Raw genomic sequence first — 120,706 nt, forward strand, 5'->3', positions numbered from 1 at the left:
ACTCCATTGTTAGAAAATTCAGAAATTAGCGATTTAATAAAGAAGATTTAATCCAAAATACATTAGAAATTACTTTAGCTCAAGATATTGAAGAAATGCATAAGAGAAAAGAACCTAAATGGTATAATATTATGTGGGACTACCCTTTTAATAATTATTATATGTTATCTAATATGCCGTTTACAATCAAGAAATTTTTTATTCAACTTAGATTAAATACCAAAATGTTTATAGTTAACAATTGAATTTACGAATTTTCTAAAATAACTCGCCCAAGATGCCAAGATTTATTTACCAAATATCACATGTTTTGTGAGTGTAAAAAGGGATACGAACTAAGAAACAAAGCGAATTTAAACCAACTAAATTTGTTTAAAGAAAATCAAATGTATCGTTTATTTCATGATGCAAATTCTGTAATGATTTACAAACTATACAATTATAAAAAACTTTTTGTAACCAACCTCTTTTAAGTTATAAATACTTGATCTGATTCAACTAATGAATGTAATAAGATGAACAGATGATACCAAATGATATTATTATTGTTATGATTAATGTGGATACAATGTAATAACACCCTGTAATAACAGGCTACGGCCTAATATGACTATTAAATTTATTATTATTATTAAAAATTTTAAATTAATTTTGAAAAATTAAAAAAATTATTTTATCATTTACAAAATAAACATTTTGTCTTCGTTTTATGAAAAGTAAAAATAAAGAGTAAAAAAAATTTGCTTTCCGCCTTGGCCCAAATTTCTGAGTGTATAATACCATTGAATATTGGTCGAGGATTTGCTCAACAGGCTAGTCGCTTTCAGTTTATCAGGTTTTCTTCATTTTTCTAATACCTAAATAGGAGCCAGTTTCTCGTAGAAAGTTCTCATTGCAGGCATTTTTCCTTGGCAGTAATGCCCACAAGGTGTTTTAATCGTGCATCTCATGGTTTGACTAGACTCACAATGGGCCAGTAGTGTTGAAAGATCCGGTTCAGACTACCCCTGAAATATTCCTAGGACTTTTCGACCGCCCAGATTCGATCCTGAGTCTCCAGAAAAATGAGATCTTCATTTCAATTAATTAAGCTTATTATTTAAATAAATTAACGTTTTATCTTAATTAAATTTAATAAACAAATCAAATAAATTTATTAATAAACAATAAAAAAAAATCTCTTTAAAATAAGAAGGAAAAAAATCAAGTGTCTAAAGATGCCAAACTCATTTAATTTATAATTGTAATATTAAAAATGTCATCAATTATTATCTATCTACGGAAAGTAAACAATAATTTTATTGATTATGAATTTCGTGTTTATAATAGAAACAAAATTAATTTTGAATTTGTATGAAGAGAATAATAAAATTTCAAACTTACGTATTAAATTTACGAATGATTCGATTTATATTTAATAAATGATTTTGATTTAACGATATAAATTAGTAGAGAGTGAGCTTAAATTTATCTTTGTATACTAGTACATTTATCAATTAACAGGACTTATTATACTGGAAAATTATGGATGCAGATATTTAGTCTTACAGATCAGAAATAATATTTTTTATTTATTTCACCTGTATATCAGAAATAATATTATTTCTGATCTGTAAGACTAAATATCTGCATCCATAATTTTCCAGTATAATAAGTCTTGTTTATTGATAAATGTACTGTACTAATATACAAAGATAAATTTAAGCTATAATAAAGAACACAAAGGCATAATAATTGAATTAGTAGAGAGTGAGTTTGTAATTTGTATTAATAATAAAAACTAAAATTTTAAAAAATAACTTGTAAATATTATTAAAATAAATTTAATTATTTTTTAAAACTAGCATTTGTAATTTTTATGTAGTGGCAATTTATAATAACGAATGCATTCTTTTCCTGGTCTTTGTACTGTAAATCAATGAAAATGGATGAAAATATTAGGCCAAATTATTATGATACCACTTTTAGATCTTATTATTGGGATCAGAAGACCATTTGAACTGGTCTCAAGAACGTTTTTCACAAATTATTCACTTTTCTATGTTCCATTTAAACATGTGAATATAACTTAAATCGTGAACTGAAGTTAGAACATGTTCTTTTACAAATTTGGTAGAGACATGATGAAAATACAATCGATTTAATTGTATAAGTAATTAATTTAGTTAATTTCGATTTAGACTTTGTAATGGTTAATCGGTTTTTGAGTCCCGATATATATTTATCTTTAATTAATATGCAATATTTTCTTTAAAAACTCTGTTTTTAAAAATTGGGAAGGATCTTAAATTCGAAGTAGTACCTATAAAAGCAACATTTTCTTCACTATAAAATTATTATTAATTTTTCGTTTAGAAAATTGTATAGATTCATCGATTACCTTTTGTAATGCCTACTGTTTCCGTAGAATAAATAGAACTAAGCATTTAATTCTCTTGAAGTGTTTCATTGTGATTGTAAATGTGAATGCCTAAATTTCATCCCTCCAATACAAGATAATTTGATTTAGCAGTAATATGTTTTCTATAATAACTTGGTTAAATCTAAATTGAATTTCAAGTTGTAAATTTTCAATATTTAGAAATGGAAGATTCGAGTAAACAGATTTACATAAAAATTCAATTTTTAATTTTTTTTATTGTGTTAGAAATTAATATTATATATTTAAATATTTTTACGCATTAGAAAATTTACCGTTGATCAATTGATGACAATAGTGCAACGTTTCCTTTATGGGAAACGTTGTACGGGTGTTGTTAGTGTCGTTGTTGTATCACGATTTCTGTTGTTCTCCTAAGAGAAACTTTACATAATTGTTAATTACCGATACCAACTTATTTTAAATCTTGTTTATCAATTAAACTTACATATTACAAATGGAAGATTGGAAAGTAATTGATTTGCAAAGACAATAATAGATTCGTCCATTCCCGAAACAAAGGTGTTTACTTTTGTTTCGGGGCAAATGGGCAAATATGTTATTGTCTGCAATACAATTTCAGATCATTTGATACAGTATTGCTATAGACTGGGAGTACTTACCACGATGTATCACATCGTTTTCCCATTCAACTAAGTACTGTACTGCAGTAAGAAAAATGAATTGTCTGACGGCATCTATTGAAAAGTTAGCTGTCAGTGGAAGAAATATTATGAATTGATTCATAAAGATATGTATAATTAGTGTTATGTAGACTACCAACAAAATTATGAAAAAGAATATACAGATTATATATGGCACATGAAGGCACAGATTTAATTATGTGGGGGCCAAGATACTCACAGTTATGGAAGCCTCAGCGACTATCACCCGTACAAATCCTACTATAGCGTGTTCTACTTTAAATTTATACGGTATTTATAAATATAGCCTGCTGTATTTTGTTTCCTGAATCATTCTAACTTGTTTTTATTTCGTATCTCTCGTTTTTATTTTTATTTTCTCTTAGTGTATGTGTCTGGTCTCGTGCCCAGAGGCTTTCACAAAAAGAAAATAGTGCACTGTTACGTATATATTTATAACTTACAAAGTAAATTTTCTAAGGCTAAATAGCGTTGGTTTGATAATAAATAGCATTTTTTTTAAAGATAAGAAAAACAAATGCTCGATCTGAACGTTTTGATTATTGCTTACAACAATAGCTCAAGGATAAAAAAGTATATTATTCTTTAATTAAAGAAAGAAAAAAACAATGTTTAACGGAGGTGAATTAAAAATTTATGAAGTGTTTTCATAATTAATTTCGTAAATATAATGGGTCTAAGTCGGGTAAAGACGTTTTATATGAGATACGGTTAAATTATTTTGGTAATTTTGCTCAACAGTGTAAAAATTCTTAGTAACATAGTTATGCCGAATACACTGTCGATTTTTAATCGTATGAGACGTTTGTCAAAAAGTTTTCAATTGATTAATAAATAAGAAGCTAATATCTGAAGCCAAAGATAGTTCTCCTCTAGCATTGATTTAATCTATTATGGGATGCTTAAAAAACTTTCGGAAAAAACTGTTGATAAAATCGCAGATATTTTTAATAACACTTATAATAATAATGTACGTTAATTCCAAGTCAGTTGAAAAGTTACATTATGCATAATATGTAAAAATGGAGAATTGAACAACCCAGACTGTTAAGACAATTCGTAAGATTTCCAGCTAGATGCATGGGCATCCACAAAGGAAGGCAAATGGAGCACTTGTCCATCCCTGAGATCGAGTGAAAAGTTTACAAAATTATAATCATAAAAGTAGTTGATATATGTAACTAATATGTAGTTTGTATTTCGTAAAGAAGGTAATACAGAAGCAGTCATGTTGTTATTGTTCGTAACAATCAGGTAGTACTGGCTACGCAAGGAAGAAGGTGTATACATTTTATTGCCTGTGATACAGTTAATACAAGTAAGCTATGTAAGAAGCTATTCAGAGCGAGAGTTGAGCGAAAATGATTTGCAAAATACTCCGTATAATCGAAATAAATTTAGAATTAGACAAAATAAGGTGTTTCAACTATTTTGTTAAAATCAGAAGTACGTAATTAACAAACGACTGTCTCTTTTTTGTTTTTGCTTTGTTAAACTAATATGTAATTTTTTTTTTCATTTTGTATTGAAGAATTTTGTAAAGTCAGTTTAACTCTAAATTCCCCTGTAATGTGGCCAAAATACGCCAGCTACATAATAAAAATTTGAAATTGAATTTTGGATTTATTTCTTTGATAAATAAAATTGTAAATTTCGAAAGCATTCACAAGAAAATAATAATTTCTTTTGATGTAAATTTATATATGGGTACTTTAAATATCGTCACGAAAATTATATAAAATAACTACCCTTATAAAAATACTGTAGGAATTATATGAAAGGATCTTTTAGAAAGTAGAAAAAGAGGGAGAGAAGAGAGAGCATTACATTTTCTTTGGTCGTTCAAAATACTTTTCGATAAACTAGTTGCTTTCGGTAAATGGTAAATAAAGATGAAAATACATCAGATTATAGCCAAATATTATCAAATATCTCATATTCCCCATCATTTACTATCATTTTTAATCAATTAGATCAGATAGTTATAAGAATTTCTATTCGCATTGAAGAGTTTATTGATTTTTTTTCCAATGGATTCCAATTCTAATTTAAATATTTCCAAAACTTTCTACTCGATAATTTTTCTTCAAACGTTTCTTAGAAATTCTTCTGAATGACGGCAGATTATATTTTATTTTACATTCTTAGTATAAATACAGATTTCTTTTTAGTTGGATTTAAAAACGTGAAAGTTTTTCTATCTTAAAAGTTTATAGTTGTAAGACCTAAATATGGAGATCCTTTGAGATCTAATTTGAGATCCTTTCATGCTTCAAATGGCTTTTTTTCTTTTTTCTTTTTTGATGGAATAATTTGGATAGGGAAGGATTCATTTAAGGCATAAACTTTAGTCTTTTATAAAGAATAGCACGAAAATGATATAACATTAAAGTTCTGTTTTCATAAATAATAAAAAAAAACTGTTTATGTTTATTTTATTGATTTTATTCGTATTTATGGCTTTCGAAAAGAAGTGAGAACACTAGTTTTAACTTGCTCAAGTCTTATCTCACTTTATTTAGATTCCTATTATATGTTTATAGTGTTTAGCTATCAGCTTAATTAGGCTTTTGCAGAACACCGCAATGCTGGGTTCGAGAAGTCTGGGGTCCATGACGCTTGAATATTTTTAAAAGTACACACAGTATCAGTAAAAAAGACGATCGAAAATCACAAACTTTATTTTTCCTAATTATTATGCCTTTGTGTCTTTTTTAACTCTATTTAAAATTTGTTTTGTATACTAGTACTTTCTATATATTAATAGGACTTATTATACTGGAAATTATGGATGCAGATATTTAGTCTTACATATCAGAAATAATGTTCTTTATTTAGTTCACCTGAACCCATACACTTTAAACATGTGTTCCGGACTTGTTCGTCCCTTCTCAGCAGGCCTTTAAACGACACTTTCTACAATTAACAATAAAAACATTTCTTGGTACAATTACAACTAAAATTAGTTAAAAACACAAACATTTCCCGACAATAAATTTAAAAATTCTTACAATTTCTGTATTTCCGATCTTCTCTACATTTCCACTTAAACTCACGATCGACAGCAACCATACAATTTTACACATTCCTAATTTTTTATACATTAAAATCAGTTTAAAACGATGAATTTAATTATTATCTAAAATATTATTATTTCAATTAACTTGCTTCTTTTTGTTTCTACTTAATTTCGATTCTAATACGTTCCCATCACCTCTTTTATACCTCTTCCTCCCCCGAACAAATTCGGTACTCCGACCAAAAATTTCGAAAAAAAATGCCCCTGTTCCCGAACAAAATTTTGGTACTCGAACGGGAAAGCCCGCCAAGTCGACGCCGACGCCGACGCCACGGCGGCGGCGTCAGTTACGAGACAGTCCAGTTAGGCCTAAATTTATTTAAATTATTTAATTAAAATTCCAATTATTAAATTTAGCAAGAGATGGCGCTTAACGCCTATCTCTAGTACCAAATTATCTTAAATTATTAATATTACTATAGCCATTTGCTAGCCCGATAATACGGCAGTTGTTGGTCTTTACGAGACAGTCATTGTTTGGCATGCACATTAACTTACGCTGTGCTATATTTTTTGAATTAGCATCCTTTTCTTTTGATTTATTAGCCCTTAAACATGGGTCCCAAGAAGAATAAAAGTGAAAGTGGTCAAGTGAAAAGGAAAACAGTGAGAACAACAATCGAACTGAAAAAAGAAATCATTGCTAAACACGAAAATGGAGTGCGTGTTTCGGATCTTGCTGTCAAATATTCTATGGCTAAGTCGACGATATCGACTATTTTAAAGAATAAAGAAACAATAAAAAACATACTAGCGAATCAACTGGGGATTGGAACGCATTAATCTATTTTACATTATTTGTAATGGGAAAAAATGATTTGGAGTTCGAACATATTGGTACTCGAACCTCTTTCTGGAACGGATTATGTTCGAATACCAAGGTACCATTGTACTTAATTTCGATTCTAATACGTTTCCATCACCTCTTTTATACCTCTTCCTCCCCCTTCTTATAATGCTTAATCATGATTGGTGGATCTCTCTACCATTGTTGTTATTCATTTTATTAGTTTGCCTAATTATATTTAAATGCTTATACAGTTGTCTTTTATAATTGTTTTTTTTCCTTTTTCGTTATTTTTACCGTATTTAGATCAATGGCACAACCTTCTGTATTACAGTGGTCAGCTAGTGCTGAATTTGCATAGTTTCCTTTGATTGCTCTGATATGTTCACTTAATCTTATTTTTAATTTTCTTTTAGTTTCTCCTATATATGTTTTTTTTTTGGATTACAATTACAATCATATGAATATACTATTCCTTTCTCCTCTGTTATATCATATTTTTCTTCTTTTTGAATTGAATTTTACAGCAGGTATGTGGATGATTGCATAATAATTTTTGATAAAACGAAAACAAATGAAAATATAATTATAAATAAGACCAATAAGATGAAAGAGAATATCAAATTTGAATTAGAAAAAGAAAAACAGAATAGTATAAATTATTTAGATATAACAATAGAAAGAAAAAATACTGTAATAGATTAATTTACAAGAAATATGTTAAACCAATAAAAATACCAAAATAATTAATTATAAATCTGTGATTCCGGTCAGTATGAAATATAATATATTTAAAATGTATATGAATAAAATAAGGCAAAGAACAGGCGAAATAGAAACACAAAAGCAAGAAGAAGAAGAAATAATTAAAATGTATATTTTAAACGATTACCCAAAATGTATAATAAAAAATGGCTTGAAAACTAGATAATGACAAACAACCAAAATCAATAGATAAAGAGAAAAAATTTATTAAATTAAGATATGTTCCAAAATTATTTGAAAGAATTAAAAATGTAATTAAAAATAGAATCAACTTAATACCGGAAAAAATAAATTCAACTAAAAAACAATTATGTTACAGAAAAGAAGAAAAATATGATATAACAGAGGAGAAAGGAATAGTATATTCATTTGATTGTAATTGTAATCCAAAGAAAACATATATAGGAGAAACTAAAAGAAAATTAAAAATAAGATTAAGTGAACATATCAGAGCAATCAAAGGAAACTATGCAAATTCAGCAGTAGCTGACCATTGTAATACAGAAGGTTGTGCAATTGATCTAAATACGGTAAAAATCAGAGAAAAAGGAAAAAAACAATTATAAAAGACAACTGTATGAGCATTTAAATATAATTAGGCAAACTAATAAAATGAATAACAACAATGGTAGAGAGATCCACCAATCATGGATTAAGCATTATAAGAAGGGGGGAGGAAGAGGTATAAAAGAGGTGATGGAACGTATTAGAATCGAAATTAAGTAGAAACAAAAAGAAAGCAAGTTAATTGAAATAATAATATTTTAGATAATAATTAAATTTATCGTTTTAAACTGATTTTAATGTATAAAAATTAGGAATGTGTAAAATTGTATGGTTGCTGTGGATCGTGAGTTTAAGTGGAAATGTAGAGAAGATCGGAAATACAGAAATTGTAAGAATTTTTAAATTTATTGTCGGGAAATGTTTGTGTTTTTAACTAATTTTAGTTATAATGGTACAAAGGAATGTTTTTATTGTTAACTGTAGAAAGTGTCGTTCAAAGGCCTGCTGAAGAGAGACGAACAAGTCCGAAACACATGGTTAAAGTGTATGTGTTCAGGTGAACTAAATAAAGAACATTATTTTTGATCTGTAAGACTAAATATCTGCATCCATAATTTCCAGTATAATAAGTCCTGTTAATATATAGAAAGTACTAGTATACAAAATAAATTTTAAATAGATTTATTTTTCCTAATTCTTTTTATTTCTATGTCCTTACTGTTTTACATTTCTGTCTATATATTGTCTACTTGGACCATGTTTATTAATAGGACTTATTATACTGGTGTAGTTTATGATTAGCAGAGAGGAGATCTTAGTCAAAAGTCAAAACAAAATACAGAATCTTTATTTTCATCTGGTAAAAATTGGAAACTACACCAATATAATAAGTCCTATTTATTTTTCTTAGACTGAGAGATCCGAAATTTTTTTTACGAGGTTTCCAAATTGTATTTCGGAAAACTATTTATAGAATGTACGTTTTTAAATTACAGAATAAATGTTTGTAAGTTAAGTGTATGTAATTTTTTAAAACATATATAAAGATTATTTTTGTTTGTGTTGACTATTTGAAAGCATAGTATCGATTTTATTCCAATTTACCGCATGAATCACCAACAGTAAGTCATTTACCTCTTTGATATTGATTGGTTTATGCTACAATAAACAAAATACTTTGATGTTTAATGTGAAGTTACTGAATGATTTTTCTTAAAGATGACCTATTTTTTTCCTTGACGACCGGCTGGCCGAAATATTAAGACACAGCATCAGTATACCGCTCTAGGAAATCCGGAATCGAATTCGGACACTCAACTGTGATTAAAACGACCATGGTATAAGGACCATGGCCGAACCCACGATTGGTATGGAAAAAAGACACGCATAGTGTCCATGGGGCAGAAAGAATTTAAAATAAGTAAGAAAATCAATTTTTTCTTTTTTTATCTATTTTTAATGTTATAGTTATTGTACAAGCGGGTCCAGTAGGACGAATGCATCTCGACCTAAATGGTTCCTTGTGCATCCCACAAGAGATTTCGTCAGAAGTCTGATCTCTCTTAAAAAAGACTGCAGACATCTGAAGGAATGCTAAGCACCAGGGCTCAACAAACTGAATTCCAGATGAACAAGTCTATCTGAGCAGATATCTGAACACTCACAAATGAGATACAAAGGAATCTCCCCTCAGCAGATCCGCAAAAGCTGCAAGAGGTTGAGGAGGAAAGTTTCAGTTGGCACAGATGTTTACTAAAGTGACCAAAGCCGACTTTACAAAGAAAGTAATCGGAACGAAACGCTTTAAGCACGCAATTAAGATTATAAAAAGAATCAGAATATCGATATCTGTATTGACTAAAAAACGAACTTGATAAAAACAGGAAATCTTTAGTTTGCCCTTAAGAGCAAGTTAGGCAAATAACAACAACAATAATAAAGCCTTGCTCTTCTTTAAACGAGAAGTTAACCTTCAGTGCTTAGAATGATTGGAAGTAGCTCAATCTTTAACAGCTGTAAAGAAAGTAATTCAATAAATACCAAGAGTTGGTTTTGGCCCTACAAAGTGATATAAAGCACTCTGTTTAGCAAGTAAATCAGGATTTAATTTGCCAGTAATATCCTCGTGTCCTGGCACCCACAAGAGAAAGACTTTATTATAGGTGGCCATCTCCTTGAGGTGCAAGCAACACTCTCAAGAGAGTCAATGCCTTTTAAGAGAGCCTGACTGCCTGTAGATAGAGAATCCTTACGTAAAATAGTGCAAATAGTAGTTAGCAACATGGGTTCTGGCATTTATGGAAACAGTCAAAGCATTTTTGTTCCACTGAGTACAAATAGCTAGCAATCCTTAGTTGCTATCAGTTTTAGATCCATTTGTAAAGCAGACTATCCTGTGAACGAAAAGCCATTCTATCCATTGTAGAAATCAAGGTGAGTAGGAATAGAGACCAGATAACCAGATAGGAGGAGGCCATGTCCTTCTTTTGCCCTGTGGGAACTAAAGCTAAAAAAGAGGACGAAGCAGCCAGTTTATCGAATCACGAATACAGTTGTTCTTGGTCATCCTTAAATATATTTCGATTAACTTACTTTTGGGTCATCATTGATAATATAAAGTATTTGATTTAATTTTTAACTTTTAAAATACTTATTTTTTAGATACGTAGCATTTTACAATTATAGAACAATTTACTAATTTTAATTTTAATTTTGAAAGATTTAATTCTTCATTGAATAGAAAAGAAATGACTGATATCTGTTAAAAACAGTTTAATTGTTTTTATCATATAATTAAATAAAACCAGAAAAATTTAATAAAAGTTATCTTTATTTTCTTGCTTAAGTTATTGATTATAAAATATTTATTTTAAAATGATAAACATTTTCAATTATACACTAATATTTTACTAATTTTTGTTGAGAAGAATCAATAGTAAAACATTGTCATTTGTATATTGATATTTGCTATTTAAAAATTAATACACAAATACTTAACATATTTAAATAAGAAATTCTTATATAATTTGCAAAAGCTACGATTAGCTTTACATTAATTATAACCGAGATAGTCAAATAGAAAAATGATACAATGGATAAATTGTTTTTGTTTTTAATAAAGTAGGATACGACAATTATTAATTTAAAATTGTTTGGATAATAAATATCAATAACATGCCTGAAACTATATCTAATTATTTTTCTTTTAGTACTGTTTAATGTAGCATTTAAAAAAACGAACAATAAACTTTACTTCAAATATATTCAAATTAAACATTGTTTCTGCTGATGCTACTGAGACGAAAAGAACAAATTTAAAACTGCTATACAGTACCACTGCCTCGTATCAAAAATAAAATCAAATCAAAATATTGGATGGGACATCTAATATTGTTAAATAGGAAAATCAGTATGAAAGCTGTTGTTTTTTCCTTAGTAAATTCCTTATAATAATCTATATATAAAGCTAAATTCACGTCTGATGTCTGTTCGAGTATCACTGAACCGATCTGTATGAAACTTTATACTGTATATGTTGTATATTCAGGATAGTCCGGGAAGAGGATGTAGACTACTTTCGAATTTGCGTATGTTTGTGTTTCTGTTTGAATATCATATAAGAACGGATAAATCCTTCTCAGGTTATAGAATGTATTAGCGTAAATTTCAATTTAAAATTGTTTTTGGTGGGATTTATTGTAAGTACAATACATATTCTTATTCCATATATATTTTTTTGTTTGTTTATATATATTACCGTTACTTAATATAACATTTTCCTGAGTGAATCCGAGTACCTCACTTAGTATAATAGTAAAATGAAAACATATTTTATATTTATATACTCTAAAATAATAGTTATTTAAGTATTATAACTTCCTTTCGATGTTGCGTAACACTTAAAACCGGTATCAATTTTATATTTTATGTTAATATCATAATAACAATAATTGATCTCTATTTTTCAATGCTGGAGATCATTTATGGTCGATAAAAGCATTTTCAGAAAAATAAACTGTTTGAGACAAAATTATTTTATTTATTTATTTATTTTTGCTTTAATTTTCAATTCATTTTTTCCTATGATTCGAGGGACATGGTTACTTTTTTAGAGGGCAGAAAAAATACAGTTTATATTAGCTTTGAAAATACTTATTTGTAAAATTCAATTATTACATTAATTGAATTTTAAGAACTTTTTAATATGTAATGTTTATGTTTAAAACGTTTTGTTATTAAATTTAATAATTAAATATTAAAAATTTATTTAATTACGTTAAGTCAATGAACTTATTGATATTTCAAATAAATTGTTAAACTAACACAGGTTATCTGAGAATGAGAGAAAAAGAAAGAAGAGAGATTTTTACATTAATTTGACATTTTTTCTTTTTACAAAAAGTAATATTTATTTAACATATATTATTCTAACAAAACAATTGAGAATTTTCTACGTATTAAATACTTTAAAATTCAATTTTTTATTTAATAAAAAGTTGACGTTATATCTGTAAATTCATAAAGCTTTTATATCGAAATGTTTTCGATTTTTTAAAATATCAACTAAATAATACAAAGAAAGTGTTTTTCTATTTTTTATTATTCTGTTTTCAAAAACTATCATACGAAACTTTAAATTTGAAGACATAAATCTAACTAAATGTCTAGAGAAGTGTGCTTTTTTTAAATAAATAAATTCATATTTAAGATATGTAATATTTAGATAATATATTTTTAAAATATTCCATTTATTTTTCTGGAAGTCCTCATTATATATTTACGTTGACAGAAGGTAAACAATAAATATTCACTAAAGCATAAAGATGTTAATAAATTAGTTTTGTAAAATATTTTCGTGAAATCTCCATAGATTCCGACACGTCGTTTATCGAAACTATAAATAGGAGATTCCCAATCATTTTTGCTTGTCAATCTCTTTCTAAAATTAGATTCATTCACCAGTCTCCTGCTGATACAAAATAACAATAAGTTACAGATACGATGAAATAAAGAATCAAATAGAAATTATTATATTTATTAAACATAAATCAAAAGCCAAAACTATGTGTTTTATTCTACTAAATTTGAAATTACGTTAATTGTTATCACCAAATGATCCCCAGACAAATTTAGTAACCTCTCGGGATGGCTAGTAACAAGTAGTGACTAGCTAGTAACTCTTGCTATTCATCGTTTGAATAAAGTATTATATAATTTTGAATAATTGATTAAATAATCGATAATAAATACAGTATTTATGAATATCATGCTGCAATTATCAGGGCATAGAATGTTCGCTGAACAGAGGCCTGCCAGCGGGTCTGCTGTTATGGTAAACATGAGCGGAACTTAAGTATAACATGCTGTCTGTGCCTCTTACCATATCTTGTATAAAGTTCTTTTACAATTAGCCATGACATCATATACATGAGATAATTAGTACTGTAGAACTCATCGCTTTCAGCTGAAGGTCAACAATAGCGTTTGAGCGTTAAATTGAGCATCGACAATACAGTGTGTCCTCTAAAAAGTAATTCGGGTTATAGCTAAGAAAGAATTGTCAGATTCATGTAAACAATGCTTGCTTTCATACATTATTGAACATAGGCTATTTATTGATGCAACAGTGAATTTTTCCCCTCGTTTTAAATATGGAAAAATATTTCCCCTTTGCAATTGGAAACTGCAGTTCCAATTTCAAAGTAGTAAATTAGATCGAAATTAATATATTTCATAATTTGTTAATAAGTGTATTAATTTCGATCTGATTTACAACAACCGAAAGGATAAAGAAGATGCGCTTCTTCCGAAAATTTACTGTTGTGTAAATTCGTCTTTCCTGTAGTTCTGAGATGCTTTGTAAGTGTTTGCTTCTCAAGATTTAAGCAGTTTGTGATAAAGCTATCACTGATGAACATATTTTGGTCTCATTAAAGATCTCACATGACAAAAAGAAGGCTGTAGTTTGGAATTTATCATTTTTATTCACACAGAAAGGGAATAAAACAAACGAAAAACAAAAACATACAACAAAAACATACAACTAAAAACAATCTCTGTATCACGTTACACATTAAAGTATGCGAACGCTACCATTTAACAGATCTTCGAAGAAATCACTCAAACATGTCTACATCAAGGAGAGCAAAACGTGTGTATTTGCTCAATTGTTCTGTCATGAACATGGGAAATCACTTTTGGATATGGTGTTTGATAGGCCTTCAGAATTTGCCTTTTAAGATCTGCAACATTCAATGTACTTGCGCTGCTCAACACGTAACACACATTGCACTTTAGGAACACGACATCAAATTCGTTTTTCCCTGAACATGTGGAGTGGTATTTGAAACGATCGAGTTATTGGCTTTGTTCTCTTTTCTTTCTAGAGAATATTTGGCAAAGAAGTATCTGCATTTCTTGCAACCTGTAACTTATCGATGGGTGAACTATTTTATTCTAAACTAACGTCAGTATATTTGCTTAGAATCGATTCCAATGTCAGAATTGCCAACCAGAAAGTTCATTGTTATTGAACAGCAACTGCATTTATCTTATTAGCAGTTTAATGTTAATGATTCTATAAATTTTGAAACCTTTTTGCAAACATGGCATGCTGATGCTGTTGGTGGTTATTTTTGTCTAACATGCAATGTGGACAGTTTTATTCAAATTAAAAATTGAGGTTGGACAAAATAGTGATTACATACTTTTAGAAATTGGCCGGCTTATACGTGTATCAGGTAGTTATGTTAACAACTCATTTATCCAAAATTTTAATTATAAAAATGTTTAAAATTGGTTCTAACTTCGTACTAAAAGGGATGTATTATATCTAGGTAAATATAGTCATTGTGGTCACCACACTGCAATGTGTATTCTGAGAGGTATGGGTGGCATTATTGTGATGACCATGAAGTTACACATAAAGAATACTTTCCAAATAAGTTAATAAATGTTTCACTACTTTTGTTTTAAAAAATTTAAGGCAAATACTTGCCACTATAAAACAAACTATCATACATTTATTAACTTGCAAGTGAAAACTTTACGGAAGCTTTATTGGGTGAATAATTATGATATATGATAATTATTAATATATATATATGTTATGGACAGTGATTAATCGGGCATTATTCATAATGCCCGGTTATTAATAATGCCCTTTATATATAATGCCCTTAACATTATATATATATATATATATATATATATATCAGTTCGGTTAACGAAGAAATCGGATAACGAACACTTTCGCAAAAGATTTCTATGATCGGACAACGAACACACGTTCGGATAACGAGCACTTCACTGAACAAACATAAAAAGAAGCGATAGAAAATAACGAATACCGCTTGATTTTCCCTTGTCTTCAGGTAACAATTCGAAGCCTTCCGGAGCGCGGGAGATGTCAACATCGACGCTCAACTCGATACCGATCAGATAGTGTTTCCCCGAACTTTGAAACTCTTCATTGTAATTCCAGCTTTTTGTTTACTTTTCTGACAAATAATTTTTTTATAGTCTTCGCGAGACTGTCGGGAACGCGTTAAGTTATGCGTCGGTTTTTATTTTCTAAAGGTGAGAGTTTAACTGTCCTATCGGGTATTCGTTAACGTTTTAACACCAAGATTTTGAATTACATTCGGGCCTCACATTTACATAATTCTTTCGTGAGCTAGTTGATTTCTATTCTCTGAATTTTTGTGAGTGCTTTTCTGAAATGTTTATTTAAAAAAGAAATTGATAATATTTTGGAGCCTAAAAAGAGTGGTGTCAAGAACCGTGCTCACTATAGAAACCAAGCAAGAAATAATAGCAATAGTAAAGAGTGGGCAGAAGATGTCTCATATTGCTAGGCAGTATGGCTTTGAACAGGTCTACAGTAGGAACAATCTTAGCTAAGAAAGATATAATGAAGAAGACTCAAGGAGCTAAAGGAGTAACAAAAATCACATCTGAGAAACAAAGATGTTTCATCCATGAAAAATGGAGAGATTGCTTTTAATTTGGATAAAACAAAGGAAAATGAAAAAAGATGTAACTAGTATGACTATCATTCAAGGGAAAGCTAGAGAAATTTTTGAAGAACTGAAGAAACAAACTCCACATTCGTCACATGAGGAGTTAGAATTCAAAGCTACCACTGAATGGTTTGCAAAGTTTAGGAGAACTGGCATTAAACATGTGGTAATTCACGGTGAGTCTGCTAGTGCACATAAAGAAGAAGCTGAGAAGTTCTGTCTCAAATTGAAGTATTCGTTAAAAAAGAACGATATTGTCCACAACAAATTTTTAATTGTGATCAAACTGATTTATTTTGGAAGCGCATGCCGAACCATACCTACATTACGAAAGAAGAGAAAATTATTCCTGGGCATAAACTCATTAAAGACCAATTGGCGTTACTTTTGGGAGCTGATGCTAGCGGTGATATGAAGCTTATCCCGCTTCTTGTCTATCACTCTGAGAACCCTATAGCATTTTTAAAAATTCCATAATTAAAGAAAAACTGCCAGTAATGTGGAGATCGAATAAAAGGGCATGCTCTTTTATTCGATCACGCAGGCTCTTTTCAAAGAATGGCTGTTTGAAGTTTGTGCTCCAAGCATCAAGGATTACCTTCAGACCAATGAATTGCCATTAAAAGCACTGTTGCTATTGGACAATGCACCGGGACACCCAAAAGGCCTTGAAGGAAGACTTTCCCTGGCTGACAGTTCAGTTTCTACCTTTGAATAGCACTTCGTTGATACAATCAATAGATGAAGAGGTTACTGCAGGTTTCAAGAAATTGTACATTCGAGCACTGTTTCGTCGGTGTTTCGAAGCATGCCAGTTCTTCTCAACGATGACTATAAATTTTTTTCTTTCTAAAACGTTTTTATTCTTGAAGCTCTGCGGCTCATTCAAAAGGCATGGACAGAAGTCATTCAACGACAGTTGAAATCTGCTTGGCGAAAGCTGTGTTCCTTCTGCATTCAGGGAGAGAGAGATGATGTCCCTGAAATTATGGATGAAATTGTGAAAAATGCTAGAGATCTCGAATTGGAGGTGAATAAAGATGACATTGAAGAGCTCATAATGGAATCTGAAACTGATCTGACGACAGAAGAACTCCAAGAACTTTTAAACGAAGAACACCAAGAAACTCAGCGAGATGTGTTTTCTTCTGAAAAGAGGAAGATGAAAAAGGATTAATGTCAATATCTGCTATTAAAGATCTTTTGAAGAAGTGAGAGGATGTCAGAACAACGGTCTTAGAACGGCATCCAAACCAAGTTGAGGTTAATAGGCTTGGGGACTCTACGACGACAATGCCATTAATTACTTCCGAAAAATCCTGAAGAAGAAAGAAAAGCAATCGACATTGGACAATCGAAATTCCCATAAAAACCATGGCAAATCAATAATCGATTAACGAATAATTCGGATAACGAACAAAGTCTTGGAACGGATTGTGTTCGTTAACCGATCACCCACTGAATATTCGGGGAGAGGTCGTCATTGACGTTCAACCCGATACCGATCAGATAGAATTCTTCCAAACTTTGAAATTCTTCCTTGTAATTTCAGCCTTTATTACCTTTTTGACAAAAAATTTTCAATTGTCTTCGGAGACATTGCCTCGTCTTTATTTTCTATAGGTGAGAGTCTAACTGTCTCGTCGGATATTCGTTAATATGTAACGCTAAATGCCGAAATCCTTTCAGGACCTCACAATATCTTTAATATACGTCGATGATCACTAGCTAAAGATTACGGTTTAATAGGTTTCCGTTTTATTCAAGTTCTGTTTAGGTTTTACTGTGTTACAACTTACAATGCATGCCTCATAAAAAGTCTGTCAGATATTTATAAAATAATTTAAATATTTAATTAGTACATCCTAATTTTTGTTTTGATATTCAGATAATTCTTTCTAAGTAAAACACAAATGACAATTTTCATAATTTATATTAAGGTTATTAATTCCGATATGTAACTTAGATTTATGAAAGAATATACATAAAAATAGTAAATATTCATGTAATGAACGTATTCATAAATTGTATTTTACTCTCTGATTGTACAGTACCTCTACTGCACAACTAATTCCTTGTTCAAAAAACGGTTGCTATTATGTGCTACAATTGTTTTTAATAAAAACATAATACTAATTACTATAAAATAATAAAATTTGCACATAAATTTCTCATTTCAAATATCTGTGTCTCCATTTACTTTGCATCATTATCCATAATATTCAGAATTTGAGTATTCTCTTGATGGTTTCCAAACACAGATGCACATTTCTTTTTGAAAGCACATATTACTTCTGTTAATACAATTATGTCCTTCAAAAAATGTTAACAGTTTTTGAAACATGCATTTCTTGGGTTAACCCTCCTTTTTTCTATTATTTATCCGTTCTGCTTCTTTCAATTTTACTATTCCAAGATGTTCATTTTGTAAACACTCTCCGTTCCTTAAAAACAAATGGGTAGTGTTTACAAAACGCTAACAAATTTGAGTCTCTCGACCATTGGGTGACAGAATGATTCATTTTTGTTTCTGAAATGTTGCAAAGAGAACTGTTCTGTCATTATTTTGTACGTTACACATGTAATTATTGATAAGAAAGTAATGAAACGTTGAGTAACCTATGCTCTGTATTATTCTTTAGCAAGGACTAAAGAGGTTGATTGAGAATATACGTTACATAGCCTTTGTGGTGAATATGTGTGACATTAATTTGTCTGATTGCTTTGTTTTTAACATAAGACGACACATTTTTCTATGAATTTATCTATCCATCTTTCTCGTTATTTATTTTAGACAATTTCATTAGATATTTTTCAGGTTTATAAAGATTCTATAAACAATTTTGCATACATCTTTCGTCTTTTCACCTGTTTTTAATATTACCGATTAATGAATTTAGTACGATATCATTCATTAACATTATACGATGATATATTACAATCCACCGTAACGATAAAAGTTTGATCATTAAATGTTAAATTCCTATTGAATCATTTTTGATAAACAAAACTATTTCGATAGATTAAATTTATTAGTTTTTCATTTAACACAATGCACAAAATTAAAATAAAATAATAATGTTCTCAGCACGATTAAATATTTTTTTAATATTTGATTCCTGCTGAGATTTGAACTAAAATATTTCCTACTTTAATCAATAATAATAAACATTTCGATATATTTAATAGAATTTAAAATTTATGAACTTTTATAAAGATAAATATTTTTATTTTGTAATAAAAAACATATTTAATTTATAAATATTTATAAATTATTTTTTACTTTATAATATTAGTATAATATATTTAAAGTAATCGATAAAAACTTTAAAATTTATTTTATTTTATGTTTCAGTTATGTCTTCAAGAAATTCTGATAGAATTTTGTTCATATTTTTTGCAATTAATTTGAATTTATAATTAAAAATAATCATAATAATTCCCTCGAAGTAAGAGAGCTTTATAATTCCGATGAACCATAGCTCAATGCCGGGAAGCATAAGCTTCCCATATTCATCCATGTCAGTAAGTTATATTGAGAAAAATGAATCTCTGTTCTCCAATGTTAGATGAAGCTGATTTACAAACACCTGGCTTTAGATATATAAAAATACTCATTTTTACGAAGAAAAAAGAAAAAAAATTGAAAAAGAGAAAAATATGAACAATACACCATCACGTCCTGTATCGAAATACACATACACGACATCTAAAATGCCCTTTGCACCAAACCAAACCAATGCTTTGGTGTATAGCAACATATGGGCGATCTGCCAAAAGAAGTTCCTTCCAGGAGAACTTTCTATGCGAAACTGGCCCGTATTCAGATGTTAGACAAAGTGGAGAAAACACAAAAAAAAAAAAAAAAAAAAAAACACCGTTGGTGAGGCATTAAGCAGCGACCAACTACCAGTGTTCAGTGGTATCTACTTAGCCAGTAGTTGGTCAAATGTAATACAAAACACATATAGTTGGAGGATCCTGGTATAGACAACGTTACAACGTTACAACGTTACATAATTTCGGTACAAAGAACTTACACCTCTGCACCAGAAACTAGATAAACATTTTACATATACAATCAACAATTCAAGACAGGCCAAAATTTTTTACGCAGGACATTACATACATGAAATCCTAAAACGACAACACTAGAGACCATACAACACATACCAATCACAAACCTTTCTAACACTGTAGAAATACTTATTTTATGCATCACAAACAAAATATGCCATCATGTAGAACAATACAAAATTTTCACATCACAACAAAAGGCTGTCTTAGAAACTACATGGGATGCAAAGAACAACACCACAAAGGTTGTTGTTTCTATCATTTTACAAACAACACAGAAGCTTATACGTGGCATACATATATTACAGGAAGGTATTTGATAACATTCCACACTCATGATTACTGCGTACATTAGATGTAAAGAAAATACATCCAACATTTTTTTTTAATAAAACACAATGCAATACTGGAGAACGGCACTACACTTCAGACTTCAGGACACACATCAAAACAAATTAAATGTACAGTACAAGGCGAGACATTTTCCAGAGAGAAAAGGATTTTCCTGGTTTTCTTTATCTGTGTTTCTATTGTCCAATAGGTAAATAACAGTAAATTCGGATGCAACATCAAACACAACAGAACAACACACCTATTATCTCATCTCGTGTACATGGACGACATAAAACTATACGCAACTACGCATCAGCCGAAGCACATCTAAATCATCTATTACTTGTAGAAGTTACACACAGCTTAGCCTAAACAAATACAGAACACTCAGAAAATAGAATTTTGAAGAAAGATTATTTTATACTCAGAAATGGAGACGTCATTAGCTCCATGGATGTGGGCAAAGTCTGTAGATATTTAAAATTCCAACAGGCCAAACTGACAGAAAAATGCACAAGTAAAACAGAGTAACAAAAGAATACATCATCAGATTAAATTCAATACAAACAACTAATTTTCCCTTAGTATTGATATATTCATTTGGCGTTGTACAGTATATCGACACGACGACACACAAAACTAAAACAACTTTAAATAAAAACACGAACACGAAAAGCTGATTCTTCCTCTTAAAGAAAGAAGACGATACCTCACAAAAAAATATTGTAAATCTTCTCTACAAGTATATACTACATTGTGAAGAGTTTTCGTATAGAAAATATGAATCATCACAATTAAGTAAAGCTGTATTTTTTACAGTCAAAATAATACGCCATTAAACTTACATAACATTGACCTGAATATAACAGAATATACACAATGCACAGACACCATCAGGCAGTCTCGAGCTGAAGAAGCTCCACGGTTGGCAGCTTAACGATCTCATAGCCAGGATCATGTTGACAGAATTGCATCAAATTGCTGGCTGTCTCAGTAGATTCACCTTTGGACAGACTGAAAGGTTTATGATTGCCGTACAAAATTAAGTCATAAATACAAGAAACTACAGAAAAATGGCATTTTGGAAGACACAATACTTACAAACGACACTTTTAAGAAATGTCACATCATACGCAAAACAATACAACACATCACATCACATCGGGCTGCAAGCATTTAGCTGGTTTCAAAATTGATTTCTTACATCGACATAACCAAACAGTAAACATAATATATCAATTTTATTTTTAATAAAAAAAAAATAAAATTGTTTAAGACTGCTTTTTTATTAATAAAGAAACGTTCTACGTATTTCATTTACTGAAAAAGCATGGTAAAAGGAGCCCGTTAAAGAAGTAGAGAGGGTCACTCTATTCCGGGCCCCATATAAGCTCTCGACGGCCTTCCATATTACAAATGCACATCTTAAACTCTAGATGCCTACCGAGGAGTTCCTTCCGAGCTCAAGACTGCGTGATGGTGCCTGTGAATCGTGTGTATTCTGTTATATTCAGGTTAGTATTGTGTACTTTAATGATGCATTGTTATTGTCTGCAAAAGTTACAGCTTTCCGTAAATGTAATGTTTCTTAGACAGTTTCATAGTTGGTGACGTATACAAAATATACTCTAACTGAGCCATAATAATTGATAAAACAATCCATCACAACAACACATATATGACATTACATTGACAAACAACAAAATCACACACATCACAGGCATAACTGTACAATACACAACAACTTACACTGAAAAAATCAGTAAATATGCAGAACTCGCTCACGAAATAAATCAGTAGAGAATAAAGTACTTAATTATGTGCATCTTGCCCAGGCGTCATACAACATACACTATACAAAAGTCGAGAAACGTTAGGCTTCACAACAGCACATACACAACACTATAGAAAGTTGCCAAACTAAATACACGCCACCTAATCAGGAAATTCTTAAACATATATACATACACGACTTTGCTCTGTATCTGGACTGCTGTACATATACATACATACATACACGAATTTATAATTAGGCCTTAATCTTGGTCCAACATAGCATTAGGCATTAATTACTAGTATAAATAGCGATCAGAATATGTTTTTTCAGCGTAATAATAATATCAAATTTTTTTTTTTTTTCTTCAAGAATGAAAATACAGTAATTTAAAATAATTTGAATAAAATGACAATAATAATACACGTTCAACAATATGCTTTATTATTTTATTCAATAAATTCAAAATGAATACTGCTTCAGGCGATTATTCAATCTTTAAACATGTAAATAGATATAAAGAAATATAATAAAATAACTTGAATTTTAATCAAATTTTTCAGTTTAGTCATTTAAAAAAGATTCTTTTGATAAGAGATTTAATAACATATAATGTTTTCATGATATTACATAATAAAATATATTAAAAAATACAAGTTTTTTCCTTAAATTAAGCAGCCAGAATATTACTTAATATTTCTGAATGTCAGATGCCGGATTAACAAACTTCTATGGTGTAATACTTATAAATATATTGTATTTACCAGAATATAAAGCACGTCCATACTTTTATCCGCTTTATAAGAAAAAATAAAAATAAATAGGCCTAATAGTAAAACATAAAATTTCTTCGAGGCTGAATAATTCATAGAATCATAAGATCTCAGGGCCTTAGTCACTTGAGAAATTTTTGCCTTCTCTTATTGCTGAGATTCATTTTCAAGCCTTTAACGAAAGTTTAATCAGTAATATTTTCAATGAATGAAGGAATTATATATATAGTCTATCAGTTATTTTAACTAGGATTCCTCTCTTTCTCTCTCTGTCTTTAATTGAAGCTTAGTATGCATTTAATAACTATCTTACCCCAAAAAATTTTACTTAATGTAAAATAAAACATAAAAGTGACGATCTTTAAATAATAAATCATATTTTATTACATTTGATACCTTTACAATAAATTAACATGAAGTAAATATAAATTTCTAATTAAATTAATCTTTATATAATAGTTTTCTGATTCATTTTAAATATGCTAAATAAATAAGTCAACAAAGTGTGTAAATGACAAATAAAATTAATTTGCTAAATTAATTTACTAATTGCCTTATATTGAACTAATCGTTTATAATGAAGATTTAAATAATTAATTCTAACAATTTGTTATTTAATAGTAATTTCTTTTAATTTTATTCATTTAATTATTTTCATTCTATTATAATTTTAAATTATTTTAACCATATTTTCTAAATATTTATTTTAAAATCTTTTAAATTTATGTACTTGTATTTATTATAAATGTACGTAATTAATTAAATTATCAAATTTTCAATAAATCTTGTATATATATATATATATATATATACAATATTTATCATTTTTGGAAGATAAATGAATTAAATTTAAGATAGAATAAGAATAGTAAGAGCTGAAACAATAATAATAAGAGACTTAAATAAAATTAAAGGTTATAACCCTCAGGGAAGCAATTTATTGAACCATATTTAAGAGAATGAATTTTTATTTTATTTATTTCTTTTATTTGCAGAAATATTTCTTAATCATGAAAATAAAAAACAAAATAAAATAAAATTGAAAAAGTTTTCCTATAGAAACTTTAAATGTTTTTACAATATAACTTACAATTTAAGAAATCATTAAAAAAATTATTTTTTTCTACTAAAGTTTTTATCAATTATTATTTATTAAATATAGAATAATTGTTTATCTTTGAAACTTCTACATAAAACTTAAATAAGAACATCTTATAGATTTAATATTTTTATTTTTTTTAATCAATTTAATTGGATTTTTATTGCAGTAGAATTTGTATTAGAAAATTTATTAACTAATAACTAAGATTTTACTTTTATTAATTTTCTAATTTTGTTTATTGTTATTAATATAATTTATTTCGTCCACACATAAATAAATAACAATATTGTATATATGTATATACCATTTGTTATTTTTATATATAACAATAAAAATAGAAATTATTAATAGGATTTATACATTAAAGTTTTACTTTGTATATACGTAATATTTTACTTGTTTTATTAAAGGATTTTTGTTATAAATTTGCCTTTCTTTTTTTCTTTCTCTTTTTCTTCTATATCTGTATGGAATCTAATTGAAACATAGGCTAGTATATAATATATAGTATATAGTATAGGCTAGTAAGAAAGATGTTCCGAGAATTAACTGTAGCTATGTTGTTATCAATCTTAATTTGATATTTTCATAACTGTCAATTGGTCATGTTTATCAAGTTTCAGATCGGTTTCAATCATTTTTATTATATTTAAATTTTGAGAAAAACGAATTCAATTTGACAGAAAAGTTGCAGACGTTATCAACCATCATTTATGATTGAAAACTTTCTGATTATACATTGTCAAAATTAAAGAAAGAACGAAACTGTAAGAAAAGTATTGATTCGGTATTCACAGTTGTTGCTTTAAAAACATGCGAATGATTTTTAATAATTACAAAATAGTATTTTTTGAAGGCAAATATCTTTTCTAATACTTCACAGAGAAGTTTTGATCAATGATTTCTCAAAAACGAATAGTAATTGGCACAAGTTACAGTGTGTTACCTTGCTTTAGTGCTAAAATGTATTAAAATTTAGCAAAACTCGGGATATCAAAGCTTGGATGTATCCTTGTTGAATTATATTTGAAATAATTTTCCTTTTTCTATATAAAACTGCTCTTTATTTCTTTGATTTTTTGAGTTTAATTAAGCATATCAATCCTTCAACAAAGTTGATGATTATCGACAAATTTCAACACATTTTTCTTCTTCTATACTTTCCACATACAGCAATTATTTTAAAATTGACTTTATTTTTGATGAGATTTTTGATAAAGTCAATAAGATTTTTGATCTTATTGACTTTATTTTTAATGAAACCAGGAGAGAGTGGAGTGTAAAGGTGTAATGGTAGCTTTCATTCTCCGCAGGGTCCTAGAGATAATTATAAAAAATTTGGTGCAGATTGATCAATGGCTTAAAAGTATACAAAGAACAAACAGCCTGACTGTCCGGCTGTCTGTTCTTTGTATACTTTTATACGTGGTTTAGATTATTAAATCATTTTGTTTTAAAATATTTTAAAAAGTATAAAGGAATTTTTTACAAATTAAAAGTAATATAAATTATATTCCTGTGATCTATTGAGCTCAATTACTTGCATGTTAGATAAAAAATATAATAAAAATTTGCCGTACAATCACTATAAAAATATTAATAAATCATTTTTCAGTTCATTCGTTCAATGGCAACATCAATTTATTCAACAATGGCATCAAAATGTCATTTCTAACTAAAAGGAATTTCTCATAATAGGTATGAGAAATTGGATATTTTATTATAATCTATAAATAACTTTTTTTTCTGAGTAGAAAAATTCTTCTTAAAATGAAGCGTAGTGAATGGCCAAGTATTAGATAAATGAGATAGGTCTACACGAAATAGAATAATTATTATAAATGTTGACAAATTAAAATTTTATGAGTAAGTAAATATTTATTTTTTATTTAATTGTTTGAAATGTTTTAATCAAATAAATCTTAGCTGCCATTCCTTTCTATTTATTACACCCTTATCTCTTTTGAATCGTCCAAAATCGTCCTCCATTTTATCTTTAGTCGATCTTTCAATCTTCTGCCCTTTACTTCCTGATATCGTAATTAACTTTGGTATCATGATCCGAATCAATTCTTCTCCCTGAGTATAACCTGAGAGATATCATTAATGTTTGTTAAATAAATTTTCTATATCTATTACTTTTTACTGTTAGTAGACTCAATAACTTGAACCCTGCTTATATTTTATCTTATATATATATATATATATATACATACATACATAACATCTTTTAATCGAGTCTTATTAGAGCATCTTAAAATAGAAATATTAATTCATATTTAAAGCCTTATATACAAAATAAATAATAGGATAAATGAAAAATAGACTATAATATTTTTCTATCGTTTCTTTAATTAAATAAAAAATTTGATTTGAGAATGTTCTTAATCATATTCATTTTTCTTGCTAATATAGTAACGCCCACCTTTAAACATCGGCTATTTTAATGCTATTTTTAATGGTAATTTTAATGCATTTTTAAACACATTTTTATTAATTTACAAGAGTTGCAATGGAGTAAATGTTATTAAGACCCGTGTAAATATAAAGCCTAGGCCAAATAGTCCTGCTGGCTCAGCAGTCATATCATATTTTGATATGTTAAGAGTGAATTTTAATACTGAGAGAAAAAATTTTAATACTCAAAATTTTAGAAAATGTTTAAAAATTATCAGATAATTAATTTATTTATTTAATGTTTTTGATTTTCAAATTCTTAATGATTACACAGTCAAATCTCTGAATAGTGGCCACTGACGGGAACTTAAAAAATGACTTTAGACTTATCAAGCCGGCAGTTCCTGTTAATGAGTCTACGGATCAATTTTTCAGCCAATTACTTTGTTGGGAGTTAAATTTTATCCTTCTATATTTCCTATTAAAATAACTACAATTCTCCATTGGTACATCTTTTTCAGCCATACCTAGGTATATCATATTATATTTACTCCTCTAATTTTTTACTTGTTTTTTAATACCGATTTTAAGGTTAACTTCTCTATTATTTTTGTTATTTTTCCTAAGTATCATATATCCATTTTCAACCTGTTGATCTCTCTTCCTCTGACTGTGCTATATCCTGCCGTGATGTAAGCATTAAGAAGGTATATAAAAGAGAGAATAGAGTTAAGAACCTTGCAGTTATCGAGTTCAATTAATATAGTATATAGAAACATGACACAAAAATAATAGAGAAGTTAATCTTAAAGTCGGTAATACGATTTAAGAAATATCGAATTAAAAAACAAGTAAAACGTTAGAGTAAATATAATATAATAATATGAAAAATCTAGGTATGGCTGAAAATAATGCACCAATGGAGTATCGTAGGAAATATAGAAAACTAGTTAAAATTTAACCGGAGTAAAGTAATTGGCTGAAAAATTGATTCGTAGACTCATTAACTGAAGTTGACTTCCGACTTGATAAGTCCGAATTTTTAACCGTAGTAGAGTTAATTTCTTTAAACGTTCTAATTAATTCCAAACCACATGTATATGATCTATGTATGTTTTGTTTTTGTTTCACTCTCGATAATTAGTTAATACCGTGTTAAGACACGTTTATTATTACGATGCTTCCAAATGGACGTCTATTTAACTTAATATATTTCATCGTTAGTAGCTGTCCGTTTGGAAGCGAAGTAGGGAAGATCATTCTTCCTTTTCAAACAACAGTTCTTACAGATTTCCTCTTCATTACGAGACCTAATTATTTTCGTTTATATCTCCAAAAGAAGTAGATTACTTTTAATATGTAGTCTGTATAACCTATTGCCTGTAGCATTTTTTCAAATGTAATGCAAGTTCAACTTCCTTATAAATTATGGACGTTTAAGACATGTTTTAATGAAATTTGCAACAATTGATTTTATCCAAACAAAAAAAAAATTTCATTAATTATTATGCAAATGATCGATCACTATAATCTAATTACATGGAACGAATCTGTTATTAAGTTTGCAGTAGAGGAGACCGACGGCAAATTGTTAACAGGGGTAAGTTAAAATAATTAGGCCTATTCCTCTCAAACATCAGATCGCAGAAAAAAAAAACTACTATGCATCTTGATATGCTTCATCTTTATTAGCAGCGACAGGATCATTCCTCCATTCAGTAGGTATGCCATTTTTCGCATTTTTAATACTGCAAAATAACATTCCGGAATTTTAGTAAATGTTTGTTGACACACAGAGTAATGTAAAGATTTGATGTAAAAAAACATTATGTTCATTATAATAATCTCTCTGTTTATATTTGCACTGCAACACAGTAATATCGAACCATTGTATAATATAAAGTTTAAAGGCTATCCACGCACGTTGTCATATTGTTTACATTTCACTAGCGCCACCACAAAATGCGGTGGCAGCCATGTTTTGAATATATAGTCTCATTTTTGATGATAATAAAATTTACTTAAATAATTTATAAAATTTGTTTTTATTTTTAAAAAGTAATTACAGTGTAAAATTAACATCGACAGTACCACCAAGTTGCGTTCTTTAGCTACGGAGTTTGAATAAGAACGAGAAATAGCCGTCGTAGCTAACGCCTAACCATCCCGCCAGAGGGCGAGGAAGCAAGCAAGTGAATTAGCATGTGTATTCTACTCTATAGAACAGAAATAAGCACATGTTAAAGTCCTTGTAATGTTTGGGTTTATTTATGTAACTTTTTAGACTTTGCATATATGTAATATTAATATATTACATATATGCAAAGTCTAAAAAGTTACATAAATAAACCCAAACATTACCTGTTATAGATAATGTATGTGGAGGTAATGAGTTCGATGGACTACTTTTGTGTTGAATGTAATACTCAGAGTCAGGTAAGTTCTATTATTTATTGTATTTAACGTATATTTACAATATTTCGAATCCCCCTTCAGAATGACAGAGTTATAATTTTTACCGATTCTTCCTTTATATTTAATTTTAATTCATAAATAGGGACCATGTCCCAAAACTAAAGTAAGGTAGAATCGTTTATAACAATTTGCATTAAAAATTAAACTAATCATTTGAAAGTATACAGTCTGAGCTATTTTTCTACTTAGTGCCATTCTTTTTTACACACCTTTTCCATTGAGAGACAAGGACAAAAACTCCTTTCTGAAAAAAGTATCGACTTAATGATTTGAACGAGTCCATGATTGTATCTTTAACTTCATCATCAACTGAGAAGTGTAACCACCAAGAAGTCAAAAGGGTAAAAATTACGTGCCTGGATTACATATAGGTTGGTATACCTGCTGATGATGAAATCTCCTATACTGCATGTCAAACTTCAGACTGGCTAAAATGATTTGGATGGAAATTAATGGACTATCTTGCAATTGGTTCAGATACAGCACACACAAACTTGCACAGGTTGTCGAATTCTTATTTTATTATTATTAATATTTATGTTTTTTTTAATTTATTATTTATATTTATTTTATAATACTTTTACTTTGTTCTATGTACAGGTATACCTCGCCTTACGTCAGTAATTGGTTCCAGGAAAGGCGACATAAATCAAATTTACTTGTGTAGTTATGACGTAAGTCGAAACTACGGTGGAAAATGCCAATAATGAGCACTTAAAGACCGCTAAATAAGACGACGACACAGAAATACAGATGTTTTCATGTTTCGTTCTCTAGGATTTATGAAGATTATATTAACATTTACTGTAAATATACATATTTTAATATGATTTTATCTGCTTTTAACGCTTTTCTAGTGATATTACGACTACATCCGTCTGCCACAAACATTGAAAAGTCGAATAAAATGACTTAAACTTGATTTTTAATTTTCCATATACTTTTTTGAAAAACGACATATAATCGAGAATGACGTAGCTCGAGGTACACCTGTATCTGTCTTTGTATTTGAGTCAGTTAACATTTATAATTTATGAAACTGCATCCAGTAGCATATCAAATAATTTGTAACTTGCATCATTGCATATATGGAATATTCCATTTTAAAAAATTTTTATAATCTATTTGATGTGAAAAACAGCTCTCACACCTGATGAAGGCCCTTAAAAGTGGCTGAAAATGTGTGCACGTCCATTAAATTTTAATGATTTGAAGTAGGTACTTGTGTGCAGATTTTTTTTAAATGTCATCTATGTAGAAAAAAGCTTAGTTTGATATTTTCAAATGGCCAATATAAGTTTTTAATGTATTTTATTATTAAGTTGTTATAAAAGATTGTACCTTACTTTTGGTAGATGCCTCCTAGCATATCTTCCTTTCTTAGGAAATTTGAAAAACTTTTATATTATGGATAGAACTTCCTTTCATCTTTTGAATTTTATGTATATTGTACATATATAAATATTTATATTTTTATGCCCCCATATGACTATTTTATCAAGGAAATGACATACTAACAAATAAGTTCACTAGATAAATTGATTTTATGAATTAACAAAATAATGGTACCATTCATTAGAAATTATGTTGTTCTTCTGATGATTTATCCCAGAATTTATTTTTAAGACATTAAATTGTATTCTTCATATAAAGAAATAATAAGTAAAAATGAATAAATGCAAACTTATCAACACCATAATAAATAAATAATAATAATAATTTAATAGGTAATAAGAGAACAAAAGGAAGATGATGAAACTCAAGAAAATATTTCAGCACGCTTATGTATTACAACATCACAAGAGAAAAAGCATGAGAAGGATACAGATCTGTATGGTGAAAAATGGAGTACACACTTTTTTTCACCATACAGATGTAGTGTTTCAAACGTACTACACCTCTAATATATCCAGTAGGAAGTCTTTAATAGCTTCCTACTGGATATATTAAAGGTGTAGTACGTTTGATTTATATTCCAGTAAACGTTTCTCTTTTGTTTTATTCATAGTGTTTCAATATTGTTATATGCAGACAAGTTGAAAAATTAATTGAACTTGGAGCATCACCTCAATTTAAGGTATTCTTTATTTTATTCATTTAAGGAGTAAACTATTCAAAATAAATTAAATTAAACAATATTCCATTAACTTAAAAATAACAGTTAAAAATTATTAATACCAACATTATTTATATTTGTTACACTCCCACTTATTTATCAGTAATTTCTTCAATGAAGAATAGTAAATCAGTTTGACAAGTTTTAAAATAAGTTTTGGGACATTTATATTAATTTTATATATTAATAAGAATTCAATTTATGAAAATACAAATGAACTGTATAGTGAATAATTGTGAAATATTTTTGCAAGAAAATTAAGCTTATTTCATTTGTGTAATCTTATATATATATATATATATATATATATATATATATATATAAAATGATGTTTGTTTACTATACACTCCTAGGCTAATTGACCAATTGCTCCAAAACTTGGCAGTTACGCTTACATACTTCTAATTTAGATCATGTCGTACATCCCACTCCAAAATATCTGTTGGATTTCTGTAAATCAATTAATTTCTATTTACATTCAATTTGCTGATTTACACATAGTGTCATCTATTGGCAAAAACATAATAAACTAATAAATAATCCTTAAAAATATATATGTTACCGGCAAAACTTGATTTTAGAAGGCACGATTTTACCTGGCACGCTTACGCCAAACTAGTTTGGCGTAAGCTTGTCAGGCCAAACTAGTTTAGAATTATTATTCAAGTTCAATGGTTAAATATATTAATGATTAATTTAAGTTCATCATGAAACACAAATAAGTTCATTTTTAATTTTAGTTTGATTTTAAAAGTTATTTTTATTATTCTGTTTGAATTTTTGAAAATATTTTCGAAAGTTAATTACTTTTATAAGTGCATGGCTTAATAAAAACAAAAAAAAAAAATACAAACTGATAAGTACTGATTAGCTTATTTTTATTTTACAGTTTCGTACAAGTGTTGTGTCACTTCTAATCAATACCGTTTTTGGTTAATGTTACTCTAGGTATCAAAGATGGCAGCTCGTCTCTGATTCCAGCGATCAGAAGACAGGGAACAGTGAAGACGCACGTTCTCACCTAACCTATTCTAATAAATTACCTAACCTAATCTATTCTAATAATTATGGTAATTTATTAGAATAGGTGTAGGTTAGGTTAGAATGTGTGTCCCCATCATTTCGTTTTCTGATTGCTGGAATCGGAGATGAGCCGCCACCTTCGATATCTAGGGTAACATTAACCCCGTTTTTTATAATTAAGTAGACTATGTTTGAATAAATATTGTTCGTCTAATTGATTGCCTTTTAATTTTATTTTAACCCATTGATATATTTAACCATTAATATACCTGAATAATAATTCTAAACTAGTTTGGCCTGACACACTTATGCTAAACTAGTTTTGCCTAGGCCAAACTAGTTTGGCATAAAATCGGGTTTTGCTGGTGACATGTATATTTTTTTTATAACTTATATCCATTATATTCACTTGATTACTGTGACAATGATATAGTGCAAAATAGATGTGCTATATTATTACTGTACATGTGGCTTATAGCACTTGCCTGCATGGAATTGAAAGTGTCACCTTATGAAAAGGCTATAGTAAGTATATAAGTATTTAATTTTCCACATCTAATAACTTGGTTTTTTTCATTTCTGAACACTACTTTCTTAATTCTAATAAGTGCCCTCCAGTAACCGAGTGCATAAAACCACCGAACACTGGCCACGTGGAGTTTTCCAGGATTTCTTCACATTAGTAACACCTAAATAGGGTCCAGTTTCCCACAAACGTCTTTATGTGATGCACCTCCTTGACAGATCACTCCATGTGTTGCCATAACAAAATAAACCAAACTAATTCTAACGAGTGATTATTTATTGTGACATCATCATAATGCTGGGCTGCAATTTTTTGTCACAATGTTCTCAATTTTTTTAGTGGTGGTCTTGTCCTGTACATCATACTTTTCCTGTTAGCAATAAAGTCATGTTGGTTATCTATGTAACTCCGTTCAGGGGAAGATTTTGAATGGAAGTAACGTAACTTCTGTTCAAAACCGGAAGTTTATATATAGTCGACCTGAGCCTGTTGCCCCTAAGCTTTCCATATCTGGTTTAGACTTTCATCTATCTAACTACTTTCTCGAGATTAAGTAAGGACATGACTAGACAACAGTCAGAAATTATAGGTTGACAATTTTTTCGTATCGCAGCCCAATAATTTTTCTATAAACTCAATATTTACAAGAACATACTTCTCACATAGTTCATACAATCTGTTGCCAAAATTTAAACACTTCATTATCACACAAAAGGAATTATTTTTCTAGCAGTTTTACAAGTTTTTTTTATTTAAACAATTTTGATATGAAGTCTTTCAGATGTTAAGGTTAGCAACTTCGATTATATTTGGGTCCATCACAAACCGTCTAACATGGATCACTTTTCAAATATTAATAGTAGACCAATATTAATTAGTAGTCATTAACCATCCTCTCTTTCAACAACTACTTTTGACTGAATTACTTCAACCCTTTCACAAACTGTCCCTTTTTTCTATCAGACCAGCAGTATGGTGGCATTCAAATAGGAAAATTACATAAAATAGGGTTACTGGTGATCGCAAAATATGATTTGGGTGGTTTTTTGAAGATGTCATTTTTTCCAAAATTTGATTGGTTGGCAGATTACTGTTTGTTATTCGACTATGAATGGACAGTTTCTTAGAGTTAACATTAGGAAAAAAATATATCATCTTAAATTTTTTAAAATATCATATTTTCAATTGGTGTGTACTTAACCAATGAAATTGTGCCATTTTGTTCCATGCAACTATCACAATAAACATGACAATGGTCAGCAGAAATAACCAAACTCTTTATTATAATTTTCATTTTAATGTTTGTTATATTATAGTATTTGATTTACTGTATATAACTACAAAGGTTATCTTAAGTATACCAAGGCACCAATCTAAAACATTTTAAAAATTCTTTAAATTATGTACTATAAGAGAATAAATACAACAAGTAATTATAATATAATTACTTGTATTTATTCCTGAAAATATGAAATTTGTTTAATATTTATCACTCATCTCTTCACATTAATAATCTGTTAATTCAATATTTAACAATTGAGTCACTTTTTATCAGTTAAACCAGTGATTCTCAAAGTGGGGGTTGCGAAAAATATTTGAGGGGTCGCTGAAAAATTGATGCCAGATCAATTTTTCTCCAAATATTTTATAAATTTACTATGGATCCATGTTTAGAAATAATAGAAATAAAAAATATATAAAATAATTTTTACTTAAATAAATTGTACATATAAATAATAAAAACAATATAAATATTTTACTACGAGCCTAATATTCATAAATTTGTGTGCTATTGGGGAATCCCCAGAGTTCCACTCTCAGCCTAAACTATGATAGAACAACATTGTCATTTGGAACGGTGTTTGCTAGCAGTGTTGCGTCTGTAGGCAAGTTGAGTTAGAAATACAGTAGTGTGTCGTTTTCTGAAAACCGATCAACCGAAAGGTTTTCAGTTGGCAAATTTAAATTTCCACTAGTGCTATTTGGCTATGTCTTGGGCTCTACTCCATTATTATTTTAGTTGGTATGCGTTTTTAGCTGGCAGCACTGGAGCGACCATGAGAAGGTACTTAACCCCCTCCCTCCGGGATGTTTCCTACACGTAGTCATCCTTCGGGGGTCCTTTGAAATTTTTAAGTGCAAAAGGAGGGTCACGGACCAAGAAGTTTGAGAAACACTGAGTTAAACATACAATAAGCTATACTCTTTTACTGTTATGTAAAATAAGTATATTTTCTGTAAAGAATTTAATGCTTACATAGGTAATGCTAAAACATCTAGAAAAAATGCATGGGTTAACACAATACCTGCTTCACAAATATTTTTCCAGTTTTTCCTTTGAAATTCTCAAATATATAGCTACGATAAATTTGTATTATATTTGAACATATCATTATCAATGTATAAATAAAAAAGATCTTTTGGTCTAGGATTAAAATTTTCTTCTAATAAAACCATGCTTTTTGATGATCAATAAAAGTAATTGCTGGCATTAAATATTAAATGTCATATAAACTATTACAGCAAAATTTGAATTAAAACAAATTCCTGTAAGGTTTCTGTTTAGACTTTGGCTCCTTAATTATGTAACTAACACACAGTAAATTTCATGTAAATGTAATAGTTATTAGTTAGTTAGCTATTTCTGATTTATATAAGCTGAGAGTTCTTAAGGTTTCATAAAATAATATATTTTACATTATTAGTCTCTTTTTTCAAATAACTGAATATTTATATAGGAAAGTAAAACACAGTAGTAAAACTCATCATTATGAAAAAAAATTTGTATTATCAAAAACTGATTAACCTACAATAGGTTATTTTATGAATTTTACAAGAATGCTATATGCTTCATCTACATATGCAATACAAATATGTTAATGGGCACAACATGCAATATATCTGATTTTTAATATCTTCTCCAGTATTGAGACTTTTAATCTATACTGGCAATACCAGCTAATGATCCTTTAATACATGCTACATATTTTCAGTGAAAATATGTAGCATATAATTTGTATAAAAGTATTTTTAAATAAACACTTAAAGTTAAGAAACTAAGACTGATGAAAAAATGTATTAACCACAACCTTTTAATAAGAAGAAAAAGAACAAATAAATAAAAACCAAGTCAATTAAGAATTTAAATTAAATTATAAATATCATATTCAAATATTTTCTTAATTCAATGAAATAGATAATAAATAAATTTTAATTTCCTGAAATGTTTATTATAAATGTTAATATTCAATAAATGAATATTTTGTACAGTGGAATTAATGTCATTTATTCACAAATTGATAAGTACAAGAATTCCTTGTATGAAATTTACATTAGATGGATTACCAAGATATGAAGTTAGAACAATGGCTGTCATCATCAAAGCATTGAAATTACTGTTTGGACTAAATCATAAAACAGAAAGGTATTTTACAATTTTTTTCTAATATGTCAGAACATTAAAAAATTATAAAGGGAAATAAACAATAATTGTTCTATTTTTTTAATTCCTTCCATTCTGTGGACATTGCAGTAGAATGGACTGGCTAGATGGTGAGGAACAGAATCCATCATGTTTGTCATACCACATAGTCTGTTAGAATGGCTCAGGTTAGTCTTCAGTAATTTTTAAGTTTTTTTGTCTGTGTTCTTTAGAATAGCAGGTTTATGCATTTGCAGCTTCTGCATCTATTTATTGTAGATGCCAACCTTTTTCTGAGAAAAGTCCTATGAGATGTAAAAGACAAGTCTGAGTGTTTCTTTTATCTTTTATACCTGGCTCCAATCTTTAACTATATTTCTGAATAATGACAGATATGTATCAAAATAAAATTTTCAACTGGTTTATTGAAAGAAATGGGTGTCACAAAATTTATCCCCAATTAAATGTTTTAGATATTCATTGGACAGTGATGTTCAATATTTTGATTTTATATACTCTTTTTTAAAAATGAAATAGTTTGTTTGCAAAGGAGCATAGAAACAAAAATAAAAAGTTTGCATCGAGAACACTAAAAATAAAATTCTCTTCTGACAGAGATTTGTAATTCTAGTTGACTTTTAAAAAATTTATGTTTTGAACTAGTTCAAATGATGATAAAAGCATGTCAGTGAAAAGAAGCTATGCAAATCAGATAAATATGCTTTGGGATCTCATTTCACTTGGGGCTGTTGGTTGGAGACTACTATTGTAGACAATAATTTATATATATTGTTTGGATATATTTAATTTAAAAACTACAATTTTATTAGTCTGAAATAATTTATATGATAACAACACAATTACTTAATTTTGTTTATTTTAAACTCTTTAGATGATAGCATTTTTAGTTTTATCCTTGACAACACCTTTAGATAATAAGGCATATTCAGGCATCTAGGTGTTTAGATTTGGTTTTAGTAATGCTTTAAGCAGACAAAAATGAAAGTTGTGGGAAAAATAGAATCATTGGTGCACTAACACTATAAAGATACAGTAGTGAACCGAAAATCGGAATCAATTGGGGTTGTTCAGATTAGGGATTTGTTCCGATTTCGGTTTATGTACGAAAAAATATATTAACCTGTCCGATGTTCAAATCTTTCTCCGTTGCATGTCGCTTCGTGTTGAATTTTCGTCGATTTTAAGCCTAACGAAAATTTTTATAATAATAATCGAGGCTATCGTATTGTTAAAAATTATTTCTGCATTTTGTACAAACAAAATAAATATATTGAAGAATATAAAAACATGAAAATTATACTTTAGAAGTAAATTTAGTATCAAAAACGTTCAATTCAGCACGACACAGTTCGACTGAAAATCGTGCCGATTACCGGCGATTCTGATTACCGGGGGGCCGATTTAAGAGTCTCTACTGTAGTTCTTTCATTATCTTGTTCACTCCGTTTCTATAACAATGGCATTTAGCTAAATCTTCAAAGTCTAGATGTTTGAATATGGTTTATTAGCATTTGTTTTAGTCTTAACTTTCACATAAAAAAAAACTAACAAAAAGAAACTGCTTAATTTATATGATTGTCTAGATATGTTAAAATATTTACATTTAGTTTGTAAAATTTATAAATTTACATAAACTGAAAATAGTAATCTATGTCTTTTTTTTACTAATTAAAATTATGTTGTAAACTATTTCTTAATGTTATAAACTTTAATCTGATTAATTTGAGTTATTGGATAGTTCAAATGTTTTTAATATAAATCTGGCTAATATGCAGATACTATATACCAGGGGTGATCGACCATCGTGAAATTGGCATTGCGATCGACCGGTCGGTCGCGATGCCAATTTTGGTCAATTGCTCACAATGTCTTGACTTAATGTGTTACACTTGTAACTGAACGCAACATGCAAAAGCAACAGTATGCATGCAGTTATGACTGGACTCAGAAAACACAGCCATTTAGCTTGAATATTTGATACTGTCATGCAGTAGCTTCTTTTCTTTAGTATTAACATTATTATTATTTCTTTCTTCCATGAAAAACCTTGACAATCCAGTGTTTTTATACAACTGCTAGCAGTTGTATAAAAACACTGGATTGTCAAGGTTTTTTGTGGAAGAAAGAATTAAGTTTCATCCAGTCTACAGTAAGAAGTATAGTTGTTGTTATTATTATTATTATTATTATTATTAATCAATATTATTTATCCACGGTGACAACGTTGAGTTTCAATTTTTCATTTGTTTAAAATGTAAGTACCTGTTCTTTGTTTAAATTACATTATGGCTTTTCTTACCTATTTATTTACTCGATAAGTGAGCGTTTTCGGCAACAGACCTCTATATTTTTGGATTTTTGGAAATACGTCAATTGAGAAAAGTATCCCAGTATCACCAAATGTAGCAAATATATTTATTTTCTGTTTCAGAACTACATACCTGTGTGAATTGGCATTTTCATACTTAAAGTTAACAAAGACTAAACATTCTGTCCTGACTGATTCCCATACTGAAGAATCATTATCATCATAATCTTTGTCAGGATATACACCTAATTATGTTTCCTTGGTAAGAGACGTGCAAACTCAGTCCTCCCATTAATGTAACATAATAAAATAAATTCTAAATCTGTCTTTATCAGTAGCTAATTTGAATTAATAAATATTGGTAATAATTACTTATGTTGTTTTAATTCCCCTGGACATAATTATTTAACGGGCCAAAAAACTCATGTTGTTTTTTACGTAGGTAGATATACAGGGTGTTTCAGTACAAAGAGCACTCCCGCAAGCTATTGATAGATTAGCAAAAAATAAGTCTAAAAATCTTATATCATTCTTCCATGATAAATTTTCCTCGCCAAAAAAAAAAAAAAATCGCAAAAGTAAGATCTTATAATCAAATTATCAGCCGTACTGTGCAGTTTTATAACAACTTTTTCAAGTTTACGAACAAATAGTACCACAATTTATACATTGTAATTGATTAAAAAAAAATTAGATTTTTATTAACTTAAAATATAATTTATCTTGAAAGTGTCAAAAAATCGATTTTTTTTAGGTGCCGCCTGTACAGAATGAACTCTTAACTGCAAATATCAAAAGTTGGGTCTGGAAATTTATTTTCTTTATGAGCCTATATCTTGAAAACTTAAGTGATTTAAAAAATAAAAAATAGTTTTGAACATATATTTTCCTTACCTACCCATAGCTCATGGGAGCACACCTTGTACTGAAGCACAGTGTATAAACATAGTATGTATTTCACACCTCCCTCACCACTTAGACTATGCCTACGACAACAAGTCAAGCGCAACACATTTTTAAGATAAAAAGTAGATCTTAAGTACACAAAAGTTGGCTACCCCTGCTATATACTATGCCATATTTCAAAAGAAAATAACATGTAGCCAATTGCTTTACAGAATGCATGCATTTTGTGATTTCCCAAATTGCATACATATATGTTCCGTGAACTTGTGAAGCATGGAGTAACATTTACATCTAAATAGACATTGAAAAATGTAGCTCTACACTTCTGCTAAGGATGGGATACACAAGTTTAACTTAAAAAGCTGAAATAATTAAAGATAAACATGAAAAAGGAAGTAGAGAGAAAAAGTATGCCATGATCACCACATAATATGAAAATTCTCAAGTTTCAAATGTAATTCCATTTTTTATCATCATGGTTAATATTGTCAAAATACATTAACCAAATTCTAATAACAATATAAAAAGTTCATTTATTGTAATTTTCTGGTAAATAGTACAAATAGAGAGCTTAAAAAGTACTATCTGCCTGAACATGTAGCTTATAATGATTGCACGTTAGTCTTAAAATATTTAATGCTGGTAACTGTTATTTGCTGGCATTACAGTTGTTGTTAATAGTTATAATTCATCCAGTATTGTTTCTCTGCTATGATTAATAATAATAATGTATAATTTGAAGACTTTTAATTAATTAGTTTTTGTTTTAATGTTAGTTGATAAAATTAGAGGAATTTCTGATTTCAATCTTATTTACTTACTTAAAGTGATTACAACAAGCAGAGTCTGCTATATTTTATTTGGTATGTGTATGGTGCTATCTAAGTCATTGGACTATTGCTAAAACCAGTTGTAGTACATTGCTGGTTGAATATTCAATTACTAGAACAGTGCTGAATATGTGTGTGTCACTCTCATTGCATTACAAAACTAAAAGTAATAATTACAAACATATTGTGTGAAATTACAAGTTTTGTTATAAACTTGGAAAAAATGGCAATTGACACATAGCAAATACTTAAAGAAGTATCAAGTGATGAAATGATGATTACCATCCAAATGGATGTTCTTTCCATGTTTTAAGTACAAACGAAAAAAGCAAGACAGATCAAGAGCAACATGAAATCAATAATTGATCTTTTTTTAATATGGAGGGAATTGTGAACAAAAATTTTCCTGATCAAATGGTGAATACAAATTTTTATTGTGATGTTGTGCTGTCTTCACACAAGCATTCAAAACTGACAACTGAAAGTGAGGTTTTTTTTTTTGCATCTAACAACATGGTGACATGATGATCACTTTATTTCCATACTCATCAGATAAAACCCCATAATTTCTTCCTCTTCCTTAAAATGAAGAGCTCAGCTCAAGGAGCAGAGATTTGAATCAATTGAAGTGATCAAGATAGAAATGTTGAAATTGTTTCATTACTTTACTAGCAGTTATGCAACAGTTCCAACATTTCTTAAATTCATTATTCTAATTTTTGTTGTATCATTCCTGATAATTTTTTACATCAACAGCTGATTAGTAAATTGTTGTACTACATTGAAATAAACAGATTATTAATAATATAAAAAATTTTTTGTTACAGGCAGTTAAGTTCTTTAGGAAGAAAATTAGAATACAAAAAATTTTGGTAAAAAACCATTTGTTGTTGTTATATAATTTATTAATAGTTAATTATGGATTAAAGTAAATTCTTTTCTATTTTATATAAAAACTATTACATAATATTAAATTATTTAATAATTTGATAAAAGTAAAAATATTTCCATGCAAAAGACCGTCTTACATACAGGAAGTTTAATTAATACAGGAGAAATTATTTAGATATAACAATTACAAGATTTATAGATCATCTTGAATATTATAAATTCAAAAAACCATGTAGTGCTAAAAAGGTTATGAACTTTAAATCGTATTGCCCCGTAAATCAAAAATGTAATATACATTGTTTTAACTTCCTGTTCTCTCATATCTGGTTTTGTTGTTCTGGAAAATATCTTTATTTCCATGAAATATATAAGAAATGATTTTAAATGGATATCCAAAAAAAATATTAAGTAACTGGTATAATAATTTCATATTAAATAGATATAAAGTGAAGGAAAAACAAGAAGTCAAAAAGTATGTATCGTTTTCTTATATTAAAGGTATATCTGAAAAATTAACTATTTCATTAAAGTTAAAGTTGGTTAAAGATGATATAATTGGCTCCAAAACAAAATAATAGGTTATCTGAACATATGATAACAGAAAGTATTAAAAAGGACCCGTTGGAGGAGGAAGGAGTGGTTTAGAAACTCCAGTGTACGTGTTTGCTCCCAAGTTTCTATATTGGGGAAACGAAGCGAAAGTTGAAGACCAGATTGTTGGAACATCTAGCAGCCATAAGATGGAAAATAGGAGAAATATTAACTTTCAAACATTATTATGTTAATAATGTAAAAATTGTATATAAAGTGAAAAATATTGTAAGAAAAAACTTAAAGAACAATTCACTATAATTATGCAAAATAACACTGTTAATTTGAATACGGGTGCGGTAACAACAGCATGCTGGGAAAGCTTGGATGAGGAAACCAAATTGTCGAAACTTGAGAAATAACCCTACTGAAGAAGCCAGGCTATCTGGCAAAATGCATTTAGGGAATACATTAAAGGTAATAAAAGTGTTTTTCTCTGCAAAGCTGGTTTGTTTTACTTCTTTAATTTTATCTCATTGCTTAAATAAATTTTCAATTCTAAAACATTACATATCCTCCGTAAGTCAGAAAGGAATGAAAATTTGAATTTTCGTGTATTTGTCTACAATACAGTTTAAAAAATAATAATTTGTTTTCAATGAGGTAGAGCCTTTGTCTTGGGATATAGAAAGCTATCTCTAAAAAAAATTAAATTGTGCACTTGGTATGCTTCATCAATACTGCTATGTAAAAAATGTTCTGTAATTATTAACAGATCATTTTATATGCTAGATAGTAGGTTGTATTGATAAAGGATAATTAGTGCACAATTTTTTTTTTCTTTTTTGGAGATAAAACCTTTTGCTTTGGAGAAATAGCTTTAGTTAGAAGATAAACTCTGATCTTTTGACTATTTACTACAGAACTTAGCAGCATATCAAATCAAATTACAGAATACTTATCTTAGTTCCTTTGCAATGATGTAAACAGACTATAATCATTCTAAAGTCAGACTAAAGTCATTCATGAGCAAAAACAGGAGGGGGAAGTAGAAAAACTTATTACAGAATGAACAGTGGACAAAGTGCAGAAAATTCATGTCAAACATAGTTCATCATCCAGATTTTTCTTTGTAAAGTGCATAAATAGGTTGTTGGTGAGCCTGATACTGAAAATTTCAAAAAGTTTACTATTCACTCTAGAATGATAGTCTATAAGCAAGTTTTCAGAAGTCTTCAATGACACTTGTCATGAATGTTGAAAGATTAACTTAGTTATGACGTTTCATTTGTCAGATTAGTCAGTATATTGATAGAAAAAGTGTGAAAGGACAAATTGTGAAAAGAATTACTATTTTTGTTTCTTCTGAACTTGTGAAAATTATTTTGTTTCTATCAAGTTTTATACACACTATGTTCACATAAAATATTTACTGAGAAATAAAAGTGGATAAGAAGTATCAGTATCAACACTTTGATGTTTCTGAATATTTTGCACAATAATTGAAACAATGTTTCAATCATTTTCTTTCTTCATAAACATATAATACAAGAATTGTATTATAGCATCTATTGAATATCTAGAAAGTTTTGTTTGCTTTATATTGGCATTTGCTTAATTTACTGCACAGTTAGCATGTATATTTTGCCATGGATGCATACTTTACCCATAAATATTCCTGAAAAAAAATACCAAATAAAGTTAATTCATTTTTTAATAGAATAAAAATCCTCTATATGGCTCAGTGCAGATAATAAAAATAAAGCCTGGAAATAAACAAATTTAACAAAAATGTTAAACTATGTAGTACTTTTAAATGGTTCAAGAATTGTTCTTTATACTGCAAGTTAGTGCTTTCCCCCCCCCCATTCATTTTTGGTTTAATTTCTTTTTATTCATTTTCAATATAGCTTGGAATGAGGGAGACCTTATCAGAGCTGTAGATCATGCTCATAGGAGTGAAAAAGTCAAGGAAACAATAGTCTTCATGTGACCCTTTGCAAGACAGGTTGATTTTCAGGGGCTATCTGGAATTTTGAAAGACCTTCAAAAATGGAGTAAAATTTAAAGTAAAAAAATCTATAACTATTTTTTTTTAAATTGCTAAAGATCAACTGTCTTCCACTTTACTAGAGATGGCTAAAAGCTAATAAAACATGAGAAAACACCATTGCACTGACCACTACTATGGCACAATTGGAATCGTGCTGCATGTTCCATTAAGCCTATAGTATGCTTAACAAGCAGCCCAGTCAGGGCAAATATCTCAAGAGTCACAATTTGATATGGTTGCTTTGACTTATTTGATTGCCTAGGAGTCGTCTAAAATTTGGGGTCCAAACTCCACATTTAGATCTTCAATTTTATCTGTTTTTGTACATAGATACTGCACCTGTTTTATTCTGTACATATGGACTGCATGTCTTAGACATACATATTTTCATTGATTTTTTTTCTATCAATTTGAACTATAGCCTTCCTCCACTTTGATAACTGGATGCATAACTCCAATCACCATTCAGAACTGATCAATCTGAAAAACTTGGTAATCTAATACAAACTTTTCATTTATTAAAATTATAGACAGCAACCTGCACAAAAACATTCAAACAGAAATTTATTATGAAAATTATTGCTACAAGTTTAATCATTTAAGGCACAATAAATACAATATATCAAAAATTAAAGTACCTTTCTTGTTCCCCACTGGAAAACAGTATATGCTCTGACTAGATTCTTATATAATGAGCATACAAATCACAATTTTCAAAAAAATTTATGAAATCTTTTTCAAATATAAACATTGTGCAACAATATATTTTTTAATACAGCTAAATACATTTAATATATAAATCTTCATCATATACAATCATTTAAAAGTGAAATACTACTAACTTATTCTGTATATATGTATATTATGCATTCTATAATAATGCAAAAAGTGGAAATATTGTTTTTATGTACATTTTTAGATTACAAAATTTATATATTGCAGCATAACTATGTATAATATATTTCAAAGCTGACATTAAAAGAACTCAAAACAGTTGAACTTTTAGAGAAAATATCTTATAAAAGCATTTTGTATTTTGAAAATTAAAATAAGTACATTTGTTACAATAAAATTTATAAAAATACATATCGATTATAGTGTTATTTGGCAATTTAGTAAAATGGTATTCCTTCTGAGTAAATGACTATCGGATCTGAACCCCTGGATGCTATTATAAATCTTCCAGAGGCACTAATGCCTCTAACAACACAAATACTGTTATTGCATATATTGTACACATAAGGCAGCTTGAGAATATTCAGATCAAAACTTTATGTATGTTACTTTAAAGACCAACTAAACTAGAGTAATTTATTTGATATTAGGAAACTTTTATTAGTACCGTAAGTAAAATGTGTAGCTGCAAGATTAATTCCTTAACATTTTAATAACTAAAGAGAGGGTTCTCATATCATGAAAACTTTGATTAGAACATTTTAGGAGTTTAACATTGCACACATTAATAAACCTAGCCAACATTAAGAATAACATTTTGATTTTTTAAACAATGAACATAATTATTACATTACTGAATGAAAATCACATCTTTAATTCAGTACTACTTTTAATATACTAAATGTAGGCACGCATTTGTGTCAAATCATTATATTTCCATCAATATCAATGAATCTACCTTCATTTTAATACTATTTTGTCTTGGACAATATATTTACAAAGTGCTAATTAATTATTATTATTACCGTTTTATTGGCTAAAGGAAACTACCTAAAAGACCTAAATTTCTAAAGTATCTATCTAAAGACATGTGTATTCTAAAAATCTGCACAAATTTCAATAGCAAGTTGAATAATTGCACATATACATGAGACAGCATGCATTCTTTCTAGAATGTTCCTGACTCAATTTATTGAAAAAGTCCATTTTAAAAATGAAAGGATTAAATGAATTTGATAGAAAAATAATTGGCAAATTTTATACTGAAAATTGAGAAATCTTATAGTTAGATATTGCTCTGTACTACAGAATACAGTGTATATCATTTCAACAGTACTTTCATCTTAAAATTGGTAGATTTTTAGGATACACACCCTTAGAATAAGACCTAAATTTTATATTTGTCATACAAAATTTAAGTGTAATTGTTAAGGTATGTCAATTGTGCTACTAATAAATATTTTATGTAAGTTAGAAGTATCATTAAAATACAGAACAAAGACTAATGTAAATAAATAATGGTTGCATAGCAATTATGGTAAGTACTATCTAATAATTTACCCTGTTCCACTGAGTTGCAATATCTAACATGTAAAATTGCACATCCTCCTTATATAATTCATATTTTGATTTTCAAAAAGATAAAAAGTCTACATAGTTGAAATATTAAATTATTATTAATATGGATAACTGCAAAATTATCAGAATAATAGATTACTATACAAGTGGTAAATTAATCTGTCTTATGAATAAACCTGCAGGTAGTATCTGATTAGAAAGAAACAGTTTCTTTTAAAAGAAGCTATATGCAAGTGAAAACATTTCTTTAAAAATAAGATTAAAAATTTTTTTAATGTTTCTGTACATTAACATCTTATCAATAAAGCCTTTGTGTAAAGAACTACTTTTTCTGTACACTAACATCTACAAAGCCACACACTGCTTTATGTATGTTTTCTGTAACCAAAGACGAAATATTAGTGTTTGTAATTAGGTCTTCTCATCTCAGAGATTCAGATTATCAAGAAAAATTTCATTTTTCCTAAATTTTAAGATGTTTAAAATATTCTCAGAATAAAATAACATAACATTTTTGAAGTCTTACTGAAAAACTGCCAGTAAAAGTATCAAAAGTACAAAATAAAAGATACATAATAACTAATATATATATAAAAGCATAAAAATAGTGCATAGAGTATATTGAAAAACACAAAATGGAAGCTTTTAAATGAAGTTTGAGAATGCAGTTATATACTTTGTATTCTTTATTTTACATATTGTAAATAGTATAGTAAATATATATTTAGAATGTGTGTAATAGTTAATATGGTGCTATGCATTGATAAAAGTTCAGATCTTAAAAAGTTGAAATAGAATTCATTTATTATAATCTCTCAGCCTCAGATTTGCCTATACTGATAATAAATTGATAACATTAAGTGAAGTAAATAAGATAATTAGTGGACACTTTGGACATTTATATTTTAATGTATCTTTTTAAATATAACTTGAAGAGTAATTTTAATTAGTATTCTCATAATTAAAGCAATTCGTTCAACCTATTTGCTTACTAGTATTTGTATAATCCTTTAAAACAGATAGCATATAATCTATTCCAGTGGTTTCCAGACTGTACCTCCACCCCTTTTTCAGAAAAAAAAATTGTTCTGCCTCCCTCAATTTTCATAATTTCATAAATATTGTCTTTAAAATTTATTTAATGGCCTACAAAACAATATATTTTATTTAATAAGGTATATTTTGTTTGCCAGGGCTTGATTCAACATTTCAGCAAGAGTGTGGATGGATTTTTAGCATTTGTACCAGAGTTGTTTGGATGAGGGCTCTGAGTTAGGCATAACCAGTTTTGTGAATTCATTTTTTCAACATAAGTTTGACTTTTTTTTCTTGTTTGTATTAAAAAATGATAATTTGGTAAAAGTTGCATGCCCCTTGCAATAGCTTCACAGATTGGATAACATTGCTATAATTGAAAACAGAAGATGATGCTACAAATTTGAACTATTACACTATGTGCAAAATAATGACAAATAATAAATGTCAGTTATCAGTCAATTCAGTGTTTAAATATTATGTTATCATTTGCACATTGCAACTGATAGCACCTCAAAATAGGCAACTTTTTTTTACTTATCTTCAAATGATATAAAAATTATTATAAATCAGAATTTGGTTAGTTAAGTGTATTTATTTTATCATAAATGTTTTGGAATTTATAACTTGAATAATGTTATTCAATCTGTGATATCCATGATTATAATAAACGTATTCTATTCCATTTGAGAACCTAAAAATAATTCTTGATTTCAAAGATTAAAAAAAAATGTTACCAAGAAAGGTTTACTAAGAATTTTTACTATCTAAAATGTAATGTTAAATATGTTTTCTTAATTCTTTAAAAACCTGATTACAAAAAAAATCTCATTCCTTAATACTAAAATCTTTTTGGTAAATTTTTTGTGAATGAATGACATTTTGAATAATTTATCCTCATTAACTTATTCTGCAAATGACATTTTTAAAATATAAAAAACAAAATTAGCACAGGAGATTTGAAACAATGTATTTGATTTCACTTTTTGGTCCATTTCATAATAGAATGGGACTAAATAGTTTGTTTTCATTTGAAATGGAATTTCGTTATAAGTTTAGTTATATCTGGAATGAATAATCCCTGAATGATTGAGAAGTTAAATACAGCATTAAGAATTCAATAAAATACTAAGCAAATTGTATAATACCAGTGAATACAAGATTTTCCAAAGCTGCTCCAAAAGGAAAAAAGTTATAATCCAATTACCTCTTAATTTATAAACTTTGGCTGAAGATGAAATATTTCAAAAAATAAAGATTTATATTTTAATATAAAAAAAATTCTATTAGTATTACCACACAGTTGAAAGTTGAGAAAACTTTTATAATACTGATAAATAGCAAGTTATTTGTTTTTAAAAGTGCTCAGCATAAGATATTTTGTTTAAAAAAATATGAATTATTTCTTTTTCACAACCTGTGCATATTCTGCATCATTCTGCATAAAATGATGCAAAGTGGCTTCATATGGTTGTTCAGCAACAGTATGTTTTGACTCATTTCTGATTACATTCTCATAATCACCAATTTCACTCACTTGTTTCAGTTCCTGACTTTTTTCTTTCTTGGCTATTGGATTTACCAAACTTGGAAGATTAGAATAATGTGCGATATCATTTTCACTATTTTCAGCAGCATTTGTACTACTTGAAGTAGTCATTAACTTTCCATAAACATGATAATTATTTGATGGAATATTAGAAAACCTTGTTGGTTGATATCTTTTTAGAGCAAGATGATCATAACCGTCTGTGTCATTTGCATGTTCAGAAAATGCTGTATTAGTAATTTCATTGCTACTAATTTGAAGTTGTATCAATTGTTCATTCAATGATGAAATCAGATTTTTCTGTTTAATTTCCATTTCTTCTAAAATGGCATATTCAGGTTCTTCTTGTGTAGGATGTATTTCATTATCTTCAACATTTCTCCCATGTGTTTTCCACGCTTCAGTTCTCTCTTCTGGTTCATCATAAAGAATATCTGTCTGCATTTTTTTCTCAATATTTGCAGGATTTTCATATAAATGCTCTGAAGTATAATAGGAAAGGCTTTGTCTGTTGAGTGAATTAATTGAAGTATCTTCCAAAGAATTGTGTGCACTTTTATTTTCAGGTTTGAGTTTGCTTTTTCTTGGTGGTTTGGCAAAAGGTGGTTTTGAAGAGATTCTTTTGTCTTCCTCTTGGCTGTTCATTTTATCATATTTAATTTTTGAATCATCACTTGAAACTTTATCATCAGTGATACTTGATTCACGCAATTTTTCATCTGTGTCATCTGCTTTTCTTCGAACTAATGGTGACAATTGAGAACCACTGAATGTTTGCTTATTAAAAAACATAGCATTACTTTTATCAATGCTAGGACTCGGACTAGCTTGTAAATCAATTTCAGACTGTGACGCTTTCAAAGAATTAACGTGTGTATCAACATTTTGGAAAATTGCACTAGCATCTTTAGAAATAAGACAAAACAGTCCTTCACCTGAGGAACATTTACGACCTGCTTCAAATGAGAAACTGTCTTTGCTGCATCCATAGCGACGAATATGACGGTATGGCCAAGTATATACTACTTTGCCAATTCTGCCTTGGGCTGCTTCTTCAGCTAATGAAATACTAACAGAAGTAACTACCAAATAAAATTCTCCTTGAAGACCACAACGAAGTGATGCTTCTGTATCAATCATTTTTATACCATACACTTCTATTGAAAAAATAAAAATAAAATATGTATATAAACTATTGACTAAAGTTAAAATTTTTGATATTGCAAAATCAATTAAAAACTTACGAGTATCAACTGAACTATACAACATGTTTTCTTCGTGCTGCACAACACACTGACGTTTTTCTAATCCACCATCTAACGTTTGCGAACTAAGAGAAATTTGACGAGATAAGCCAAATGACACAGTTTGAAGAGCAGATAACCAGTCAGTCATTTCTTGGAATGTGTCTGCTGAAAATTGGTAAGTGTGACTTTTTGTTCGAACCTGGAAGAAAAGTAATTCATTAATTAAAACTAACCACTTATTATAATTCATGCAAATAAGTGTATACTCTTAAGTGAAAAAAATCACTTGTTTTTTGCATTTTTGAAACATGTCCTGCTTAACTTAGAGTACCTTACACATGAGCATGCTCATGTTTTCCACCAGCTTCTTTTAGCTTAGAACAGCGGTTGGCAACCTTTCTGACCTCACGGACCACTAAACTTACAATTTTGAATTCCGTGGACCACTATCATGAATTTTTTTAAACAAAACAAAATCTGTAGAATAATGATCATAAAAGTTCAATTTTACTATATTAATATGAAACTTGCATGTTTAATTATAACAAATTAATGCAAGCCTAAAGTTCTTTGCTGCTTGTTTGAAATAAGTTTATGGATTCTTAGCGCTTTTCCACGAAGGACGACGATAGCACTCACAATATTGTTTATTGTGTATTATTTATTGATAACAGTCACTTGGTTTAAGATTCAAAATGGCCGCAATGAGTGGAAAAAAAAATGCAACTAAGCATTTTGCATTTCTTTCATAATACTTCGCATAACCTTCAGTTGATCAATGTTCAAATTTCTTCACGGATCACCCAAATCTTCTCTTGGACCATTGATGGTCCACGAGAAAATTTGTCAGCAACCAGTGGTCCGTGGACCATTGATGGTCTGCGGACACTGGTTGCTGACAATTGGCTTAGAGCACTGTACTGCTATGTCAATATAAATTAAGTGTAAACAAACTGATATTACACAGATATGGCAGAATAGTTACTATAACTATTATTAAAAAAAAAAAAAGTTTTAAATACTATAAGATCTTTAGATAGCATGTGTTTTTAGGTACTTTGCAAAATAAAGTGCCAGTTTTGCACTCCATTTATAAGAAGAGCATGCTCTTATATCCACAGAAATATGGTATATATAGTAGGATATAAATTTTTATAATACAAGTAATCCCTGACTTTCAGATATAATGTGAAAGTCAGGTAAAAGTATAAATTTGACATGCAAAAAGCAATTTAGGCATACCAAAGAATCAATATTCAGAGTTTCCAGAGAGGAAGAAAATAGATTTAATAGCCTAAAAAGCCAAAGGTTATTAATATACAATGAATATGGTCAGCCTATCTTAAGTCAAAATCAGTTTATACCATATTTAGAAACTTTGAAAAATGAAACATTGTTTTATGAAGTTATTCCAAGTTGATCAATAATATATTAAATTGAAATTAATTTTAAAAAACAATGACAACAGATATGGAAATAATAAGGTGTAACACCTTAACAAGTTAAAATGTTAATCTAAATTAAGAAAAAAGTATTGACAAAAGTTATTCAATAACTTTCAAGTCAGAAGACTATAATAAAATTTTTTATAACCTTTTCTATTCACTAACCGAATGAAATAGAATTTCAGCATTGTATTGGCTTTACAATTTTTTAAACCATCAATGTAAAGCCATTGATGGCTTTAAAAATTAGAATACATCAGATATTTATTACAGCTGACGCTTGATAATCCGACAGGTTATGGGACCAAAGGAGTGTCGGATTACCAAAAATGCCCGGATTACCGAAAGTGATTACATATTTGGCACTCTTTTGCTAGCAGTAGCCTACAATATTCCTACATTTTATGAGTAAAATGCTGCCTAGGTTAACATGGAAATGAAACACCCATTTTGGTTAACAAAAACATGTTTATTAAAAGAAATATGGAAGCCAATAAATGTACATACCAGTATGTATAGGGATAAATAATGGAAAGGAAAAAGGGAAAACATAAGAAATGTGTGTCATCGTGTAAGAATTGGGTGGGGAGATTCATGTCGTGACATCCTTCTGTGCAAGCAGACACGTAACGGGACGAGGACTATGGTGACCTTGACAGGAAGTGCATCGGACTACTGCGCATGTCGGATCACAGAAGCGTCTGATTATCAAGGGTCAGCTGTATTAAAGAAAACAAACTCATTTTTTGGCTGAATAGATTAAATATTTGTGATATTTAATGCCGTTTAGTAGTTTGGTCTCTTTTTTTTTCAATTTTTCTTATTTTATAATATGTAGTATGAACTGCTAGAGGAACTGATGCTTTCTAAGCCACACATGGGTTATGACATTTTCACCTACTTTCGAAACACTATATAGCAATGCAATGTATATTTCATTTTAGCAATTTTCTATGAGGTACACACTACTTCTGGTTACACACAAATAATTATTATAATTTGAAAGTTTCTACAAATTAAATATAATTTAATACTTACTTCAAAAACATTCGGTTGATGTTTCTGTGGTAGAATTGTTACTTTAACACAGTCTGTTAATGGAATGATCTTATATGAAGTCTGTCTGTAAAAGTTGTCTTCATTATCAAATATTTCCAATCTTTGTATTCCATGATTACTAGCTCTGTACAAGGCACAAAACTTTTTATTCCAGTTTTTCTGGAAAACAAAAAGAATGTATTTATTAAAGATTAATATCGATCTTTATGTCGTCTATAATTGAAATATTATACTGTGTCGGTAAATACATATCAAATCTTATACTTTAATCTTTTAACAATTTTTTTTTTAAATTCTCTTTACTCATGGAAACCATATTCTGCTAGAAACTAACTTTTCAATGTTCTCTGAGCAGAAAGATAACCTTTTTGACATACCCATCACTAGTTTGTTCAGGTCTGCAATGTAATTACCATAGCTTAAAGGCCAAAAAAAAACATATCTAGCTCAGAACAACATGAAAAGTAACCTGGAATTCAATCCAGATTCTCAGAATGACAATCAGATTGTTTTATCTGCTCAATTATTTAACCATCTCATTACAGATTTTTAAATTATGTAAATTAATATAAATTTCTTTGTCCAGATCTGGTTAAATGTTATTAGGTACATCTCTTAGACAAAGATTATATAGAAAGATTATCTTCAAAATATAAACTATATGATATTATACAAAAATATAAATTAAATCCATCCTTTAAGTGATAAAAAAAACATGTTCTATTTGTTTAAGTGATTTTGTATTTATATTTTTATGATTTTTAAAAGGGAAGTGATTCCCTGCATTTTTAAATCTAACATGTCACCTCTGTCAGTCTGTTCCTAACTGTTGTAAATATCGATATTTTACTGACTAAACAATTAAAAAAATTACCATGAATTGAATAAATATGCCATCAGATGAGAGCATGTAGAAATTAAGATAAACTTTTGTTTTTAAGATAGAGGAGAAACACTTATGTCAACAAAACTGATTTAGTTGACAAATTTACTTTACTGTGCAATAAATACCAAACAAGTTATTTCAAACTTCAATATCACAAAACATATCTTCACTTTCTATGTTACTCTCCTGAATCAACATTGGATTCTCTGTTCAAATCTTCAGTGCTGTTTGAAGAATCAGAATAGCAACACTTCTTAAGAGTCAGCACAATTTTTTCATTCACATATTTATGATACTACATTATCCTAATGAGAATGAGCTAAGCACCCTGTTGCATGTGTGCAGTTTAAATAAATCATTTCCAGTACTATTTGATCATAGGAGATAATGTATTGTTAGAAAGTACTACTAAGTACTATTATGCATTGTTAAAGTGCAGTCTTTATGTAATCTAGATAACTATTAAACAACCTAGTTTATTATTAAAAAATTACTGTACTGAGTAGTACATTAATTTGATTCTAAGTAGGCTAGAATATTCTAGCCTACTTAGTACTATTATTTTTTAATTATTACTACTACTACTTAGTACTACTGTATTTTGTATACTATACTAAAGAAATATAGTACAGTAAAACCTGTCTATGGCGACCACAGTTCCTTCAAAAAATATGATCTTTTAGACAGGTGGTGCTGTAATACTGTATTTTGTGCACTTTTTAGCCATTTCTGCTAAGCAAAACGAGGTGAGCAAAATGAAGCAAATTTTTTTTAACAGTAGAGCTATATTGGTATTGTATTTTATTCTTATAGGATAATTCAATTTACAGGAGTTGCCGTGATTTTATAAGACAGATTTAATACCAATATTTTAAATATTAATACAATATTCGCATTTTCTCAATTATAATGCACTCTCTTTTTTCTGACTTAATTAATTCAACTTGGTTCTTTTCGTTCACTCCTCAGTTATGTGTATTACGTCTTTGATATACAAGCATGTCGTATCTCTGTCACTATGGTTTTTGTTAGTTTAATCTTATTTTAACTTTAAAAATACTGTATTTTTTTAAATATTTAATATTTTCTTAATTACAATAAGAAAAATTATTAATTAATAATAAAGCAATTTTATTATTTTTTCTCATATGATTTTATTACATTACGCGATTGTCCATTGGACAATCGCGGAATCAAAAAAGGAAGGTTGCCTGTAAAACTGATTTTTGCATTAATGCATTTATTGTTTTTTGAATATTTCGCATGCAAAAATTACTTGGGTATTATTTTTCTAAAAATATCATGGAAATAAGGTAGGTTAATACAGAAACTATTTATCACACATGTACTATATATGAGCATCCAAATAAATAAATAAAATAAATTTTATCAAACGATGAGATCAGCCAATTAATTGTATTGTGTACAATATTTTATACCACTAAGGAATAAACCATTTTCACTTTTTCTGACAACTTTAACCCAATCTTTTAACAACAGCACTTTGCATTTCTTTATTTTTCAGACAATTTCAAACAAACTGAAATGAATTTCCTTTGTTGCTAGACTAATTCATTAACACCTACACCTAATTTTAAGGATGAGAAAAGTGCCCGAGTTTGAAAAAGTGGGTTCGAACAACAGTTTAGACTAATAAAATGCTAAAAACAAAGATTATTCTTAGTTCTAAAAACAAGTAAAAACTACTTTGACTTAGCCGACTTCAAGAAACAAATACAAGTTAAATAGACAGTCTGATAATGAAAACAAAAAACTCCTAAACTTTAGTTATTACCAGCTTCTTTTTATTGTTGTTTTCTTTAGAATTGATATGTTCCAAATGCATTTCATTTAACTTGTAAACCTCATCAGCAGATACATCCAAAAGTTTAGACTAATTCATTATATTAGGAGGGGGAAACATTGTTGAGATGTTTTCCCCTCCTAATATTTATTGTTCGAACAATAGTTCAGACCAGATATATTCGTGAAGTGGTCACTTATTACAGTTGTTTTGGACCAAAAATCGATGCCAGCAGTCGTGTTACACAGGTGGTCATTTAATACAGGTAACTTATACGAAGACTATGTATAAACTATTCCATGCCAGAAATTTTTGCCGTCAAATGCAGGTGATCACATAAGCAGTTTTTACTGTATACAAAACACACACACGTGTTAATGAATTAAGTATGAAATTAATAATGAAAAACTGGCATTTATAGGACTAAATATTAGTTCAGTGTATCCATCAATAACAAGAGAAATAATTTATGAAGCATTAAAAAAAAAAAAAAAAAAAAAAAAAAAAAAAAAAAAAAAAAAGCAGAAATAGAATTAGTGAAATTTGTATTTGATAACTACTTCAAAGATGGTGAAGGAAAATTGTATATGCAGACAGATAGAATTAACATGGGCAGTGTAACTGGTCCAAAGCTAGCTGAAAGAATCATGAAACCAATTGATAAAAAAATAAATAAAATTAAAGGTAAAATTTAAAAAAATGATTCATTATTCTCATTATGTAAATGATATATTGTATTAATACGAGGCGTGTTTTTAAAGTAAGTACCGTTTTGAAATATAAAAAAAAACAAGCAAACATTTTTAACAAAACTTTTATTTATGTGAAAGCCCATATTTTACACTACTTTTCTACATAATTCCCATTAATATTGAGACACTTATCATATCGTGGGACCAGCTTTTGTATTCCATCCTCAAAGAATGTTGCCGCCTGATGAGACAACCACTGCAGAACGGTCGTTTTGACTTTGTCGTGATTGTTATGGCGCTGCCCTGCCAGATGTTCGTGAATCGTCTGTTCTCTTTCACTAAAGTGAAAGAGAACAGACGATTCACGATTGAAAAAGTGGACTGTAGACAGTTCACTTTTTCAATCAAATCGTCGATAATGATTGAAGGTCCCCCGCTTCGTTCCTCGTCGTGAATGTTTGTGCGGCCATTACTAAAGGCCCTAACCCATTTTCGTACCATTCCATCACTCATAACTCTTTCACCATAAACTTCACTGATTTCACAATGAATTTCAGCCGCTTTCGAGCCTTTAGCAACTGAGAAAACGAATAACGGCACGCACTTCGCAGTCGGCGGGATTCTCAATGAGCGGTGGCATTTCAATAATACGCAAACAACAGTAAACACAGTCGACTGGCTCTGTAATGGCGTTTGTGGCTTCCCAACAGATGTAGGTACACAGTGCGTATGCACTAAGTGTCGACTGCAGCGCTCCAGCAGCATTATATTAAAACACTCCTCGTATATCATATGATAATGAAGTAATTAAAGTCATAGAAATATTAGAAAAAACAAAATAAATAGTCTCACTAAATTTGAACTTGAAAAATAATATATTAATATCCAAATAATTTATTGATTTAAGTCAAATATATAATAGATCAAGATAATATTAAAATAATATCTTTTGAGAAAAATAATAATTAAAAAAAATGAAAATAAGAAAACATTTTGCTATTATAAAAAAATTTAGTAAATTTACATTTTTTTAAATTTAACTATGCTTATAAATGTGTCACTAGAATGGTATAAGATTGTAGATGGCACAGACATGAGAATTGGAATGTCATGGAGAAATTTTGTAAAGCAACAGTTGTAAGTTTTTAAAAAAAATATTATGTACATTTGTAATTTTAGCTTTATGACAGTATTTATTGTTTATAGGCAAAACTATGTCCTCTGATGTATATTAGCATATTGGAAAGGATGGGAAGATCGAAATGTATTTGAGAGGAAAAAAAATAATGTAATGTATTAAAAGACTTTAAATTAATAATCAGTTTGTTTATTTTAACACATTCACCTTGGATGAAAAGTCAGGAACGTGAAAAGGATAACTACAAATTTTTATCAAAGTTTTTAATATAACTAGCTGACCCAGCCACACGTTGTTGTGGCTCAAAATGTATCTATTATAAATGTATAACACATCCCCCGTGGGAAAAATTTCAAAAAATCCCTTCTTAGTGTACATTCTCTTGACGTACCTTATTAAAACGCAATCAACAACGCATCTAAAATAATATAATAAAAGCCAAGTTCTTCACAGTAAGCCTTAATCCTGTCCATCTCCCCTAAGTAGGGGGAATTTCGACATGTATATTATATAAAAACACGTGCGTATTCGAATGCAACGTTGTCAAAATTTCAAAGGAATCGGTAGGAACAAACAAACGTTATATTTTATTTATATAGATAGGTAGAAAATGATCTGCTTTAGTCCATTTTCACAGAAAAGCATAATGCCTCACAGAAAAGCAAACTTAGGTCGTCTGAAGTTAGCGCCATCTGTTGGACATAAAAGTTTAATCCATATATAAATATATTTTTGAAAGGGGGAAATGGTGATCTTCACATATGCCACAAACCTTCGCGGGAGTGTATTAAACATCTTCCCAAAGTTTCATGGCAATCGGATAAATAGTGTGGTAATGCATGAAGGACAGACACACACAGACAGACATACATTCGTTTTTATATATATAGATATATAAATTTTGATAAAATTTTAAGTACATAATAGTGCTTTCTAACAATTTATCCTAAATACTAGATCATAAATAAAAAAAAGGAAATGAGAAACGAGCAGATGGCGAGTTGCAACTTCTTTATTCACTAGTTCTTTATTCTAAATCATCAATATATCATCATTAAGATGCAACAAATATTTGTTATATATAAATTTATGTATGAACATTACATAGCAGGCTTGTGAAACAGTATGCAAAGGCTTTCCTGTTTTGATGGAAGCATTCATTTAGGAAAAATCCCAACACACTCCAGAAAACTAGTCTCCAATGAAGTAAAAATATGTATGACTTAAATCTAGGTGTTAAATCATCCCTCCAGCCCTTCCCTATTCTAATTATCTTCCAGCCTACAAAGAGTTCAGCTTAAGTACTCACATGTAGTAAAATTACCAGAACTATCCCATCCTGTCACCCTATTCCCTAAAATAGGAACAATTGATATTGATTAAGTACAATCTTTGATTGCACCAACTCTGAGTTTATGCATTCAAATTTAATATAGAACATCTACATTAAACCTCAAAGGTAAAAAACTCAAACATTTCAATGTAGTAAGTAAAGTTCTATATTCAGATTTTTTTAAATTGATATTTTATTCCAAAATTAATAAAGATTTTAAAGAGCACAATTTCATAAAAGTTTTGTTTGAAGCATAAAGTCTCTCACAATTAGTGAAATTGCCTAAGAACATTTCCTGTTATTTTGTCAAATTACAATATATAAATTGCTTCACAAACTTCATTATTACCACACACATTTAATAAAAAAAAAGTATAGTTTTCCACAAAATAAAATTTACCACACACATATATATATAAGGAAGATATTTAATAATCAAATTCTTTACTTCACAATTTAACTGAAAATTATGTAAATACTTCAATTTTTATCTTTCATGTTTCAAAAATATATACCTCTGATTATATTTAAAAATCTAAATTTCAACAATTAGAATATTTGAACTTTGCAGTTGTAAAATTATCAATAGATAGATAGTTATAGTTATTATAATTATTTATATTGAATGATAAATTTTAATAAGCTAAATTATTGATTTTTAATTCGAACAAAAATTATAAGAATAAAAATCACTGGTGCATTATGATCCGAAAGGCTTTAGGCAAAATAAGTTTTAGGAAGCATTCCGTCACTCATCCTATACTGTACTTAAACTTTTTTACAAATTATACTTGAAAATAAGCAAACAAACTCAAAAATAATAATAAATTGATACTGTAATTTGTTTCTCAATTTTTAACAAATAAATTTGGAATCCTACACAAATGACATTTTTGCTTATAACATACCATTGCTAAAATAATTGTTATAAATCTAGGGTTTAAAATTTACTTATTTTGTCAGATTTTATGTCTAAAATGCAATTTATTACTTTATGGATATACTTTTAATGTGCTAATTGTGAACAGTAAACATTCAATTATTGTATTTGAAAAATGTTACAGTAAACAAAAAACAGAAATGAACACAGATGTAGGCAATAAAGTATATTTTAAAAAAGATCATGCTTAATATATCATCATAATATCTACATAAAAATTAAAAAAAGTTTATAAAGTGACTTGAATTTCAAATAATTTCAATGCCTTGTTGACATTCTTTTATTTATGCTGTTTCTCAATTAAAAATATAATAATTGCATAAATAGTCAATATACAGCAGGAACATGAAGAGCACTCCATCCAATGTAAACTTATTTTTTATAAATATGTTAAAAATATTTTATTAACATACCTTAAGAAAAAAAAAAAATAGTAAGAAAATCTAGTCTAGTTCAGTTATATTAATATTAGAATTAACAGTGAGATAATTTGCTATATCAAAAATAAATTTTACTTAATTCCAAGATGTAATTTAATAAGAGGAAGCAATAGATTAAATTAGAAGAAAAGCAAAGCAATCTATAAAAACCAAATTAAAAATAAACAAAAAAGTGCAAAATAGATTTATATGAAATTAAACAAATTTCCACACAATAAAATAGAAAAAAATAACAGCTAAATTTTTTAATAAAATTAGCATGTCAAAAATGATTAAGATTATTTTAGGTATGCAATCAATTATTATTGCTGAGAAAGATGCTGAGAAATTTCGGAGACTTTCTTTTATTTTTACATTTATTATAGAATTGAAAGAAACATTAGATAAAAAGGTATCAAAATCATAATTTTTTTAACTTTGACGTAACCATCATTGATTTAATCTGAATTGGTATAAGCTAAAATGAATACTGCAATACGTATAAATGTTTGTTGTATAAGAAATACACATAAGAAAATAGAATTGACTATTTTAAATTTTACAGATATAGAGTAAAATTAATTCTTGAAACAAATAATGAAAGCAGAATGGATACAAAATTTATCATAACACAGAAACAAACTTAAATGCTTAACTAAATTATTAGTACTTTAACTAAATTAACAAAATTATTGTAAAAGTGTTTTCAGATATGCATCCACCCTCAAACCTATAGAAAAAGTATGTTTGTGGATTCAATTTAATTTTGATTTAAATTTGGAGTGTCCTTTTTAATGGAATATACATTGTATATTATACATTTTTGAACTGAGAAAACTGATTTATATAAAAATTGAACTAATACTATTGAAAATGATAATTATATACTTTAGTATCTGTTATGTTTATTAAAGTAAAAATTACATATCTTCACTACTCACCATGTCCAATCACCAGGAACACTACCTCCACTACACCTTTCTTTAGAGGCTATGAGAGACTGCTTCTTTAGAGGCTACACCTCTGCTCAATAGCAGAGACATAGCCTTTAAAGAAAGGTCGTCTCTGCAGTGGAGAATAGTTGTTCCTGGTGACTGAACAAAGATATGTTTAGTATCTGTTACGTAATTTTTACTTTATTAAACTGTAATTTACACCAGCCCATTTTACAAAGATAATTATATACTATTTATACTCTGATCAGAAACTATTGGAAATGGTTCAATAAATGCAACATTTAAATTTATTCATCTCCTTCAAAGTAATCTCTTCACACTGCAATGTACTTACACCAACATTTTTCCCAATCTTCAAAACACACTTTAAAGTGTTTTCATGGAACCCTTTCAGGACTCTCAGCAAATTATGTTTCATGGCATGAATTGACTCAAAACGATGACTAAAAAACGAATTTTAGTAGAGGAAACAGGAAAAGTCACGTAGTGCCATATCAGATGAATACAAAGCTTATGAAATCATATTTTTAAAATTTTTCACAAACAATAAGAGCATTATGAACAGGTGCTTATCATGGTACAAAATCCATGAGTTCTCTCACCATAAATCAGGTCATTTCAATGAACTGCTTCATGCAAACAATGCAAATAATATTCTTTATTGTCAGTTCAGCCAGTCAGAAGGAATTTGTGATGCACAGCACCCTGACAGTTGAAGAAAACAGTCAGTACAACCTTGATTTTTGACTGGCTTTGATGTGGTCTTTTTGGTCTTGCTTCATCTTTCAAATGCCATTCATTTGATTGGTCGAACTGTTTTGGTGTCAAAAGCATAGATCATGTTTCATAACCTGTAATGATGTATTTTAAGAATGATTCACCTTGATAAAGCATTTCTCATCCACTTGAATTTTTCCAAAAAAATGTTCAATGTTTGAGATGACTTGTGATGTGCTGCAAGTCCAAATAATCAAATGTACTTTCAGAATTACTTGACAAGATTCAAATGATACTGAAACATGTTCAATAATGCCCCTAATTGTTAAATAACAATCACTGAGCACCAAATCTCTGACTTGAGCAACTTGTTGTTCATCACATGAAGTGGATGGTCTACAGAGCAGGGTTAATCTTCAACATGTTCTCTGCCTTCTTTGAACATCTCATATCACTTGAAAACTTGTTTTTGATAGACTGTCGTCATCAAAAGGCTCAGCAATATTTCCAAACATTTTTGTAGCAGTAATTCCATTGCAAAAACAAAATTTAATGCACATTCTTTGCTTAATTACAATAGACATTTAGAAAAAAAAAGTGCAAAAATTCTTTGCAAGTAAATACTTATTTTAAATAAAACAAAAATGTGTAAACAAAAACAAACAACACATGGATTGCTGCTAGAGGTCAATGAAAATTGTACAAAATTATGAAAAAAAAAATGACAACAGCACCCTCTTGCACACATGCAATTTAAATGTAATATTTCTGATATACTACTGCGATAAAAAAATAATTCAATTTTTGAACAGTAGAATCAAATCAATTTCAATTGAATTGTTACAGTATTTTTAATCAACACAAAAAGTAGAGAGTCCACTAAGAAGTGTTTGTCCAAAATGGACAAAAACTAAAATGTTTAATGCTTTGAAGAGCCAAATAAGAAGAAATTCTCACAAATCCAAAAGAAAACTGGCTTTAGAGATGAATGTCTAGACAGTTTATCTAGCACTGAAAAGAAGCTCAAACTTATAGCTTTAAAGTATTGTATCATCATGTGGTAGGTACTGACTCAAAAAGAAAAAGGCTGAAAGTGAAGATATGAAATATATTCTCTCAGAGGAAAAATTTAACAAGCAAAATAAGCATTATGCCAAATCAGTAAAATCTATTCTCCTGCATATTTGGAAGTCTCAAAGGGTTATCCCTGCCCACACCACTTCTGGGCAGGGATCAGTTTACAAGGAAAAGCAGAGCTACATTTTATATCAACAGGGGTTAGAGTGAGTTCTAGGAACTACAAGGAAGATTTTTAAAATAAGCTACTGTTTACTTCAATATAAAATTTGAAAGAATATATCTAATTTGGTATAATAAGAATACTTTCCATTAGTGTTACCACTCATCCAGTTTTCACCCGGGCAGTCCGGGAATTGACTCACTGTTCAGATGAACTATTAATTTTGTCCGGGAATTTCGTATAAATTGTGAAATTACAATGAAACAAAGTTCTTGCAAATATTTTTTTATAAATTTACACCATTTGAACAGCGAAAAACCTCACACTCACTGAAATTCATCTTCCATTCCATGTTACTGTTTACACAGACATGTGACTCGCAACCTGCCTCTCAACCTTTTTTTTCTTTTTTTTTGCTTGTATGTCCGTACATGTCTTCTGTAGAGCTAAATTATCTGTTCTTTCTTAATTTAGGTTACACACGTTACTCCTATGCAAGTCCCTAGTCCCTAACTGTAACTGATTTAGAACCGCATGCACGTTATTCTTTGCATTGTAAAATGACATTGCACATGCGTCAGGAACTCCTGTTCGAACAAACCTGACCTGCCGTCCGGATCAGCGATTTTGTAAAGGTGGCAACACTACTTTCCATTGATGTATTCTTACACCTATAATTAAATTTATGAAAATATTGTGAATTTATTTCTACATAATAAGAGGTAAAAATGGAATTTACAATATTTTTACTCCTTATTTTTATAGCATTGCTAAATAAAACAAATATATAATTCTACATTACAAATGATTGTAAGGATCTGATCTGCTTGTGATATTATATAAATTGTATCTAAAAGGGACATATTGAAAGTTATAAAAATCCAGTAGTATTGAAAGTATTCTGTAACATATACATAAAAAGTGAATATTGGAACATTTGATATTGTCTATTGTAATCAGTAAGTCATTAGTATTTACTTAGTAACATAGAAATATAAATAGCTTAGAAAGTTTAATAAATGATTTCCTTTTTAAATAGTAAAATTACATGAGACATTATATAAAATTATTTTGTGGTTAAAAATCTGTATAAATTTAATAATAGATACTTTTGTGAATATTAATAACTAAATGCATTTTTGAATTAATCTATAAATTTTCTGGTAGCAATATTCAAATTTCAATCTCTACCAGTCAGTATAAAATTGACAAAATTCTTAAATCTAACTACTTTCAAGCAACAAAAAATAAAATGAAAGTAATTTTTTAAATTTATTCTTAAAACATCTTTTTGAAAACATTTTTCATTTCTTCAAAAATACCATTGAGAACTATAGCCTACTTTAATATACACATTTCAAAATACCTAAGACCTTAATTTTGTCAATTTGTTTTATTAATTTACTTTGTAACTAAAGTGTGTGTGTGTGTGTAGATTATATATATATATATATATATTAATTATATATAGGCCTATAGGCCCATAAGAAAAAAAATTGATAAGTAAGGAGATTTTATCTTTAAATTTTAATTAGTAAATTATTAAGAATAATTGTAATTTGATATTTAAAATTACTGACACTACACATTTTCAATATATTAAAATTAACTTTTGTAATAAACATTTCATTATTAATTATAACTTTCTACTAATTCAAGCATTAAGCATTAGATGTTTATTTTTTGATTCATAATAATCTTCCTGCTTTTCCAACTAAACAAGCAGGAAATGTGACCTCTCCTCTTCAAGCTGTATAAATCTCAACAGTTTCCCTATACATATTTCCTATAAATGATTATTTCTTCTGGAGATCTGATCTAGTTAATCTTATACTAGACATTATATATATATATATATATATAAAGAAATAAAGTACTACAAATTTTAAAGTTAATGATTTTTTTTACACCTAACATTAATATAGATAATTTAAAATAAAATTCAATATACAGTAACATGAAATTATTAGAATAAAAATACACTACTAAATGGATTTGCATCATCATTATTGCAGTGTTAATTACATATGAATAATTATTTAAATTATTCATTTATGATGTACTTTTTTCAACTTTATTACACAATTTATTTTTAACAGCAGTGTAAATAGATTGCTTCTGATGACAAAAAGCCTGAAGAAATATTTGAAATGTGTAATCTATATCATCAAGTTGTTTAATAAAAGATAATTTACAAGGATATAAGGGGAAAAAAACTTGAAAATTAAGAATTGTGCATTTTTTTTATTATTTAATATTTTAAAGTGAATAAACAACAAAAACTAAAAGAAATACTCCTATACAAAATGAAGTAAAAAAAGTCTAATTAAAATTATTAAAAAATGTATCTCATTAAATAACAACATACTTTAACAATACATAATAATGCATATTAGCATATATCAGTATACACATAAACAAAAAATAGTTCAATTTATTTAAATTCCATTCTATATATAAATTAATTGATATGAAATGTAAACTAATGTATGCATTAAAAATAACATTTTCTTCTTATAGCTATCAACATCTAATGCTTAATTTAAAATATGTAATTTATCAGCTTAATTTATTAATAAATTTACAAATATTAAACTCCCCACTCAAGTTTATTTCAAAAAACAAATACTATTTAAATACTGTAAATTATTCTGAAATAACTAAATAAAATCATGTCATTTTAAAATAATTAACTTCCATGTTTATTAATACACAAATAGTTAACTCAGTTTCAGATCTATGAAATTTTAGTCATCTTTATCTATAAAAAATGTTAAGAATTTGATTTTTATATATATATAGCTTTGGGCTGTATAGTAATCATTCTGTTTACCAAGGAAAAAAAAACAAGCTCTCCAGGAGTATTATGCTCCCTTTTTTGATTAGATTCATTAACCAAAATTTTTTTCTTCATTTAAATTGTTACAACCTAAAAGCATTCCAAAATTTTTTTTTAGGATTTTAAAGTATAGTGTAAAATCTATAAAGATAAATATAAAGATTTGCATTAAAATTTATTAAAAAGTCTATTATTACAATATACATTTATTAAAAGATTTGAATAATAAAATAAAATCATAAAATCTAGAATATCTAATATTTACACAACTTGACAAGATATTTTGGCAGTTCCTTCACATCATACAGTAAATTTTTATATAAGCTTGTCTCTAAAACAAACTTTTTCTTTTTATGTACAAAAACAAAACTAAGACATTAAATTAATGATACAGCGTTTGAATTTTCATAATAAAATGAGCATCATTTTTGCTTATGTAATGTGAAAGGGACAACATACCTTTTTTCAAAATAATCTTTGAATAAAAACATATGGAAATATTTGTTTTATTTTCAGAAACCTAGCAGGAATTCAGAGTGGGGTGAGCAATGAGTTGTTCTAAATATACATATATATAAACAAAAAATCATCCATCTAATGTTGAGCTCACCCTTCGTATTTGCAATGCCCTCTCTATACACACACGTCGTTTCACTTAAAGTTGTTTTTGAAAATTAAAAATTTTGTATATGTAAACTGATAAAGGTCCTAACCATCTCATTCAGAGCAGCATTTGTATATAATTAAATTTATATTTGTTATACTGTTATTTTATCACACACATAAAAAATATATGTTACATTACAAAATAAAACTGTATTTATAATTTACATATATTTTAACTACACGTACATGACTTCACACAGTTTAAACGTGTAAAAAACTGAAAAACTATCACGATTTAGAAATATTGCTCTGGTTTAATTACATTCGTACCATTTTTAGTGTGTGTTTATTATCAATGTTAACACTTTGTCTTAAGAGGAAACTGGAGAAATATTGCAACATAAGACTTTTTTTTATATTGAAAGTTTAAATTATATAGATTTTATATGGAAAATTTTAAGTTATTGATATCTTAACGTCTCTTATTAATTCTCGTGAAGTAGATTTTAATAATATAAGTACCATGTGACAACCTTGCGTCATAATTTGAATGTTTTCTAAAAATAATGATGATTTCTTCGTATTACCATAACAATAGATTATGATTGTCATTAATATGCAAATCATGCTTTAAAAATATTCTTATAAAATCCAATTGGGAATAAAATGTAAATGAAGAAAAAGAGGTTAAGGTATTAATTTTATTGCGTAATTAATTTAATAAATGTTACAAAGTTCCACTTACCCGAAGAAAACTTTGAGGAGGAATAAACAAGGGACCTGTTTTAAATGTTTCTTCTTTCTCCATCGCTTCTAATTTCATTTTTTTCGCAATATCATTACAAAAATTATTTCAAAAAAAGGAAATTAACAGGTACACAATCACCCAGACACTTCCTCTCCGACATTGGAAAGGAAATGAATCAAAGCTTTTAATACTCAAGTATCTCCGCTTGGGGCGCTTCAAACGAATAATTAATTCCGACATTTTTGTAACGAGTTTCATCCAAAATTTTAATAAACATCGTAATATTGTTATTATATAAATTTTCGGTGACTCATTTTTGATTTCACAATATTAAAAAGAATAAATAATTTATAGATTTTAAAGTTTTAAAAAATTTTGATAATTAACAATAATCCATACAAGATACGTGTTTAATTAAAAACAATACTTTGTGTCTCAAAAATATTTAAAAGAGTAAAAATGGAAAAATTCCGTCACTTGTGATACCCTGATGTTGAAGCCATCGACCAATGCCTTACTCATCCATATTCTCCGCTGAGTCATCACAACTAAACATTACTTCATCGTCGTGTTTTCAGATACTATAAAATTAGTTAATTTGTTTTCTTACAGTTAATAAATGATATTAAACTGACGGAAACACTAAAATGTTTTAAATTATGAAATATAGGTGATGTGACATTTAATTATAAATTTAAAAAAACATTAAGTCTAATACAAACAAAGGCTAAAAGAATTGCGATTATTAACATTAAACAAAATGTAATTTTTGTGCTTAAAATAGAATCTTATCGTCCAGGTAACGTAATTTTAAATATAAATAGATGTGAATTTAAAAAACTATATTAAGGTTTCAAAATTTCAAACAGGATCCGGGAAATGAGTATTCATCCTATATCAATGACTTTTAGCTTTTGTCCTTCCAATGTCATCGATCTACTGATGTTCGTCTTTTCACTATTTATTGAATTGATAGATATAAGGGAAGCTTCACATCACCCTTTTCCTATAGGGGAAAAAAGTGAAATCTACTCCGCACGCGGCGCTAGTATCGACGAGGTTGTAAACAGACTAAGCGATGCGTTGTCGGTTCTAAAGTACGATTTGTTAATTCTTTAAACGAAAATCCAATAATTATTTTAAGACTGGGTAATGGCTGATAGAGGTTTTAACATTCAGGAATAACTAATTACTAAAGATGTTGTGGTAAATATACCCACTTTTATGAGAGGAAAAGCACAGCTGAGCAGCAGTTTGTCATCTCGAGACAGAAAAATATCTAGTAAAAGAATACATATTGAACGTATTATAGGAATGGCTCGTACTGTACATATAAAATTTTGAGGCAACACATGCATCCGACAGTAACCAAACTTGGCAGTGAAATTATATTTATATGTTTTATGTTATGCAATTTTAGACCATGCATTGTTGGCAGAGATTCTTAATTTGTTTCACTGTTAGTCTAGCTCTCTATTAATACCGTATATAATTTTTTTTCCATTCTAGACCCTAGCCTAATTTAAGTTTTCCATCTATAGTATTTTTAAATTTTTGTCTGTTTATAAATTCTAAGATTAAGAATGTATACTATCATACACAGTAAGGTCTTCATTGTGGAACTTCAATTCAAAGTAATATAGTGGTTTTAAAATTTGTACTATAGTTGAATAAATACTTGTAAGCTAATAAAAGAATTTTAATCTTTAAAACAAAATCTCTTTTTATTATTTAAAAAAATTCACACTATACACCATCTAGAAAAATTTTACATAAACTCAAATTGTAAAATAACAATTAGCTCAATTATTTTATAAACTTAATGTTTATAAAACATTTTTTTTAAAAAAGAACTGGCTTAATATGCTCATGGAAAAACATAATTAGTGTTTCAATCATGTCTGCAATGAATTTATTATCTCTTGGAATGATACAAACTTTGAAGTCACTTTTTGTGTAAATAAACAGATGAGCAACTTGTCTATTTGTCACTGCTAATTGTCCTTGGATTTGATGAAAATAATCATGATTCCGTTTTAAAGTAATTTTGTCATCAGTACATTCCAAATATGGTATCTTTAGCACATTCACAGGAAGTTTAAAACTGGAGTAAGGACATTTAACTTCTAATATTTTATCATCATCCACTAGCCCATCTGGACTTGCAGCTAAGAATGGGTATTTTGAATGAAGAAACATGCCACATTCTTTCACAGGAGTATTTACAAAAGAATATGTTTCAATTGCTTCTTTTTCATACCTTAAGCCGTGAGAAATTGCCTTACTTTTTATTGGCCTACTTGACAGTAATGAGCCACACAATTTTACTCTGTCTGTTGATTTTAATTTACAAACTTTTCCAAAGTTTGAAGATGTCAAATGCAACAAATGTTCCTTCTTCCAAACTGCACTTTTTCATTGTAATCTGGTCTCTTTTTCCAAATGTTTTATGTACTCCCTACTTGCTTCAGTTACATGTAAAGCACTTAAAAACATTTCAGACATTGTGCTTTTGCAATAATCATGATCTGATTCTAAAGCCCTCATGTTTGCTGGTTGCCTTAATTGCAATATCGGTATTGCACAACCACTTTGCATGTTCATTGCCAAATTAATAACAAAGTTTGTATAATCAGGGATTGTACTGCCAGATGGTCTGGGGTCAAATTTTATGTCTTCCAATAATTTTCTTTTCATTCCTCTCTTCTTAAATAAATGAAATGGAAGCTCACTAGCCTTAACTGGGGAACCTTTATGTTGGCAGGTAGGCTGATGGAATGTTTGCAGAACCTGTGTGCATGTTTTGTGACACTTATATGTGCCTGTTCTTCCATATTCTTCTATTGCCAATAGTGTTACATATACATGTTTGCAATATGCTTTAGGCCCTTTACCTGCTGTACATTCACATATTACATTTTCTATAACCCCATCATCTGTAATTACTAAATCTGTGTAAATCTGTTCCCCTTGTTTAATTCAGATTTTACATTACCTTTAAAATATAAAAAAATGTTTCTCTTTTGTTCCTCTTATTATTAATAAGAATTCATTAAAATACATCTGCACAGCAGACAGTGGCATTCTTTGATCTGACATCTCCATGTAGGCATCAATTGTCTCTATAGTCAAAACTGGTATTTGTAAACTTGGAGAGAGATCCTTATATTCAGATGAATCAGGAAGTTTGAGTTCAGGAGAGCTATCACAGGATATAGAAAAATTATGAGTTTCCTGATTCCTCTCATGCCAGTAACCTGAAAATTATTGTAAACAAGTTTAATAACTAGTTAAGATATGATCACCAATATTTTATTTAGTTTTTTCTGTCTCATTGACAGGAAAGGCAAAAATTATTATTATATATTATATTCTTACCTTAATATATTACATATAATATAAAAATAAACAGTATAAGGTAACTGAACAGTATTGACAAGCACCTAAATATGGCATATATATAGTGTATGCCAGATTTAGTAAAAGAAAATGGGCAAAAATTCACTTGTACAAAAAGTTTATTGGTGAAGAAATTAGTCTTATTGCATTAAATTATTGAAACAAGATGACTTGTGACCAATAAAAAAGACATTTTGATTATATTTATTTTAAATACTCCAAATATTGTTTTCTCTTGGTAAAAGATTAAGATATATATCTCTTATATTGTCTTAGAACTTCATAGAAAGTAGTTTTGTTTGTATTGATTGTTGTTCTAAATTACAGTGATAACCTATTGGTACAGTTAACATTTCAGATACTGGTATAAATTGGTTATAATATATCAGGCTCAGTACATGACCATATTCCAAAGGAAAAAAAATTTATTTTAATTAAAGTTTTGACCTTATGTATTGGTTAGACAAATGTGAAAGGAATCAATGAGAACTTTACTGATCTTTAAATGTTTTTATCGACGAAAAATGTGCATTTTGTGAAATCTTATTCTTAAAACTTTCATCTACTGGTAAGTTACCTTATCATGTAATAGTTATAATGACTTGAAATTATAAATGTAATAATTAACGATAAAAATATAGATGTAGATTATTTTAACTTACCTTTCTATTAAATCGGCTTTTCTACCAGCTAACTTGGCATTGTACTTTTTTAATTCTTCCTTTAATTGTACCGTTGTTAACCTTCCTAAAAAATATTTTCGTTCTTCCATTATTATAAAGTAAGCTATCCTTCGAACGGAACAGCTTGTTTACAACCGTATCGATATGCGCGACACCTATGTCACGTGATCACTTTTTTCCCCTATTGTTTCACTGATTTGATATTGATATAAGAAGAAAACAGTTGAACCTATAAAATGATTTGAATTTTTTCTCGTAAGTTAGACGACATCAAGAGTGAAAAGTTATGACTGAATGTGATTCGGCATCATCAGAATGAGGTAACAACTTTGTTTCATGAGAACCTTCTTTGTGAGGTATTATCTAATTGGCAAGATCATTCTGAAGAGAGAATTAAACTACATATTTCGACTAGATTAATTCAATTATAACTCTATATTTAGGGGAAACACTATATAAAATTGTAAAAAAAAATATTCAATTAGGTACAGTACTTGAAAGAATAATTTAATATATAAGGATTTCTGTGGATTTCTTTGGAGGCTGAGCATAGAGAGAATTGAAATGAAATTTGTTACCCTCAAACCGGATATTGTAAATAAGATCTAGTGGCAGTCATGGACGAAATAGACGCCAGAACACACGCGCACGTGTGTTTTGACTTCTATTTCGTTTTAATATCTCAGGATAGGATATTAATTAAGAAACAAAATTCAGCATGGTAGTAGCATCTACAGTAGAGAGTCGTTAATCCCAATCAATTGGGGACTGGAGTTGTTCGGATTAGTGATTTGTTCGGATAACCGATTATGTACGGAAAAAATATATTAACCTGTCCGATGTTCAAATTTTTCTCCGTTGCGTGTCGCTTCGTGTTGAACTTTCGTCGATTTTAAGCCTAACGAAAATTTTTATAATAATAATCGAGGCTATTGTATCGTTAAAAATTATTTCTTTATTTTGTACAAACAAAATAAATATATTAAAGAATATAAAAACATGAAAATTATACTTTAGAAGTAAATCTAGTATCAAAAACGTTCGATTCAGCACGACACAGTCCGACTGAAAATCGTTCGGATAAACGGCGATTCGGATTACCGGGGTTCGTATTAACGACTCTCTACTATATATAAGGGGAATTGATGCTATTAAATTTTAGTGGTTAAATGTCAAACGGTTGGGAAAATAGAGAGAAGTCACTTGTCATATCTCGAGAGAAATCAGACTTAATGACAATTTTACTCGTTTTTAGTATTTACAACATACTTTTAAAAACTCATTTCTACTCTCAAAATTAAGCGTTTTAAATCCTGCCACCAAGAACATTTAGAATAAGTTTCAATTTGTTTTTTAGATACAAAAGAATCATTTCTCTTGCCATTTCTAATTCAATGTTTTGTCTAAATTGCAAATGAATTTTGCCAAGTTTTAGAGAAAACGGAGGTTGGTTAATTTGGTTTAAGGCAAAATAAACTAAACTAACAATTTCTTCTTCTCTATAAAAATCTTCAGATCGAAAATTTCTGCTTATTTTTTTAAAGTCTCTAAATTTATGTTCTACTTCTACAACAACAGTTGATTCGATATCTATTGCAGAAATTGAAGCTTCTAGTTAACTTCGCAAATCTACAAAAACATGTTTATGTTCGTCGATGTAACAAGGACACGAATTTAATTGAAAACAAACGTATCTAATTGAGGGATTTGACTTTAGCAACAAGACAACATCCCTTTGTACTCTCTTCCACTTTTCTTTGTTTGTTGGAAGAAAAATTGTTATAAGCTCAACTTGATTACGACATAGAACTTCCCTTAGAGTAGATACTGAATCCCACTCTATGTTATAAGTGAAATCTGCTTTTATCATACAGAATTTTGCAAATCTCTCTTCTGAAATCTTATCTCTGCATACCTGAAATATTTCCAAGTCTCCAGGAAACTGAATTACTCGAGTTCTTTTCATATTGTATAAGTTTTCTCCTTCTGTTAAGTCTCTTTCCAATCTATCTAGTCCCAGAAGGTTTGCATGCCATAAAGAAATACGAAACGTAAAAAATTTTAAAAATATCCTTTTATCACCGTAATTCCGTATACTTCTACAGAATATTTATTGATTTTATATTCTAAATTGAATACATAGAAGGCCGCAAGAAATTCGATCAGCATCTGATGAAAAGTAGAAATTGCTATATCGTCTCCAAAATTTGTGACAGGAACGATATTTAACTGTGAAATAATTTCAAATTCCTGTTCGTTGGAAAATTCTTTTTTTAAATCTTTCTCGAGAACAAAATGTTTACCATTAATTAGATTTTCGAAGATTATTTTTCCCAACCGCAATAACAGTTTCTCGCCTTCTATGAATGATGATTTCTTCAGCAAATAATTATAACCGTATTTTGACCAAATTTCCACGAATTAGCATTTTAATTATTTTGATATATAAAGTCGTTATTGTTACATTAAATTCATCTTCATATTTATGAATACTGCATATAATATTCATCATTTGCGGGCATATTGTTAAATCTTCAAGAAAGACCAAGTTCTCTAAATATATTTCTTTCATTCTCTTCCCTTTCTTCACATCGTCAGCAAACACTTGTTCTACGTAACTTATCTGATCTTCTTGCATCAAGCCAGTCAAAGAAAAATGCCAATCGAATTTAATTCTGATTGCTTTTGAAACCTTTTCGTTGCTTGTTAAGATGACCGTCATTTTCGGTGAAGGATTATTTATTGATGACCGTAGAAAATCTAAGAAAAGTTGCTTCTTGACCATGTTATCATATCCATCTAACAGAATGAGAAAGTTTAATTTCGATTTCATGAAGGCGTTAATTGAGTTTTCATCTCTAGTTCCTAAAATGGTTTCTATAATCGCTTCAGTAATCGTTCTGTTCCCTAATTCTTGTAACTGAATGACAATTAACATGTATCGTGACAGATAATGAGGACTCTTTCTTGTAGACCAATCGTATGCCAGTCTGCTAACCAATGTTGTTTTACCAAAAAATGGTTTTCCAGTTACCAGTATAAACTGGTTTTTACTTAAGGAAATTCTTTTAATGGTAAATATGTCTTCTAATAGAAATATTTCATTTCTTAAAGAATTTTCTACCATTTTATCTTCGACTACTTTTAAATTAATAACATAGTTTTCGAAAGGAATATCGCAAGAACTGTCATACCAAAGATTATGATACTCAAACGAATTGATTTCTGCATATTTCTTTTTCAGCTTACTTGCTTTTTTCAGAAGATCCCCATCTAAATAATAATATAAAAATAGAGTAATAAAAGTGAAAATAATGTATGTGTTAATATAAAATTTTGGAATTCTTACCACTTATATGTCCATATTTATTTATTATAAATAAAAAATCCAAAACAAGAAGCGATAGCAATCGCTAGTAGTAACAGGATGTCAATTATTTTTAGGCTGAAGGAAGATTGTCCAATTATTTCTGAAATATTTGATATATTTATAAGAATAATTTAATTTTAATTATAAATACACAAATGTTAAACATTTCTACATTCTACTGTTTATATTTTATCAAAAGCACGGAGTTTGTCCTGACTAACTCCGTGCTTTTGATAAACAGGTAGAGACATAATTATTCCGTTTTTTTTTATCAAATTGATGAAAAATGAGATCGTACACAACTATCTAACATGCATAATACAGATAAAATGAAAGCAAGAAAATCATAAAGCAGAGCTAGTAAGAACTATATTAGAATGTAATGTCAAATTATACCAAATAATGAAGATGAAAGCACAAAACAGAGTAAATTACAAAAGATCGTTACTAATCTACCAGTAATCCATTATCGATTCGGTACTTACAAAATATGATAAACATTATTTTTCACTGATAAAAATAATAATAACTATATTTATCGTTCGAAGAAAATGTTTGCTTTGTGTTTAATACAAGAATTCATTTATTATTTTAATCACTGTTTATCGTAAAGTGACAATTTTCTTTTTTAATGTAAAAAATTTATTTTATTATTATTTTTAAATTTTCTTGTAAATATACTAAAACTAATTTAATAATCTTGGTGATAAAATGAAATTTGTGATTTTTAAAACAAGAATTTTTTATTTTACAACCTCAAACTTTTAGAACTCATTAAATGCACATGGGTGACCTAAAAGTAATAGGATAGTTAAAGATTTCACATTTTAGTATAGAAATTTTATTAGCAGAATATAATGTGTGCAGATAGAAGGTATGTATATATAGAACACATTATTTATATGCATAAATCAAAAGACAACAATTGTACAAAATACTTCATTTAAGCCAATACATTCTACACAAAAAATCTGTTTGTCACCACAGAATTATTAAGGAAAAGTAGTGTAATTGTAATCCTGCTCACTCCAGGTATCGCGAAAAAGAATAAATTGCAAGCACTTAATATTGCTATCTATCAAAGCTACGTTTCGAGTGGGAAAAAATGGCTGCTTTCAGAATCAATGTTTGTATTTCGTTGCAGTGCTATTTTTACGTTGATTTTTAAAAACAATATTTCAACTGAAAGCAAGTACACCGTTATTTTTAAATTGTTAATTCTAAATATTATGTATAAAAAGTGTATATATTTAGCTTTGCATTCGTGTTTTTGTTTGTAGTTACGCCAACTACGAATCGTCTGAATTTTAATATGGCGAAAAAGAGTTTCCGTCATACTAATTTCTTTGTTGTCACATTAAGTTTCTTTTTGATAACAAAGAAATTATTTAATAACAACTCAAAAGACTGATATACCGCAGTTTGGTGGTGAAGACTTAAGTAATTTGCTACCTTTGAAGGGGAGGGAAGAAAAAATATGCTGTAAACGTATTTGTAGAGAATTTGGAAGTAACAACGAATTTTTTTCCTGCTGCATAATGTGTAGAGGTTGATTGTATAACGATTGCAGTGGTGTGGACAAATAGCTACAAATGTGACTAAAATCATGAGTCGAAACAAGCGTCATTACCCTACTATGTCGGGTATTATCATTTAAAGTGTAGTATTTTGCATTAAATAATAAAGTATTTTATTAACTTCAACAAATTGTTCACTATACTTTAATGTTATGTTTCTTGAATAAATGTTTCTTTAAATTTGAGTATGTTCTATCAGTTTTCCCGTGAGTGGTATTACCCTGTTTTTCCGTACATTTTCCCACAACTCTAACCTCTCGTTATTTGAGAGTTTTGAAATCTCATCAAAATAATCATCAATTAGTAACCAAAACAATAATATTTTGTAACTTTTCCCTATTACTTCTAGGCTACACCTTATATTTATATTATGAATACATCTTTAATAAATGTTTTATACCTTCATGATAGATTGTTTTTGAAAATATTTTAATTGTCGCTATTGTGCAAATAACAACAAATAAGACTGATACAATAATATCATTAACTCTAGAAATGCGTGGTTTGGACGATGTAATCGAAGATTCTCCATTCTTCGAAAGCTTTTCCTCCTTTTCTTCCTCTCCATCTTCACTATCAATTTGTTTCCTCACTAATATTAAAATATAATACTTAAAATTATGAATAAATATAACTATAACAAATTAATTTTTTTTTAATTTTCAATAATTAAGTTTATACTTTCTGAATTTTAAGAGAAAATTTTAAAACATTGTTATTAAAGGAATTATATATAATTTCATTTAATAAAATGTTATAACTACAGCAGTATGATATACATAAAAATATATTTTGCATAAGTGATAATGAATCTAACACATCGTTAATACGATTATAAAGTTTACCTGGCTTTGGAAGATTTTCATTCGTTAAATCTAAGCTTTGACAAGAGACAGACTTCAATATATTCTCCATCTGTTCGAGTTAATTCATAAAAATAAATAAATTTAAATTGCCTGAAAAAATCTAAGGAGACAAACAAAATATATTTTAAGCGAACCAAAACATAAGGCACATACAGGGCTAGATTTTCGCAATAGCAAAGCAAGCGTATACATGGAAATGTATTTTCCTCGATAAAAAAGTAGTCTTGTGACTAAGGATGGGATTTTACAGCGTTAAAAAAAGCTTTAAAATGGGGATTCAGAGTGGTTCCTTTTAGAACTTTGCACCCCTCTTTTTTTAACTTTTGCTTAAAAGAATAAAAATGGTGCGAAGAGGCTGGTGCTATAATAGTAGTAAATGGTGCTATAAATAATGTTTAAATTATTTATAAGGTTTAGTATATTTTTTCACAGGCCATTCATTTTTATACTATGTCATTGTCGCTTGAATTGCAATCGTTTGCCAAAAGGAATGAATTATTTCCAAATTTTCAAATGTAAATTATCTGCGTTTACATGAAAGAATATCTTTATGTAAAAAAAATTGTCCAACGTCCACAGATGTTAGCGGCAGGTACTTCGTCTTGACACGAAATTCTAAATCATTGCGTTTTACGACGGTCTTTAACTCTGGATTCTTAGCAAGACTCTTTTCAAGTTTTTGCTTGGCAAACTCACCTAACTTTTTTCATACTGAAGAAAACAGTTTCCACTGCTTTTCTTTTTGAAGATGCTTCCTTTCTAATTCGGTAATTGCATCAACAACGAATTTGTATCAATATACAGCATACAGTCTTCCTGAAAACTAGCGTCCAAAACTAAGTTTTTAATAATTTGACCAACTGCAGTAGAATCAGAATCTTCTAATGATACATTGAGGTAGTTATTTTCCCAAAATTTTCTTAAAAGATCAGTCCTAGCTTGTGATGTTCGGATCAGGTGATAGGGGGAACTGTGTTATTTCATAGTACACAGCGGTTCTTGGTGACGTTTTTGTTAAAAAATTTTTCATCTCTGAAATAAACATGTTTTACTTTAAGACATTTAGTAACCTCTGATTTGCACACCAAATGAAGGGCATGTGCTATGCATGAAATGTGATTCAAGTTGATAAACATTGGTTTTAAATTCCTGAAAGCTGAGAGCATATAAGGTTAATATGACGATTTTAGTCTCTGTAATCCAAAATTATTCTTGGTAGACAAATCTCACAGCAATTTTATTGGCAAATTAAATTTATTTTGTAAAGACTACATCAAATGCATTTCGGGCTGGTCTAATATTTTCCAGTCCCTCTTCAGTGCTAAAACAATAACAAAGAACGTAAAATGTTTAACTAAAACACAACATAGATGTATAGCTACACCAAAACTATAAACTTTGGAGAAAAACTTACAATAACCGTTGGTGGTAATTACAATTATATTTCCATAGGTAAGGGTGGTAAACTTTGCACACATTTATAGGAATCCTAAAATTACAATTATCTTTTTTTGTACAAAACAATATAAGGCTAATACAAGTAATATCTTAAACAATACTTATACTTACAAGTTTAAGAAACTTTTCCACACACGTGTATAATAAACATACTAAAACCATCCAATTATTAAAACATTTTTGACAAACAATTGTATAGATAATTCCAAAGCACTACAAATTTTTGACATCATTAACATCAGTATACTACAATCAACACTTTACAACAGTAATCAAGTGACGACGTCTTAATACATATCCATTTATTTTATCCCAGCGCCATCTATCAGATTATACCAGCTATAATTTATTTCCATCCCTTTCGACTGATTTATTAAATTATTATTATTTTGTTTTCTAATTTCTATATGTTCTTTAAATTTTCTTTTATATATGTCTTTTTCAATATGTAAAATTTTTACATTGTTTCTATTAATATTACAATTATTACTATTGTAAGTTCGCCGAAATGGGGAGAGTTTTTATTCCCAACCGTCGGGATGGCTAAGGGCTATTCGCATGTGGGTGGCGGTTTTGAGGAGGCAGAAAAACAAGCGTTTCACATAGAAACCGTTTATTTTAGTCGAAAATGCTTACATAAATTTAGCAATGGTCCTTGAGTTCAGAGCTTTAGGTTGTTTTCGGTTTCGGTCTGGTCCTACGCTGGAGGGGCCTCGTAGCAACGTCGAGTTAAAAGTTCGAAATTCTGAAGAGACAGTGCACAAAAGATGAACGGAAACACTACTATTGGAGGTAAAATACACAACAGGTAGTCTAGAGGAAGCTCTTCTGTCCTTGACATCGGAGGCTTTATAATTTTCTCGGAATCGAATCATCGCTAATTGGCTAACTCTTCTCCTCCTCGCTTCCCAATTGGTATCCCACCTGTCTCCAGGTGTAAATGGAGCTTCGTTAGGTCGCAGGAAAGGTCGGCAAGAGAAGGTTTACTCGACACCGTCTTTTAGACTATGATTGCGTTTAATTGTTGACTATGACACCAACGCTCATTTTGATATTTTTTCTTTTTTCTTTCTAGTTTCGTTTTGCTTTCTAAACTGCGTCTTAATTTTTAATATTTTTCTTTCTAAATTTTCTTTACCTAAAATTTTGTTTTTCCCGTTACTCTTTATGAGCGTCGACATCAAAGTCCGGTGTCGCCGACTCGACACTTATAAAAGTTATCATCTCGCGGTTTGACTTAACAAACTTGTACATATCCCCTTTGGGGGGCTATTTCCGGGCCTCACACTATTGATGTGGTTAAACCACGGAGAATTATTATACTTAAGCCGAATGGCTGCTTCGTGTTCTTTAACTCTAGTTTCTAGTATACGCCCGGTTTCTCCTATATATATATACACGGATTATGACAATTACATTCAATTCTATAAACCACACCAGCTTTTTTTAAAGGGTCTAAATTATTCTTACTACTATTATTAATATGTTTACAAATGTTTTGTGAAATACTATTGGTCAAAGATGGGGGCCAAACAAATATTATGATTATTAATACTTTTCCTGCACTTCTCAAAGATATTTTTAATGTATAGAAACTTTTTATATATTTTATCGGTTTTCAACTTAGTATTATATCTATTCTTTAAATAATATGTTTTCCATTTTTTAAGGATAAAGTTTGGGTAATCGTTCAAAAGGAATTTGGTATCTAATTCTTTTAGTTTAATTTTTATGTTATAATTATCAGATATTCTAGTATATATGTTTTTTAATTCGACTATATATGCATTCTTTTTAATGTGATCAGGAATACAAGAATGGTAATTAATAGTTTTGCTTACATTACAAGATTTTTTATAAGTTATAAAATCAAATTTTCTAGGATTATTCACTATGGTAATATCTAAATAATTAATTTTCTTATTTATTTCCTCTTCAATATCAAACTGTATAACCTTGTCTATGTTGTTTATTAAATTATATATAGTTTCTTTATTAATCAGGTTTCTATTATATACTATCAAATAGTCGTCTACATACCTCATTATTAACTTTATACCCCTAATTTTACTAATTTTTTTATCGATGTCAATCATTACTAATTCAGCTAATTTTGGCCCCATCTTTGACCCCATACTGATACCATTATTTTGTCTATAAAACATACCATCAACTTCAAAATAATTATTTTTGTAAGCAAATTCTATTAAATCTATCAAATTTTTTTAGATACTAAGGTCTTTTAAACTGTTTTCTATCATAAACCAGGTTATGCTAGGATACATATTTTTTATATCTAAGCTCATTAAGCAATCTGAATTCTCCTTATTTAATTTCAATAATTTATTAATAACAGTATCAGCATTTTTTATACTATAGATAGAATTATCTATATCTTTTAATTGTTGTTTTATGTATTGCTCTAGATTATACAAGATGGAAAATTTAAAGTTTACAATAGGTCTAAATTTTTCTTCTATTTTATGTGTTTTTATGTGTGGAAAAGTTTCTTAAACTTGTAAGTATAAGTATTGTTTAAGATATTACTTGTATTAGCTTTATATTGTTTTGTACAAAAAAAGATAATTGTAATTTTAGGATTCCTATAAATGTGTGCAAAGTTTACCACCCCTACCCATGGAAATATAATTGTAATTACCACCAACGGTTATTGTAAGTTTTTCTCCAAAGTTTATAGTTTTGGTGTAGCTATACATCTATGTTGTGTTTTAGTTAAACATTTTACGTTCTTTGTTATTGTTTTAGCACTGAAGAGGGACTGGAAAATATTAGACCAGCCCGAAATGCATTTGATGTAGTCTTTACAAAATAAATTTAATTTGCCAATAAGATTGCTGTGAGATTTGTCTACCAAGAATAATTTTGGATTACAGAGACTAAAATCGTCATATTAGCTAATATACAGCAAACCATTTATATATATTTTGAAGCATATAAGGTGTTTGATCTGTTAGGACAGTCCATTCGTACTGTACTTAATGCCATCCGTCCACAGCTTCAAGCACGCATTATTAAATGCTGCATTACATGGATAGCTTCACATTTTTGCAGCTTATGTCTTTAAGAGCATTGTTTCCGCCGGATTGCCTGTTAGTGGGGTACTAAAATATTCAAAACCGTTTCATATCATTCATATCATCCGTTGTTTCGTTTACAAGAAACAAAATTGAGTTATCTCGAAAACTATCCTTTATCTTACTGATTGTTTTTGTATATAGCCTACTAACTAGGAGGCTATATACTTAGATGGCTGATCTTACTCGTTAGATGCAGGGCCGGATTTACCAATCCAGAGGCCCTGGACACAAATTTGGTGGGGGCCTCCTTTAAGAGTAGGCAAATTTGATGATTTAGAAAATTTACTAAAAATACTGTACTTTCAAGTAGATTTCAACTAAGTTGTTGTAAATTTCATTTAAAAATAAGGTTACTATAAACATACATATATTTTAATATGTAAAACTATTTTAATTTAATTGAAAAATACCTATGTATTTACCAAAATTTTTTCCCGAAATTTTCCGATGTTTCATAGGTTTTTTCCCGGGTTTGGTTTTCTTTGCCTGTGGCCCTCATGATTAGGCCACACTAGGCTGTCGCAGTAATAAGAAAAAACAATTATGTTTAAACATGGTTTTTTGGGGGCCCTGGGCACAGGCCCCAAATGTCCTTATGTAAATCCGGCCCTGGTTAGATGGATCTCAGAAAGTAAGAAAGCTGAAGCTAAAGATGAAAAAATTCGTTTCTGGAAGCAGCACTGTTACTACTTTCTGCCAAGAATTTTAAAATAAGTTTGTTTTTCCTTGTGTTTTTGCTTTAGTTCGTTGTTTATGTGTTTCATCAACAGCGATCTTACATCACAAATGTAACATCAAATATGCTTTTCATCAACAGCGATCTTACGTCACAAATGTAACATCTCAATATAATATAACAAAAGTGTTACATCTCAATATAGTTCCAACAGTAACAATACATTATTCAGCATATCTTGCAGCTAATTTTCTTAAATCTTCCTTCCTGTTTACTACTTTCGGTGTTTCTGAAAATAAATACTTTACGGTTAAATCAGTTAACATTTGAAACTAGGCCCGGAAAAAGCATATCTATCACTATGGTGACGTGCAAAGAGAAGTAACTTAGGATCTGTCCATAAATTATATAACGCATTTTTAGGAAATTTTGATCCCTCTCCCCTCCTGATAATACTTACTGACACCCTTCCTCATTTATTAACTAACATTTCTAGTACCCCGAAAGAAAAATTAATACGTTGCCAAATTGGGTTAAAAATGCAGATATTTAGGGTATGATTTGGAATTAAGTTGAAAATGTATGTGAACTAGATGAAACCCAAAAAATGCATAATCTACAATTTCAAGAAATAAGGCACGATTCGCAGTTAAAGTAGCCCAACTGGGTACGAAATACGTGGACTTGGAAACCTGAACAATCCGAGAGACACAGAAAGTTCAACAGTGGCTAACATTGGTCCCACATTGACCAACTTGTTGTCAATCAGTGGTTTCTACACGGCGATCCGCACATATTCTTTCTCAAATTACCACTTAGACGATCAGTTGACATTTGTATTTAGATTGTATGACTCATTCACCGTTACCAGCCAATTTCAATACTTTTTCCCGAGACACGTGTAACTTAAACCTGTATGAACTTTATATCCAAATTACTTTTTCTTATGAGAAAAAAAATTACTTATGTCAATAGCAGAGTTTTCAACCCAGGAAAAGCAAATAGGCTGACAAGTAAAAAGTCGCGTTATTCGCGTAATATTCGGGTCAATGCGAAATGTAAATATATACTTACAATATGATAAAAAAAAAACTTCGTTAAAAAGTAGAATGCCAAAGGAAACTAACTGCCTATTTATACTGTTTTTAAAACCACCGTTAGTCAACTGAATTGTTTCACTAAAGTCTAACTCCTGAGCGAGTATTAGTTATAAATTATGTCGCTACGGCGAACAGTGCCAATGGCGGTAACTGGATTTGTGTCAGTTTCGTTTTCAGTTGGCGGTGACAAAATATTTTGCTAATGTACAGTGGATTGTCCGTCGTATAAAATGTAATACGGTGAGTGTAATTTTTGAAATATAATCATAAGCAAAGATTGAATAGACATATTAAAGCGAAGCATATAAAAGACTATAACAGGAATGATAATAAATTACATCAATTATTTGGCATTTGGCATATTGTACAGTAATATGTAAATCTCGGATAATTTGAAGTCGCGATTATTTCGTTTCCTGAATTTCGAACTAACGAGGATTTTTTTCTGTAGTTCCTGTAGTTCAGCGGTTCAGAAACTACTGACATCTATAAACCCTTCAAAATTTAACAAATGACTACAGAATACAATACGCATATATATGAACGTGTATATCTATTAGAGAACGCACAGTAACGTAAAGAGTCACCACTTACCTAACTCTCTATGCCGAAAAAGTTCGTTTTATTCTACTATACCAAGCATGGGCAAATGCGGCTCTTGCTGAAAGTGTTAATTTCTGTTTTTTATTATCATTTTTACAATTTTATTTTTATAATTTTGTGAAAATATGTTTATTAAAAAAATTCAATATTTGTTTTATATTATATTTATATTATATAATAAAATCGCGCGCTTTACCATACTATCCTCCACGACAGTACAGAACTGCAGCTCTCATGCATTTTGCAAAACCTACATTTCGGCTCCCTCCGAACTCTTGCTTGCCCATCCTGTACACTATACTGTACGTGCAAATTATTCATATGCGAATAAGTGTAAACATGAATTAGTGATGCGCTTGAATACGGCTTGTATGCATATCGATCGTATCAAAAATAAGTGATATTCTTTAAAAAAAACTTGTCGTATGCTGTCATCATATTTTTAGGAAAATGTATTCATATTCTGAATATCTTTTGAAAATTTCAGACCAACAAACTTAGTCTGCGGACTCTAGTTTCAGAAACACTGTATCATTGATTTGCAGAATATTATCATTAGTTATTCCTTTATTAAAATAAATACATTTATTTTATTATCATTATATTACTATATTAAATTAATAAACACATCATATTTTTAGTTTAAGTTAACTCTAGCATTTACGTTTTATTATTATCAATTTCAATATTTCATTTTTCATCTCTCCTTCGTTTTCTTGGGGATCGTAGGGTATTCATAGCTAATTGTTTTAATTCAGTTTTAGAAGGTTCTTCTGAATGTTGACCTGCATGTAATCAGCAGCTTATTAAGAATACTATCAGAACTGTTCTACTAGAACAGTTTTAGGTCTTCCTTTTGCCTGGAACCAGGTTAAGATTCTCTAAGACTTCTTTAGGAATAGCATCCTCAAATAATTGGCCGGATGGCCGAGCGGTCAAGGTTAGCAGCCTACCGCCGTGGGGGACCCGGGATCGATCCGGACGGGTCGAGAAATCCCCAGGAATTTTTCGGGGGGCGGTCCGTCCGGATATGTCGGTCCCCGTCCCTCACCACCCGGCCGCCCCATTGTGGGCCTGGCCGAACCCATAATGGGCTTGCTATAAGAGGCCCTCTTAGTGCCCACTGGGCGGAAAGAGTTACAAAAAAAAAAAAAAGCATCCTCAAATAAGTTTTAATAAAATCTATATTGCTAATGATGATGATAATAAAGTTAACCTTACCAAATTTGTTTCGAAATCATTTGCGATTGCTTCCATTTGTGTTGCACATATTTCCAGTAGAGATATGGAAGTTTCTTTTTGTACCATGGAATCTTCTGTTTCCAGTACAATTTCTTTGTTTACGAAGTTTTTAACCTCCATTTTTCTAAAACTTTACTCTGTTATTAATTTTCAGTACAAACTTCTTTTATTTTATTATCTTCTTACTTTCTAAATGAAAGAAAATATATAAGAACTTCGTTTATTTATTTATTAATTTAGTTAGTTAAAATTTTTAAACAGAATACTATATCAAATAATTTGGCAATTTTTCTAATGATCATAATCTTTAGTATAAGTTAAAAAAAAAAAAAAAAACTTATACTTGATAATAGTTAAAATCCATTGAAAAATATATCAAAGATTAATAAGTAAAATATACTGTATATTGTTATTAGCGTTGTACTAAATATTCGGCATATTTTTGAAATGAATCCTGAATAAATTTTGAGATATTTATTTTTTCAAAATAATTTTTCTGAATTTTAAATACACTCAAACCTGTTTTTGTGCGGTCTTTTTTGTGTGATTTTTTATAGGTGCAATGTGTTTTGTGCAATTATTTTTGTGCAGTATACCAATTTGATTGAAATTCATATACCGCACACAAAAAATCACACAAAACAAATCGCACAAATAAAAAATCGCACAAAAATAAACCGCACAAAAACAAGTTTGAGTGTAAATTTTAAAAAATTAAAACCAGTTTAAATTTATAAAATCAATTTAAGAAATGAAATTTTTATTAAATAATAAAATTTTATTTTATTTTTTATGTTTTATATTTAATAAATATTCTATAATAGATTTTTGATATATAAATAAATTGTATTTCGTTTATTATTATTTTATTTGTTACTTTCGGGTAAAGCATAAAGCTGATAAAGTTACTTTCTAATCTAGTATCAGCTGGGAGGAACAGGGCCGTGCGGTAGATTTTCTCAGTATGATGCAAGCAGGATGCAAGTCTTCGAAATGCCGCCCCTTAAATGCTGCTTATGTCGCCTCTTTACGGTGCCGCCTGACGCGGCCGCCTCTCTGTATCACAGCACGGCACGGTCCTGGGGAGGAGGGCTTCTTATCGTGCACTTTGTTAAATATGTTCATATCATCTACGAAGTAACTGATTGGTTGAATGTCTTCCAATTATAGCATGAGAAATTACTTTAACATTTAACACGTCGCGCGTTGATAATTGGATATCACAAGACCTAAAATTATTATACTTCAATCAATACTTCTTAGTGTTAAAAAAATAATAAAGTATTGTCAAAAGCAAATTTAAAATAACTCGTTTCGCCTATTATAATTTTATTTATGTTGAGAGATAAAAAAATTTTTAAATGAAATTATAGCAATCCGTTTGTTAATATCTATAAGTCCACAGTACTGTATTTACATATCGAATCTGATTCAATAATATTAGTTTTATAAATAGATGCTTATATTTTTACTGTTATACGTATAAATTTTAAATTTATAACTCATAAATAATTATTTAATACGGTTTATTTCTTACCTGTTTTATGAAACAATTAACTCTCACACCTTATTTTAAATGACAGAGAGGCAACTTTCATTCTAACTTTTCTCTATGTCAGCTGTTATGAGTAACTTTTAACTTTGAACCGTGGTTTCAACACGTGTTGCAACCACGTGTTATTGGCTTCGTGCAAACTTTCATTTCCAGCTATCATTTGCTTCTGTCATATGATGTGAAATGAATTATCTTTAAATAATATATTATCATTATAAAATTACAAATGAAACTTGAGTGAAACTAGAATGACTAAGTTTTTTCTTTTATTCTGATAAAAAAAAATAAAAAAAGATAAAATATATATATATATATATATATATATATATATATATATATAGGATATACCGTTCAATAATTAGGTAGGTGTGCAATTTAACATGAAGGATGGTTAAAGTACAGGTATCTCTCGTATAACAAGGTAGATTCGTTCCGAAAAAGTGCCGTGTTATGCAATCCGTGCTATACGAAACAAAACAACTGATGCAAAACATAGGGTTATGTTCTAGAAGTTAGCAAAAGTATATTGTTTTTCGTTACTAAGAGAAATATGTTTATTAAAGCAATCGATAATATATTTTCAATCAATAATTAACTAACAAGTACAATTTAAAATACCGTTAATATTAATTTTAGTTAAACCAGGACGTTTTCTTTTTTCAAAGTATCGTCGTCATCTGAGATTTTTGTTGATCTTGATCAGAAATATCAGCAACGTCATTTTTTAAAATTTTCACCATAAAAGTTTTTTATGTATGACAAAATAAAAATGAAAATATGTTATTAATAGAAAATTCTTACTTAAATAAAAAGCATCGAATAACGGAGTTTGCACTTAAAATTTATGAAATTTTGTAGAGGATTTCCAAAACTGTGTTAGAGCGAAACCGAAAGTCGTGTAGTAAGGGGGATATCCCCAATTTTCAAACGTTGTTAGAGCGAAACCGTGTTGTACGAAGGATACCTGTATATTATTGTACGCGATAAAGAGGAAGAGGGCCAAAGCATTGTCTACGTAAAGTATTTTAGTGATATTAATGGAAAACGAATTTATTCTTATAAGCGTACTTATCAAAAATATTTTCAGAACTTGTTTAGGTCATTTTCTTAATGTCCCTAATTAACACATAATTAACAATAAGTACTGTACATGTAATTAAAGATGGGTTTGCCGAAAATACATCATTGGTATACAATGAAAATGAGCTTGCCAGATTGGGTGAAAAACAGCCGATTGAATATTTTTGATAGCACTTTGGCGACCAGAAAAGATGGTTCATCCAGTTGGTGACCATTGCTGAAATTTTTTCATTGCGAAAATCTATTAATGGGAGTAGCCTATTTTGTTGTCATAAAATTTTTTAAAAATTTTTAAAAATTCAAGAAACTAAGTCATCTGTAATTCTGTAAAGTCCAATAACCAAGAACAAAATCTTCCCAGAGACAACCTTTTACGAGAGGCTATGCCTCCGCAAAATTATGTAAAACTGTCGAAACGTTTATTGATGACAAGCAATTAAATATAAATATACATATATGTGTGTGTGTGTCCCTCGTACAACACGATACTTCGTACACGATCTAACACGATTTTGGAAATATTTCGTACAAAATTTCACGATTTTTAAGTGTAAACTTCGTTATTCCGTATTTTTTTAATTCAAGTAATCACGTGTGTTGTCTTAAATTTGTTCATGAATTTTAGAATGTTAAAATTTTCAAATTATTTTGTGCTTTTCGTCAGGTTTACTTTAATGAAAACTGATAAGACAAGGAAGAAAAAAATTGCACTAACTTTCCTCTCAACCAGTTGTTTTCGTTGATTCAGATTTTAACCATTAAGATTGTCGCTGTGGTATTTATTAAACATTAAATACATAAAGTTTTGAATCAACAGTTAAATATTAAGTATGAGTTACAAGACTTTTTAGACTGGAACCTAATTTCCAGATACCGAAAATGAAATGAAAAGTTTATCGATGACTTTCAAAATCGACTTTCTCGGTGTCGTATTTTATAATATCAAAAAGTGATTCGATACGCTTTGGAGTACATTTTAAATTTATTTATTAAGATTTTAAATTCATATTTCTTACATGTAAAAATAACGATAACTTAATTAATATAAATAAAATAAGATCCGGCACAATAAAAATAGCATTATCATGTAAATGTGGTAAAAGTTTATTTCTGAAATTTGAAATAAAGCACAAGTGTACTCAAAAGCACTATTGTATAGTGCTTTTGAGCACACTTGTGCTTTATTTTCATCCATCCATATTATTAATACTCTTCTTAGACTCAACTATATCGGCGGTCTTTCTTTTCTGTCCTTTCACCTTTCATCTAGCTTACTACACCAAACATTATGTTATATAAGCTGCCGACAGGTATTTCAAACTGTATGAAGACAAACTAATATTCAAATACTACATAAAAATATAGTAATTTTCAAATGAAAACAAAATTAATAATTCATACAGTTGACTTGAAAATTTAATAATTGTTTCGATGCTATTATTATAGAAACAATGAAGACGATTCTTGCATTGTAAGGTCGTTTATTTCATAATTTATTGTTCAGAATGTCGTAGGGCGGTTAGATTTCGAGTCCCCGGGAGCACGCTTTCGTCTGACGTGCAACCCGGGAGCTCGAATCCAAGGGTTCTAAATGTAGTTACTATTATTACAGGATTGCTAGATACTTAGCGCCGAGTATACCACAAATTACATGCCCCGTCTGACCAAGTTTGGAGTGCAATAAGCTGTCCTCGACGCCAGGTAGGTATTAGTCCATCAATCGGAACGAATTTTAGATTCGGAAACAAATGGATGGACAAGATAGACGACGACCTAAGAAAAAGGACCGACGACGTAACGCTGGTGTTTGCAGAGGAGTGGCGAAAAGATAGAAAGACATCGAGGTCTTCGGCCCACCACTGGCACTGTATTGAGGACGAAGAAGCACGAATTTCGTTATTTAGATGATTTCGACGGTTTCATTACAACACATCCTTACAAACACTTTTCGCCGTTACATTCACAATTGAACCATTATCTAGTTTGTTCGTCGCATCCAATCATTTACATAACATGCTTCGTTACAGTGAACGACACCGTCACATAACACCAACACTGCTTCCCGAAATCCAACCCCTAGGTCCTCGCCCTGGGAAGTGGAAACGTCACTCGTTGTTTTCGAGTGGCGGCTAAAGGGGCTCTGGTACATTTGATATACACACACTACAGTTGTCTGTGCAACTTTGTCAACAGAGATGTAAGGATATTTCCAAAATGCTAAAACTTTCTAAAGATATTTTCATTGAAGAGCACGGATGCTGTGTTTAAACTGTTTCATAAGTATAAAAGAATCATGTAATATATATATGAAGATGTTTGTTTGTTTGTTTGTTTGTATCGCTATACACTCCTAGGCCGTTCAACCATAGCGGCCGGATGGCCGAGCGGTCAAGGTGGTAGCCTACCGCTCTGGGGGACCCGGGATCGAATCCGAACGGGTCGAAAAATCCCCAGGAATTTTTCGGGGGTGGTCCGTTCGGATATGTCGGGCCCCGTCCCTCACCACCCGGTCGCCCCATTGTGGGCCTGGCTGAACCCGTAATGGGCCTACTAAAAGAGGCCCTCTTAGTGCCCACAGGGCGGAAAGAGTTAAAAAAAAAAAAACCGTTCAACCAATTGCTACGAAACTCGGTAGTTCCGCTTAAATACTTTTAACGTAGGTTAGCAGCCACGAGCAGTTTTCCGATTTATCTTCGCGTTCGTAACACCTAAATAGGGTCCAGCTTCTCATAGAAGCCTTCCCTCAGCAGATCGCTCACGTTGTTGCATTGCCTTAACCAAATAAACCAAACTAATTGTAACAAGTCATTATTTATTTTGACATCGTCATAATGCTGACTGCAACTTTTCGTCACAACGTTCTCAATTCTTTTAGTGGTGGTCTTGCCCCTGTAGATCATTCTTTTCCTGTTAGCAATAAGGCCGTGTCGACAATTCATCTAACTCCGTTTGGGGGGATATTGAATTAAAGTAACGTTACTTTCGTTCTAAATCGGTTATTCGTATACAAATATTTGATTATTTTTGGCTATTTTAGGCACTATCTTAAACAAATTTAGCTGACGGCCGGCTGGCCGAGCGGTGAAGGTGAAAACCTATCCCTTTGGGATCGTAACTGGTCTTGTCAAAAATCCCTAGGAATTTTTCGGGAATGGTCTGTCCTGATATGTTGGGCTCCATCTTTTACCACTCGGCTACCCTATTGTGCGCCTGACCGAACCTATAATAATCTTGCTGAAATTTGACACTTCTTATCCCCTACATAAAACGAAAAACAAAAAATTTAATTGGTATTTTAAACCGCCATTCCTGTAAGAAGTGGAAAGAAACTTTTGAATGTCTTTAAATTTTAATTTTATTTAAAATACTGTAGTTTAATTTCACTTACATTACTATAATAGCTTCACTGTTCGTTATTTCCACTCACGAAAATTTATGAAATTTGCCACTCTGGGCAAATGCCCAGTTTTCCCATATAGTCGCGAGGGTCCTGTAACCACTGGCTTAAGGACAAAACTTCCTAATCGTGAAAAAGACCTGATAAGAAGCAAGTTTTTTTTTTTTTTTTTTTAACTCTTTCTGCCCTGTGTTCACTAACAAGTAAAATAATCTCTTTTAGCAGGCCCATTATGGGTTCGGTTTGTTTGTTTGTTTAGTTATGGCAACGCAACACTTGGGCGGTCTGCCTAGGGTAATGCCTTCCGGGAGGTTTTTTAAGGAAAACTGGCCCATATTTAGGCGTTACAGACGTGGAGAAAACCCGGAAAACTCCACGTGACCAGCCCGTCCAAGCGAGGCGCAAATCCACGACCGAACTCCAGTGTTCACGGTACGAAGACCGCTTGGCCACTGGTGGGCCTATGTGTTCGGCCAGGCCCACAATGGGGTGACCAGGTGGTGAGGGACGGAAACCGACATATCCGTTCGAAAAATTTCTGGGGGTTTTCGACCCTTCTGGATTTGATCCTGGCCCCTCAGAGCAAGCTACCACCCTAACCGCTTGACCATCCGGCAATCGAGAAAAATGCCTAGAGAAAATACTGCATTTTATATAAAAGTATTGTCAATCAGAGTTTAATTAAAATATTATTAATAATTAATTTCCAAAAAAATTAATTTAATACTTAAAGTTTATAATTAACACTTAAATAATAAATTCCTAGTAATTTAATGCAATACGGAAGTTGAAAATTTAGTGTCGGTAGATGGCGTTAGTCTTTTAGAAACGTAAAAGATGGAGAATTTGTTCTGCATTATCTGAAAACACGCAATGTCGATTGTAGGTGTTAGATTAGAGGAATTATTTGATCGTGACAGGTACTAAATCTTTTAAATAATTGAATTCGTTTGACAATAATGTTACTTTCGTTAACAAAATACAATTACTCTTAAATGTATATTAAGCAAAAGTCATTGGATATAAACAAACTTTGATAACAAGTACCGGAATTTCTGTTATAATGATGAATAAATAATTTCTCAGTATAATTAGATTATTGCATTTAATTTAATAAAGTTACAAAGAATCTGAGGCAAACAGTACAAGAAATCATTTTATTTTTACCTGTTTCTATTTTTAATGAGAACCTGTTTCACTAATCTTGCTTTATTTTAAGTTTTGCAACTTTTTAAATGACCTTTTGTTAAATGTAGTAGAATACTTCATTACATTGCTTATTAAATTATAGTTGACAATTAAAATGTGATTTGAAACACAATAGGAGAAAAATTGTCAATTATTATTGTTTGAAGTTAACATATGTATATAATATGTAATTAAATAAATAAATGATAACTTATTACTACAATAAAAAGAAATGAACTTATAATAATAATTAAATTATGTTTGTAGTTTGTCAAAGTTATATATAGCTACATAGAATTTATATCATATATATATCATTTTAAATATTTTTGAAGTGAATTGTCGTCATCCTTGGTGTGTATGAATTTCAAATAAAGTAAAAGATTAGTTTTTCAAATATTTAGTCAATAACTACTATGTATGATTGTGATAAAACAATTTTTGTAACTTTATTACATAAATTTCTTAAATTATAAGTTGATTTCACTATAAAAATATAATTTAGAATGCAGTATGTTTTATTAAGAATAAATAGATTTTTCATAGTTAATACAGAAAATTATTCTTATAATATATTATTTTAATAAATCCACATATTGAATTATATATTCTGTTTGGTATGTATATTGCAAAGGTTTTCAATCTATGTTAGAATGAAAACCTATTAAAGATATTTAATTTTATATAACTTTGTATCATGTAAAACATGTTATATAACATTGCTGTAGATGGAGATTGAGTCAATATGTTATATTGTGACTCAATTGTACATGAAGCATTAAATAATATTTAATGCTTCATGTACACATTATTTAATTGAATAATGTTCATATTGCTAGTTATTTGTTTTGCTACATTTATGCATTAATATATTGATTTTTATATTTAATTAAATTTTTTTCCAAGAAGAAACATAACATGTTTAAGTTTAGTCAAATGAAATTGTATTATAGAAGTTTAAATGAATATTTGCTTTAATGTTTTTGAGACTTAGATATCATATTTTTCATAAGATTATGGATCAAAAAGATTAAAGTGAGATGATAATAGAATAGAATATATACTATTTGAATTTATTTTGTTCATTTTTTTTAATTCCTAAAGATTGAAATAAACAACAAATAATTAAATAAATACTTATTCAAATTTCAGTATTTAATACTGCATGCAATTAAACTGAGTTATAAAGATAGAGGAATTAAATTGCAAATATATTGAATAGCAAATATTAATTAAAATTTTTCAGTTTTATAAATATATAAATTGAAATATATATATACAAATTGATACATTTTAGATAGAACAATAGAAATTAATATCATTTGTAAAGAAAACTTGATATGGTTGATATTAATTACATATGATTTCAAATGTAATTATTACTCCTAATGAAAATATCACAAAAACTTTAAACTTTTAAAGGTTGTATATTTAATTATGCTTGCTTTGAAATATGAATGACAAATTGAGTTTTGTTTATATATTTGATAATTAAAATATTGGAGAGCAAATAAAATATTAAATAAAATTTATTCTATGTTTATGTTTAATGATTTTATTTCTTTGATGTTTAGATAAATTAATTTTTACTTAATAAATTAAATAAATAGATAAATTAGATACTTGTTTTTTCTATTTATAAGTAATTAAAACAAAATTACAGCCACAACTTCACATTCAGTTTTTCAGTTTAGTATAAAAATTTAATTAAGCATAATAGATTATATTAAATTATTTATTAAGTGCAATACTGTAGTTGGTTATTTTACATATTATAGAAATCTGAGTATTTAGTCAGAGATTTTTTTAATCATTTATTTGAATACTTAGAGTTTAATTTTCAATTGAAAAAATAAATATTGGTTTCTCTACTTAATTATTATTATATTTACTTATCTTATTTACATAAGCTGTAATGCTCTAAGCCTTGATTCTCTAAGCAATAAGATGATATTTAATACAGAAATTATTAGTGGAAAATTTATTAATACAGTACATTTATAAATTTTGTTCATATTTGACAACCAGATTGAAAAATTTGAGATGAGTTTTTAATATCTAGATTTAAATGTTGATTCTATTAATTAAATATCTGAATATTAAATAGAATATAAAATACAAATATAAAATATAGAAATAAAATATTAAATAAAATGAATCAGTTTGTGTAAGGGTGTTGATTAATTATAGTTTTGTTTTTCATTTATCCAATGTAATAATAACAAAATTTATATATGTATATAGAAGAAATTGTATATAAGTAAAGATATAGGAAAAAATTTTTTAGTGAAATTTTTCAAAAACAATCTATAAACAAATTTATTTCTAGAATTCATAGGAATTATTTTTATTTAGTATTTATTTATTTATTATTTTTTCCTTACCTTTAAATCAATAGTCATCATTTAAAATTTTAATAATGATTAACAGCTAAAAAATTCTTACACAAAAGTTATGTAGTGTGTTTTACAGATCTAAAAGCATCAGTTTACTGCAGTTTTAATGATACTCTGGCAGTCCTTCAGAGCTTTAATATATTTTTTAATATTAATATTCAGAATTAATCTTACATTACTCTAGAAATATATATTTTTTGGCTGTCTTTCAATCATTAAATTGGTCTAAACCAGTTTTAAAAAGTTTAGATTAAAAAAAATTTTTAAATCATTACATCACCATCTGATTATATTACTTAAATGCCATCAATTTTGTATTCTTAATGTATAGAATTAATTTATTATTTATAGTATTTCAACCATTAAATTAATATTTGAAAGCCAATTTAATGGCTGAAGGATTATATAAAAATCATTCATTTAAAATTTTTACAGCTAAATCTGTTTGTTGTTTATTTAGAAATGCAAAAAAAAAAAAAAAAAAAACTTAAAATGAAAGTTTTTGAGTTTTTGTTTAAAAACTATTTCTTGAATATTGATATTTTGATATTTAAATTATCTTATAAAATTTTAATATTTATCTCATTTAAGTAATAATTTTTATAAATATATTTACATTCTTCATATTTGGTGGTCCATACTTTGTATTATGAATAGCTCTAGGTATATTTATTTGAACTACTCAAAACTGGATTATGTGCAGTGTTTATTTATTAATTTGGTTGATTAATAATACTTCAGTTGTCAAAGTAATAAGTTCTGATTTTATATAGAAAATAATTACATTAAATGAAAAATCTTATCTTGGCTATGTTAATTTTAATGTAAGTATGTTAATGTACATATACTTATACTTTGTAAGTATTATTGCCTAATAATAATTTTAAATATGAATTCTCATCAAGTATCAACCCCATAATTATCAATTAAACCAAAAATATGCTAAAATAGAATGTAGAAATAGATTTTTTAAAGAGAAAATATTTTTTGAGACATCATTAAATTGATGTTCATTAAAAATAACTATTTCCATTAATCAAATCAACATTATTTTTATTGGAATGGTGATCTCACAATAAGGTACAGTACTTTGGTTTCGAAAAACATTTTATCATTAAAAATTCAAATTCTTCCTATTTTGGCATACCTTTGGATTTTGTTGATGATGATGTATATTATTGGGTTGTTTGGAAAGTAATTTTGTTTTTCTTACATGGAATAAAAACAATTTTCTTATAATATATAAATATTTTATTGAATTATACATTGACCATTTTGGTCAAATACCTGTTGCCATCTTTCTAGTAGTAGCATGATTCCACGCTCATAAAAGTTTTGATCTTTGCTTACAAAAAACTGATCCAAGTGATTTTTGACATCCTCATTTGAAGTAAATGTTTTACTGTTTAAAAAATTTTGTAAAGACCAGAACAAGTAATAATCTGAGAGTGCCAGATCTGATGAATATGATGGGTGTGGTAGCACATCCCATCCAAGCTGTAACTGTATCTGACCAGTTACCAAACTTGTGTGAGATCTGGCATTATCGTGGTGAAACACTACACCTTTTCTGTTGATCAATTCTGGACTTTTCTATTTGATGGTATCACTCAATTTGTTCATTTGATGGCACTACACTTTTGAATCAATTGTGGAATTGTCTGGTAGAAGCTGGAAAAAAAAAATTTCCTTAAAATCTCATCAAAGAGAACATCTCTTTCTTTAAGAACATGTGGAACCCATATATTGAGCTTTGAAATGAAACCAAGTCATTTCAAGTGATCATAAACAGTTCAGTTTGACAAATTTAATCTCTTAGTGATTTGTTGTGTTGTTATTCAGCAGTTTATTTTATTTTGTCTTCATTGGCTTCAACTGGACTTCCAGAACATGGTGCATCTTCAAAATCAAAATTACCAGAGCAAAATTTTGTGAACCAGTTTTGGCACTGTCGTTCTGTCAACACATCTTCTCCATACGTGTCACAATTTTTTTCTTGCTTGAACAGCATTTTTATTTTTTTATAATTAAAAAGCAAAATATGCCGAAAATGCTGCTTTCGATTTTCCGTATTTGATGGGACACAAAAAAAAAAAAATTGCACAGAATCAAACAAACTTTTTACAAATAAGCCTTGAAATGTCAGCTGTCATAATATATAATGACAATATGGTTTAAAATGAAATTGGTGGGTAAAAATACAACTAATTCCTCTGGTGGTAAAAAAACGAAATTACTTTCTGAACAACCCAATATATAATATAATTATAAAATAATTATTATAATTACTATAATTAATTACTGTTCTATCTTATAAACTTGACCATTGTATGTTACATACTTCATATTCTAATACTTAATGATACAAAACACTTTTTTATAAAAAAACATTCTATTGAATAAGTTCAATGGAATAGGTTTCATTCATTATAAATAGTAATATTCGATTTTTTCTGAGGAAGGTCAATAAAGTAGACCGAAAATGTTACAGTTTTTTTTTATTAAATTTCTGTCTTAAAGGGTTTTTGTTGTTTTATGTTATTTGATTTAAGTGCAGGTAGAGAAGAGAATATCTACTATATTGTTACACTTCCTTGGCCTGTGCAGTCTCCAGATTTGTAGTTCATTGAGTATTTATTGAACCAGATGGGATGTCAGCTTTTGTCATCTATGAGTGTAAGGGATCTAGAATGCAGTTGCAACATCTGTGAGCAAATCTGTTACAGGATAACAAAAAGTGCTTGTATGCTTGCTTCTATGCCTGACTGTATCATTGCAAATAAGAGGAGGTCCTACAAAGTTCTAAAGATTGCTTTTAATTATAGTATTATTCCACAGGAAATTATTCCATTGCTTGTTATTATTGTTATTGTGTTTGCAGTAATAAAGGTTCATTTACATTGTCATACAAACTGTTGAGTTATCTAATACATTGGTTGGATTGTGGCAATAGTCCAATTTCAGGAAATGTGGCAATGTGTCAGACATTCCAACTATCCTTAATATAACCTGATATATTATGTGACAGATTATTTTTCAATATGAATATACACTAGTAGTACTATGTTGTGTTTTTTTTTATTATTTTAATGAAAAACAATAACGGTATACAAAGTGTTCAGCCAGGGGAAAGAGGGGAAGAGAAGGAGGATGAGGAGATAAAAAGAGAAAGGAAGGATTCCTCTGAGTGGTGTATGCAAAGTTACCACTCCCTCTATGATTAATGTTGGCAGGCTGCAAAGCCATGGGTCTAAAAGAATTGTAGCATACACCAATAAGTAGTGCAGCTCCATAAAAGCTAGACAGAGTAAAGTATAATGCTTAAAACTAAAGGCTTCAAACTAACACTAAAATAATACAGAAACTAAGCTAGTAAGCCCTGTAAGAAGCAGAATAATCTAATTGAAACAATTAGGAGAAACAGTGAATATACTAGTAACTTAAAATTAACTTATAGCTATCTTACATCTAACTTATTACTAACTTAAAACTAATACTAACTTAAAGTTAACTTATTATTTAACAAGAATACTGACAAGAACAACAACCAGAAAGGAACTATTATCTTTTACATTATGCTCACTTAGAAGTGATTTGACTTTCATAACCTCTTTCTTATCTATTTCACAAAAAAAAGAAAATTATACAAAAGATGATGTAAAAAATGTAAGTAGAAAAATTTTACAATTGTCTGAGCGCTGAGCAAAACTAGAAAGAAAGATGGTAAACAACTGATAATTTTACTAAACATACCAAAGCCCGATAAGTAGATGACGCTTAACCTCTACCTCTGGTACCAAATTACTTAGTATCTAATCATTAATAATGGCAAATTTATAGTTCGATTGTTTAAGGTGATTGTTTGGTTGAAGTGATAACTTGAATGGACCACAACAGTAATTGGGATGGCTCCAAGTCATTATCATCATCATTGATATCATTCCCTGAACTTCTTAAACAAAAACAATTTTTATTCCATACTTTAATGAAGCAGTGATTGTTATTCTATATAATACCTAGTTAAAGTATAGAGTGTTAGAACATTATCACACTTTAATGGGCCTGTTTAAGTATTCTGTGAAATAACTAGATATTCTATAGAATAACAGATTATAGACTTTCATGGTAACATATACATTAAATTAAAGCATTTATAATAGCTTCTAATTGTCTATATAACTGCCTGTTTTAAATTTTATTTGTGTTTAAGAAATAGTTACTAAATAATAGTGAGGTTGAGGCCGAAGTTTTAAACATGAAAATGTGTACATCGGATGTTCAGCACTGCTTTCCTGTAAGCCTAGAAGTTTGATAATGGCATTTGGAATGTCGAGCAAGATTCCACTGACTTTCCAAACACCATTGTCAAACTTCTAGGCTTACAGGAAAGCAGTGCTTGAACATCTGACGTACATGTTTTTGCATTTATTAAAACTTCGGCCTCAATCTCACTAATAATAAAAAATCAATATTTCTTGTTTTAAAAATAAAATGTTTTGATTATAATAATAATAATAATAATATATATGAATTAATTTTAATTTTTAGATTTGAAACTGGGTGGGATGAATTCAGTCTTGTTTTCTACTTTCCTTTTGGATTATGTTTAGTTATTGTACGCATCATCATCAGTTTACTGTTGTTTATTATTGCAAATATACTTCCACGGCTATCTACTGTTCGATGGTAAATATTGTATTTATATTAATTTAATATATTAATTTTCTCTAGAATAAGTATACCAGTATTTTATCATATTGTAAATTTTTTCAGTTTATGAATTGATAAAAAAAAAAAGAAAAAAGCACAGTCAGCCAAAAATTGCAGCAATTATATTTTGATTATTGAATAATTTAATAAAATGAATATTAGTTTTTAAAATGTTTTAGAATGCCAAAAATAAGAATTTGTTCAGAATGTTTTCAGCCAACTTAGCTAACTACATTCAAACATGTTCAACAAGTTGAGTTATATAATAGAACAATATTTTCTGTATTATGCTCTAAATTGTATAAATCTATTATTTAAATTTTTTTTTTAAATTCTTTTTACCCTATGGGCACTAAGAGTGCTTCTTTTTAGCAGACCCATTATGGGTTCAGCCAGGCCCAGAATGGAGTGTCCGGATGGTGGGGATGTGGCCTGACATATCCAGATGGACCACCCCCTGAAAAATTCCTGGGGATTTTTCAACCCATTTGGATTTGATCCCAAGTCCCCTGAGCAGTAGGCTGCTACTTTAACTGCTTGGCCATCTGGCCTAAATTTCTTTTTTTTAAGGTTTTTTCCTGTGGTTACTAAGAGTATCTTTTCTTTTAATCATATCATCATGACAGCTTTGGTTGTCCATGATGGGTATGACCCATTCCAAGTTCCTAAAAGAAAATGAGTATGATTATGGATGAGTATGATGAGTATGATTAAAAGAAAATTGAGGAGGTTGGTGAGGAATGAGGTCAAACATTCAGAACAGGCCACCTATGAAAAATTCTTAGAGTTCTTCCCCAGACTTGATCTCAGGTCTCTCAGAGCAGCAAGCTGACACCTTTACCATCTCAGCCATCCATCTGCCTATATTTATTCATACCATTATTTGAATGTTATATGTGCTTTTTAAGCCTTTTCAGTTTTTTTTAAACATTTTATAAATGTAATAAAATTTTAAAATTTCTATTTTTTTTTTTAAATAACAGTCATGTTTAGTTATATGTTATAATGATCTATTGATATTTAACATGATGATTTTAAGTTAATATTTTGCTGTATTTTTCTAAAAGAATGATGAATAATTCTTTAATAAGTTAAGCCTTAAGGTAACTGTTAAATTCAATTAGATTCATTTTTCAATATAAATTGAAATATTCTTTAATAACTTATGAAAGTAACATTTGTTTATAGTTTTTTGTATTTTTAATATAGAAATTGTAATCAAGTTTGTATTTCATATTTACCGTATTTTCCGGCATATAAGACGACTTTTTAACCCAGGAAAATCTTCTCAAAAGTCGGGGGTTGTCTTGTAGGGCGAGTATATCCCAAACTATATTTTAACTGTAAAAGTTGGGGGTCATCTTAAATGTCGGAAAATACAGTTGATTTGTTATGTACAGTACTGTAAAGTAGAAATTGTATTGTTGATTATAAATTTGCTGTATTAATAATTTAAATTGTTTACTTGATATTTGTTTAAAAAAATAAGTGTTTTCAATTAAAACTTTTCAGCATTACTTTAAGAATATTGTATACAATTTTGGGGATTATAATTAAAGAAGAAGGAGTTCATTTTAGAGATCCAAAAGCTACAATCTTAATTTCAAATCATGTAACAGTTTTTGATCATATTGCTATTGATTTGATATCACCATGTGTACTGGTAAGATAAATATACTTATTAAAATTAATTGAATCTTTAATTTTAAAGAAAGCATTAAATTATATAAATTTGTCAAAATAACATTAAGCCAAATGATTACTTTATTTTTTAATTGGGCAAGTTTTAAAATACGGCAATCATTTGGATTATTATTAAACATCAGGCTTTTAGATGTTTATGTACAGTGGACCCCTGATATAACGCACATGTCGGGCGGGAAACAACACTCACGTTATAAGGTGAACCACGTTATACTGAGCAGCGCGATGTAACACTGTTCATCTCTTTACTTTAGCAATAATGTAAAGTTTTCTTTCAGACTGTAAGCTTTTCTTTTACTCGTCATGCATACAATAATTAAACACTATTCAAAATACATGCAGGAACTCAATACATACACAGTTACTCAATACACAATAACTATAAAATGCGCTACTCACTAATGCCGCATGGACCTGTATAAACGTGTTTGAGCTTATCTCGTTGCAAAAATCGCCCACACTATAACTGAATGGGCGGTATAGTGAGCAGCACTATAATGAAGGTCCACTGTATGTACAAAAATAACATTATCATTAATTTAGATTTTAGACAAAATTTCATACAGTTCATAATTTCATATTATGTTTAAAGAAGTGTGATATATTTTACACAAATTATTATTATAAGAGATTGAAGATTACTTAAAAAATTGCTCCATTTTCTGTTTTATGTACTCATTTGAATACAGGATGTCTGAGAAAGATCTTTATCATTAATAATAATCTTTAACATTAATAATAAAAATACTAATAGGTGAAATGAAATGCAGTTTGCTGCAAAAGAATGAAGACATCTGAGAATTTTTTCTGGTATCAATTGTCTGAGGTAGATGGATTGATTGGTCATGGAGGACCCATATCTTGGTCTCTGTGATCACCCAACATAACTCCACTGGATTTCTTTTTTTTGGGTTATGTTAAAGACAGGGTTTATCAAACACCTGTTTCTGATATATCCATTTTAAAGGAAAGGATACAATTATCAATCCTCACTGTTACACCACAAATGTTAAAAAACACTTGGAGGGAAATCAAGCAGACTTGTCATTGTTCATGCTACTGTACTAACAGAGCTCGCATACTGTACATGAATTGTATCCTTTCCTTTAAAATGGATATATCAGAAACAGGTGTTTGATAAATCCTGTCTTTAACATAACCCAAAATAAAGAAATCCAGTGGAGTTATGTTGGGCGATCGCAGAGGCCAAGATATAGATCCTCCATGACCAATCAATCCATCTACCTCAGACAATTGATATCAGAAAAAATTCTCAGATGTCTTCATTCTTTTGCAGCAAACTGCATTTCATTTCACCTGTTAGATCTTTATCATTCTAAACATTAATAATAAAAATACTTTCTCGGACACCCTGTATTTAATAATAATTTCTTATTTCATGATGATGAACATTAAAAAATGCTTTGTATTTTTATTTTGTATATTATAAAAGATACAAAACTGAAATTTATGTGAAATTTACTTAAATTCATGTTGCATTCAATATCTTTTGAAATGAGTATCTCCATATTCAGCATATTTTTTCTAGTGTTAAATCATATGTTCCAAAATATTTTCCTTAATGAACAGTACTGTTTTTTTTTTTCTTTTTGCAATACTGTTTCTTCATTACTCAACCATTATTAATGTTTTAAGCAAATCGTATTCCATGTTAGGTATACCTTAATGAGGAAAAAGAAAAGAAAATGAATTAAACTGATATGATATGCCAGTGTTAGTTCATACAAAATTGATGATTGTTTTACCTTCATTAAACTAAAATTTTATCTTATTACTTTGAAGACTATAGTATTTTAGTAGTATATTCTTCAGGTTTGAAGTGAAATAAGAAAAGAAAGATATAGCATGCTACTACTAGATCAGATTATAATTAAAAATAGGAATGAAAAGTCACAAAATTCAGCTGGAGTCTGTCATTTTTTTGTTTAAATCTACTCCTTTTGTTTTTTGTTGTTTTTAATGTTTTGTTGTAAACATCAATATTGTTGAGAAATAACTTTATAGGAACTGACAATAGCATTGGGCTTTACTTTTATTTAAAGAAAATGCATTAAGAATATAATGGTAATAAAAAAACAATAAAAATATTACAGTTCAAGTTCTTCTGACATTTAATACCAACAATTTTTTTGATGCTAACTTCAGTTTCCATTTATTAGTTTTAAAGTGAGAAAAATTGTTATGTATATTTTTATTTTATCAGTATTTAGCATATTATCTGGATTGTAAAGATTATGTATCATCATATGACTGAAGTAGATTGCTCAACAGAGGAGAATTTTAAATATATTGTATTGAATTTCAGTTTTAAAATTTTATCAGTAAAATGAGAAATATTTCGGTTTGTTTATCATATTTCTTGAAAAATATAATGATAAAATTAAAAAATTCTGTTTAGACTAAATTAAATTTATTATATTTCTCTGATATTGAATTTGTCCAATGATTTCTGATAACTATTTTTCTATCTATTTATATAGTTTATAAATATTATGTGATGATTTTGTAAATATGAATCAATATATTTATTATTTCTTATTGTATGTAATTAGGTATACAGTTTAGGTTTTACCAAAATTTATTTATTAATTTTTTTCATTTGCATTCTACATGAATATGCTATTTGTTGATTATTATTTGCTATTATGTTGCAACATATTAAGTAAATAGTATAATGGAGACAATTACCAATCCAATAGTATGTTGGTACATCAGAATGTTCTCATTTTCAGAGTCAGTTTGTTTTACAAACCAATGCTCTGATCTCACTCTCTCTTTTTTTATTATTATTACTGTAAAGAAATGAGAGGGATTAGAGATTGGTATCAGATTGTTTTACAAACTGATAACAATATATTGGAAATATTTTGATATGTCAATTAGGCTTGGTAATGATTATATCTCTATAATATAAATTAATATCCCCATTTTTTGAAATCAAATGATATTGCAAAATGTGTATAAAAGTCTAATATTTTGTAGATGTATTGAAGATTTTGTTCAGTTGAAAATTAATATAATAGTAATTTTAAATATACAATATGCTAAATTTTCAAGATTTATCTTCTACTTAAAGAGAAAAATCAAAACTGGAAAAGTATAAATCCTCAATAACCTTAGTTTTATTCCAGTAATATCTTAAAAATGATGAATCCATTTGGGCTTACCCTGAAATTGGAACAACATAGCAATACACCTGTCCATTTTTTAGATATTAAAATCGAATTTAAAGAAAGGGGTATATACATACCAATGTGTATTATAAACTAGAATACATTCCTTTATTCATTCCAGCTCACTTGAATGATCCACTTAGATATAAAGTATCTGTCTGTAGGTTGTTAGTTAAGAGGCATTTACTCATTGCACCAGTATGAAGGATACAATTGTAGAACTTAAGCAGATAAAGAGAATAGCAATTGCACATGGATACTTGATAAAACTTATAGAATGATTAGCACAAAATTATACAACAAGATACCACCCCAATGCAGAAAACATATCCCAGCTGAGTCGAAAAACATGGTGAAATATGACAAGAAGCTGAAACCAATATACAAAGAAATTACATGCAATGGAGGAAAGGACCTGGTATACAAAAGAGGCAGTACTATATATCAAATGCTGCAAAATGATAAGGATATTGTAGATAGCACCAGAGCTCCTGGAGTTTGCAGCATACCAGTAAAAGATGAAAGATTTGACAAGGATTTAATTTACGTTGGAGTCACAAATAGATCTCATAGAAGCAGGATTAAAGAACACAAATATGATATTGAAAAAGAAAAGCAAACAATAGTGCTATCCATATATGCTTCAGAGCCAGGAATTGAAGCTAAATTGGAGCAAGCAGCAATGATTAAAAAGTGTTTACTAGAGAAGAAAATAAATTTTTAGAGATCAGTTTATGCCGCAGTTCCGTTCCTACAAAAGCTGGAGCAAATCGAATTGGTGTAAAATGAACCCATATTTACAGTGAAGTATAGGGTTAGGTTCTACATAAATGAAAAACAAGCAACTAAGACAAACATTGAACTATTAGGTTTAATAACTTGTGGGTACCTAAACGTATAGTATTTTAATATTAATTTAATGCAAATGTACACATACATACAGATAGCCCTCAGTTTATGCCGCAGTTTCATTCCTACAAAAGCCGGAGCAAATCAAATTGGCATAAAATGAACCCATATTTACAGTGAAGTATAGGGTTAGGTTCTACATAAATGAAAAACAAGCAAATAATTTTGTTTATTAATACAATATAATACAAAATACATATATTATAAAGTTAATTTTTAAAAATGTATTTTATGATAAAATAAAGTGAAATGTTTTTATTAAAAAATCTTAAGAAAAACAAATGATATTTCAAAGTTTTGAATCTCTTACATTTTTTTGGAAAAAAGTACAAGTATCCATCTTTAATTGTTTAGAGTTTTGTTTTCTTTCATTAAGAATTTTGGAATATGGTCGAATGGATGCGATGATGCTTCTTTTTATATTTGCTCTTCGCTCCCAATCATTGTCTTGTCTAACTCACAAAGTTCATCCATCAAACTTTCCATAGTTGAAATGATACACCAACCCAACATAGAGCTACAGATGAGCAGAGACGCTGATTGGTCAACCGCCAGCCACCGTAGCGTATATATAAGGTCAGTTTAGGCGGAAAAATTGAAGTTGGTTTCATCTCATTGATAGTTTGTGATTGCCAGAAGTGCTACTGCGTCGTAAGGCGTTTTCCTAAACAAACTTATACGGGATACAAATTATTCGTATTCATTAGCACTCTGGATTCAGATGTCATTTATTGAACTATTAGATTTAATAACTTGTGGGTACCTAAACGTATAGTATTTTAATATTAATTTAATGCAAATGTATACATACTCAATAATATTAAACAGAGAAAATAAATTATTCAATAAAAATGATATTTTTAGATATTAATGATATTTTAATTTTTAGATGATTCTTTCACTAATCTTTCTTACTTGTGTGGAATCCTGAAGTAAGCTATGCTTTAAAAAATTTTAAGAGTAAATAATAATTCAGGTTATAAAAAATTTATTATATATTCACAATATAATTAATACAGTTTATAAAATTGATTTTTTTTCCTACAAATTAGGTAAACTTTTTTATAGTTATCTATTGAAACATTATAGAAAATTTCAGATATACTGTATTTTTGTTGCATATAAATATTTCTTAAAAAGAAGTCAGAAATTTTAATAAGAGATTGATATTTTTAGAACATACCAATTTCATTTTCACATCAAAAACAAAAATAATAAAGAAAAAAAAGAACAAAGAAGAAATTTAGATTCAAGTGGTGGCACATTTCAAATGACATAAACTCCTCAGGAATGTAATGTTATTTGGATATAAATTTGTTTTTTATCTGATCAGAAGATAAGTAATTAATATTTTTAGGGAAATCAGTTATCATAATTAAAACTTAAAAAGACAAATTATATTCAAAAATTAATATTTCTGAGCAATGTGTGTTATTTGGAATTTGCTGTTACTTGAAACTTCATAATTTTAAACATTTTTGTCTTTTTATTATTTGAATTCTTTTGTAAGTCTTTCAAGAACAATTTTTATATTTTAATTAAAATGCAAATTAAGAGAATTTTAATAAATTAGAATAATTAAAAATTAAAGGAAAACTTAAAATTTTGATATCTAAATATACAGTTAAATTATGTGAGAAGACATTACATCATATAAAAATACACAGAGTTTCAATTAAAAGTTTTATTGGAAATTCTGCATAGATTTACATTAACAGTTTTAATTCAAAGTTATAGTGGATGATTGTGATTGACTTCATTTTAATTATTAAAAATTTATTTATTTACTTTATGAATAACATATTAAATGAAATGTTATACACTATTAGATAATTGATATAATGATGATATAAAATTATTTAAAAATTTATTTTGAATTGATGTTTAAATATATATTTTGCTCATATTGCAGTCAGTAACTTGGGAATTGCCACAATTTTTGCAATATGTATTAGGTTTCAAAAAACATGAAAGATCAGGTGAATATCTTGATAGCAGTCATCGTAAGGGTAAGAATGAATTTATTTAATAGATAAAATAGTAATATCATCTTAATCTAGGATAAATCATAAAATAGTTATTTTTAACACTGATTTAAAAATATAATTATCAATAAATAAAAATATATTGTGAAAATAACACTAAAAATTTATATACAAGTATATAGAGTGAAATATAATAATCATACAAAATTTTTATAATTATTTACTCTTTCTTGTTCTTTGTTTTCTTTTTACTCTGCACACATTAAGAGGGGATATTTTTCATATTTATCATAGGTTTAGCATGATCAATAATAGGATATCCTATTCAGAATAAAATATAGTAGATATTTTTTGTGGATGATATGGAAATAATTCAATACTTTCAATATTAAATATGTGGCATCTTTATATATATATATTGACAATGACATGATAATGTTTTGAATATTGATTTCTTTTTTGTGTATATTAATTTCTTAAATTGTTTTTAATGAATAATTTTTTTAAATTATTGCTATTGATAATTCTTTTTATTAGTAATGATTATATTTTGCATTTATTAGTTGCATTTTAGACTTAAAAAAGTTTTTATTTTAAAACCTTTGAGAAATTAATGTGAGTTAAAGATGTAACAGTTATAGGCAAAATTTATCTGCAACATTACATATCTTTTTCAATATTATAAATAGATATTTTCAAAGTTTCAAAATAAAATCTTCCTTCTCAGTTTATATATTTTAACGAACTAACCTATTCTTAGTTTTAATATACTTTTAAAAAGCATTATTAATGCCATGTGCATCTGAAGAGGGTGAAATGGAGCACTTGTCCCATCCTTGGATCGTGTAAAATATTCCACAAATTACAATCATGAAAGTGAGATATCTAACCTTACACCAGTGGTTCCCAACCAGTGTTCCGCGGAACACTGGTGTTCCGTAAGCATCTCCCAAGTGTTCCGCAGATTTAGTCGCAAATCGGAGGTGTACAATCGTATTCGAGCCGCCAAATATCAAAAAATTAAAATCATAAAATTTTCATAAACTTAAATATATATGTACAACTTGTACTTACGGAGTGTACTACTGTTTCAAATAAGGCAATGATAAAAACTGAATGAAATATGTAAAAAACATCAGACACAAGTTTCCCATTAAAGTTACTTAGGTATATTTTTTCCTGTCTTAGAATTGGCATTAATAATATGAGTAGAGATTTTGAAGTATAACTGCTCAATTCTAATAAAATAACTGATGACAAGCTTATGTATTTCATATTAACTTAAGTAAGTGTTCTTCTAAAGAAAATTGCTCACAAAAGTGTTCCACATCCTAGAAAAGGTTGGGAACCACTGCCTTACACCCTTGATCATGGGACATTTTGATGCAATACTGTATTCTGTAATCCAGAGATGGCCGACAAGTCAATTGTGATCAACTAGTTGATCAGTGTATCATTTTTGGTTGATCACAGAAAGTATGGCTCTATTAAAATGCAAAAACATGGTGTAATTTTGGTAGGAATATTAAATCCACATATGTTATGGAGAAATCTTTTAACTATTTGCTGAGTTGGTAATGGTTTATAAGATATTCATGGGTGGGTACAAAGAAGTGTTCTTTGTGTCAAAGGTCATTGCTAGGTTATGTTGTTTTAATAATTATTTTGTTAAGCACTTTTAGTTAAGTGCAAAATGAACAAGCCAAAGAGGAACAAAATTTATGATTTGGGTGATAAAAGAAATAAAATTATTTTTGTTATGATAAAAAAATAAATTGATATTTAATTTAAGTTTAGTGCATTTACTAAAAGGAGATAATCTGGAATTCATTGGCTATTGTATACACATTCAGAAAATTTGAATTTATCATCCCATTAGCTACCCAGCCTACCTTATATAGGCTATTAAGCAATGACAGAGGCAAATTTGACTTGTTGAAAAAATCAGACAATATATGCCAAACCTTTAAAACGTTGTCTTTCTAGGACAACAATCAAATATATTGGAGCTACCACAAGATTGCTCAAAACATGTCTCCAAGAACATCAAGAAGACATACAAAATAATAGGTAATAATAGGTACACTATGGAACTGGCCAGAAGGGTCCTGGACCATAATTTTGAATTCCTCTGGCCCCACACAGTAATCCTTAAAGTGTCAGGATAGGAGAACATTATTCCTATGGGACATGTTTTATATCTCCTTTCGTGTTAACAGCACTATCCTCAAAGTTCTCAATCTATGGAGAATGTTATTTAAGTGGCTAAAATTGTAGAACTACAGATTGATATAAAAAAGCATTTTAATATATTTCATTTTGTATTAGTCATTAACAAAATATTTATTATGTTTATTTTTTAACAATTTTTAATCTTTATTATAACTTTATTACCTTCCATGAGCATGCAGCTGAACCTGTTTTTAAAAATTTGCCCATTATGTTCCAATCTCATTTAAATATAAAAACTGTTGTTCTATTTGAATATAAAACAAATCAGCCTGAAGAGAATAGTCATAAACTATTGAAAGTACTTGCAAAGTATGAATAAAGTGTTGATTTTAACTCTGAGAGACAGGGTATATTGTTTTAAATAAAAATCTTGATGTGAAATGCACCATGTCTTTTTATCTGTGGAATGCTAATTACTATGCAATAAATAAGTATAAGTATGAATTTTCTAATGGTAGCTGCATTATTCGTTCAGTGAATGGTTGTCTCTTCAATCTGAAAAAGAAGTCCTTCAGTAGACTATCTTACAGCTATTCAGGTTAAAAACTCCTTTATTGTTTTTTCACAAATGCATTTCAGGCTAGTTTAATGCTCTAGTCCCTCTTCTGTGCTACAGAAAGTAAAATTACAAACATTGAATTGACAAAAAATAACAAGGGTAGGTAATGTTAAGTAACACAAGGAAACAATCGTATTACGATTTATGCCCTTAAAGATATTTTCAATTAGTCTTAGTAGTCCTAGTAGTGCATTTGTGAAAAAAACAATAAAGGAGTTTTTAACCTGAATAGCTGTGAGATAGTCTGCTGAAGGAATTCTTTTTCAGATTGAAGAGACAACCATTCACTAAAGTATAAGTATGTTTTGCAGCAAAATTTTATTAGGGTAGCTAATTAAGCTATTATAGAAGAACAGAGATGTGAAGTAAATCATTGGTGCTTTTAACTCATGAATGTCAATTCCCACCCCAATGTAAGTTGGTCAGGCCTGCCATAATCTTTATGAAAAAAACCCAAAAAAGTAACTAAATAAAAATTTATTGATGTAATTCTTTGTCTCCAAGTTTTGTCCTTCTGGAAAATTTTCTGTGGATGTCCATGATTTATACTAAACTTTCAAATGAATAAATTTTGTTTTCTAATTTTTAATAAAAATTAAAAATTTGTGACTCTTTTTTTAGATTCTAAGAATTCTGTTCTCATCTTTCCTGAAGGAGCAACAACAAATGGGCAAAGAGGTCTCTTAAAATTTGTAAATTGGCCAATTTCTTCAAATGAATATATACAACCTGTAAGTAAGCTTGAACAGAATACATATATACATGAATATATTTACATTCTAGTAAACTGTTATATGTAATTATTAAGATATAAATATATATAAGATTTTCATAGCTATATATGATGGTTAAAATCTTTTAAGACTTTTGGCCATTTTGTTTGTCAATTGATTAAACTGGTAGCATATCAAAACAAATCATCATCATCATCAATAAACTTCATTGTATTAGGATTATTCCATTACATCAGGGGTATACAGTCTTTACATAATCACCATAAAATTACAATACCTTTAATTTTAAAACAAACTAACCCATAGATAATAATAATATAAATTAATTAAATTAGTCAGCAGTTTTCATTTAATTATTAACAGAAACTAACTTCTCTGTTATTATCAGTTAGATTTTTGTAATCTTACAATATCTTACTCTAAAACAATAAATCTTTATATCAAAACAAATCAATTTTAAAACAAATAAGAAATAAGAAACATTTAAAAGATATAGAAAAAGTTAATGGCAGCATTATAAACTATATACAATGATGATACTTTGATACAATCAGCAAAATGAATAATTTTAAATCATTTCTTTACTGGAACCATGTTGATATATTCATGTTAATGGATATATCAACAAATGACCAAAATCATTTTTACTATGTAAATTTCCACATATTTACTTAATTCTTCTACAGATATATTTTGGTTGACATGCTCATCTGGAGAATGCTATGTAAATGAGCATATCAACTGAAATGCATTCATAGAAGAGATCAATAAATAAATGGCAAACTTGTGTATTAAAAATAATTTTGGGCATTTGTGTTAGTTAATTTTAAATATTACAAATTTAGGTGTTTATTTACTTTTGTTTTAAAGATATCTATGTACTTGAAGATAAAAATAAATATAATCTAATTCTGATTACAATAAATTAAGTTTTATAAATGTATTTTAATATAAATGTCTTGATGTGCTAATTCTGACAATGTTAGATGCCTGATAATATAAATATTTTACAAGAAACAGATTCTATTATTTACATACATAAACTAATTTACATACTGAATTTATGAAATTTAGCTTATGTAATAGTCTGAATGAATACATTGATACAAATTAAATTTTAAGACTATGTGCTTCTACATTTAACAATAAATTTTATTAAAAACTTACAGATGAGCCTGGCATTGCTCAGGCAAAAAGTAACGATAGTGAAAATTAAGATTATTAGATTATAGCTGGCCTTACATGTTTTCACCAGGTGCAAGAATTCGGTTTATCCTCTTCTGAGACTAATCAGAAAATTTTTAGAAGGTTCTAAACATATGTTTGATTTTCTACAAAAATGCAAAAAACTGCATCTAAAATAGTACAGTAGAATCCGAGTTCAGGGAAATCCTTAACCTTCTCCCTCTGCCCCCGTGGGGTGGGAATTTTGAAAAATCCCTTCTTAGTGTACATTCTCATGATGTTCCCTGTGTACCAAATTTAAACTTTCAACTCCTAACCGTTTGGACTTTGTGCTTACTATTATCATCATTAACCCAACTTGATTATATATATACTAGCAGATAAGCCCGGCATTGCTGGGGCAAAAAGTAACGATAGCAAAGATTAAGATTGTTACATTATAGCCAAGCTTATCCGTTTTCACAGAATGCAAGAATTAGGTCCCCCTGTTTCCAGACTAATTAGAGAATTTTTAGATGGGTCTAAAAATATGTTCAGTTTTCCACAAAAACACAAAAAACCACATCTGTGCCTGTAAATCTTGCACGCCTCTTTCTCTTAACACTTCCATTGTTAAGGAATACACTTCTTTTATCCCCCACTGTTTACAGCTCTTTTGTTTGCCTCAGGATTCTTTTCTTTAAATTTTTGTGATGCTTCTCTTATTTCCTATTTTTGTCCAGCACTCGTAAATCTTGCACATCACTTTCTCTTGTTTTCCATTGTTAACACTTTCTCGCAGGAGAAGTGTTAACAACCTGTCCCCCATGGGGGAGAATTTCAAAAAATTCCTTCTTGTACATTCTCATGATGTACCCTATTACAACGCAATCAAAAACACAAAAAACCGCACCTAAAATAGTATAATAGAAGCCGAGTTCTTCACGGTAAGCCTTAATCCTGTCTCTCCCCCCCCACAGGGGGGAAATTTCGAAAAATCCCTTCTTAGTGTACGTTCTCGTGACATACCCTAACTGTGTACCAAATTTCAACTTTCAACTCCTAACCATTTAGGTTCTGTGCTTATTGGTATTATTATTATTATCAACCCATTTTGATTATATATATAGATATATAATAGATCTATATAGATATAGATATGGTTACATAATATAAGAATATAATTATAATGAGACATGAATAAAAATATAATGATAAAATAATGAAAAGATATGATTATCCAAATATGTCAATAATTTATATTTACGATTATCATAATTTTTAAATAATTAGAAATAAATAAATAAATTTTCAGTTACATATTTAAAATGATAAGTCAGAAATAGTAAAATTTTTCAAATGAATATAATTAGTGATTTGTTAGAATATCACATATTTGACGATTTATTATTCTTTCAGATTATTCTTAAAGTATATAGACCTGCAGGTGTAAATATTTCTCCGGTAAGTTTTATACTATTTTAATTAATATATAATTGTTTAATTTATTTAATGGAAATTTTTTTTTATGATTGATTAAATTATATGATTTTTTTTCCAGTCCATAATTGGTAGTTCTTGGTACTCAGATTTATTCTGGATGTTTTTTGTTCCTTTCACCTGGTTTGATATAAAGTAAGTGTAATATAAGAACAGTGGTTAAGGATTTTACTTTTAATAATAATAATAATTTTCTGTACCCCTACTAGTTTTTTTGCAGACACTTCTTACCAAATTGACTTACTTACTTGTGTTTCCATGCTACATGCCATCTACCTAAATCATGCAAAAATTTTGGTGAAAAAATTTCTTTCACTTATCACAAGTCCTCAAAAAATCACTGCCTTAAGCATGAGATCATATACGATTTTTCTTTATTGTCACATGATCACATACATAAGTCAAATTTTTTGCTGTAACATCATTTTTGGGGACCTGACATCATCAAAAATCACAATATGAAGGTTTTGCATGATTGCTGCAAGAGGTAGTCATGACATTAGAGATGTTTCTCAGTTATGCCTGATATAAAGACTTAAAAGTTTGCAAGTTAGTAATGACCTTGAATGCTTGTCTCTGTAAGATAGCCTGGTGCACTATGACCTTCAATAATTTAAAATTTAGAAATTCATGAATGCATCAAATAATTTTACACATTTAAATTTTCGATAAAATGTTACTTGCATTTGTTAATTATTAATTTATTTTGATGTTAATTTCTTAAGCTTAAAGAAAAGAGAACTAATTTTATAACAGTAATAGCACAATTTATTTAACACAGTATTTTAATATTATATGTTAAATAATTATAGAAAATTATTCATCATGACATGGAAAAATGTTTAAAAGGTTATATCACAAATATTTATGTTCTGCTATATTCTAGTATCATTGTAAATTTCAGAAAATATAAATTATTCTGAAGAGTATATTCTGAATTTTGTAAATATAATATTCAATGAGGCATTTCATAGAAATATAAATCTGAAATATTGTATGTACAGTACCTACGTAGGTATTTAAGTATCTTATATAAGTGTTTTGAGAGATTCAGAGAATTCACAAAGCTATTGATAATTAACAATAAAAGCAGTAATTGTTTTATATCCAACTGATATATATTTGGATTTCTAATTATCTGTTGCAAAATTTATATGGCCAAATATGAACACGTTAATTTAGATATATTTATTAGTAACATACGAATGATTTGCATAAGTAGTTAACAAATCTATATGTATAATACAAATAAATATAATCTGAGAAATTATATTTACTTGTATGGCAGTTATTTAAATGTAACAATATTTTTATTGATGTTGTTGAAACCGTGTTGTATTTGCTTATTGTATACAGGCACAATGAAGTGACATTTTTCTCAACACTAGGCTAGTTGAATCTTTTATTTAATTAGTATTATATATATTATATTATATTTACCTAATTAAATAAAAGATTCAACTAGCCTAGTGTTGAGAAAAATGTCACTTCATTGTGCCTGTATACAATATTTTTATTGATTTTTTTTAAATAAAGAAAATGTTATTATTTAAAATATGTAATAATGTTTGGTAATACTTATTTTAGATATCTTCCAGTAATGATCAGAAAAGATGAACAATTTTCTGAAGAATTTAGTTTGAGTGTTCAAACTATCATGGCTCAGGAATTAAATGTTATTCCCACTTCATATACTGTTAATGACAAAAATGATTATGCAAAACGTTTACTTACTGCTCAAATAATTCCTCAACAATCAAATGGTATGAAATTATATTTTCTGAATAGTTTAAAATTGTATATTTTAATATATTACATAATTTTTAAAATTTACTAAGGTGCTTTATTTTACACTGTAAATTAAATTTAAGTTGGTAGCCTAAATAATTGTACATTTTTTTGTTTTTTACTTTATGCTTTTACTTTATTTTTTGTTTTTTACTTTTTATTTTCTTATTTTTGTATTTTTATTACATATTATATTCTTTCTAATTGTATATTATATTTTTATTTTAATATATGTTTCAAATCATGTAGTTATGAATAGATTTTAAAAATTGTAGTAAGCTGTTTTCTAATAAATTTATTCAGAAAGATTAATATAAATGACATTTTTATTAAATATATTAAATAAAAATTACAACTTTTTCAAAACAAATTGTATTAAAGAAATGAAAAATTAATAGACTTGCAATGTATAGTTTATCATGAGTAGAAATTCAAAACAATGTAATTATATTTTTCAGATTCTTTAAATGCAAATTATAAAGTTTCAAAAAACTAAATAATAATAGAGAAATTTACATTCATGGTATGAATTTCTTGTAACATTCAAAGATATTGAATGCTATAGAAAAGTCATCTGCACTTAGAGATGATTTCTTGCCAAGAAGAACACTTGTTTTTCAACTTAATTTAGTTTATTATTTTGATATTTGATCAGCATATTTTAATTTTGGAACAACTTTAAAATTTCAAGAAAGTAATGTTATATTATACCTAATAGTCAATTAAGGGAAAATTGTAGCTTTGCAAACAGATAATATCTGAGTCATTTGATTTTATTTTTTACAAAACTTTATTTTTAGTAATTGAAAATTAATGTTATGATAATATGTAAAACAAAACAAAATCATTCATTATTTGTATTACTTTTCTGACAATTCAAATATTGTTTTCCATTTAGCAGTGAGGGACATATATATAAGTCGAGGGTGATTGTGTGGCAGTGGTGAGGGACATATATATCCGCTAAATTTTTTGAAGGGGTATTGCCAAAAACTACTGCAAAAAAAATTCACATAAAAAATGAATTATGTAACAATAAAAAAAGACTTTTTGTAGACAGTTACGTCTAGTAAAAAAATCTTTTTCTGAAACGGTAATGAGAAAAAAAATGCATGAAAAAATACTATAAAAATTTTCCAGGTATATTCTCCACTACTGTGGGATAGCACCATTGCCTGACTATCCCACTGCTGAAAGGTTAATATCAATTTTATTGCCAGATAAATTACAAAATCAGCAATTGATATAAAACAGTTCTTATATAACAGATAATTTTTGAAATTTTGTATGTGAAGTAGTTGGACAAATATTTTGGATAAATTGTTTTCCACCCCTTTCACATATTGCACCTCGGCAAGAAAAGTGACACAACTCAAAAATGCAGTATTTGAGAAAAACCTACTTAAAGAATACTATAAAACTTAGAGTATAAGCTGCTTTTAAATTTCAGGTAAGTATTTATGGCAGTAAATTCTATTATATTCTATAGTATAGTAATTGTTGTAAATGTTGGGGCACTTCATACATATTTTTCAATGACAATCTCAAAACTGCCATTTTTTGAGTTGTGTCACTTTTCTTGCCTGGGTGCAATATCTGAAAAAAAACTTCAAATTTTTATTCAATAAAAAATGAACAAAGATACTAACTAATGTCAGAAATTATACAAATTGCTCATTTTCATTTTTGATTCCTAGAATTGTTCAGCTTTTTTAAAAAACATATCATCGTTCTCTACATTAAATTAGCTCCTTAGCAAGTACTGTCGACAAAATAAACAGTTCAAAATAAAAATGAAAAGAATAATGGAATAATTTTACTATTTTTTTTTAGCACTTTCATATTGAATACAGAATAGAACAGAACATTGAAATCAAGTTGATGTTGAAATTTAAATATCTGAAAACTACATAAAAATATATATTTATTAGTTCTTTATTATAAGTTAAAAGTATTAAAATTGAAATTAGTTCATTGTTTGATTTTTATTTTAAATTTGTATATTGTTAATGCTGTCTACTAATGAGATTGCATTTTTCAATAAAGCACAAGTTTTCATTTTGGTCACATTAAATTAAAGAAATAAATGTCATGATTTTGACATTGTGACATTGATGATATGATTGACATGATTTTGACATTGTGATAATGTGACATGACATTTCTTTCCTTAATGTAAAAATGATGATTTAAAATGTTTCAATAATAATCTTTGCTATTAAATAAGAAATATTTATTTTTTAAATATTTTCTTATATTCTGTATAAAGTAGTGAAAATGAAGTAATTAAATTATTATTTTATAATTTAACTTTATTTTTAAAATTAGCTGATTGAAAATACTTTCAATTACATTAGTTTTACATATGTTAATTAAAAACTAATAATATGTAGTTTGTGTGTATATACCTACAATAGAAACCATGATCAAAATCATATGACCAAACACAAGTCTAGACATTGGATTATGTCTACATTTAATTTGAAATATATTTAACTTTTATCCGTAATTGGGATATTAGAGAGTAGAATTTTTATTAGTTTCAAAAATCTGAAAAAGAGAATATCAAATTTTTCATTAATTTCATTTTATTAATGAAAAATTTTACATAGTTTCTAAAAGCAGTAATTTCTTTTTAAAATTGAAATTATTTTAAATATTTTAATCAATAATCAAATATTAAATATAATAATTGTATATTTAAATTAGATGATATAGTAGCAATATTGTTTTTCAGTTTCTTCCAGAACAGTTCATACCTACCCAAATACAAATCTTAATATTATGTCTCAACAAGTGAAGGAAGTTTTGCCATATGTGCCTATAAATGTTATTGAACAGGATTTAGGTAAGAAATGGATTCAGAATTTTCAAGAAATATTTACTGAAAATAATTATTCTTGTGTCTTGTAGCTGTAACTGGCAGTATCAGTTTGACAATTAATCGAATTTTAGAAGGTAATGTTCTTTATATTCCTGAACCTGAAATTACTGGTGAATCAAAGCCAACACAATCAACTGCTTCTCAATCCTCTAAAAATAATTTGAGTTCACAAGTAAGTGTAAAGTTTAAAAAAATATTAAAATATAATAATAAAAAAATATATTGTGCTTTCTTGATTCTAATGTGCATCTTTTTGGAATTTTCTTGTCTCCAAAATTGGAATGTGCATTAGAATCAATGAGCTCTAGCATAAGTTTATTACAGGGTTCCAGTTTTTCAATGAACAAAACCTCCCAGATAAAAATGATTTTGTGGTCCATACATTGCACTAGGAGGGTAGTTTCATTCCAAGCTGGTATAAAGTTATGCTCTATTACTTTTTTTTAGCAAGTTTCATGGTATATCTCTTGTCACATATGTCACCCTTGAGCTCAAATATGTAGTTATGTAGTTTTCTTGTTGTGGCCCCAATGTATATCACTATTTTGAAGCATTAAGGGAACCATATAAATGCCCAGTTTTTCTAATGTGAAAAAAACACCATCCCTGTCATTACATAGGATTCTATGCAAGTTCATTTGTGATTTTATTGGGAGTTTGAGCCCAAATTTTCTAAACCACCTTGCAATGCATAAAGAAACAGATCCAAAATAAGGAATAGTTGGGCTTATGAAAGAGATCCTCCTTCTCTTCAGCTAAATTTGTGGGAGGGAAAAGTGATTGTTGCACAATGATATTGATGTATTTAAACTTTGCATGCAAGTATCCTTCATTACATAAGGCTGTAACAACAATTTGCAATTCCTAATGTACAACATTTCAGAGGAGAGAAGTAAGCTGTATGAACAAATACTGCAATAGCATTATTTATATACATAGGAAGTTGGAATTGGCATGTATGATATGAGGACATAGCTCTAATTTGTGATATACTGTACAGTACATCATAGTAAAGGCCAGTAGGCAATGTATTTATTGTAACATCTAGAAAATGTATCTTGGTATCTTTTCCACTTTCTATTGTGAAATTAATTGAAGCCTATACTTTTGATAAATGTACAAATTGTGATAGCTTATGATCTGTTTCATTTTATGCCGACAAAACATTGTCAATGTATCAAATGTATAATTGTGGATAATGGGATGTAAACTCAATGTTTCTTATGATTAGTTCGGTTAGGACCATTAGGTTTATAAAATTTTTATTATTATTTACTTTATAGAATTATTACTACATACTAAATAATAAATTGCAACACAGATGTGGATGACCTAACTCTGATGTTTTGTGTTTTGTAACACAAAAGTTACCAGGGACAGAACCCTAATATATTAATATAGAGGTATGAATTAAAAGTTTCCACACTAAACAGATAACTGAAGGAACATAGGAACGTACTTGTGATGCATGTTTACACACACCATCAGATCTCAAAGTGACAACAAATGTTAACATACAGTGTGTTTGCAATGAGTGGAAGGAATGCATTTACATGTACATTCAATTAAATAAGAGACTGAATAATAAAATGAACTGCGTCAATATAAGAGACTTTTGAGTTGCTCCTTATTTACAGTTATAACTGAAATTAATAATTTAAGAAATAATGTAAATTAATTTTGTTTATTAATTAAAAATGTTATTTCAGTTTCCTTCAGTTGCACCTAAAACATTTGGTAAAACACCTGAGGAAAGAATGATGTCATATCAAGAGAGAAAAAGACTTCTTATCAGCAATGCACGGAGAAGGTATCTTCAGAAACATGCTGCTATTTAAATAAAGGATGTGATTTAATTTGAAGTTACAAAACATCTAAAAATAAAAATAAAAAAAGTCTAGAATTGGATTTTTAATAATTTTTATCAAATCAAAGTTGTTATTTTATTTTATTCCCTATTTGGCTTTCATTATTAGACTCATCTGAATATACAATATGAATATATATATATTTTTAGTGAAAAAATAGAAAAGTTTCCCATACAGATTGTCAGATCTTGAAATTTCCATTAATATTTATATTTAAAAGAAGTAATCATTCATGAATTAAAACAAAAAAAATATATAAATGTGTATATATATATATTTGTACTTCTTGGAATTAGTATTGCTAATAAAATTTATAAATTAAAATTTTTATAACTCTGTAAATGAATTGCTCTATTTATCATAGATGTAATATTAAGAAAATAATAATAATAAATTTATAAAATTAAAAATAATTGTAATAAAAATTTTATATTAATTTGCTATCATTTTATTCTTTCAAATTTTTACAATGTAATAAAATTTATTAGGTATTTTTCTTCTTGATTATCTAAAATATTCAGAATAAACTGATATTTTATAGAATTAAAACTAAAAAATTCTTTAGCGATTGGTCTTATAATAGCTATCCCAGATTCTAGTACATTTCCAGAACATTTAGTAATGCAAACAAACATCCTGATTTTGAAAACATTTCCATTTTTCAGGTTCTAAATACATTTCTTTTAATCTCATAAAAAATTGCAACACTTAGTACATGCTGAAAGCAGTGTTTATGATTGTTTTGATGCAAATAAAGTCATCCTCATCCTCATCTATTGACAGAAATAATTCAAAAGATGCATATTATTACCAATATTCAGAATGTCAATGTTGGAAAATTGGTCACTATGTATGTTAAAAAAATAGAAGCAAGTAAGAAAGTCACTGACCGATTATATACACGGGAGTACGAGTTGCCGATTCTCGGGGTTCGATGTCTCTGTTCCCAAATCCCTAAAGTAATTCCAGACATCTCGTTTGAAACACAATTGTTTTTTTAGGTAGTGTGCAAAATTTCGGCGATGCCTTTAGTAAAATAATTATAAAAAGTTTTAATTCGCATAAATTTGAGCTTTTGTTA

General features: G+C 28.6%; 3 protein-coding genes and 3 long non-coding RNA genes across 6 annotated transcripts; 3 read left to right on the forward strand and 3 right to left on the reverse strand.

Annotated features, from left to right (window-relative positions):
• The first annotated feature begins 31,063 nt into the window (after window positions 1-31,063).
• Window positions 31,064-41,195, forward strand: LOC136975491 (uncharacterized). The gene is made up of 4 exons (XR_010880792.1): window positions 31,064-31,251; window positions 36,176-36,263; window positions 36,372-36,448; window positions 41,153-41,195. It is a non-coding gene; the product is annotated as an uncharacterized lncRNA (long non-coding RNA).
• Window positions 41,196-41,654: 459 nt separating this feature from the next.
• LOC136975492 (uncharacterized) lies at window positions 41,655-42,250 on the forward strand. The gene is made up of 2 exons (XR_010880793.1): window positions 41,655-41,688; window positions 41,795-42,250. It is a non-coding gene; the product is annotated as an uncharacterized lncRNA (long non-coding RNA).
• Window positions 42,251-47,938: 5,688 nt separating this feature from the next.
• LOC136975409 (docking protein 1-like) lies at window positions 47,939-66,892 on the reverse strand. The gene is made up of 4 exons (XM_067270457.1): window positions 66,704-66,892; window positions 52,368-52,547; window positions 49,882-50,083; window positions 47,939-49,794 (listed from the first exon to the last, which is right to left on the reverse strand). Exons 1-4 carry the CDS (start codon window positions 66,779-66,781, stop codon window positions 48,488-48,490), a joined length of 1,767 nt encoding a protein of 588 aa, XP_067126558.1. The 5' UTR covers window positions 66,782-66,892; the 3' UTR covers window positions 47,939-48,487.
• A 7,262-nt stretch (window positions 66,893-74,154) lies between these two features.
• Window positions 74,155-86,335, reverse strand: LOC136975459 (uncharacterized). Its single transcript, XM_067270519.1, has 5 exons — window positions 86,316-86,335; window positions 84,758-84,915; window positions 76,581-76,650; window positions 76,136-76,327; window positions 74,155-74,258 (listed from the first exon to the last, which is right to left on the reverse strand). Exons 2-5 carry the CDS (start codon window positions 84,896-84,898, stop codon window positions 74,155-74,157), a joined length of 507 nt encoding a protein of 168 aa, XP_067126620.1. The 5' UTR covers window positions 84,899-84,915; window positions 86,316-86,335.
• LOC136975493 (uncharacterized) lies at window positions 77,837-78,548 on the reverse strand. Its single transcript, XR_010880794.1, has 2 exons — window positions 78,171-78,548; window positions 77,837-78,090 (listed from the first exon to the last, which is right to left on the reverse strand). It is a non-coding gene; the product is annotated as an uncharacterized lncRNA (long non-coding RNA).
• Window positions 86,336-91,591: 5,256 nt separating the features above from the next.
• LOC136975412 (lipid droplet-regulating VLDL assembly factor AUP1-like) lies at window positions 91,592-120,038 on the forward strand. The gene is made up of 11 exons (XM_067270461.1): window positions 91,592-91,730; window positions 98,943-99,080; window positions 100,617-100,767; window positions 106,824-106,920; window positions 110,309-110,418; window positions 113,005-113,049; window positions 113,147-113,220; window positions 114,673-114,848; window positions 117,611-117,721; window positions 117,787-117,929; window positions 119,467-120,038. Exons 1-11 carry the CDS (start codon window positions 91,684-91,686, stop codon window positions 119,593-119,595), a joined length of 1,221 nt encoding a protein of 406 aa, XP_067126562.1. The 5' UTR covers window positions 91,592-91,683; the 3' UTR covers window positions 119,596-120,038.
• Window positions 120,039-120,706: the final 668 nt, after the last annotated feature.

This window comes from Centruroides vittatus, unplaced genomic scaffold (assembly GCF_030686945.1).
Source record: "Centruroides vittatus isolate TY-2023 unplaced genomic scaffold, ASM3068694v2 contig_371, whole genome shotgun sequence".
Lineage (NCBI taxonomy): Eukaryota > Metazoa > Arthropoda > Arachnida > Scorpiones > Buthidae > Centruroides > Centruroides vittatus.

Excerpts from the sequence above, each read along its gene's own strand:
- LOC136975409 (XM_067270457.1), bottom strand. The coding sequence starts at position 66,781 with ATGAAATTAGAAGCGATGGAGAAAGAAGAAACATTTAAAACAGGTCCC. Across the intron at positions 50,084-52,367 it reads ATCAACCGAATGTTTTTGAA|GTTCGAACAAAAAGTCACAC; the intron begins GTAAGTATTAAA and ends CTTTTCTTCCAG. Across the intron at positions 49,795-49,881 it reads GTATAGTTCAGTTGATACTC|AAGTGTATGGTATAAAAATG; the intron begins GTAAGTTTTTAA and ends TTTTTTCAATAG.
- LOC136975412 (XM_067270461.1), top strand. The coding sequence starts at position 91,684 with ATGTCGATTGTAGGTGTTAGATTAGAGGAATTATTTGATCGTGACAG. Across the intron at positions 106,921-110,308 it reads TGATAGCAGTCATCGTAAGG|ATTCTAAGAATTCTGTTCTC; the intron begins GTAAGAATGAAT and ends CTCTTTTTTTAG. Across the intron at positions 114,849-117,610 it reads AATTCCTCAACAATCAAATG|TTTCTTCCAGAACAGTTCAT; the intron begins GTATGAAATTAT and ends ATTGTTTTTCAG.
- LOC136975459 (XM_067270519.1), bottom strand. The coding sequence starts at position 84,898 with ATGGAGGTTAAAAACTTCGTAAACAAAGAAATTGTACTGGAAACAGAA. Across the intron at positions 76,651-84,757 it reads ATGATTTCGAAACAAATTTG|ATGGAGAATATATTGAAGTC; the intron begins GTAAGGTTAACT and ends TAACTCGAACAG. Across the intron at positions 74,259-76,135 it reads AAAAACAATCTATCATGAAG|AAATAATTGGACAATCTTCC; the intron begins GTATAAAACATT and ends CAAATATTTCAG.